A 121,896-nucleotide genomic window follows, 5' to 3' on the forward strand; every position below is an offset into this window, starting at 1 on the left:
ACTGCAGAGACGACCAATTTTATCGGCCGTATGAATTAATAAGACGAAGAATTGATAAGAGATGAAAGTTAGCCGATTGGAATGACTTCAGAGATCCTCGTTTGTCTTTGACTTTGGAAACCCCCTTGGATTTGACGTTGGCTTTTTGCTGGTTTGATCGATGAATGACACAACGACCAGGTGTGGCAAACTACGGTGGCCCCTTAGGATAAAACACCTTCATTCTCGTGTCAACCACATGTGACTGGCTCTTTTGTAACAGAATTATTTTCTTTTTTCCGAGGAGCAAAGACAGAAGTTTGCTGAAAGGTCATTCTTCAGAAGTGCGTGAAGTAAATGATTGCGTCTGAGTTATGAGTGAACCTCTTTCTCTTCTTTCTTTGATGTCTGCCTGCGAGCCAGCAACGCACAGCGTATCACATTAGCTCTTCATTCTTTTTAATGTTGTCATCTCATGGCCCCTTAGATATCTCTTGCAAACCTTTGGATGAATCCCATCTCTCAGGTTAGGAAAACCTGCCGGAAAAAGGCTGGAATAGAGATGATTTTGCCAAGTTTTTGTTTTCTTTGCAACCGAAACGATCAGAGCAGCTAAACTTTGTTTTCTGAAGCAACTCCAGCTTTGCCCCCCTGGTTGGGGGCCAAATAGGAGCACCTTTGTGTCAAAGAGCAAATGGCTTTATGGCACTTTTCACCTTAACATATGGCCCTTTGTTTCCCTTGTGCCACTCAAACAGCCCAAGAATGAAGCAAGCGTTTGAGCATGTGCGGGAGCCGCTGTCATTGCCGGTGTGAGGGGGTTTGAACCTGTGAACTGATTACCAGATCGTAATGGGCGGCACCATTCAGGGGCTGGAGGGGAGGGGGGTTCACCCTGAGCTAAGGCCTCTGTGGCTTTACGGTGACATCAGGGGATTGGTGATATAATCCTCTTACTGTACACCGTATGCTGTAATGGGTTAGGTAAACTTCCAGGAGCCCTCTCTGGGCTCCGCAGAGCCACGGAGAGGAACGTGACCGGTAGCTCTGAATTTACACATCACACAGGCGGAGACACTTTGTCCTCGGCTTTATTTATTTTTTATTGAATGGATGGCAGCAGCTGGGAACTTTATGATCCCCCCCCCCCCCACCCCACCACCCCTCCACAGGTTCAGCAGTGGAGGCCATGTTGACAATGAGTTGCGCTTGATGAAATGCTGCACTTCATCATCCATCTGTGTGTTTTTAAAGATGTAACTTGTAGCAGCGTTGCTCTCTGACGCGCCACAGAAGAGAGCGATTCAGAAAAAAGTCTACGCTGTTATTTTCCCCTAAGTGGCCTTGGCTTTGGAATATAACAGTGTTTATCTGGCAGCTGCAGTGCAATGATGTTTTACGAGTGCATGTTTTATGAGCACCTGACTCCCTGTGCTGTGCATCGGTGCTGCCTGCGCTACTAACCTTTATGTTCGACACTGTCTTCTATAATTCAGGTGCTGCTGCTGGCCTTCAGATATAAGTCTGCATACTGAAGTAGAGATGCACCATGCACTCCAACTTTCTCAGTCCCAATTCTAGTGGTGCAACGGACCATAAAACTCGCATCGTATCACGGATCGGATCAGCATAGAAGAAAAAAGGGAGCAAATATAATTTTAAGAGATCCCCGATCACATTTTTTTGTTGCCGATACTAATGGCCGATCATTGATGAGCCATGTTGGCAGATACAGATCTCTTTTTTGTTTTGTTTGATGATAGCAGCTGATCTACAAGAGTCCAGACTATTTTTACACCTTCCAAAAAAGGGCTGGGTGATATCGAGTTATTCCGTCCCGATTTCGGTAATTTCATATTCTGCTAGCGATATGAATCATGTTACAGCATGTTTTGTGGTAATTCAACAAATAAGTAGTATTTATGAAATTATTATGGTAAAGCATATTGTTCTATACTCATGTGTGAATAAATAAATGACAAAGTAGTGGAATATTTAATCATTTTATTAAGAACTTTAGTGTGAAATGAACATCACAGTTTCAATTGAAAATCTAGAGGAAAAAATTTATAAATATCAGACAATGTCTCAATATATGATGTCATCATGGTATGATTGCATTGAAAGCTATAAATCATCGTATTGAATCATCACCCAGCCCTACTGTCACCCAAATGCAATGAAAGTGAATTAAATTGTCTTTGTGGTGCTGCCCGCCCTGGATAATGACAACAAAAGATCTCAACAGCATCTCCAGAAACAGTGTCATTGATACCTTTATAATCTAAAGACCCTTTGGAGGAAAATAGTTCCAGATGAAAACTGTGATGTATGTGGATTTTCTGGAAAGAAAAACATTCCTTTATTGGAGAGAAACAGAGAACAGAAGATGAGAGGAGAGAGAGGTGGGGATTGACGGGCAAAAAAGGGATCCAGTCTGATGCAAAACAGGGAGTTTGGGCTTCATGGTTCTCCATGGCTGCTCCTCAGTTGTCCTTTTTTTAATGTTGTAAGCACCAAAAAAGAAATCCCATTTACCTCCACCAAAATGAGGCGGCAGTGGAAGTCTCTCTGTCAAATGTCTGGAACCAGAACTCTGGTTTCCCAAATCCGTGTGACAGCTAAGTGGGAATGGATGTTTCTGTAGTGATTTGGGAGGACCAACCTTTTAACACGCTCTCTTCGGATTAGGGGGTGCACATTGAGAGACATCACACTGAGATATGTCATCCATTTCCCACAAAGGCTCAAATATTTTTAGGAGCTGCAAAATTTACGGAAAGCCCAAAACCACTGCATTTACACCCCCAACGGCTTTCATGCAATCGTGCTTCAGAGAAACGTGGGAGTGGTGGTGGTGGTGGTGTGGGTGGTTGTAGGGGGGCTGGATTCTGCCTATTTGAGGACTCTCAGTGCTGCTGTTGCAGCTGCTGAATTTCTCACAGCAGCAATTTCAAGGACGCCAAAATTAATTACACAAAAGGAGTCTGCGTTTGGTAAAATCTCTCCGCCTAATCCGCACAATCCCGTCCTCCTCAGCTAATTCCAGATCTGCTGCAATTCAAATAAAGCGCCGCACACTCGCACACCCGTGAGTGCGCACATGCACTCCTGCATTGTGCTGTATCCCCTCACACACTCTCTTTCTTTTCCCCGCTCTTTCGCAAAAATATTTGGTGAGCCCCGATCTGTGATTTGCATGAGCAATAATTAGGAGGCTTGGGCATTAAAGGCATGCTTGACGGAGGAGGCGCGCGGTGGGAGGTGTTACTTAAACGACAAGTGCCGTTCTGATAATAAAGCAATGAATAACAATTGCTCCCCGCTGCATTTTTCTTGACACTCCAGTGACGATATTATACGAGCGGTTTGAAAGTCAGGAAACACAAGACAAGAGGGCTATCAGAGGGCTGGTTGGCGGTGCAGCGGGGGGGGGGGGGGGGGGGGTGATGTGTGTGAGGAGGCTGATACCAGCGCTGGAGTGCGTATGTGTTTGTATGCGCCTGCTTGTGTGAACCAGCAGCCGGTCCGCATTTGCTCCATCCTTCACCCTGCTCTTATCCCACAAGGCCTCGGTCCCTTTCTCCTCTGCTGGGTGTCTTATCAGGGGGACAGCTCGTCAGGGACACACGTGCCATCGTTCTGACACTGACCGCGGGTCATTGAAATGCAAACAGAGAACGCACTAAACCAAATGGGGTCGAAGAGCAGCAAATATTTGGCCAAGACCTTTTTTTTTTTCTTTTACTGATGGAGCCGGCCTGTTTATGGTCGACGAAACAAGGTTGGAGCAGATGGCCATTTGGAGTGCAACGCATTCATTTGAACTGTCCTCAAATCAAATAAAGCCCGCTACATGTAGAAGCAGGAAGGGACGTAGAGGAGCCGACGCCGACCGTCCAATCTCCTCTCATTAAGAATTGAACAGGTCGAAGGTCAGTACAAGAGCTGGGATAAAAGATGATTCATCTTAAAACCAATACGGTGTGAAATGAATGCTGTTTACGCTTCCTCTGATGGAGCCGCATGTTACTGAGAGAAGGTGGGAGCTGGGACACACACTGACCCTTTAAAAACAAGAGGCTGTTATATGAAATGTCACACTCTGAGGTCCAGAGTCAGTAACAACAGGAGAGTAGCTCCCTCTATCTACCAAAACCAAAAGAAAAGCAGAAAGTCTCTGACCGATGCTTGTGTTTTGAATATTTGATCTGCAACACAATATTATTCATTCACAGGCATGCGGCTACAAGAGTGTCCTCATTATGTGACTTCTATCATGAACAACAAGGTGAGAGACCTGACAACAGACAGCAACATCACCACCTCAGAATAGAGATATATACAAATAACCTTGGACTTTGAAAGTAAAATATGTGTTATCATAATTTAAACCATCAGTCCTGTTACCTGTTACCACGTCACCATAAAAGCTTTTCTTCAGGTGTGGAAACTGATCATGAGGTCAGCCGGCTGTAACATATTCTCCATCATAGCATCCCACCTGGAGAGCTCTGTTGTGATCCGACCGCCTCGCTCCCTGGGAAATGATGCTTTTGACATTTATAGCTGCAGCACATCCTTCCCTGACGCACTTGTTGTTTGCTCTTTGTTTTATTGAACGCCATGAGTCAGTCTTTCCCTTCTACTGACCGACTCTGTTACCACGGCGATATATATCCTCCAGACAGCAGCCGTGGCGCGATTGATCAAACGGTTGATGTAACCTGACGGCGAAACAAAGGGCGGCACAGTCGCAGATTTTTAAAATGTTTCACTTCAGGGACTCGGATGATGATGACGATGATGAAGGAGCAGGCAGAGGCTCAGTGACGAATGTTTGGACACACGGTGGCCGTTTGTGTGAGATTTTGCTTATTCATCATCCAAAAAAAGCATCTTTGTAAAGATTCGAAGAGGGACTGGCCTTTTCCTAGTTTAGACGAAAGCAAATTCTACAAAAAGCTAAATGAGCGACTCTTGATCTGACCTCTTTTATTCAAAACTGCAGCAGAAACGTTCCCAGTTTGATTGTGAAAGCTCACACTGACCTGCAGTTCTGCACTTTTTTGCATCAAATTGACTCCACTTTTTATTGTGATTGCCTCTACTGTTACAAATGTGCTCTGTTATGATGTGTTATGGACCTCAGCAGGAATTTCCCACCGATTTGATTATAATCATGTTCAGCCAGAGTGTCACTTACACCCTAATCTTCAGAAATCCAATGTATGCGATGGTGTTGAAGTCACGACTAAGCAGAGCACGTAAGTGCTGTGGAGCTGGTGTTCAATCACCGCTGACAATGCTGAGACACCAATAATCAAGTCATTTTGATCCCCACACATAAAGTTCAGTCGGGTCATAAAAGAGCAATCATTCTGAAAACCTCTTTATGAATCTATTGAGTTTGGTTTATAGGTGAAAGTGAATTATAGAAGCTTCTATGCAATGTCGTTTTGGATCTAGTTTTAAAGTGTTGTTTCACCCAAATTCTGAAAAACAAATTTTTACCGCCGTGAAGACCGTGAATCAATTCTCATTCGCCTCCAGTTTGTTGCCGTGTAGATAGAAAATCTCATCGACAATATCTGAAAACAAAGATAATAAAACCAAAACTATTATTTTTTTTGGCTTAAGCACAGCGGTTTGAACTGACAAAAGGGAATGTGGCCTTTGTTTGGTTATCACCTGTAGCTTTAATGAGGATACCACACACGGGCAGTATTTTAACAGGCTGTTTTAAGGCCTAATGAAGGCAGTGCTGGGTCAGACTGAACGGTAATGAGGCGGGCTGCTTAGGGACGCTGCCTTCGATCGTCCATTGATCAGCACATTCCTCTCAGCTTCACACACACTTTCTATTTCCTCCCTATCTCGCTCTGTCTTCTGTAATTACACAGCAACTTCTACCCACAGGCAGCTGAGTGTAGACTTTTGTAAAATACACACACACACACACAAGCTAACCACACGTTTATACACTTTCCCTCATCCTGTCGAGGTACTGTACATCGGGCCATTTCCTCATCACTCTCTAAGTCGTGCTGCTGAGTGAGACGAGCGGAGGCGGAGGCGCCTCGTTCAAACAGACAGAGGGGGGCAGAGGTAGCCATTAGTGGAACATCTTGGTAATAAATACGTTTCCACAAAGCAGAGGGTTTTGGTGTTTGAGTTTCCTTTTCACGCTAATCTCTCTGACTGATAAGTGGCATCCATCCCCCCTGCACAGATGAAATGTTTCGAGGCTTGTTGTGTTTCTGTTTGGTCATTTCACCGTGTACCCTGCACAAACACAGCGACTGCCGAGCAGACGCAGAAACAAAAGAAGTCTCATAATGTGGCAGCAGCAACAGAGTGATGGAAACCCGTCACAGCACAGTTGTCGGTAAGAAGTGTGGATGCAATTAGAAAAGTGGGAGGAGTCCAACTCAAATCCAACAGCAGACAGAAAGCTATCACCGGAGACTCCTGTTTGTGTGCAGTGTGAACAAAATACTTTGGATGCCAAGCAGTATAGTTGTGTTGCCTTAACATAGCCGCGTACTTTTGTTACGGTTTTGAAGTTAAAGTTTGAAAGTAATTTTAGGCCAAACCATGTTTTTTACTAAACTTAAACAAGTAGTTTTGTCTCTTAGTTTAGTAGCGTTTTTTGTTGTTGTTTTATTTAATTTCGAGCTTCAACTACACGTTTCAAATTGTTTAAAACTGCGACCGCAATCAGAGAGAAAATACATTTTCCTTGTAATGTAGTTGATTTGATTTCGTTAGATGGGAACTTCATTTTGTAGCAGAAAGGGTTGTAGTCACAGCACAGAAGTATATATCTGGTAAGAACCATTGACTGTATTTAAGAGTTGGACGTAGTCACCGGCACGGTAACCATTGGTTTGTGGACTGCGATTTTGAAGCCTCTAATTTGGCATGTTGGACGTCGCCATCTTGGTTTTTGGCCGACGCCATCTTGTTTTGTCAACCTTGCGGGGGCACTTCAGAGTCGGTGACATCTTCTTGGAACCACGAATGTCCGTACAAAATGTGCCTTTCATGTAGATGTTGAGATATTTCATTGTTTACGTGAAAAACTTTGACCTGCTGGTGGCGCTAAACGAATAGCAAAGGGATCATCAAAGTCTGAAGGATTCAGACTCGGGGGATCATGAATGAATGTACCAGAATCCGTCCAATCGTTGACAGACATTTCACTCTGGATCAAGGTTGACTTAGAGCCATGTCGCTGGCTAAAGCGTGGCTAAAAACAAGTTCCTTGTGGAGGAAAAGACCATAAACTATTCCAGCCAGCACCAATGTGCACATAGAAGGACTCTCTGAAACCAACCAGCTCTTTGGGCCAATGGAAACATATCTCATGCATCCACAAGTCCACTAATGCATTCATTATAGATCTTCTTAGGGACAGAAAGAAAAATGAATTCACACTTTACTTTTCGTTTACCATGAAATATGCAGGTACCCCTTCGGCCAATCAATAACAAGATCAATCACCCCTCCAAGTTTAATCGTAGCAAAAGCAATCAACCTGTATACCGTGAATATTTTTTTAAAGGTCTGGTTCAACATTTTAGCGGGCATTGTTGTCTTACTGGAACTTTTACGGCCACCTGTCAGCGAATAAGACACATTTTGAAACATTTTTTATTGTTTATCTGCATTCAAGAGACACTCGGTTGTGTGGTATTTAAAACAAAGCCGTTTTCAAAATGCCTCGCAGTAAATAGTGTTGTCTGCATAAAACCTGCAGGAAGCACATATCACTCGAGATTTACAACACGCTGAGAAGAGACGCCCTGCAGCACAAATCAATTGAACACGTTGAGCCGTTATAGAAAGAAGGTAGCAGCCACCCCGGTCTGACAGCGGCACTACATCAAATTACAACTTTATACATCACCGGCACATAAACATGCCGCGTTACACAGCTATTCACCCCCCAACACACAATTAGCCTGGACATCAAATCAATATCCTTTAGCTCAATTACCCCGTGAGCGACTGATGCTGGGACATGTATGGAGGCAATAATAAAGCCATGATGGCGGTGACATCTGACCTCAGTGTTGATATTGTCCTGTTTCTTTGAGCCGCTTCTGTTCCCGTCTGTGATAGAAATGGAAGTGAGCGCCGACGGCCTCTAAGAGCCGTCTCTAATTTTGCATTGTTCTCAGCAAAAGTGCTCTTTAACAGTTTAATTGAATCTTTTCTTCGAGTCTTTTGCAGAATATTCGACGACTCTCTCGCCTGCTTCACCGCTCGAGACTGAAGGCTTCCCCTTTATTGGCTGTATTTGTGAGACGGAAACATTGTGAACAATTAACTCATTTCACCAGCGGCATTATTAGGACCACTCATCAGCCTGTCGGGACCAGTCATTTGTTCCCATGGAGAAGGTCATCATCTTTCCTTTTACCTGTGCAAAGCTGAGATAGCGAAGAGGAAGATTCTGCCAACGGCAGGAGAGAGATTATTGGAGAATCGCTTCTCAGTGGCTCTTAATTATTAAGCCAATTCCCTCCCTTTATGAATTTTACTGTTTCAAAGCACTTACTGAGGCTGTAAATCATTGCTAATGACACCGCTGTCCGTCCTCTATAAAATACGGCTTAATCCAGCTTTAGTGGGCCGTCATGAAGTTGTAAAAGAATAACCAATCATGACACATTGTTGGCAGCAGTAGAGAAATATAATTATATCATCATTTGACATTTTTGCAAATGGTTTAACGGCAGTGAGCGTGGTGTTTACAGGAGCTGCGACAGGTGTGGCAGTTGGTATTGATTCATCCGTAGAGCCGGGTGAATAGCCAATAGCCGATGGTGGAGCTTAGAAACACCCTTCAGACGGACTGCTTGGAAGCAGGTGGGCGTCAGCTGCCCTCATACATCACAGCGCTAACAGCCTCTTCTGCAGACAGTGGGGGGGGAAAAGGGGCTTGGGGCAAAAATGTCAATAGAAATGAGACAAAAAGAGAGAAACAGAAAGAGAGGGAACAGCGAGGTCGGAAAAACAGACCAAACTGGGTGGGTGGGGGGCAAAAAAAGTGATGTAAGAAGAAAAAGCCAACTGTACGTAAAACAAAGGAGTCAGCTGCTGGAGTCGTGCACGAACAGCTGGTGCCAAAAACAAGAGTCGAGGACAAAGTGGGTTCTGTTTGGACTGGAGCCGGGCCAAAGCTGGGCCGGGTTAGCAGGCAGGGAGCGCCGGCAAAACACCAGAAGAGGTCTACGGGGAGATCATTATATAACCGAGAGGCACAACAGAGATGCTCGTGACTCCCTAATGATACGGCTCGGTTTACACCCGTGTCAAAGAGAAAGGCAAGGAGACATTAAATAGGAAGAAATGCATCTGTAAGAAGACAAGGAAGAAGGAGAGGGGGAGAGTGGAGAATGCGCTCCGTTGTTTATACATTAACCGCTCCAGCACACATCAGGATGCCTGTACTTTCCCTCCACTGATTCATATGAATATATAATTACACTGTATGGAAATTCTGCCTTTTGCAATAAAGGTAACTGAGCTTGGAAAATATTACATTTCTTTCAGTCAAGTCGGTTTTTGTCTGAAAAGTTAGTGCCATTCCTCGAAGCAGTTCCTGTCTGTAATGACACAGAGGGCCGCAACACAGCTGCTCCTCCAGGAGGTCGATCCCTTCACCTGTTACTGTCTGCAGTTTGCCGAGCTCCCGTGTTGATACATGGACTTAATTATTCATTCAGCGCCATGAGACTCCTTTTCTTCTGGTGTCGCTTCCTGCCCATTTCCGTGTCAAGAAGCCAAATCATTAAATTTTTTTTTATTCTCGTTATTGTTATTCTAAATATCCCTATTCGCTTTTTTTCTTTTTCTTCTTCTTGCCTTATTAGAGAATAACCACTGTATCCGTGCTCAGTGCTCTGTGGGCGCACGCCTTACGATACTATTCAAGAGCGTAAAGGATAAACTACACATTGTTCATCACACCCATGATAAAGTAAAATAATGTCATGTTATTCCTCTGAGATCAACACTGTTACTCATCCTAATGCATCATGGGATACTTCTCTCCCTCTGTAGGCTTCAGCTAACAACAACTCCTTTCAACCCGGATAAATTGATTAATAATCATAGAACATACTCATTAAATACTATATATATTTTTTTGCACAAAAAATAAAAACCCTCTTTTATTTTTGTCCCTGAATGTCTCACGACTGGGACATTTCTTTCATGACGTTCAACATGTGGCGTAAGATAATCAATTCAGTGCGTCACAACAAATAAAACAACAACACCATTATGGCTTTTACAATTCGAGACGAGCAATGACTCATATTGCCAGAAAGACGCATTCATTTCAAGCTGTTAAAGCAACAGCTCGGCATTTTAGGAATTTAATGGGAAAATGAACTCCTTTCATATCTGTGCTGTAAATGTAAACACACGCTAATCATCGTAGCTGTGATAATAAGAAATAAGTGTTCCCAAAATGACATTATTCTCTATAAATCACAAAAGTTTTACAGGCACACAGTGACTATACAACATATACGTTTACAACTCAAAGGCCCTAATGTGTGGACTTTGCACGTTTTATTCTTCTCTGCCGCTCTTTCATTAGCTTTTGAGGCACTGAGCCAACTAACAAGCCACATAATTACATCAGAGAAGGTTTTCAGAAACACTGGCTCCTTTTGCTTCCATGTTGTAAATGTTTTCTTGAAAAGTTCTTATTGATCCTCGATGAGTAGCCGACCCTTCTGTGGATTGTTCAGGCTGAGGCCTATGAAGTAAATGAGACGATGGGCCCCTGGGCACAGACATCTAAAAGGCCCCCACACCTTCTACATACTTTGGAGCGAGACCCCCAGCCTGAAAGAGACACGCAATTCTGTCTTTTCCTGTCATTTTGCATCTATTTGCGATTGTTTTTTGTGTAATATATTCGTTAGAGCGTCTCTATATTGTTGTGTTTTGTCTCTTCGTGGTTGTTTTCTGTCTCTTCGTGGTTGCTCTATATCTCTGTGTGTGGTTTCAAGTCTCCTTATGACCGCCTTTATGCGTCTTTGCTGTTTTGTTTGCTTTGTAGTCGTTTTACATCTCTGCGGTTCTTTGGTGCACCTTTGTCATTGTTTGATTTCCAAGAAGACGATCACTTCCATCAGATGCTCTGGCCCTAGGGCACCCTCAACCTTTTGGGCCCAGCAGGCCCGTCCAGTAATCCACACACTGTTGTGCTTAAAAAGAAAACGTAATTGTGTTCAGTTACTGGACTCTTGAATGATTACGTGCAGCAAGCCTCTTTGGTGGCCATTTTCTTTTTCACCTGTTCTGATTTCGTGGTTTGTTAATTTGACCAGTTCTGTTGGATCTTTCACGAGCTGCATCTCGGGGCAGCTGCACGAGGCAGCTGCTGGTCTGTAGAAAGAGGAACAACTCCAAACAGTCTGTGGATTCATGCTGCACTTTATGCTCACCCACTGATGGGATGGGAGTGGGGCGCTCGCCCGACATGCCTAGACTTGTTCCTAATTGTTCAGGGGGGGGGGGGCTGAAATCCTGCTCACTCTCTATCTATGTATTCTAGGGTGCATGTATCTTCTCAGCCTGAGGGTGATTATCTTTTATAAGCTGACACAAGCTCGTGATGTCATGTTGACATCAAGATAATGGAGGTATCAAGTGCATTCTGGAAATGTGCAATGTCAAGTGTGAAGCCTGCTACGAGGTGTTTCTGACCTCTTACCATAAACACTGACACAAACCAACACAACTCCCTCACGAACATTAAAAAAACAACGCTCTGACTGCTAAATACAGTCTTGCACTGTGTTTTAATCACTGCCTTCATTGTCTGTTATGCTCCTTTATCTGTTCAGAGCTGCTGGAGCGTGCACCAAAGTGTTAACATGATGAGCTCTGCGAAAAGGGGAGGCTTGTTAGCGAGGACTGACATTACTGAGTCAGACTGGATTGGGAATACTGCATGGAGTCAAACCGAATCAATGTAATCATCAGTCCCTCCCTGACTGGTAAGAGATGGCTCTGCAGCGCTGGCAGCATAAGAAACTTTCATTGTCGGCTGACATTTATCATACAGGAACAATTCCAAATGATAATTCATAATTAAATAAACGTTCAATGTCTGCCGCTCCTTCTCATGCCTGTTTATTTTGAATGGGAAAAGGAGGAGGCCAAATTAGTCATCTGTGTGACTGATGTGTTTCTGCACTGCATGGTGACAGAGAATAATGTTTAAGTGTGCATTCGTCGTATCTTACATTGGCGTCTGAGACCTCAAACATCTGCTGATGTCCTTCTCATCAGCACCGCTGAGGACTTCATCAGCACTCAAAGAAGCGATACTCAAAATCATGTCTCCGTTGCTCATACTTTTTACTTCTTTTGTGCTGTAAAAGTCAGTAAATCGTGACGGCAGCAGACATAAAACACTTTAATGGATACCAACTACTCAAACAGACTCACTCTGAATTCAAATCACATGATGCCAGAATGAGAAATGTGTTTTGGCATTTTTCTGAAAAGGCATAAAAGCAATGCAAAAGTGTATTAAACCAGGAGGGTGAGCGCAGCTCATTGTAACATCATTACATGCCACACTGGCTTGCATTTTGAATTATGTATTATTAAACACAACAAACAAAGCGCCACTGTCACACTAAGTTGAATAAGAGAATGCAGACGGCTGCGATCATCACAAAAAGTTTATATTTGTGTCGGTTTATCAACATCTGCTCAAATATGGAGCTGAAATCAGTCATTTTGATGTGATTTTCTCACTCTGACTTATACGATTTCATGAAACTGCATCAATATTATGTTAATAAATATTCGTAATCATCACTTCCAATCAGACTCAACTTCTGCGAGCCTGTTGGTCGCTGATCACCGATCAGTCCGGTAAATGCAGCTCCCACATTTTGTAAGTGAGAAAAACCTCTTTGTCACAATGTGGATCTAGCAGCTGCTCGTGTGCTTTCAGCCGTGTTACATGATCTTCATCGGCAGATGGAGTTTGTTGTGGAATTGAAGATGTCCGCATTTCTTTCAGGATGTCTCGCCCACTCAAAATCTGAGGTTCAACGTTGATTCTTGTCCTTGGAAACAGCGCTTACTACAAGATCCGTCATGTAGCTGTTCTGCAGCTTCAGGTCTTATCATATGGCCTTCATCAGCAGATGCGTTCTGTGTTCCCATCAAGATATTGTGTGAAGTACACCAAAGACACCTTAGTTTTTAACTTAAAATCATCAATCCAGCATTTATTGACGAAAGAATTCTACATTTAAATTTGAAAAATCCAGAATTTGACTGCAGGTGGTCTGTATACCACCTCTTAAGAGGCTAATTGAGTAATAACTTCACATAATCAATTGAAATGCATCCCTCCCTACTTAAGACCTCACAGTACTCAATCACAGCAGGAGACGCAGCAAACCGTCTTGTATTATTTTCTCAGAAAGCCGGAGCTTCTCTTTTGATCGCTCGCTTTCGAGCCGCGAGCTCCTCGCGAGCCGGCCGATCGACCAGAAGAAGGGTTCCTCCTCCTCCTCCTCCTCCTCCTCCTCCTCCTCCTCCTCCTCCTCCTCTCTGTCGGTGGACTCACTCGGCTGTACTACAACCCCTTCTTTGTTTTCTTTCACTCTAATGGCTTCTTTATCATTTATTCCTCTTGTTTTCAAAGGCCATGCAGTACTTGACTGGCCGTAAATCTGTTTGGAGACTAATCTGCCACTACCTACCAGCTGCTCTCTTGGCACTTGCCGTGGCCAACATTCCCGTTGCCATGGAGATAACCAGTCATGCCAGTTACACATAAGGCCTGGCGCTGTGCCGAGCAGGCCGTGTGTAGTGAGCGCACGTGTGTGTGTGTGTGTCTGGATAATGTGCGTCTGTGTTATTAGAAGTCAAACCGTGTGGTCCGTCAACCGCCAATGAAAGAAAAGGTTCTTGATGAACTGCCATTACCAGCTGTTTGTCAGTGAGCCTGTCAAGCGGTTGCGCACCATACAGTACTTCTGTTTGTGTCTGAACACACAGTGCGCAGGAGAGTCGGCCGAAGTCGATTGAACGTTGTCTTTTGTCTGACGGTTTGATTGTAGTTAACTCAAAGTCCGTGCGGCCTTTTATCCCGTCTGCAGGCTCGGGACTGATGGGGGTCAAACACACTCTGAAAATAAAGCTCCGATGCCGTCTCTACCAACAGAAGCATCACCTGTGGCATTCTGTGCCATCCACTGGATCACAGTCCAGCCTCTGTCTGCAGCTGCTGTTCAGATTAATGCAGCCGGGGGTTTTTGTGCTGCTCTTGAAAAAGTTAAAGGAATTGTTAAAGTCGGCTTATTGCTCTCTTGCAGAGAGTTAGATGAGAAGATTGATACCACTCTCATGTTTTATGTGTGAGTCATTTGTTATCGTTAGAGAAGCATTTTATTGTGAGTAGGGGATTGTGGTGAACTCATGTGCAATATTTATGTAGTGTATGATTACAGTGTATGTTTAACTTTTTGGAAACTTTAATTTACTCTGTTAACGGTGCGTTTAATGTGCAGCATTAGCCACAGAGGCACTTTACTGGCTTTCTGCCCTCTGAATGAGTTGTTGGAGCTGTAAGTGAAAGATGAAGCTCATGAGGATTTTAAATGCATTTAGTTTTTCTTGGGGCTTGAGTGTGCAAGCGCAGCCAAAACTGTATCACAAAACTGAGCCTTTGATGTATCAGAAAGCTGTGAGTGAAAGGCGTCGGATCTTTAGCTGTTGTGAGTCACACCGGCACAAGCAGGGTTGGGACCCAAAAAAAAGACAAAACTCGAGAAAAAGCTTTTGTTGTCCATCACACACACACACACACGTAACCTTTTTTTATTTTCCCATGTTTTCTAGGTATGCACGAGGCCTTTCATTGAACACGTCTTGCGACATGTGCAGGGAGGAAACTGCTGTGGTTCGGTTGCTGCGGAAACCAGGTGAGAGAGCATGTGTTGTGTGTGTGCTCTGTCGATGACATCACACATTCCATGACGTCGACGTGGCAAAAGCAGAGAGGTGAGGGGGCGAACATACACTGTTCAATTGATCCACTTTAAGCCACGAAGACCCGTCTAAGGGGGAAAACCCTGCTGTTGCCAATATCTTGTTCCTCGCTCTCTGACAACATCACAGATACAGTTATAATTCTGTATTTACTCTTTTTAGATGCAACTTTAATGTCATTGCACAGACAGCAAATACTGAGACGACTAAATGCAGTTTAGCATCCAACCAGAAGTGCAGTAAGGTGCAGAGAAATGTAGCAATGTATCGTTTAAAAATTGAATAAATTATACTTAAAGACCATCTTGCAATGGGATCACACCAGCTGCTACACCAAATTGGGCCAGTGGCGTAAAGTGTGTGTGGGGGGGGCCCTTATCCACTTCCTGCACCCTTACTTACGACGCCCTTGCTCGGACCACAACCATCTTCGAGACTCTGCCTTCATTTTGCTCTCAACTACAAATCGGTGTTCTATAAATAAGCTTCCCTCGTGGCTTTTTAGTCTGAGCTTCCTGGTGGCCGAGTGGTTTAGATGCATGCAGCGTAACTGCAATGTCGCTGGTTTGAATCCAGCTGTGGACCTTCTGTCCCCCTTCTTGTCTATCTTTGCAATATCAGTTATCAAATGAGCATAAAATTGCCTCTCTAAAAAGTCGAATTATTTGCTAGTCCAGCTATTGTATGTCATAGTTTGTGGTGCACATGGCTTAATACTTAAATAACGTTCCTGCATTTGTGCAAACCCAAGATGTCAAAGTGATTGCGAAGTCTTATTTTATCTGCATGTGATTCATTTGCGGTTATTCATATATTCATTCCCTATCGATGCCATTCCCCTGCTTATTGTGTGTAACTATGCTGCGTCACATGATGTATTGACTTGAGATCTGTTAGTTTGAATCAGGTTGGATTCAATCAGCAGTCTGATCGTTACTGCCTCGTGTTTATTGAGTGCATTTGATGCTTTCTGTGAATCTACAGCAACCACTAGTCATGTTACATCTGGTTAAAGATAAAAGAGGATTCGTTTTGACATTCGCACCTTTGAATACTTCTTTTATAATATCACAGAATTTGATGGATGATTCATTCATTCAGGATTTAAGCCTTTAAACCCACTCAGCCACGCCTTTATCTCCTTCCTCCATTTTGTTTGGCTGCGAACAGCAAATAATAGGCCGCAGTCTTAAAAACATCCCCACTTACCTGGCACTCAAACATGGATTTCCAGTTTCCTGGTCTACAGATGTGATTACACTGAGATTCAAGTCCAGACACTGGAAGGAGAGTTACAGTCTGCCATTCAGGTTCAGCTCAAACTCTCAGCAGGTATCTGCAAGGATGAACCTATTAAGCCGCTTGTCACAGGGCTAACAAAACAGCAATATGTCATGCGATGAGCCGGTGAATCGGTGGTCAGTAGATCTACGGGAGGCTTCGGTGCTCTAATTTCACTCCACTGCCTCTTGAGAATAAATGAGAGATGGGAAAACGTACAGTATGAAGTGGGAGAACATGCTGCCATGACGCACTCTCAACAGAGCCAGCAGAGGAAATTCAGGAAATTAGTGCGACCACAATAGCAACATACGCCATACTTTACAATGATCGACGAAGCCTGCCAAGTGTCCAAGAGGGTAATTGAATGAATCTGTGATTAAGTGAGCGAGGCATGAGTTTCGTCACGGTCATCTAAATGAATCCCTGCACCCTGATCTGCATGCATTCAAATGCATTGTCATCAGAAAGACGACTCGTGCACGCAATGAGAACGATTGCCGGTGACTTGCCAACGCCGGCCCTTCTCTTTAGTCTGTATTAAGCTCCTGGCCTGGGGCCATGGCGGGAATGTTTTACTGGAGGATGGCCGCGTGCCCTCTCCCAGCTGCCTCCTAATCTTACCCCCCGGCCACAGGCTCGCTCCGACCCCGCGGCCCTGCCTGTGCGGTCCAGCCGACATTTTTTCTACTGGTTCTCTCCTGCCCCCTAAAGCACAAAACGTAGAATCAGCCTGTGAAGGTCAGTCCTGGTGGATCTGCTGATTTCCTGAGGCGTTTTCGATGAAAGCAGGTGGAAAATGCGACTTTCAGCTTCATACGACTACCTTCCCTAACGCATTGAGTGTGCTATATGATGAACTTTACATTACAGACAATCATTTTGACTGTAATCTTCCTCATTGTTTGCATGAAGATGATAGAAGAGGGAGAAATAGCGCTTGGCAATCTAATATTCCCATGTCGTTGGTTTGTTGGCGTGCTTCTTTGAACCTTCTCGATTCACATGCATTCCTCTCCCAATAGGAGCTGTCACTTTGTGTGGACATTGTCCCTTCAGTGTGTGTGGCTATAGGGAGCGTCTGATGTCCACTCCGAGCCACTTGTCTATGATGTGAATGGGAAGACAATGAGACCCCCAGTGGCTCCCTCTCTCCGTGACCCGCCTGGGGTCTGATTTGCCTTGGCAAGGGGGACAGAAGCCCAAAACAAAGCTGAAGGAGTCTCCACTGAAGGGGTACAGAGGTCAGCCCCAACGCCCGACTAACAGGCCCGTCCTCTGGTTTGGGCTCCTAAATGGGGAAGAGACACAGAGGCGTAGAGACAATGGGATAAAAGGGACCTCCAAAACCATTAAATTCTGAGGAAGTGATGGCCGTGAATGATGACAGAGACTGAATAGAGACTCTTGAGGTGGGAGGTACGCTCCATTAATGACCATGGATGCTCCATTATGGCAGCCCTGGGAGGTGGTGATGAGGTGGTACATTTTCTCCCATTAGGCCTCTCCTCTCCGAACGAGGAGACAATTCCAGATTGATGCAGGAATCCTGGTCGGGGCCTTATAGACCCCCGCTGTGAACCTCAGAGCAGAGGGACAACGCGACGCTGCCCGGGCCCCTCAGAGGTAGAACGAGTCAAATGAATGTTTGCGTAACGTCAAGCCTTTCACGGCTCCCCTAAAGGACACTTTGATTGATGGACTTTCCCTTTTACATTGAGCGTACAAGAGGATGTGATCATGGCTTCAAGATAATGGATACGACTCTGATTATCTTTAGCGATTCAACTTTGTCTCACTTTTCTAAAGGCTAAAAGGGATCAGTGATGTTAATGATGATACATTCATTGTTCCCTGTCAACACTAATATGAAGGATGAACTCTAGTATAGGGCTAAAGAGCTGAAGATGTTGCTCACGATTTCTAAAACATACCTGCATAAATTAAACAAAATCCCTGTTGAAGCACATTTATTTAAGTGTCTACATTAAGTTTATATCGCCAACATATGCTGCTCGTTTACCTTCAAGGCCTTAAGTGTACTTACGCTCCATCAGATCTCTCGTTGGCTCCTTTTTATATGGACAGAGTCATTATTCCTCAGATGTAATTGCTAGCCATTAAAAATGTGTTTTTAATTTGAAAATATATTAGCAGCGACATGTTATGATCCTTTGCATAACTATAAAGGGTCCTTTGTGTGTTGTGGATTTGCAGGGGTTGGGTGCTGGACTATTTCTTTGCTGGATGTAGTGACTTCCTTGAGTCTCAATTGGTTCCCGAGCTTTAGAGGCACTGGTTGGCGGAATTTGCTCCCAGTCGTTAAGCTAAGCTAAGCTAACCAGCTGCTTGGTTGTGCTTTATAGACATAAGAGTAGTATCGTTCTTGTCATCTGACTCTCGGCAAGACAATAAGCGTATATTCCGCAATGTCAAACTGTTCCTTTAATCCTTCACTTCTTTTTTTTTAAACAATCAAAATCATAACATTGTCAAACATCCTCTGATTTCTTTTTTCTATTTACAGCCAATGGATTTTTCTCTCTCATGACAAGGCACCAGACTCCGTGTTGTCACAGCACAGTCTGTGCATGTTATCTGTAGATGTAACTCCAGATGCATGTTAAAAAGCAGGAGCACGTCTAGACTATAATCATGTCGCCACAAATAGCTTGATTTAGGGAAGGCAGCCACATGTTTTACAGTAAGAGTCCATAAAAGCGGCACTTCACAGCTGGCTGGGACTGCTCAACAGTGCTGTCAGGAGGATTTGACTTTCCTTTTTTTTTTTCATGCAGAAAAATGCAGCAGTACAGCCAAAAATAGGCATTCCACACTGCGAGGAATTGCTTAGAGATGCTATTCTATAGCAGTTTTACAGAGCCATGGGCGGAAAACTGTGAGCAGATATAAGGAATGGGGCCACCAGCAGAACACTTTTACAGCATACTTGTGCATATGCAAGGAACAAGGTCAACAAAATAACCAGTGACAAGGTCCACACATGCCCAAACCACTTCTGCGCACTCATCACAGTCCTCTGTCTTGTGGCACTTTCAAGAGAAAGGGCTCTCCAGACTCAATTGCACTTATGCCATCTTTGAGGTTACGTGCTTGACATGTCTTCTGCACAGAAATAAGGAGATGCTACGATGCCGGAGCATTTCTCGATTCACAGCCAGGGTTTGCAAGTGCACACACAGTTTTCTTTCCTCCAGAGGTGGTTGAAAATGCCGCAGAGACGGAGGAAGGCGTGGCCTTGGCATGAGGATTCATCTGATCAAAGGAAGTGCACTAAACCTTTCACCAAGGGAGCGCTCGCTGTCTGCAGATGGAGATCCCTGCTGCTGACTGAGTTAAACAGACTGCAGCATGAGTAACGGGGGGGGGGAGGTCGCCTAGACTGTTAACTAGCAGCAAGCATGCTAATATGCAAATGTTAATATGCTAATCACAATTCCCACATATGCGCAGGGATTTAGCCCGGGCAACGAGCTGTTTAACAAGGGTCAGGTTTCCCCTCTGGGACGGGCAGGAATGGTAAACATGGCTGAAGTTGAAGCCGTGTACGTTGACATAATCTGTGATGTAAATTAATAAGGTATTCAGTTTTTTGGGGGGGGGAAATGCAACATGCTACACAAACAGGCCTCTTCAGGAAATGTCTGTTTTTCGAAAGATTGATCTGTATTTGTTGTAACCCCACTACAGTGCCTGCTTCTTGTTTAAGGGTCTTTGTTTGTTCATTAAATTGGGAATTTGCTTTGGTGTCCAGTGCACTGCAGCATACATAATTTAATTTTCCATCCGTAATAACCCCCGAGCCCCCCGCCCATGCTTGGTGTCATGGCCCTGGAACGGGTGAACTCGACTTGCTTTTGATTGGACTGTAATTTAAGTGGACTGATGGACAATTAGTTTGGTCTAATTTCCTGGACGGCACTGGTCTTATTGTCACCTTTGAACCGCAGGGCTTGACACCGGTCTGACCCGCCCGGCTGCATCTACAGACGGCCGCGTCGGGGTCAACCGGGTGGAGAGGTCATCGTGCTTTGACAGGCCTTCGTTACTATTTCGTTGTAGGCACACATTTTAAAAGATAAGGAAAAGGGAGATTGTCAGTGTATGTCACTGTGTTTGGAGGCTGAACGCGTGCCCTTTTAAACCACATTGGCCTCCCAAAAAAAGTGTAAATGAAAGGAGTACTTAGCTGCAAAGTATTCCAAAACTGTGCCGCATTCCTTTTCTTTTTAATTATGCAAAGACTCCTGCAGCTGTGGTGTTAACCTCCACACTATTGAGGTTAAACTCTTGACTTGAAACTCTGGAGCCGGGAAACTTCTATTTTTTCCCAATGAGAGCTGTGTTTTCCTGCAGAATATTTTACTGTTATAAATGTGTGGAAAACAGTGTTTATTTCAGTTAGCTGTTCATTTCCCAACCACTAGTGTTCAGCAATTATTAAAAAAGGACGTTAACATTCAAAATGCCTCACGTGGTACATGACTTGAATGTGTACAAGTTAAGTTAAATGACAAGCGACACCCTTTTGTTAGCAATGGAAATGCCCCCACTAATAAAGGCAGCCCTTTATCTTCATTAAGGCAAACTGACCTATATGTGTTCCCGTTGTTTTGGCCTCATTAAGGACTTTGTGTCAGCTCATCTCCCGCTAAATTTCTTAAGCCCCGAAATTGAAGGAGAAAGTCCTTTACTTACATATAGAGAGCCAAAGTCATGACGTCACGTCTCTGTTCCACTTGCTTCTGCAACTTCTTATTCTGCATTTATTGCATCTTAAATTAAGCGTGTTCTTGAGATTTACTAAAATGGTTATCAAAAGGCAAAACATATATACATGCATGGCCTGTAAGACGGATCACACATCAAAATATCACAGCAAACCACAGCCAAGGACAAGAACAGGAAACATAGTTGTCAAATGGTTATGTTTAACTTGTTCATGTCTATTTCTATTCATGTACATTGAGAGCAGCAAAGCACCAGAGTCAAAGTCAGACATACAGAAATACAGAAATACCTTCTGTCTGTTTTCTCTCAGGACATCCTTAAAAGAAATCACCCCAATTGTCTGAAAACTCATCTTATTACCGCCGATGACACAGTTAATATATGCACGCGCATGTCATCAGATGCTCGGTGTTTACGGTCAGAGCACACAAACCAAGTCGCCCGGAAACAAATGAGCATTGAACAGCAATTGAGAAAAGAGGTAATTAGCTTCGCCTTGACGCCGATTGTTGAAGACACTCGTTTAAAACTCTTTTGAGGAAAAGACTTTCAATTAAAAACTGCCCTGAGGAGGTTGAATCCCTCCAAATCTAAGAATTGCATCTAAAAGTTTAATCTAACCATTTAGATGTCACATTAAGGTGGCAATGGTGTCTTTTATCAGCTGCTCTTGAACACCAGGCGTGAAGCAATAAAGATGGTGATCGTATAGGAAATAGATGGCTACATTGTGATTTATGTCCCTGGCCAAGAGGTTGACATTGTCCTGGTTCTATATTTACTTCTGTTGTTGATTGTTGCTGACTTGTGGCTTACCAAGAACTCGAAGCCTGTGAAATTGAAATTCATATGACGAGACAACATGTCATGGAGGACCTGCCTCACAGTTATTAGCTGTTTGCATCCTGACAAAATGACAATGTGTTATTCCGGGGAGAAGCTCGCGCAGCAACTGCACAAGCAGAAAATCTGACACGGGCTGTGAAATCTTGACAAATGCTGCTACACAGACAACAGACCCGCCTCAACGCTGACATGTATTCGCGTCACGTGTTCCTTTTGAGTTATTTTGTGCTCCGAGAAACTGTTGAGATCCTGTAAGTGCACATCTGGACAACAGCGGCAGCAACAGCTACTCGTCTGTTTCTGAAGATTAGGACAAGGGTTAAGTATAGTAGCGCAGGAAGGACATTCTGAGACATTAAAGAGGATGAAAGAACCCCCTTATATAGCCTTGATTTATGTGTTGTCAGCAGATCTCATGGCGCAGCGATGTAACATGATGGCTATGCACCTAAGGATAGACAATGTACGGACATAACACAAACACAGAAAAGATACTTTCAATAGCTTTAAACGATCGTGAGAACATTCATATTTCAAAGTTTTTTGTCAAAATTGAGACAGGAATCTGTCTTTTTGGCTTCTGTTTTAATATATTATGCCATAGAAATATATGATTCTGTGAGGCCGCATATATAATAATAAAAACTAGACCGCTAAAACATTAAAGGGCATTTTTCACGTGACGGCTAGCTGGAAAGATATAGCCACAGCTAACGTTTGTGTAATCAAACTAACTTTAAATCACATTTTAATTTAAACATATTCAATTACCGGTAGTCATTGATTTTAATATACTGTGTATATTAATAAACGGCAGACAGGCAATAGCACAACAGAGACACATTTAACCTCTATAACTGTGAAAGATCGTCCAAAAGTTATACATGTTCTTAATCGGCCTAAACATTGAGGCATCACAACCTTTCTAGCTGTCGCACAGTTTGCAAACTTCAAACAATTCCTCCCAATAATACAGCTTTTACAGAAACCGGTCTTTGTGGATCAGTGTATTCTTCCATCCGACCCACTGTAGCTGTGGACGTGGCCTTTGCGTGTTCAGTCTGAACAGCGGGGCTTAGATCCTATGTGCGTTCTGAGAAGCAGCTGGTGTGTGCGGACTGACAGCTGATTGCGCTATGGTTTAATCTTGTTAGGGATTTTCAAAAGTGCTGCGTCCACTCAGATCTGGAGATAGGAGCGCCGCGCAGCCTTTGTGTGCAAAATTTCAACGCTCCCAAAAAGGGGGACAATGGGCCCCCCTGGTGATGTCATTCCGCTGTCAGCAAGCAGCGCCTCGCTGCAGGAGAGGGGCCAGGACGGGACATACTGTGACCACCACCCTGAACCCCAATGAACCAACGTACCCAACCGCTGGTGTGAAGTTCAAGTCCGAAAGCTGAGTTGGACGGACGTAACTTCAAAAACATTTCTAACCCTGAATAGCCTGAATCTTAGAAACGATGCGTATGTTTCTTGTGATACTTGTCACTCCAAGCAAAACTCCAGTCGAGTTGAATTACCATCAATGCCATGAAAGTGCAGCTGCCCGTGTTCGTCAGAGCAGCGTCCTGGCCGCACAGGACGGACTGACTGTCCGTCCGTGTGCGACGCTTGCTGCAGGAGACGTGTGTTGTGTCATAAAACGTACTGCATATGGGTGACCACATGTGTATGACCCGCTCGGTACGACAACAAGAGAGGTAGTATAGAAATGGGTGTTTATGAGAATAAAAACAAATATACATGCATGCAGACATCTTACACCTGGTTTCATATATTTAGTAGCATACACATCCAAGTGTTTATGGGTATTTATGGTCACTGGTCATGTATGTTCATCAGTAGTGCCACACATACCCATCAGCCACACATAACTGTTCCTACTGAGCCCCCGTGGTGTCCGGTTTAAGTACGAGTCTTTCCTCACGACTGTAAATCTTTTGCGTGACCGCTACAACATCGGCAGGTCCCGCCGAGTAGGAGAGACAAGTTACGCGGTAAAGGACAAGCAGCCACAGCCGGTGCTGTGGAAATATGGAGTTGGACGGATGAAAGACAAACATCCCTCGAGGGGCCTCAGGGCTTGAGTTGTGAAATGACCCCGGTGTGGTCAACAGGCAGCCTCACTGGAGAAGCTTTAACTCACTGAGTTTGTAGGGCTAGATACAACTAATTTGACTGATCATAAGTTCGTGTTTGGTTGAGTGCTGCTCCACAGAACTGCATATTTTGCAAAGATGCACAGATTAATGTTGCTGTATTGGAAGTGGATATAGCACCTTTGAAGAGAGAAGCATGAAGTGCAGAGTAAAATATCAAGAACTAGGATGTGCTCAGCGTAATGGGTGTGAGAAACAACAATACTTTAGACAAAATGACATCATGAAGAGATCTCTTAAAACCAAGCGGCTTCTGCTGAAGTGCCAAAAACTGCATTCTCTGAATGTCCACTTGAGGCAGACTGAGTCAATCCCCACAAACCTTAACGCCCAACTTTACAACAGTCATAAACATTTGTACAGCCCGGTACAAAAAACAGTTTTGGTCTCTTCAGCTAATATTCCCTTTCAACCGTTAAAGGGGAAAGAAATTATATAACTATATAAATAAGTTATGCGTATTTAAGGGTATGGCCGCTTTGAGTGACAGGTGGGTGGCGTCACAGTGTGCTAGCTGTCAGCTCTGCTACCTCACCTGGGCCCTCATCAGCTCCACCGACGATCCACACCTTTCACCATTTTGGATGCGCCGTCACTGCCAAGATGGCGAAGGCCGGAGCCAAACACTTTGAGCTTCACAGCGGCTCTTTAGAAACCTGTGGGGGACATCACGGAGACTACGTCCTTATTTTATACAGTCTGTTTGGCACGATATCCGTTAGTCAGACTGACTCTATTCAAACGTGTTTTAAGGGTTAATTTAAAAACAGACACAGTGCCAGAAGACTGAATTCTAATACTCTTTAACCCAAAAGAGAAAGAGCACTCTCCTTTCGTTTCATAAAGAAAAAGTACAGTTAAAAAAACCACAACATATGAATGAATACAGTTGTCCCCATGACGTCCTCTTAGTCTTTGTTCAAACACATGGTTAACCAAGAAGGAAGTCTGGCCAGATGATGATGCTTCAGAGCCGAGCCGCCCTCCTCATGGAAACCTCCTCTGCTTGAGCCCACAGATAGCTAAAAAGGCTGCCGTGACGTGGGCGAACAGAAACAGACGCTTTGACCACCTGGAATGGAGTGTTGGCGGATGACTTCACGGCAGCTCTCGCAGAGGAAGCCATGTGAAAGCCATTGACGACAGACAAGGACCGGCCCGGCTCACCGTCCTGAAACTAAGAAGCAAGAACAGAAGGTGTCAAAGCCTCCCATTCGGATCATTACTGAAGCAGCAGAGAGGAAGCATCGCCTCAGGTTGAGCACAACAGGGAAGTGGTGGGTCTGTGGTGGGGGTTTGCATCGAGCAACAGCTTAAAGCTGGAGGTGTACAAGGTGCAATTTACTCTCTCATACAAACTGCTTTCCATGAGAATTCGCCTGGTTTTTAATGAAAAACTATGATCTTTTCGGCCATCTGGACTGAATGATGACAGCGGTTCAACTGAAGGCCTTTATTGACTACAAAGTGACTGATGTGTCGAGACAAGCATAATTCAGAGGCTTCTGTTTGCAATAAGTGCCTTTCACTTATATGAGAAACGAGGGGCTTTTGAAGTGGAAAAAACACCACCTCTGCAGTGCGTTCATTAAAAAAAGTCATTGCACTTTTCCCCTGAAAGTTCATCATCCGGGTACTGAGTCAAAGCAATATCAAGCAGGACCCCTGCACTGCACGTTGACGCTCTACAAAGAACTCCAATAAGGACAAAGCACACGTTTCCCATAAATACCTGAATTTGGCCAGTTAATGATGCCTGCACAAATGGCCCCCAACCAAACTAAATAGCCTCGATTGCTGGTTAATTTATTGGAGACCAGCACCATACTGAGATCAGTCGGGTCGCTCTGGCTTGTAGCACCTTCATCGCAATGAATTTTCTGACCCCACAACCTCCTGCATACTTCTATAAGGGGCACGAGAGGCCGGAAAAGAGTAACCCTGCGGAAAGAAACGGGGTTAGCTCACATGCGGTTTGGGTTTGTATGATGTTTGTGTCGCCCAATAAATCAGCTAGTTAGGAAATGCTCTGTACACACACACACACACACACACACACACAGTAGCTGAGAAAAAAAGCAGCGAGGAAGCCAGATATCCTGAACAAGAAGTAGCTGCAGGGAAAGAAACACAAAATACAAGACGCACGGACGTCATGTCTGTCCAAATTAAACACGTTACACTCCAAGGATGCAATCCTGAAATATTTCTACCTGAGATACAAATACGACATGCATGTGCATGCACACGCACACATCTCTGAGCACGTCCTGCTTGGCTCATTTTACTGGCATTATCCCTGAGTCAAGGTGAGGCTTGAGTTTCATTATGCGACGGCTCCAATGACCAGGGTAAGGGCTTGGAATTCCCACAACTTGAACATATGAGGAGGATTTAGTTTGGCTCTTTTGTTCCGGACATGAAACGGCACATTGTTAACCGTAGCCTGAAGGCAGAGTGGCCAGAGTGCACGAAAACAGGTTAGGATCACTGACTACAACTTGTGCAGCAGCTTTTTGTTTCACAGTTTATTGTCGGTCCAGCAAACCAACAGAAATAACAGATATAACATTTTAAAAATAGATCATTATTGGCTCATACATGCTGCAAGTGATCTGCCTATGAAGCTGTAGGACATGAAGACAGATGTAAACATCAGATCTACAGCTTGGACCACTGATGATTCATATCTCATGTTACACTTGACTAATTGCAAAAAGATTCCAACTGTCCTGGTTTGTAAAAAGACAGAGTTCATTCTGTTCAAAAAACCTTCACAGGTTAAAGATTTCTCTTTTTTTAAAGGTAGGAAAAGGGACAAAAGATTGCACGATCGCTTTGAATACGTTTGATAGAATTTGATTCATCAAAGACACCACAGTAAACACCACAGAGCTGAAAGACAAACACACACCAGTCACTCAGGTGATTGTGATTTATACGATTGTGAGTATGACAGAAATAAAATGTATCGTGAGAAATAAATACTAACATGTTGAATCTACAACGTTACAAATTTACAGCAAATTACAATATTTTATTGTTTTTATTTCTACTTCTTCTGTGTCGTAGTTTCTGTGATAATTGTTTACTTCTTGGATAGTTAATGGGATTTATGTTTTGTGTTTTACTGGTTTGCATGTGATGTAGTAGATTCAACACATCAGTCAGTAATATTTTTCAACTTTTATTTTCTATATCTTTTCTATGTTTTCATTGTAAATATTAGTATTCTTAGTGTCAGTAGGCTGACACTTTGAGTCATTGAGTATTTATGTTGATATACACAGTATATATATTGCTTGTTCTGCTCTGTGGTGTTTACTTGACAAAGATTAAAACTCAGCTTAGTTTGTGTTCGTAGCGATCAGTACACAATGCAAATCCTTTGTTTGACCTCTGCCTGGTTCATAAAAGAAAAAATACTTCGTGGCCTCCGGTCTATAAAGACAAACTATCACGTGGACTGGCCTCTCGACGGCTCGGGGAAAACAACACGAAAAGCTTCCTTCTGTATGGCGACGGCCGCGTGTTTGTCTGCAGTTATTTGATGTGGGTGAATGTGTCAGGGTCACAGTCAGGAGGTCTCCACCCCCCATTGTTCATGGAGGACCCCCCTCTGTGGTATCGAGACATGCTGGTCATCTCCATTATGAAGTGTAATTAGGTTGTTGTGCTTATTAACTCTTATTATTATCAGAGGAGCCCTGAGATGTCTGCATGTGGCTGGTGGTACGAGGTGGATTCACTGACGGCTGTAAATTCATGTTTGGCATCTTGTTCCCAGACTGGCAGGAAGAACCAGGCCAACGCACCTTTTCTAATTTCTGTTAAGACTCTGTCTGTTAAGACTTCTGTTAAGACTTAAGAATGTTAAGACTCTCAGCGCGATGGGATTCAAGGTCGCTGCTCAGCGTTTGATTCCCGCGTTGCTACCCTGTGAAAGGTCCCTGTTGGCAGGCAGAAGGAGATTGATTGCGACATCGAGGCAAACCACCAGGGCTCTCTGCGGCGTCTGATGGAAATACTGTTTAATGTGGAAGAAGTCAAGGTTAAAAGGTCTTGTGCCACAGTGGGAGCAGAGGATGTGGGAGTGGCACTCGGCGACAAGCCTCCTCGGTGTCGCTCTCAGACAACAAAGACACACAGACGCTCTCCTTTGACATTGCTGATCTGTCATTTACCGAGAATCGCCCCAGAGGTTCAAACCATGAGTGAAAATGTCAAGTGGAATTTCTTCATGGACATGAACTGAATTTCAAACCCACTGGAGAACATTATATCCTCCTGATAGTATTTGACAGAAAACACAATATCATTTAAAATGCATCTGTGTGATGATAGAGCATTTATGTGTGAAAGACGACAGAAGGAAGGATTGTATCGTCTTGTACTTCATGTATCCAAACAGATAGCTTACTGGATTTCAGTGCCTGAGGATGAGAGCGGTCCATAGCGGTTAAACATGGAAAAATGTCTCAAAAACCCTGCAAGTTTATGATGTCTAGTCTGCTAAAATATCATTATTAAAGGCCTGTTAAAATCTGGGCATGGAGTAGGAGCCATGTTGGACTTAAACAAGCACCAGTCTTCGTACTCACGCAACTTCAAAGTTGGTCACAGTATTGCAGCTGTTGTCCAGAAAAGGTCGGAGCAAAGTAAAAGGCACTTTTGAAAGCTTTTCGCACATGTTGAACAAGGTCACAGACCCAAATCCAAATTTCGCAGTTTTTGGCGTGGCACATAGTGATGGAATCTCCCGAGGCCAGGCTGAAGCTGTGACCTTCTTGTTGCTTTTAGCGAGACGTCTCATTCTACACGGTTGGTAGTCCAGCCCTCCTCCTCTTATAGCCGCTGGGTACACGGATGATGGTTCATCCGAAGGACTAGAAGAAGTTTAGAAATGCTACTCTGGGCTCAGTTGATGAATTGTTGTCTGGAGTAGTTAAACCCAGCAGGATTTACTTGCTAGCTTATGATTGATGACACGTTGCAGTGTAAAGAGTAGGATGCTTATTGTCAAATTAACAGTAACTTACTGGCAACAATTTTCCAGTTGTCTTGTATTTTCATACCACGGTAAAATTACCGGAAAAAGGCACTGGTTTTTAGCATACTGTAAAATGCAGAGACTTGTGGCATCAAATTACATACAAACCGAATAAAAACATAATACAAAGTGCATCAGTACCATTGCATTAAACAGTCCATTTCTGTCACCCCTCCACACACTCACCACCAGCAGCCTATTAAGGAGAAAAGCCCCGGAGAAGTGAGGATAGCGGATGAAATAGGTCTGACGCTGCGGGCCGTTGTCTGTCTTTAACGTTACCACCCCGCACCCCTTTAGCCCCACTGAGCAAACACACATTAACAAAAAAACAACAAAAGACTCCAGTGGTGGCTCGAGTGCCCATCGAACACACCCCATGTCTCATCTGACCCGGCATCAGACGAGCAGAGTGGATGATTCCTGCCCTCCCCGAAGTCTCACTGTACCCTCCCCCCCATCTGCCTCGCTGAGCTTCTTAAATGGAGCTGCCCATTGACCCGATTGGGCTCGTAAATCACCGTGATGCCTTCCAGAGGTGAGTTCTGCAAGGTAAAAGGCTCATGCAGTGGACATTTTTCCCTTTTTCTGCCCCCAATCCACAATAAAATAAATCCCTCTATATCCCCATCAAGATTTTTGACTGTGTGGGAAATGTGTTGGGACAGTTTCTGTACGACACTCCATATACTGGGAAATGATATGAAAGTGAAGCTCTGTAAATATTGTATAACTTTAAAGATTGGATAATGGGGAAAAAAGATTTATGGTTTATCAAACGGGTGTTGAAGCGTTTGTGTTTGTGTGAACTTTTGTGCTCATGAACTTTGAACTGTTGCTTACAAATCTCAAGTTTCAAAGCAGTTATGCTGCTTATGAAGTGATTGGTGGTAAGAATATAGATGCAGAGTAATTCTGAGAATTTAGGGTTTTGAAAAGCCAGTTGGCAAAGGTTTTCAAAGTCACTGGTGTCTGATTATTCAATCATTTTGGCTGCACATTCCCAATAGAACTGATTTTTCTACACCCAAATCTAAAGAATAGTTCCCAAGATCCAAACTGTACATCGAAAACGGCACAAATACAACACAATGAATCACAAAGACAAGGATGAATCGACACAGAAGAACAGGAAATCAGAAATAATAAATTATACATATCAGCTCTTGAAATGATTTCGATCTAAAAGCAGTGAGAAAAACCAAGTTACAGAAATGTATACAGTGTATATTTGGTAACAAGGCCACTGGGTCAGTTATCCTGATCATTATTTATGAAGATAGGGATGATTTTGGCTTGGTGTGGCTCACACCAGTCCGTTTGGTGCTGGCGCTCAAACACCCAGTACGACCCAGGGTGCCCAGCAGAAGGTCAAAGCCTGCAAAGAGGCCAGGTCTGAAATATGCCTGTGTTACGCCTAATGACCCACAGCACAATTAACACGTCCGCAGCGCAGCGTGTCAGCGCGTGGATGCGGACGTGTTTATTGGCTGTCGGCTTTGGTAGCTATAGCGGACTCTGTCGCACCCCAGCCGATCATCTTCCAGACGGGAGCTGGAGGCGGTCCAAGCTGCCCACATGCACCGTAGTACAGAGGAGAAGGAGGCTGACACACATCGCGGCACCAATGAGACGCCAGACAAAGTGATGCTCGAGTGCTATTTTAATCCTCTTGTGATGCACAGTGGAGAGTTTTGTTTTACTTTCCTCGAGACAGGTAAATTAGGTCTATTTTTTACTCCCCGTGAATAATATCTGACAACATGAAAAGGTGCGAAGGTCTGCAAGATGTACATGCTGCTATAGTTTCCCCTCATGATGGTACAGTAGAGCTCTTCAGGGTCACGGCAGGCAGCTGTTGGGTCCCAGCTGACTGGTGAACAGTAAAGCTCCGGTTATATAATCGCACGTTCTGTGCTTTAACCACCTCAGCTCACATCCCTCATAAGATGCCACTGGATTATAATGCTACTGACCCATTTTTCAGAGTCTTTTCCATCTTTATAGGCCTAATGGAGATGAGCTGCTCAGTGGGTGTGACTGCTTTCAGAGAGGACGCTCTGCTTCAGCTGAAAATCACATAAGCTGCCTGATTTTAAATCCTTTTGTCTTTTATTGACTTTTTGAGCCAGTGTGATGTTTGCTGAGTCGCAAAAGACAGACGAAGGACGTTCTGCTTCTGCGGTTTTGGGAGAGCACGAATAACTTGCAGTGTATACAGTACAGTATGGGCACAAAAGAGCAGAAAACTCCTGCACTCCTGCACACCTGTCCCTGGAGATTTTTACTCCGCTCCATTTTTTCTAATCAGGTGAAGCAGGATAGGAAGCGGAGAAAACTCCCCCAAGACGCATGCAGCTCAGATCAGTTCTTCCTCCTGTGCGTTGACTGTGCACACGCTGAATGTGCCAGACCCCGTGAAGCAGGTGCACCTCGCCGAAGCCAGATTTTTTTTAGACCCACTGTCTCCTAGCAACAACACCAGAAGAGCAGAAAGGCACCGGCTCCAAGGGCTACTGCTATTTACCAAAATGTCCTCTGGCTTTGTTTGGCTGTTTTGGTTAAAAACCACCGGTTCTGTTGCACCAGACTGAACTGGTTTAGAGACAGAGGACAAATTAGTATGTACTTGTTTGGGGTTTTTTTGCAGCAGGTGTGCTTGTTGGTGTTCTTCCAGGTGATGATCAGGTCACAGAGCCACAGTGTGAAGTTTTCACAGGCCAGATATCCTGCAGACTGCGTCCAGGCAACCTGTTAATGCACCTCATTATGCAACCGACACACACATGCGTGTAAGTGTTTACTCTCCCATGTTGCTGTTTTGATTCCAAGCAGTTTTCGCAGCGAATGCAAAGCATATATTGATGTTGAAAGCAATGCATAAGTAGAGCTATTACTGCCGATCAATATTGATAAACAGTACCGCCAGAACTGCGACAGCAAGCAATTAGTTAAGAATATACATTTTGCAGACCTGTACAGATTTGTATTATGATCTAATCTATATGTATGCAAGATTTAGCATTTTTGGAATAACCTGAAGCTCTTAACAGTGAATTCAGCATATTGTCAATGTGCAAAAACATGCATCTCCGAATTTGTCGATATTGATCGCCGCTGATGAAAGGAATGATTGAATAACAAGGCGGCTGTAAGTTTCTAACAATTTCCTTGAACTTTCTTGCAAACGAGCTCTGCAATTTGGTGATAATTACTGCATAATAGAAACGATCTCCAATTCATTCATTCCAATTACAGTAACTGGTAGCATAACCATGAAAGTCTTCTAGTCTGTGCACAGCAGGTGAGCTGAACATGCAAACGTGAAAATTGTACACAGGCGAGCATGCGATGCAATAAAAAAAGTAAACGAAGAACGATTTCCCCCATAATTGGTACAGAATTATGCAGTTATTTCCAGGAAACCCTGTAGGAGATGAATCTGAACTGAGAGACCTTTACGGGCGAAGAAAACTCATCAGTGGAAACAAAAGGGGGAAAACTTTATGTTGCGGGTTTTGTATTTACAAAAGTAGATCCGGTATGTTCCGGTATGCGCTTTGTGAAAGGTGAGGTATTTGAAGTGTTTTAAAAGTTTCCAGCAGCACACACAGATGAGGCAGTCCATGTTACACCGTGAAATGTTATCTATTGTCATTGTGCTTTTATTACACAGGCCGGTGCTTGATGTGAGTGCCGGGCCTTCCTTTCTCATTATGGGCTGTCCCAGCAGAGATTAGGTGCCTGGGCTGCTGAATGGAGGCGAGAGGCAGCGCTTTTCTCCTCTGGATGCTTTCACTCACCATGAATGAGTGTGATTCTGGGAAATGTGCCCCATGAAGAGCAGAGGAAACCCTTAAATCCTGCAGAGCTCCTGAGGGGGATCTGTCTTTGACAAACGACTTCCCACCGCGAGGGGAACGGAGCCTGCGGATCAGTGGGTGCCTCTAATAAAAAGGGTGAAGGCGTGATCTTCGCCGCCGGCATCATGAAGCTTCTGCCCCGTTTCTTTTAACCAATCTGAAAGCAAAGGTCAATGAGAAGTGCTACTACAGGTAATATATCTGCTTATGCGCTCTCATATATGATATATTGTCCGACTTGAAGTCCACCACCGTACACACAATGGTGAAAGAGGATATTCACAGCAGTAGCAAGCAGTCGTTTCCTCTTGTAGCTGCGTAATAATGATTAAAAAAACAGTGTTTACAGGTCCAGCACAGTCCCGTCTCAAAAGGTCAAACGTCAAAAAGCTGCTGAATGAGTGACACTGACAGATGCTGTCAATCCTAGTGGGGGTTATGCTGCCGGTGGTTAGCAGAGGGGCGGGGGGCTCAGGACGGGTACAGACAGCTGAGTGGACCCGATGCTCTCCAGAGCCTGAGCAGCTGAGACCACGAGGGCCCGTACAGGCAGCGGAGAGCGGCCTCTGGGACTTTTTGATGAGGGAAGCCTGTTGAGGACAGGAGATGAAGCCTGTCTGCACACTTAGAGCCGTTCCTTAAGCTGAGCGGAAGCCATTACCCAAATCTCCGCAGAGTTGACAAAAAGCTGAGAGCAGAAAAACTGGCTTACGGGCACTCAGCTAATAGACAGCTGTGCTCTAAATAGAAGAAGAAGCGTTTGTTGGCTCTGTTCTGTATCTAGAACAAACAATGCACAACTGCTGCACATTATCAGAGACAACCGTCTCGCCCGTAACGCTCCACAGCTGGTTTGCATCCAGCGGTTGTGCTATCTGCAGCAACAAGCGTGGCAAGATTACACACGCTGTGGCTGTGTGGTACCTGACGCATTGCATTTTGCTTCAACAGTCTCAACAACATACATTCAATTCAGGAAAAGCGTTCACCGTGTTGACCTCCTGCTCTCTGAGACAAAAAAAAAAATTCTTTCTGACTGATTTCCAGAGTCAGGAATGCTAAAAGCTCTAAGACATACTTCATGGTCGGGCATCAAAGGAGCTTGGGGGGTACTCGAATGCTCAAGCTTTCATCCACTCCGCTGGTTAAGTAAGCCTTGAGTGAATGATGGGAACACTTCGCACAGGGAGAAAGGGAACGAGCTTGATGTACAGCAGCTCCATTTTTGTTTTAATGAATTTAGCATGAGAAAAACACGAAAATTGACTTCAGCTGAGGCAGAAATGTTTCCTCTTTGAAGCTCTCCCCTGATAGTAATATTGACACCCATCCATGTTACACCTACCAACACAAACTACCCTCTCAGGACAGTCTCCGCAGCACCACAGGTAGCGTGGGATGTAAGTGATCTGAGTAGGGCCTCCCTTCCAACCAGAACGCCTCCACACAATAACTCACAGAGGGTCAAGTCGAGCGCTCAATGATGTGCTCAGTTACTCTCCCACCGCAGAACATGACCTCTGTCGGCCAGGATCGCTCCACTGGGCCCACTGTCCTTCCTCCTGATAGCTATCTGTGCAGCGACATCTGTTTTCAGGCTTTTATTTACTAAACTTGGACAGGAGCAGATTCTGAGACTCCCAGGAGTCTCCTTGTTGGGTGTAAAGGGCATTTCAGCATCCATAATCCATAAAAGAAGGCATGTTAGACATGAGTGAGTGCTTCAAGGATCCTTAAATTAGGTTGTCATATGGTGCGTAGTTCATTCGGGGCAACGTGTCCCTTTACAACACTGTCTCGTCTATTTACACCTGAAGAAAAACATTATCAAGGTGTATACCAAAGTGTTTTGTGCAAAAGCAAAGCATAAGTATGATGAATACTGGCACCTTTTTCCAATATTTTGATGGTGTTGTCTTTTATTAAAAGATTGAAATATTTTTTAAAAGACAAAATGCCTTCTTTACGAACAGAATAGATGCGTCTTCATTTGCCAAATAGTCCCTACTGTGGCTATTAGCTTTCCATTCTTGCACTTGTAATGAGGAGGAAGGTTCACATCGAAACTCTTTGTGACTTTTCAATCAATGGGTCATTGATGTCAGGCAAAGATAGACAAAACAAGGCTCCTCATTTCTAGCAGACTGTTGATTTTGCAGCTGAAATGAAAACAGCTAGCGGCTGTTTTCTAACTAGCAAGCTAATTAAGCTAACGTTAGCTCCATGAGTCGGCTGAAAACCCGCTTGTTTTAAAACAAGATGGTGTACGAAGTAGGGGAAAAAAACTGATTTGTACTTGCACGTAGTGTCGGACTAGTTAATTCTAGTAATGTGAATATGATATGGGGAAATGTAAAATTTGACTGTTATTTTGTTGTTTGAAAATACAACGAAGTATGTAAGGTATGTAGCCAAACAGATTGTTTTCATTTTAACTGTAGAAGAGGGATTATGTCTAGTTAGCCAGGGGAGCGTATGGCGGGTCCCAGCTCAATATCCTCTGAAAAGTCTCCTTCATGTGTTTTATGTTCTCGGCAATGTTTTTCCCACCGTCAAAGGTTCAGTGTGTCTTTCCCTGGGTCAATATGTTGAAATCACCCCCCCCCACGGCGAGCATAAAGATACTCCTCAGTATTTCGGGCAAGACAGTGTTCTTGACCTTTGACATTTATGTCTCCATAAGGGATGAACAGCTTACGTTAGAGCAGATAAACTCACTGTTTATTACATTCCTCACACATTGTCTTGTGTTAAGGGTTTTCAGTATAAGCTGAAGATGTCAGCTGTTCAGAGGAGCAAAGCTTCAGATAAGTACCCACTATTTATATGTATGTCAAAAAAATACACCAGCAGAAAGCGAGACAATGTATGGGAGCATTTTTATACCAGATCTAAGCTTTTATCCTCTCATGTCTTCCTTACGTATCATAAAGAAGGTGTTAAAGGTTTTAAACAATCCACATAATAGACACAGCTTTTTGCCTTTGACCCATTTACTGGATGTAAACGCGTCATGTTTGAATCATTGTTATCACCAGAATCAAATACTATCCACAGGATCCAGATGGAAGTCTTTGTTGCAAAACAAAACAAGTATTATCTGTATGTGGGTGACGTGAATGAAAATATTCCACTAACATCTCTGACTTTCCCTGAAATGCAACCGAAAAAAACAAAAATACACGTGTAAGATTACACGTTCAGGATTTGGCGTATTGAAAGTGCTTGTATTCTTTGCTGAGAGAAATAAATCAAATCATGTTTGTTCCTCAACAGCCAATCTTACCACTTAAAGACGCTTCCAATGACGCAGAGGCTGCCATGGCGGACCATCTGGACACTGGACGTTTCACGACGGTGAAGGATCGTTTTTGGGGGATGCATACTAAAGAGATACTGAGGATGATGCAAGAAAGGATTGTCTGTGAAAGTGAGTTGGACAATCGGCTTTGTACGCAGTCGAAAACAGTCTCCAGTCCATCTGAGAACGGCTTCGGGCTGTGGGACAAAATGGGATCAAAACCTCTACAGAAAGCCCAGGAATTTCACCTGGGACCGAACTTCTAATGACCGTTCAGCCCCGGCGGGAACACAAATGAATAATAAATCAAGTACTTCAGAAAGGTGCGGAGACGAGAGTCCCGTGGGGGAAGAAATGGTTCATCACAGTGCTGTCACCCCTCGCTGACGTGGCCATGGAGGGTCGGTAACGCGTGACCAAAGCTGCCTCTCGGACCGTGCCGTAAGATAATGAGCGGGGAGCGATCAGGCTGCCAGATAAGGGGGAAACTCTGATGTGGCAACACCGTCTGTTAGAGGAAGGGAAGCGTGTTGTTTTCAAAACAGGAACACAGGTGGTTACTCATGGGTGCATGCATGTTCAAATGATACACAAAACAGTTGGTTTTTGGGGAACGTCTCACCTTCAGGACAACGGTCCAGGTAAACATTTGTTCCAGGTAAACATTGAGTGGTGTTTAAAAACACAGCGTAGTCGCAGTTAGAGAACCTTTGGCTTCCGTAATGGGATATATTTGGAAAAGTGAAACAGATATGTGAGCAGGGTGAGCCGCATGTCAACAAAGGATTTGATCAACCGCCTCACCTGCATTGGTGCAACAGGAAGCACGGAGGACACGATTATTTGACGACAACGTGTAATGCACCCTGTTTAAAGGGTTTATAGCTGTTGGCCATAAGCCGTTAATAGGAACGTTTGTCTTGCCACGTTGTGCAAAACCTTTTTTTGTTGGTGTTTATTCTGTCTTGTTAATAATGTGGTTATAAATGCTGGCAATCTATTCATCAATGTTTGATCATAGTTGTTATGGATTTTTGGTCCAGATCCTCTGCAGCCCTTTTCTAGAAGGTCAGAGGTCACACAGCCCAATTAGTAAAAACAAATTTCACAACCCGAAAACCCAAGTGAGCTCTTATTATTGACCCTTTATATTGGTTGACCTGTAAAAAAAAAAAAGTGGTACCAATTAATCTTTTATGACCCAAAGTGAAGGATGTGCCATCAGAAATGTAATTAACTCAGGTTTATTAATGCAATAACACAGGAGAAACAATTGGAAAAGGTGTTTATCTTATTTCACTGCGTTTTTCACCGAGTGTAGAAATGATGCCTTGAATACGAACAACATCAAGACAGCGGTTAAATGGAATGGAAACAGGACGACTGATTGAAAGCACATTTAATTTCAGCACGACGTGACAGGGCGTCCAGAATTAAATGCAAATATTTACCTCCAGCTCTGAACTTCCATTACAAACGGGGCGTCGCTCTGCTCTGCAGGGATGTGCAGGTCAAGGAGGCCGAGCGAGCAGACGCACTGAGCCGAGGCTGATGTCTTTGAGGCCGACGGGCGGCTCACGGATCAGCGCAGTGGCGAGGTGGAGATCTGTCTGACTTTAGTGTGAATAAAACATGCCGTGGCATGTTGGTAGCGACGATCGAGAAGGCCGATTGCATTATTCATGTGGAGTAGCAGGAGAGGGTGAGGTCTTGGTGGTGGTGGTTGAGGAGGGGTTTTGTAAAAGAAGAAAGGAGGAAAAGGGGGGTGATACGCTCTGCAGGGGCATGTGAAGGTGTTATGGTGTTGCCAGGCTGTAAAGACCAGCGAAGGTCGTAGACCCAGCAACTGGGCTCAGTCAGTTATCATCACCCTGATCACACGCGACGATCGCCCTCCTCAATATTGCACTGTGATTATCGACTGTGTGGTTTGGACACATCACAAGAGCCTGAACATCAACCGTGGCTTCTAATAATGTCAAATATACATTTAACTTACAAAACGTGTGCAATAAAAACCCTCAGCATCATTAGCGGCCAATAGATTTAGCCATATTTAACAGCCAATCGATACCTGTATTATCAAAAAATAATCTTCATACTGAGTGCTCCAATGTGACGGAGAGTGATGAGGATGGGATGCGGGTGTCTTTAGCATCGGTGGTGATATCCTCGGCCCCAAAACCCCAGAGACGGGGTTCTCCCATAAGAGCTGAATCAGTGTTTTCTCTCTGCAGAGCGGAGGAAATGTGTTCCAGTCAGCAGCTCTTCTTCCAGTCAGGGAGAGGCCGACAGACACAGCTGCGAGCCAAAGCTGATGCTACTGCACCACCTGCAGGCTCACAACCACAGCAAGTGCGTGCGCTTGTGGGTGTGAGTAAGTCAAACATGAGATTGACATTGCAAGGTTTTCCTTCCCGAGTACATCATTATGACTTTAAAAAAAGGATATTTTGCCAAAGAGAAATCATAAATCTTGCTGGAATACTTTTTTTCTGGGTGCAGTCGTGATTGTCGCTGCGGAGGATGTAGATCGTGAAGTGAGATGATGTTAAATGTCATTTAAATGTTACAAATAGCTGCAGCTGTAGTTGCCGGTCTCCATTCATTCCTCGCGTGACACGCCCTGTAATAGGTCAGTGATGAAGAGTGCTGCTGATGCTTCACACGGCAACGAATATGCATCTTAGCCCTGAAATCATATCATGAAATATGGTGAGATCGCTTTACTTCCGCTGAATGCAGGTAAAGTGATCTGCTAGATGCCTTTACTGTCTCTTAAAATAAATGATCCTGTGCTGGAAACAAGTGCAATGATAATTTGTAACCCCACGTGCAAAAGATCTGCTCACATAAAATGTCTTATTTAAGCCGGACATCTTTTCCAGCTCCCTTTCTAGTAAGTAGTAAGATAATCCTGAAGCATGGCATGAAAGAGGTGGAAAGGAACCACGTAACTGGTGCCAACAGGGCTTAATTACAGTAATGTGAACGCTCAGTAGCAGCTGGAGCTTCTCAGCTAAAGTCAGCAGCAGCAGCAGCACTGCACCGGCTGACACACCCTCCCTTCCCTCAGCACACGCGCGAGCGCGCACACACACACACACACGCACACACACACACACACACACACACACACACACGCACTGCCTGGTTTCTAATTCAATATAAATACACTCCATCAGCCTTTGGAGGGAAACACTGTAGAGTCCAAAGACAGTATCACTTACCTCATCCATGATTTTGAAGATATAATCAATGACACTTTGCAAATAATACATCTCATTATTATTTCCGCTACTCTTCTGTTCTGGAATAGTCGTACAGATTTCAATGATTATTTCAAAATTTAAAATCACAAAACGTGAAAAAAAAACACACGCAAAATACATTTAATTTGTCTTTCAACTTGTTAAAGGGAGACACTTATGGACGCTGCATTAATACCACTACAGAGTGAGCAACTAACGAGAGGGAGAACACGGTAGATGTGTTCTCTTCCTGCTGCGATCACAAACGACAAAACATCAACTGCACTCACAGAAAACAAATGAGGAACAATTACACACATTAATTCATCGAATCTCATGAATAATTACATCAAATAAACCTTTTATCTTAAATGCAGAATATCATGAAGTAGCACAGTGCAGCACACGTCACGTGATCTTAAAGACATTGTTTTGGGGGGAATATCCACTTTCTTGCAGAGACAAACGAGTGGATTGACTCTCATGCTAATTCGCCTATGTAGCTGGAGCCAGGAGGTGGTTAGCTTAGCTTAGCATAAAGACGAGAAAAAAGGGGACACAGACAGCCTGGCTCTGACCGAAGTATAAAGGAAGATGTCTACCAACAATGCTAAAGCCTTATCTCACGTTATATCGTGTTTCTTTCATTCATACAAATGACAAAGTGGAAAATAAACGTCAACTTGTGGTTTTACAGTGGCTCCAGCTAAGGAAGCGTCCTGCACATAACAGCCCATAAAAACCCAACATGTCACTTTTACAGCTTGGTTTTTCCACTCTGTCGTACGCAAGACTTCCTGTTACCAAGAATAAAAAACGGAAAATATTTCGCCATTTAGCCCGAACAGGACGACCACTAAAACACAATAACCTGGTGAGACCACACCAGAGGATTTCACACACAGCCAGGCCTCTCATTGGAATGTTGTGCCATTCTGTCGGATATTACTCAGTGACAGGATGGCTGGAGACAAACCACTGTGGAGACTGTGACCACAGTTGCACAGTCATCAGGACTCAGGGCCATGATTTATGGTTCTACAGAGACAGAAAACGGTTGACTCCCTTCAGGACCTCCGTCTGAGGAAATTGCAATAGGCAGGGTGGATCAAAACTGCAAGTGGAAGTAAATGTGGGCACGACAGTTTTGTATTCGTGGACAAAAAAAATCTTGATGTCCAAGTCAGGTTTTAATTTGAACCTGAAGCTTTGAGGTTCTTCTTAGATTTGAATCAGAACACTTTTGTAGTGATTATCCTGTCAAAATGTATAAAGTTGATATTTCACTGCCAGTTTTAATTCTATTTTACATGCTTGTAGCTAATAATAGTTAATGCGTTATTCATTAATGCTTTATAGATTGTAATTAATTGGGAAAATCGGCCAACAAATTGTAAATGAGCAGATTATATTTAAGTGTCACTGTATTAATGAAGAAAACGGAAGACATCTTCAGCGGATGATTGCAGAATTCTTTCCTTGGTGAAGATAAGAACCTTCATAACATCTAGCGAAGTCAAGAACACTCTGGAGGAGGTATAGACGCGTCATTGTCAAAGTCTACAATCAAGAGAGGCCTTAAATAATCTAAATACAGAAGGTTTGGTACAAACCTCTGGTAACACTGAAGAACAGGAAGGCCCCATTAGACTTTAACAGAAAACATCTGAACAAGCCTGACCAGTTTGGGAAAAAGATTCTTTGGACAGATGAAACCAAGATTACCTTGTACCAGAGTGATGGGAAGAGAAAGGTGTGAAAAGAAGGAAAAGAAGGGCTCATGATCCGAAGCACATCTGTCTAACATGGTGGAGGCAGTGCTATGGATGGGCATGTACGGCTGCCAATGGAACCGGGTCACCGGTGTTCATTGGTGATGTCGCAGCTGATAGAAGCAGCAGGATGAGTTCTGAGATGTTTAAGGTTAAACTATCTGCTCAGATTCAGCCTAATGCTACGAAACCGATTGGCCGGAGCTTCACAGTGCAGCTGGATAACGACCCAAAACATACTGCGAACGCAACCCAAGAGCTTCTCAAGGCAAAGGAATATTCTTCAATGGCCAAGTCAGTCACATGATCTCAAACCCAAGTGAGCACACGTTTCACTTGTCATAAGAAAATCTCATTAAAATGTCATAGTATAGTATAAAAAATACCAAAAAAAGTCAGTGTAGTCGTCATGAAAACTGTATGTAATATGTATGTAGTGTGGTATAAAAAATACAGAAATAATTCCAGATTAATTCCCCGTTGATTGACTAATCTATTAATCGACAAATTTACTGCCTAAATGTGAATGACTTTCAGCAGTAATTTGCTAAAATAAAGGGAAAGTGTTGTTTTGTTTTATTTTAGCATCAACGAACTTTAAACCTGAATGTTCCGTAATGTGACGGAGTTTTGTACAGTCTGTCCTCATGTGTCTGAACTCTAAATCTCAATATAGATTTGGCTATTTTTCAATGTGTTACAGGATGTTCATGAGCAGAAGTTCACGAAAACAAAAAAGCACATTATTCTTGGCGTAAAACTGTAACACTTTCTTTGACAGTATTTTAGAGGAACTCGTGCCCTCTCGCTGATGTGTAGCAACACTTTCACCGACTCTTAGTTCCTGATTAAGCAGCGATGCTTTGCCCCCAAAAGAAATAATGCTATCTGCCCAACTGACAGAGATTACAGCACTCTTGGGTTCAGTTTTGCTGGCATGAAAAGTGATCCTCAATGAGCCGTTAATGTTTTGACACGACTGATTAACCAAGACTCCCCCGATTAAAGCAACGTGCAGAAGGAAGTGGGATTTCTAGGGGGGGGGGGGGGGGGGAGGGTGGGAGTCTACATCTGTGACAGTGTTTGTGTGCGGAGGGGTGGTTGAGAGGGTGGCAGGGTGGTCTCACAGGATAGCCGTTGTCTTTCTCAGAAAAGTGAACTTGTCTCACCCAAGAGACAGATGAGCAATGTGTTAGGGCCTTGTGGTTTATGGACAGAACACAGTTCTCAGGCTGCTGGGGGTTTTCCCTGGAATAAAAGAAGAAACTCTTTACTCAGAAATAACCGACAGTTATGCCAGAGTTCACTGTGGCACACACTGTAACAGTCCAAATGTCAAACTGTCAACACATCAGCCAAAAGCCCTTATGTTAAAGGAGGCATGTTTGTCCTAAGAAATAAATAAATAAATGTCAAACCATTTCCATCTCTTCAATTTCTTTCAGTCTTTGTGTCACACCCTGAAATACTGTAGACGTTCACACATCAGCTTCTTTCTGCACCGAGCGGTGGCAACGTTATAACCGCGGTGACAGCTGCCCTAAAGCCCTCGGATCAATCAGGGTCATGAGGGAGATATTATTTGCGAAGTGTTACCGTGAAAATGTACTTCCTGCGACACCTCGACGTCCTCATACGTGTTCCTCTGCTAGGGGCCCGTGCCTGGAGGTTACAGTGGACCGTTCGCTTGGGGACGCAGAAGAGAAATGATCCAGCATTGCCTTGTTTTCTACTGACGCTGAATCAAATACACATTTATTTTGTTATTGGCGTTTTTAAAAAGAGAAAACAATATATACACACAGACAAGTGTCGAATTAAGGGAAAACCTGAGTGGAGCTTCCATATAGAGCAGGAGGGGTCACTGAATGGTTTAATGAGGATGAACGTGCCATGATTAATATGCACAGGAACACACGGTAACCTTTTAAGAATCACTCTCTCTAATGGGTCAACGCGGAAAAATTCAAAAACCCATTTTAACTTTGCTCAATTTGTGAACAAATCCAGGTGCCAAAAGGGAAAATAAATACAAAAAGGCTGATAGCAGAACGTTGCGTGCGTGGTTTGGGCATAAATTGAACATGTTAAAATAAATGTCATGTATCTGCATTGAATGAGACGTTTTCTATGAATATATCTCAAAATCCAATAAAATAAAAACAGCTTATTCAACTTTAAGTAGACTAAGATGACTGGCTGTCTCTCTCTTACCACAAATAACTCCAATTTAATATATTGAACAGCGAGCCCATCAGCTTCTTTGTTAATTATTCCATTCCTTTTTTGCTTGTGCCTCTTTTATCTGCTTTTGTCCTACATCTGCACCTTAATGGGGTCGGATGTGCAGTGTCCACCTTCTTCACATTATGCATCCCGACCAGCACAACCTATTGATATCATACAAATATGAACAGCATTGGACGTGAACGCAAATTAGATAATCATGATATAAAGGACAGTAGAGCGTAAAATGAATTTTGTTCACGATATTCACAGATGTTAATCCAGCTCTCTGGATCTTTCAGTATTGATCCGTTACACCATCTCGGTGTAACGTGGAGGTTTGGTGCACTTTTTGACTTTGATCACAATGTTTTTAAGAGCTTTTTGTCACACAACAGCCCTCCCTGAGAAAGGTTTCATTCATCCGGATATCAGCGGCTGATGGTGCTGCATGACGGCGCTTCTGCATCGAGGGTCATGGTGGGAGATCAGAACAAGGTTACCGCTGCCCACGAACAAGTTGTCACGCCGACTATTTGCTGTGAGTGTTGCATCACCCACAACCACATTTAAGCTGCATTCATTGATTAAAAAAAAAAAAAAAAAAAAGAACTGCAACACAAGCTAAGGAGGCAGCACTTTCTCATATTTTACCACTCTTTCCCTCAAGGACTTTAAAATCCACCCAAGATTAAACCACTGTATTTCCTCCCTCCCTCCCGTCTCCTTCCTTTCCCATGTCAGTGATGCTGCAGAGGACACACCCATCCACGCTCTGCTGCCTCTCTGTCTTTGACCCTGAGAAGCTCTCCAACGCATTGCTGATAGTGCTGCAGTGCCCACCCAAGAGTTCTCCCTCTCAAGCACGACTGAAAGCAGGAGAGAAAAACAAAACACAGGATTTTTCTTAAATCTAAAACAAAACCTGTTTTCAATTTATCCGTCATGATACTATATCTTGACTGATTACTGCTCAATAGAATCGTTCTACATGTTGAGAAATACACTTAATCGCTTTCTTACAGAGTGTTCGATTGATACCGCTTTCATGTTTGTGCGGTAAATATTAACCCAGAGCCAGCAGACGGTTAGCATAGCTTAGCATAAAGACTGGAAACGAGGGGAAACCGCTAGCCCGGCTCCATACACCGTGAAAGCCTGTTTTTGGTCTCATCCACCTCCTGAGGGAAATATCCGTCTCTTTAATTGCTAAAAGCTGAACTGTGGCGTCTCTCTGCTGGTCGGTGCCGAGTACGAGCTTAATTAAAGAAGATGCATATAGTCAAACTGTTCCTAGCATACGAGGTAATTTCAAAGAAAATGAACTGCCACCGTGTGTGTCGTTGTGTACATTTCATCAAGCGGTGAGATCTAAAACATCTTTCCTCACTCCTGTCTAGCGGTTGAGCATGAGAAACTGTATTTCGCTGCTTTTCACGAGAAAAAAAAAAGAAAAACCAAACTTCCTCTCAGCTACTCGCAGACGACAATATGAGATAAGAGATCAAACCTGACAAGACGGGTTGTAGAAAACAAGAGTTCTCCTTTTAATTTCTCCAGCCATAACATACTGTCCATTTACAGTACACACTCCCAATTGTAATTTGATTTTGCACACATCACAGTTTAAAGTTTTCAAATGAAAAATACGACACAACTATGAAAATAAAAATAAAAAAAGACATATGCACAAATTAAAACCTATAAAAAATATAAAACCAGTACTCTTAAATCTCATTTTGACGGGTACCATTTCAACAACACGTAATAATGCACAACAGAGCAGACAAATCAAACTGAACCATTCGTTTCTTTAAATAGAAGGAAAATACATCATTTTTATCATGCAGAGGATGTAATATTAAATAACGAATCAAACAAAAATAATATATACTTCTCTATATATCTCTCTCTTTTAAATTTTCAAGTCAAAGCACTGCCGTCCCTGATAGAGGGAAAAACAAGTTTAAAAACACCGCGATGTTTCATTAGCTGCCATTGTCGCATGGCCTTTCATCAAAAACATTACATCCCAGCAACATCTTTTTGGCACAGAAAAAGACGTTCATAATGGCAGTAGCATTTTGCATTATAAAAGGAGGGCGGAGCTGCAGCTCTTTTTTCCCCCGTTATCAACTAAAAGAAAAGCAACAAAAACATTCTGTGCACCGACATCAGTCAGGAGAGTGGCGTCTCCCCCCCCAGCAGGGTGTGAGGCAAGCAGCTGCAGCAGCTCAGTCTACTGCAGCATGCTCTTGATAGTCTTGTTGGTTGATTCATCATTCAGATGCTTGGTTGTGTACCTGCAGGTGAGAAAAAACAAAAACACAACTGTGACCGGATCTCATCCAGAGGTGGACGAAGGATACAGATGTTGAAAACATGATGGAAAGAACCCCACAGAGAAATAAAACATCTTTCTTTACCTTTCACTCGATGCGGTCCGTTTGTGTCACGTGACTTGTTGCAGGAAGACAACGAGAGGAGAGCGGAGCGCCGGGTTTTGTCATAGTTTGTTGTTTTGGACTACAGGAAGTGTATATATTTTCTTTGGAAACTGTTTCCACACTGATACGATGTTTCTAAAGTGGCAATAAAGGGCCCATTCTCTACTTATCACATTGTTGTATGGCCGATCTACAACCAAGTATTTCATGATCTTATATTTATTTTATGTAAAATCTTAGTCTGAAAAGTAACAGGTAACTACAGCTGTAGTGATGTAAAAAGTGCAATATTTCATAAGAAGTATAAAGTATCATTAAAAGATACATGAGTAAGTTATATCTATTAAAGTACACAACTTGAATAAATGTACTGAATTACTTTCCACCGCTGCGTACATGTTGTCATCCTCTGTCAGATCAGAGATGAAATCTGGCCACTTCTGCATGCGAGTGACTTCATGCGACCGGGTAACGCCGGCGGGCCCCGAAACACAGAGATACAGATGTGAGGTCACCGCAGAAACGACCCCGTCATCTCCAGCAGCTGCGAGCGTTAGGCGAGGCGGGGGGGAGGGGGGATATTTGGGGACGAGGCATCAGATGTCAGGCACCGATATCATTCGACGCGCAGCATGAGCAGCCTGCTTGCTACAATCACATTACATGCTGGGCTGACTTCAACACGAGCTCACCTGAGAGCGTTGAGAAGGCCTTCCACGCTGTTCGGAGGCTGATCTTTGAGGACTTTGATGCAGCCTTTCATCTGCGGAGGAAGAAACATGCAGTTAGCTTTATACAGCGAGCTGAGGACTGGTATAGTGGAGCCAACATGTGGTGGTAGATGTACTCCAGCACTGTACTAAAGTATAAATCTGAGGGACTTGTTCTTTCCATTTTATACTTCTACTCCACTACATCAACTGCAAATAGTTCTTTCTGCTGAACTGAATTGTAGGTAGTTTCCAGATTACAATTTTTCATACCCTTCCTGTCCAGTTAACACTTATAAATGATAATTATGAATTATAATATTCTTCTAAAGCGAAATAAAGTGTTTAAAAGCCCTCTCGGATCAGCTGTTTTTCTGAGCCCAATTGGCCTCTTTCACTAATATGAAAGCACAGATTTGTACGCGAGCACTATTTCACTTTTTAGAGAAAGGCGCTACAAACATATATTATAGAATAACATGCACCGATTAAACTACCCAACAGAACATTAAGGAGTTTATAATTAGCACAACCTTAAACATCTACAGCAGTAAAATGCAACACATTAATCCACAAACATATGTATGATAATAAAACAGAGAGGGAACATTTTACTGCACAATTATTTACTTTTCATACATTCAAGTATATTTTGCTGATAATATGGACATACTTTTACTTAAATAAGGTTTTAAATACGTCTACTCGTCACTGAACATGACTGTACTCACGTCGATTTTGGACGACTTTGCAAAAGCACCCACAGGATGGACGTAGTCGTACAGGATGATGACCCCGACCATCACCCGGAGGCAGAAGGACACCGTCTCCTCACTGGCGAACCGGCTGCGGTACTCCCTGAAAGGACACAAAGCAGGACTTAAACCCAAGAACGTAAAGAAGGAGAACTGCAGCAGCGCTCAGCGATGCAGCGAGTCACTTACGGCGTTTCCAACATCACTTTACACACACTCGCCATCGTGCTTAAGCAGACTGTTGTGTTCTCGATGGGCAGGTTCTTGTTCTGTGAAAGAAAGAAAGACAGAAAAAGAAATGAGAGGATGCTTTCACATATCTCTTCAAAGTGTTCACTGCTTCCTGCTTCCAGTCTCACCTCCGATACAAACTTTGTTGTGCCGTCACTTAATGCCTTCAGCATGGGCGTGGCGTCTGCGTAGAACAGAGATATCCGATTGGCCAGTTCATTGTTGACTTCATTCTCACCCTCCGCCTGAAAATCATCAAAAAAGACAATTACAGTCAAACTCCTTTCTTTCTTGCAGCTCCTCAGGTCAAAGGTCAGGGTCAGCTGAGACGTCAGAGGACTCTTGTGTCCGACTCCAAATACACACATGAAAAACAGCATTAAAACATCCATCCTGATGATAAAACATCCATCCTACAACAACTACTGTAGTGAAAGTGTAGCCCTGAATCAATCTGCACAGATATATAGAAACCAGGCTTCTCAAAGGCCGTTTCATTATTAAAATACATAATGAGCTAATCTTATTTGAAACCTCTTAAGGAAGCATGAAACATCTGGAAATATTGGATGTTTTGTCTGGCGTCCCGCTCCTCGTTGTCACGCTGCTCCGATAGATCGCACATTAAAAGGAATTTAATCAAATAAAATCATAACTGAGAAATACTGACAAACTGCATCAGCGAGCCCTGCTGCTCCTGGTTTCCCAGCTGACGAACAGATCCTGCTGCTTTATAGTTTCAGACCGAGCGAGACATTGAAAACACCTGGCGGGTTACAAAGAACAAGGTGTCTCTTGAACAGCCCGTTCTAAATTTGTCTGCATATTTAAATAATAAGATCATTTCCTGCCTTTTCTTTTTCTCCGTGAGAACACTGACAGAATGTGAATAATCCGCGCAAAAATTTCAAACCAATTTATGTTTCGACAAATGATGACACGCGAGCTCAAAGACGTTGTTGCCGCGGGGACAGATGCGTTTCATCTCGGATGTCTGAACGAGTCAGTCGTCTGAGCGGCGACTGTGTGAGGAGGGGCCGGCAGCCCGAGCCTCTCTCAGCAGTGACGGGTCCTAACGACAACTCGTCTGGGCCCCATTTGCCTAATGGCACACTCCGGTTTGGAGAACGAAACCTCCCGACAGACGGTCAAAACTAAGAGCCGTTCATTCCGCACGGACAGAAACACTGATATCGCACCGAGTCCTGCATTAAAGTACCTTTCAAATGTCTCTGGAGCTGCTGAATGAAGAGGTATATCTGAAGTGCAGCATGCACGAGGAGAGTGGCTGTGTGCTTGAATTTCATATGAAAGCTATTGTCAGTAATAAATACAGGGAACATCCAACACTTAAATAGTATCGAGTGAGCTGCTTCAGCTTTATGGCACTTAAAAAAAACACAAAGAATACATTAACTGAGGGGGTCGCTAATTTGCCTTTTATGTCAGACCTTATAGACGTCGAGCTATAAACATGAACTCACTGACGGCTTTGGTGATGTCATCTTGCATTACCAGCGCTACATGCACTGGTAGTAACGACAGTCTCAATTTAAATGCATGAATCTGACACACCGAGGACTGTTCGGGGTTTTATTGTCTTGGGTTTCATCTACTGTATTGACCTGGAGTTAGGCGTTTCATCTCTAGAGGGTTTGGGCCACGCCACTGATTTGGGATCAGTTACTGGCGCCACGCGCCGCCGCTCGACACTTTGTGCTTCAAACTCCCCGCGGGGCTCCGACTTCCTGTTGCGAGACGCTCCCTGCCTCACTCCTCCTGACTCCTGGGGGCTCTAACGGTCTGCAAACCTCCTTCATCACTCCTGCATTCTGAACCGAGCTGGGATTCTAATGAGAACCGATGGCTTCAATCAATACCAGGTCTGAGCACAGACGACTCACGATGACGCACATGTATGCATTGGATCAGGACACGGAAACATTAAAAGGAATACGAAATGACAGACTGCTTGAACACTGAAATGCACTATTTATTATACATTATTCTATTAAAATAAACTCGGTCATCTCTGCGGAATCTAACGACAGCCGACGTAAATGCTACCGCCGTTTATCACATTTAGCTGCCGAGAGACGTAGAAATGATGAAAGTTGGGCGATAATTCTGTCAATTTGTAGGTTCATCGCTAAAAGCAACTCCTGTCACATGCAAGTAGTCGATCCAATGATCCGTTGTTACACAAACATCGATTATAGTCGCCCAGAGATGAGGAGGACGTAATGCGCTCACCGGTATGTTGTTGATCCGCATTCGGCTCAGGGTTCTCCGATAGTAGCTGAAGTCATTCTGAATGGCAGGATTTGTCATCTGCAATAAAACAAGACAAACAAAACAGAAAAGCATCTTAATAGAGAGACGGGTTTCTCTCCATGTCTGTGGGTGGCACCGCCTGCAGCAGGACATTCACTTCTGGATCAAACACTTCCATCGCCGTGACACAATGCGTTAGCAAACAAGGCAGAAACGTAGCTTTAGGGAAAAAAAAAAATTAAATCCCATGAAAGGGACACGGATACAATTACAGTTTTATTTGCTGAACTGGATTTGAATCCTCTGACACTCGTCCCCCTTTTACATCCACATCCCGCTCATCCTGTCAGGAACTATTTGGTTATTCTGCTGCTGCAGTCGGGCTGTGCAGCCTTATAGTTTGTGACAAGCGGGTCAACAATTATGAAGCTGAAAAAAAAAAGGTATAAATGGTGTCATTACGGAGGGGACGAATGTCGGCCTGCTTTCTGATGTTATTTAAAGTTACAGCCTCAGACACAAATGACAGGAGTCAGTTAACTACAAAAATATGAATGCTCTGGCTTCACCGCCAAGCCAAACCGGCCCTCGAACAGAAGCCGGCCAACCAGAGAGCTTCTTTCACACGTCACCGCCAGTGAGAGCTCATCGTGTGGTTAATTATCCTCATTCCTGTATGAGCCTGACACATTCAAAGCTGCACTGGCAGCAGGCTAATCCCGCTACAATAGACTGGTGCTCAGTCTGTGTGCACTGTGTGCACCGGGAGAGACGGGCTTCTTCGTCAGGGAGGGGCCCGCACGCCGCTCAGACACTTTAACTCGGTCAGAAGCCCGCGTATGGGTGTGAAAGACTGATGAATAGGCCTGGCATGCCACCTTGCACCCCCGACCATGTTTTTATCTTGCCAGCCCGAGTAGTGGGCACTAATTGGGACGTCGGAGCAAATCGCCCGGGGGGGTCGGGTTGTGTTTTTGTTAAGTTTTTCTATCTGAAGAGCGAGGGTGAAAGGGAACCAGTTCAGCCACTGTCCAACCAGATGAGTGCTCACACAATTATGTTTTTAACAATGGGCATTCGACCGTCACCCGCCGCTTCATTCCTGGTGTTTTCGGGGTTCTTCAAGTTCCCTCCCTCCAGCATTTCCAAGAAACCTGCTACATTGTGCAGAACTCGACTCAGGACAACAACAATTCGCAGACCTCTTTCCCCGCTATAAGCCTGATTAGATATTTCACTGACGTCCACCGTATTATAAACAGCAGAGCAGTGTCGGCATTCTAATGAAATGCTAATCACGCGCTCACTGGCTGCAGTTTAAAATTATAGAGCTAAAATCAATTTCGAGGGCATCAGCAGCTTGTAGTCCGACGAAGAGGTCTGGTTTGTATCTAAAAGGCGAGTTTGGGGTTTAAAAAGGAGAAAGAGCGACTTGGGATATGTCAGAGAGAGAGATGGTCGTACTTTAAGCTCGTCAAAGCGCAGTGTGAAGTGCAGGATCTCCGCGAACTGCTTGGCCAGCGCCTGCTCCCGCTCCAGGTGCTGAGTGGGGTCGTCGTAAGTCTCGCTGGTCAGAGCTCCCAGCAGGCTGTGCAGCGCCGCCTCTGTGAACCAACGAGAGAGATCGGCGTTAAGAGGGCGGCCACAGAAACATCAGCATTTTTGTGAAAGATATATATGGTTCAGTCTCTAAGGACCCTGATGAGCCTTAAACCTGGCTGATGCGTGTTAAAGTCTTCCAGGTCATCAGTGAGTGAATGATGATATTTTGTCGTTCAAGCACCCGGCTAAAAGCTGAAGTATCAGCTCAACATGCAAAGATGCAAGGAAAGGAAAGAGGAAACACTGCACTTCATCATTGATTTATAGCAGCAAAATACAACAACTGGAAGGCCGGAACAAGAAAATGTCTTGAAGAAAAAACAACTTATACGTCATGTAATGCATTCTTTATCCATTTCATGGTCAAAATGGTGATCGGTTAATTGGAAAGATAAACCGTTTAAAATCGAGAATTAAAATAATAACGTGCAGCCAAAATGTATAATTATTTGGCATAAAATGCATCTGTCAATATTGTAGTCAGTGTGTTGGAGAGTTAAAACAGAAGTCGTCCCAAAGTGCTCATATCCTAAAGACCAAAACTGCTTTAAATGCAGGTCTGCTGTGTATCTACATAAACATTTAAAGTAAGTAATCATAAATGTGGGGTTCACACCCTCGATTCCGATAAAGAAAAAGTGAGGAGGAGCAACAGAGATCCTTTTTCTACATACAGTGGATCGACTGCGTGCGCCAGCTGAAGCAGCCTGATTAGGATGGAGACAGATAATGGGGCAGCGGTGGTGTCGGGGGGGAGAGGCTTTCCTGCTCAGATGCAGATGAGCAGGATTACACTCATTGTTTTGACAATAAGTAAACACAAAGCCCGTGCCGTGCCTCGACGTCGCACACCCACAGACCGATAATGAAGCGTGCATGAGGAGCACCGGCAGGGAAATGAGGAAAAGATTAAGTCAGAACTTCCACACAAGTAATATCCTCACGTAAAAGAAAAGAAGGAGGAAATAATAGAAAACCTTGAAAACCCAGAGGGAATGTTTATTTATAGGTTCAGACGGTCTGACGCAATGAGCCCGCGTGGAACCAAATTATCCAAAGAGTACTTTATAATTCTTGTTGATTACATATGACGCGGAGCATGTCAACATAACCTAGTAACGGGCAGAGTCAGAGCGCGGCCTACTGGAGGTAACGGTGAGGGGACTCGGAGGAGACGGACAGATCGCTGGCAGTGCAGTGCAGTAAATTGAGCACGTTTGCCATCCAGTAACGACTCCCATCTGCTGGGGCCAGCGTTTGCAGCGAAGCGGCTGATTAAAAATGGCCTTACTGGTGCAGTTTCTTTTAACCCCCGCCCCTCTGCGTCCCAGTCAAAACAGAGGTTAAGATGGAGCTGCTTTCAGCCCTTCAGAAACGAGCCACGCTAGTATGTCGGGAAGTCGGTGAGGGGCGGGGTGGGAGGAGGGGGGGGGGGGATGTCTGATGTCATCAGGTCACGGCAGAGCAGGCGAGCAGAATGCGGGCATGTAGGCGCTGACCCTCGCCGAGAAGGGAGGGTCAGAGCATGGCGGGACTTTAGTCTTACTGACGGACCAGACTGACTCTAAATCAGATCAGTTTCAGTCAATAACAGTGAAAAAAACAACAACTTTAATCTTGAGAATCAACGGTAGGGCTGCAGCTAGAAAATGGATATTGTTCATTCAACAATGTTGTCCATGCAAGAAAGAGATGGAGCGAGAAAACTGTCCTTTACATAACTGACTAGTTATATTAGCAATATTAGGATTTCACCTTGGATTCGAGGGAGGAATATAGCCAGAAAATGAATGCTTTTCTGTCAGCAAACGAGTAGTTGGAGCAGGATAAATCTGTCCCAGTCCTGTGATATACAAAGTTAATTAACTTAGGCTATACAAACCCACACGATTAATACAAGACAACCATTTAAGTCACAATTGTGTCGCTATTCTCTGTTTTTAGTGCTATAAAATCAATACTGGGGGGGGTTTGACTGACAAAACAAGCAATATGCGGATCCCACCTTGGATTTTAGGTTGCTTTGTAGCCACAAAATGTATATTTTTCAAGTCACATTATGTGCAATGCAAGAACTAGTAGTTGGAGCAGGATAAATATGTCTGCTCAATTCAAATGCAAAGCCAATTGCATAATTTTCCCTCCATAACATCTTCCATGCTTGGTAGTGGTGCTCTGCAGACCCACCAGGACTCTCAGCTTCATGCATGTAAGCCCGTCAGCGGACGGCCATCACGGCCCCCCGAAGCCTAAAGTCAAGGCAGCAAAATAGAGCAGCAGCCGAGGCTGGGAGGCGGCGTTACATAACAGCCATCGCCGGGCTTCTGCCGCCCACTGCTCCCAGTGACTACCTTCTCCACCTCCACTGGGTTTACGGGGTTGAGGGCGTCAAGGCACGGCGGGCTGCTCCGCTCCTCCATCCCCCACCGCCCTCCACCTCAGGGTCATAAGAAGATCAGGGAGCAGTAAGCCTACTCCCCCCCACCCCCCCCTGTATCCATGCTAATTAAGCAACCTATAGCCCCCCCCCCTACAGAGGTCAGTGCACAGTGCAGCGCAAGCAGCATGTTGAGAAATGCACGACTGTGGGGGTTTTCAAAGCATGTTTATATAAGGATGGGGTGCATTGTGTGTGTGTGTGTGTTGCACGTCTGTTGACTTTTGCAGCTCAGCAGTCATTAAGGTCATGTATGGCGGTTGTGCCTGTGCGGCACCACTTTGAAGAGACCTTCTCCATATAGGACGTCTGCTTTCGTCCTTCGTGGTGTCACGTCTGGCACTTTGTGCTTAAAATGATAAACTGCAGTAAAACTGTTGACAGCTCCAGTTATTGCACATTTTGGATCTCGCGTCACACATGACGTTGCTTCTGTTTGAGGAAAACCCTCACAGGACACCTGAGCTTGTTCCACTTGAAACCGTGCTGCATAACAAAGGTTCCCTCGTAGGACTCGTACCTAATCTCTGGGAGAACTGATAGAACTTCTTCAGTCTCCCCACCAGGGGAACCACGGCCGCCCACGCCTGCTCCTGTAGCGCCTCGTCGCTTGGATTCTGGATCGCCTGGAAATACAAACACGAAAATGAGGGAAAAAGTTGTATGAAACCTTTTGTGGCTCCGGAAGGAGCAACACGAAGTCTGGGAAATTTCTTGAGGCGAGTGGTTCAAGGCCACATTAGCCGCTACAAGCATACGACACCTAAATCTCCGACCGAATTGTCTGCAGTTGAGTTGCATTGTGGGTAATGTATAAGCCAGTTATGATGAGCAATAAAACAAATGACATCTTTTGGTTCCGCTGTATTGTTGTTTAACTGTCCATATATGAGAGTGCTCTTTTCAAAAGAGACGTCTTTTTCAGATCAAGAAGTTGTAAACAAATGTTCACTCTGAGAAAGAAGAAATTACTGATAAAAATAGCAACTCTAAATAAAAGGCCCTTAAAATCTCCCCATGGCCTGGAGCAGCATCCCTTCAATGCCCTAACTGTGCCGCAGCTCTGTGTCCCGTCGGTCGGCGGTGGATATTTGTATCAGGGTACCTCTCTGATCTCCTGCCCCGCTCCTTTGTACGCCTGCAGCTCGTCCAGGATCCCCTTCGCGTCCTTCAGCACCACGTCGACCTGCTCCCACACTTCTCGCTCTGCGTCTGTGGGCTGGGCATCTGCAAAAGGACAACAGGGCGAAAGTGACAGGAACTAAATCCATATTCACACTGGGCTCAATAAAACAGCAAAAAGCAGCTCTAGGAACTCTTGCACAGCCTCCGATATAATAGAATGTCTAATGGGCAACTTGTAATCGTGCAAATTAAAGTTCACTGAAATAATCTTTCCAGCGTTTAGTTTTGACGCCACCCACTTTCCCAGCTGAGCGGAAGAAAATGGAGCACGATAAGAGAAGACAAATGAAAAAAAGAGCTACGCTCTCTCTGCACTCTGGGTGTAGAGAGGGTTCACTTTCAGAGGGTTTTTCTTATTTTATATTTTGGTTAGAGATGTGCCAACGAAGAACACGATGAACCTTTCCCACCACCTGAAGCAAGAACACCTTGCCAAGTGTGATGACTGTAAACTCCTGCTGGCCTGCAGACGAAGAATCTAAAACGAAGCTCATATCCTTTTACTTCATGTGGTATCTATTATTTTACATTGTAATTTATCATTAATTGTTCATTTGAAAATCATCATTTATATATATTTGATGTGAGCCTCCCTGAGGTATGATTTCAGGGTGCAACAGCATTCTGAAAATGCAAATAAACTGCTGAGAATGTGGTCAATTTAGAGAAAACTTTACAATATTGAGTGTCGCGTAAAAGAGGTACTTGTTGGGTTTTTAATTGCGATGTTCTTTTCACACAAAAATCACCTAGAAACAGCGCGAGCTGTATGAGGCATTGTTTTCTCAAAAGGTATGACTGAGTCTCTGGGTTTGCCAAGTGTGAGAACACTTCAGTGCAGGATCAAGCCGTGTTGAGGGGCCTTGGGCTATGCAGCAGCTGAACTTCAGCGCTTTATATTTGAGGAGGGGGCTCTGCTGCAACTCTGCCCTGATTGATATTCTGCACACATCCCAACATGGAAGAGGCAGGTTGGTGGAAAGTGCAGAAGCTCGAGTGGTAGATTCGGTTCTCTTGCCGCTGGGAAGAACATAGCGTTGAAAGATAAGCGCGGGTGAGTTTCAGAGTTGATGATGTTATGGTAAGATATTCACGCGATCGATATCAGGAGGCGGGAGCAATTACTTGAAAAAGACTCACTTTCAAAATCCAGGAAAAAATTGGGCTCTTGTTCCAGATCTGTGCAAGTCAAAACTTTGAGTAGGTTCCCCATGTTACGATACCTGCAGAGGACGAGAGAGACGGATCAGTTAATGGAGGCGGCAGCAGGTGGTGAGACACCTCGCTCCTGCTGCGCTCCACTGCTCCGGTGCCTGTGTGGACCCAGTGGTGCCCCAGATGTGCCCGCCGCTCAGACACCAGCGCCCCCCCCCCATGTGCGTTTCCTGTGCCAAGGCCAAAACAGATGTTACAAGAAAAAGTGCCCCCAAAAATAGAAAAGCTGAGATACGTTTTTCTGCTTTGTTAAGTTTCTTCCCAGAAATCGTGAGCATTTACAGGCAGTTGTATGCAAAAGTAATTCAAAAGCCCCCGCAGGGAACACACACACAATCAGATCTACACGTGGAGCGAGTAACACAACACACAACAGGACACATCCAATTAAACGGTTGTAAAGGGAAGTCGTCATGCAGAAACGTTAAGAGGACCCGTTTATGAAGTCTGTCGTTTGTGAATTCGACCTTGTGTGCATTGAAATAAACTGCAACGCAGCGTCTTTGTCGTAGGAGCTGAAACATAACATCGATATTGAATATGCTTGAGTAAAATAAACAGATACGGCACATGTGGTACAGCAACTTACATTTATTGAAAGAGCACAGCGAGTCTGTACAGAAGTCTGAAGAATATAATAAACGTATGCATTCCATGAGTCATGTTGGAAAATATTTCAGTCTAGGAGAATGCGTCCGACTGCCGAACATTATTGATTATAAAGCTGAAAATATCAACGAAATCAATCAGATATTATTTAGATAATTGATAATTCAGTCCAATTATTTTTTTCCAAGCAAAAATGACGACCTTTAAAAACTTTCTACCTTTCAAATGTGAGAATTTGCTGCTTTTCTTTGACAAGACCGTTGGTCAGCTGAAACAAAGACTATAAAGACATGCAATGTGGCGCTCTTCTTTATTTTCACAATTTGTAGACAAAACTATCAACAAAAAAACAAAACCACCAATAAATCAACAGCAGGAAAGAAATGTCTTCAATCATTTCATCTGACAAATCTTTATCCTGGAGAGACTGAAACCAGCCAGTGTTTGCCTCTTCTGGATAAATGCAATTCATCGGTCATCCAATCCAGCAGCTGTATGAACACAGTAACTCCTCCCTGCCCAGCGTTCACACTTTTAAAAAAACTTTAAATTTCATTGCCGTTTAGGTCGACCTATGCTGATAATGGCTGCGTAATTAGCCCAACAACAGTGCTTTATCACTGTAGTTTACACTGGTGGCTTTAGGCTTGCAGGTTAAAGAAGAGGATGATTGGTGTGTTCAAGCTTCGGCAGTCATGCTGTGACTTTACGGTCACGTCCACAGCTTCCCCGCTGAGGCACATCTGTACTCGGCGTACACCTCAGCTGTGATGGGAGCGACGAGAGGCGGCAGCCTCAGCGCTACTGCTCCGGTGGTCCTCTCACTTCCTAGAGAGCAGAGCGCCGATCAACAGACATATGACAGAGTCAGAGATCTGTGGTGGTTTGCAGAGAAAACAGCGGCAGGCTCCGTCAACGGAGACCGAATGTAACCGTCGGTGACGGAGCGGAGAGACGGACAGGATGTCCTCCGAGAGGGGCGGAAGGAGGGCCGACGCGAGGGTAAACTTCGGCAGGCAGATGCCATCGGAGATGAGTGACGGGTGAAGAGGCAGAGCGGTGACGGGGTAAATCATGTGTACACAGGTAATACTGGGAGACAGGGAGGTGCTGGGACAGAGCAAAGTACACACTCAGCAGTCACGAGCAGAGGGTTGGACGGAGTGGTTTTAAAATGCTTGAGATGCACCATCAGGGGGGGGGGGGGGTGACATGTCTTGCACGAATTAAAGGGTAAAAGATTAACCTGCATTATTTTAAAAGGTTTGATTCATTATCAAGTCATTTTCTAAGCAAAAGGGCCCCAAAGTCTCTGGTTTCACCCACTTCATTGTGAATATTTGCTGCTTTTCTTTGTCTCATATGACAGTAAAGTGGATATCTTAGGCCTGTTCAGACAAAACAAGACGTTTAAAGATGCCTCCTTGAACAGAAATTGTGATGGACATTTTATAAACGGAGACAAATTAAACCGTTAAATGCAGCTCTATTTTTGTCTTTATGTGGTCTATCAATAAATCTTGTCAATTAAATATTTGGTCAGTAAAATTTACAATTTAACTCGCAACAGTTTTCGGGGTTTTTTTACGTTTATTTACTTCGAAAGCCGCCGTAACTCCCGTTAGTCACTCATTCGACCCAGTGACCACCTGCAAAGACCCACCTGCCATGTCCAGCCTCGTCTACTTTCCCTCCACTAATGTGACCTGAATGTCTGACTGTGCCAGCGCTGTGGCCTCACTATCTGTCGGAAAGCAGCACCTGATCCGGCCTCAGAAGGGATGAGAGCTGTCACTGACCCCACCCTGCCGGATGATGTGGGCACTGCCCACCATCGCCGGGCCTCCTCTGGTCCTCTACCGCCACCTTTGTGCCGCTCACAGACTGAGGCCGGCCGGGCTGGCAGCGCTTCAACACGGACCCTGGCAGCCTCGTAGGCCCAGCGCGGCTCCCCTGTGCTGCTTAAAACGAGGTCATTTTAAGGACGGGGGATTTGCGTGGCTGCATGTCAAAGCCCATCACAGCATCTTCAAGTGCACCGGAGAAAAGAGCTGATTAAACTTGTACATTTTACAGCTTTTTATACCCTACTCTTCCAGTCAAATGCCATCCTGAGAACCTCCCTTTAAAGATGACAATCTGAGTTGGTGACTGGCTGCTTCGCGTAGTAAGTGAAAGGATGAAGTGCTGGCTGATAGTACACAGATACTGCATCAGAGAGAGATTGAGGAATCGAAGCCCTCCCCTCCCTCGTGGCCGTAGTACTACCAAGTAGTGCTGGCATGTCCGGGGCACCACAGAGAGCCAGACGACAGCCTTGTTGTTGTTTTGAACCCCCCCACTGAGCCATCGCGTGCTCGCTGCGAGGGTGGGAGGGCTGCTTCTAAGGCCAGCGGCAGAATCTGACAAGCAGGAGCCCGCGCAGCTCTCCTATTGGCTGAGCCGATCTACCCAACTGCTCACTGTATCCATGGAGCAAAAAAAAAACAGATTTGGTGCCATTGAAAACATTGCAGCAGCCAATGAGAGGCGAGCTCCGGGTGAGGGATGAGTACAGTAGTAGTAGGCATGGAAGTACATGCATATATTAATACAGATGAGGTAATGCGCCAAAAACAGCGGCTTAGTCGGGGGGTGGGGTGGGGGTGAGGGGGGGGGGGGTGAAGTTGAGTGGAGACGATGGAGAAATACTAAATTCCACTACTGAGCACTCAATGATTTAATGTGATTTGATTGAGTTTTCTGCAGCTCAGCAAATTCACATTAATATCATTATTTTAATATAAAAAGTCTGAAAAACAAATGCTGATAATAATGAAGAAAGTATTACATTTTAATTGCAGCGGAATATGATGATACATTTTGTCACTTTGCTATAAATAAAACAAAATCTTGGATTTATAGTTAAAATCAACATCCCAAACATTTGCAGATTGCAGATGACGCAAAGAGGCTGAAGCCTGTGCCACGCCCATGCAGCAGCCTGACCTCTGGATGGCACTGCCGTTTACATCTCCCGGCTCTGGGCCTGCCCTTTAATAAGCACACATAGAAGCAGGGCACAGCTGAAACCCAGCACTGCGGCAACGTCCTGCAAAGAAAAAAAAAAACCCCAGCTCGAGGGCTGATGGCTCACTAATGTAAGAGGGATAGCGCTGACATTCCACTACGCGGCTGCAGCATGAGGATCCACGTGCCCTGCTGCTTTACTATGAAATGGAAAAACAACGCCCTCCCCTCCCCAACCGGGCGCGGACACCGGAGCGTCACGTGCTCTCCGCCGTGGACAGGCTGAGACAGAGCTTGCCTGGGGTGTGGAGACGGTGGGGGGAGGGGGGGAGGGATGGGGGAGAGTCAGCAGGGTATATGTCTGAGACTATGTGGGTCTAGAAAGGAAAATGCATATCAAATTTTTTCTAAATGAAAAGAAATAGTAATGTAGGCGAGGACGTGTGCTGAATGATATTGCGTGCGCGTGTGTGTGTGTGTGTGTGTGTGTGTGTGTGTGTGTGTGTGTGTGTGTGTGTGTGTGTGAAGGGGAGGGACTGAGGGGCGTCACACTGCAGCAGAGCTTTAAACTTGACCTACATTCCCCGGGTGACACGCCACATCGCATTAGCCCACTCGGCCAGACCTGGACCCGCCGGAGCTCGCTGACACTGGCCCGATTCGACAGGCAGAAAATGGGGGCGCACTTCCCAAATGGGGCTGGCATGCGTTCCCCTGATCCCCCCCCCCCCCCCCCCCCCAACTATCTCCCGCCAACCCTACCCCAGCTGACTAAAAATGGCTTAAGGGGCACATGGTGAGGAAAGAAGGGGGCGTCTACCATTTGTTTGTTTACGGGGGTGAACTCGATTACCTCGTGCCCCCCCCCCCCCTTCACCCAGATCCTAACAAAACAAACTCTACAGCACGATTGAATCATTACAACCGACGGCGATGCATGAGGTGACATCCTGTATCAGCCGTCTCATCTTCCTCCACGCAGCCAGAAATATTTTCCCTCTGCGACAAACCCAATCAGCACCAATGAACACGCATGAACCCGGTAGTTTGTCCTGCAGGAGGATGAAAGTGGGGAGCGCCTCATCCTCTCTTTGGACTGGCATCTGATGAAAAAGTGGGAAACCATGGCAACGGGCACATACACAAGTCAGCTAAAAAAAAAAACTAAAAAAAAAACACCGGCTCCATTGAAATGGAGCTCCGTGAAGAGGCTCTTAGCGACACTCTTCAGTCACAGCAACACGACACTTTATACCATCGAAACACACACAGCCCGGGACCGATGTTAATGTCAGATCAAAATGTGGGAAATAGAAAAGACAGCGAGTAGACTTTTCCTCCGACACCACAGGGGCCTTTATACGATCATCTCGAGTGAAGACGCTGCTCTAGTCCCGATAAAGGCTGAGAGATCTTGGGATGCATCGAAAAGAGCTGCAAAAAGCAGTCCATGGTGTTTTTAGGAACTCCAAATCTTCCACTTTTATCCTCTGAACATCTGGCTCATAAGGCTCCCCCACCCTGCCCTTGAGAGTCCTCTGACTCCTTCCTGTGTTAGGGAATCATTAAGGGGGGGGGGGGGGGGGGGGGTATTGACTCACTGAGCAGCACCTCCCTCAGGGAAGCTTCCTCCTAAACCCATTCAAACAAAGATCTCCTATTCTTCTGCTAAAACAGCCCCGAAACCACCATTACACGACTGACCTTCTGACTGACTCACTGCATCCCCCAAATCCATCTCAAGATTTAGGGATGAGTATTCAGGGGGCACAATGTCTCACGCAAGTAGGCGTCGAGCCCAATTAAAAAGCCTGATTTAAAAGTGAAGAAACGCAGAGGAGCTTCACCTTAAAATATGTTGTTTTTGTCCTGCTCTGTATCACCCGAACAGGGTTTTGGGTGGGGCCCAGTGGAGGGCTTTGGATGGGTGATGAGTCACATTGAAGAGTACCAGAATCTTCATTCACAAAGAGAGCAGTGCCATCTGGAGGATGAAAACAGTTACGCACACACACGCGGAGTGAGAAGACTACTCCCAAAAACGTTTTTCATCATCAACATGCCAGCTTCTGCTGAAACGTACAAATGCTAATGACAAGTGGCAGCGGTTACAGTGGAACGTCTTGTGTAAAGAACAGTCACTTGCTGCAGAATTTGGCAGAAAATAGCAGCAAAGGAAATGTATTTCTTACTCAAGGCCACACGGCAGGTTCTGCGTGATGCAAGAGCACCATCCAGTGTTCACATGCAGCCATTTCAGGGTAAAAACACATTAAAACGAACATGACATTTCTGCAGACTAAATGTTATGGCCATGTTTTGGACTAATCTGCCCGAGATTAAGGCTTTGCAATGCTGCAGAGGAATGACAGCCGCCTGATGGGCTCCTTAAAGGGAACCCGGGCAGGAAGTAATACAGTGTCAGCCCTCCAGGGGCGTGAATAATAGATGGGCGAGGAGAAGCCGGGAGCTTTTAGCTGATATAACAAGCCACTCTACATATTACACCCACTCAAGACACATCATCTCAAATTACCTGCTCAGCGGGTGAGGTCGAAAGGGGCCGGATCATCTTCCACATGCTGAGTCATGAGTGGAGCTACTGATATTTCCACACCATCTTATCAGGCCTTCTAAATAGGTAAATTGAGTGAATAGGCACGAAGACAAAACTGCTTCTTGTGGTGTATTTAATGGCAGATATGGTAACAAATAACAGACAAGGCAGAGAGTTGGGGAGTCCTTAATTCTAGAGCTATACATAAAAAAAACACAAATATTTTCTGCGCACAAGCCCTCATCTGCACAGGTATAACAGTACCAGGCTTCACCAGCGGGGGGCAGTATCGACCCAGTTATGATCACAGCCACGTGAGAGACAAGAAAAGCTTCACCTCAGGCTACTGAACCACACCCCCCCCCCCCTGGCTTAGCGTGCCTAATCCATCCTGTGTGTATTCACACAAAACTCAGCCCCATTCGTAATGCAGCACATCTACTGCCACGGGGTTGTGGACTGCGTGCTCACTGAAATAGCCATTCAGGCTATATTTCTGAATAGATTTGCATCTTACTAGGACAACACGGCAGCTTGGCATTCACACACATTAACACGCACACACACACACACACCTGAGGCGTAGCTGGCAAAACGACACAACATTCCAGCGCCAGAGCTCAGAATGATAGCCACGTGTGTCATGGTAACAATCTCCAAGGAGACGCGGAGGAAAATACAACAGGGATGGCTAGACAAGCAAGCGGGGGGGAAATGATGGGAGGTGACTAAAAACAACAACAACAAAAATCCTTTGAATGTGAAACATCAAATAAAAATGTGCAGGAAAACTACACGTTTAAATATACCGTCTGTAAAACCACTAAACGTCGAACGCCACAATGTAACCGACTATTAAATGAAAACAAGTCAAATGTGCTCGAGCGTGGTCTCGTGTCAGAGCCGAGCGGTGACCCTGTACCCCGTAGTTACATAAACACAGGCAGCTGGGAGCACCTACATTACTCAACTCCTTTCCATGGCCCACAATGCAATTCATTTCCTGAGCAAGCATTACACATCCACCCACAGCGGGCTACATTAAGACTATAATAGGTATAACACGGCCGTTCCTACATAATGACACGTCTACTTTGCATCGGTGCACCAGAGCTACTCCTGGGGTTCTTTTGATGGCGTTTAAAACATCAGATCGGGTGACGAGTGACAATAAAGTCTTGGTTTTATTAACATGGCGTGTGCATCTTTTTCCTCAACACAACAACCTGAAGAGAAACTGTCTTGAAGGGATTTTTAAAGGTTTTACGATGAATGTTTTCGTCGTTTCCCTTCAGACTGAAGGAGTCCGAGAGACACAGGACGGGCAGTGCTGCCGAGGTTTGAGTCTACGCCAGCAGTCCTCCTTAAAAATGTGACCTGTATCTATTTTTCTCATCAATCTGAATACAGAAGGAGCTGTATGCATAACGTACAGCGGCAGAATTAGAGTGCAATTCATGCAAACTGTATTTAGATATTTCCATGAATGTTTTTTTGGTCCTACCTATGCTGAGCACCACACTTGCATGGAAAACACCACCAGTGGAAAGAAAGCAAGGTTACTGAATGAATAGAGGCAGTTGAGTCAAAGTCCTTCAGTGACTCAGATGAGTGTGAAACAATGGGAGAAATGCAGACATAGCGTAACGCACGGTATTTAGCCTCGTTATTCTTGAATACCGGTAGATATAAATACACATGTGTAGATGGTAATCTGGAGTGGAGAATGAAACAATAGCCTGTGAATATAATGCAGACATGCAGCTTATGGACTTGGAAGGGGGAACTAAAGGATAGGTTCACATTTTTTGTAAATCAGATATCTTTTCAGATTTTTCCCCATTTAATGACATTCAATACACCGAAGGTCTTACCAGCAGTGGAGCTGTGAGACGGTCGGTCAGGAGCAGGGAAGCCCAGCCTGGCAGGTGGCCCCGGGTCACAGTCCTCCACCAGAGGTCAGCCTCTGAAACGCGAGTCAACAGGAACAAAACACGGATGACAATCTCGGACCGGAGGGGGGGAAAAAAAGAGCACATTTCAGGGTGCTTTGCAACCGTTAAAAGTCAAACTGTGACATCATTACGCAAAAATAGAGACAAAATCCTTCATTCTTAGAAACACACAAATCCACTGAAAACGTTTCATCTCGTTTGTCTAAAGCACCCGACAGACTGCTTCCTTCAGTGCATCTTATTGTGGGTTCCCTTTTAAACTCGGGGGAGACTCCGTAACATCACACAAAAAGCGGAACTGCAGGTATCATGTGAAGTATGCAACAACAGGGCTGTTCTTGAGTCCTACCTTCCTTGTGAAACATGGGCTGATTGCAATGTTTTTATAAAACAAATAGGTGCACATAAAAAAAACAACACACCACTTCCTGTTGTGCAACACTTCCTCCGATTCATTTCAGGTTTTTCTTCCTGTCAGAGCTCTACAACACAATGACTCAAATCCAGCTCACGTTTATGTCCTTTAATCCAAGGAAAGCTTAAGATTTTGAGAAGTTATAAGAAACATTATCATCTAAACACATCTAGTTTATAGACGACGACTATGACACAGTCTCTGTGCGCCACAAGCTCGTTGTTACAAGTCGCTCACATGCGCTGATTGAGAGAACAAGCTCGGTAGAGCGTGAGACCGTTGGGACCAAAGGCTCTGCTGCCTTCACCGGGCTGCATACAAATGCAGTAATAGTAGTGGTGTTGGTCACGCACGATTGTGATCCGACTTCAAAGCCTGAAACTTTAAACCCACAAGAACAGTGAGAGCTGAGGAAGAGACGCAAACAAGAGGCCGTGAGAAGGGCAAACTCAAGAGGAGAAAGCGAGGAGTAGACTATATTCTAAGAATAACAAGAGGCAATAAAATATTCCTCTTATAACTCGTTCTGACGGAGCGCTTCCTTCACGCAAACTGACCACGACTTGCTCCTAAATCCGTTACAGCTGACATGTCACAGGGGACATTCTGGGTGACATCTGTGGCAGGGCATCATGGGAGTCAGCCCTACAGCACGCCTACAGCTGGGGGCCGCAACATAAGGCCAAATCCTCCCTCGAATAAGCACGTGAGGTCACAGCGGTTACGCGGCATTAGCACTTCAAGAGGAAACTAAAGGACGCGGTGCGTTTCTCCAGGAAATTAACTCGACAAACACGGGCAGGATTATCAGAAACTAAACATTTTTTTACAATGTGGTCTGAACATACAAACATTCACAATTTGAGGAAGAGAAAAGAAGAACACCTAACGAGGTGCTTTTGCTTATTCAAACAAGACCTTACAGCCACGTTAGCGGCTCTGTGAGCTGCACTTTGAGCTCTTTGTCTTCTGCAAAGACTTTAAAACTAGTCGTTTAAATAAAAAAGGACCATGGAGGAGAGGAGGCAGTGGATCTGAATTTCAATATCCTTAAAAATCACACGACAAAACTTCAGTAAACTCCTCACAGCATGCTCTGGTTTACCGACACAACTGGTGGGATATTGCTTTATTCCCACATGATCAGAGGCAATGAAACAAACACCGCTCAGCGCAGCTCTCTCTCAACCGAACGCTCGCTTCCTGCTGCTTCAAAGCCGTATTTCTCCGTTTTATATTTGTCATTGCGGTAGCTACATACCAGAACTGGACTTGATTGTTTTTGTGTACAAGAAGTGTTTTACGAGGGTGCAACATCTCAATCTGCACACCGTGTGTGTGCTGCAGATGAGTGATTTTAAAGCAGGCCACCGTGGAATCAATAGGATCCATACTGCATGTGGTGCATGTGTGACACACACACGGACAGAAAAACACTCAATCACCTCAGTGGTGTAAACGGGGCGGACTGAAGGAAGTGACACTGGGAGAGAAATCAGTGCTCGCTGGGTTTCAACACCACCGAATGAAACTTCCATTGAAACTCAAGTTGCCATGACAACTTGTATCCCCCCCCCCCCCCCCCCCCCAGTCTCTACCGGTGAGCTGAGAGCCGAGGATGGATCTCCATCGACTGGGTTACTGAAGCCCACGGAGCGCAGCCGAGCCTCATCATTCAGAGAAAGCCTCCACAGAGATCGGTTACACGGAGATCCTCCAACTGGAACGTCACAACAGACGACTTGTTGAGGGCTCACGACTCTCAGCTGGGTTCACAAGCGGGTCACACCATGCCGGGCAACTACAGAGCAAGGGACGTTATAACATTTTAAATTAAAATAATGAGTGTTTGTGGGTACGTTCTTCTCCTTTGGTCCAGGTTTCTACAGCTTTGACTATGATAAATATCATAATACATAAACTACATACATCCATTCCACAGTTTAGACATGATTTAATGAATGCAAAGGCAGTTGGGTAAAAAAAAAGTAGGACATGTTTTTTTTTACAGTTATAACACCACGTGAAGATGGCGGTTTGGTGCGGGGGCAGTGCAGCAACAGTTTCATGCAAAAGCTGAATTTCTAGCGTGCTGATCTGCCATCTGTGGCAACACCCTGCTCCTCATGTCAGTGTGTCCACTGACATGAGGATCTCATGCCTGCCTGGGTTAACACACTATAATAAAACACGCCACCACGTTTCTGTGATTTGATGTGAGAACAATCAAATAATTGTTGCTGTCAAAGGAGAAAACCTCCTGATCTCTGATCTGTATATTCAGAATCAGATTAGAATATATAGAACCACAGACTATTCTCTCTGATTTGACCCTGGTGGGGGGTTTCCTGTGTGTGAGAAAGGGGTGGGGGCACACAAAGTGACAGCTTGTTTTCCTTTTGAGTGGGTTATTCATAGCATTATGTTGAGAATTTCTATGCAAAGTCCACTTTGCTTTTGTACCACATTCACTCGGACGATGCTGCTGCATATGGGAAGTAACAAATGAAAGCATCCTGTTGGAGGAAAAATATTAAAAGAGCCTCTTCTTCTCATGTGCACGCTTAGGGCTTCAGATAAGCAAACATCACAGGACGGATGTGAGATTCGTTGAGATTCGTGCTCGAGTCTACCGGCACAGCCAGCGCTGCAGATCAGAAACTGGCACACACTGACTCACACACACTGACTCTCACACACGCATCAAAAGTATACGACTTGCCACCGCCAAAGGCTGCAAACACAAACCACCACAGCTAGGACCTCCACTGCCAGACCATCTTTCTCTGCTTAACAGCAAGGCTGTCAGCGTGTGTGTTAACCACCAAAATCTGTCAGTGGACTCAACCGCAGGGACACTTCATCGGGTCAATAAACGCTGATGCAGTCATTAACACCAGGGACAACTTTTAGGGTCAACGGTGACTTGCAAATTAAATCAAGACGTCGTTTGTGATATCTGCTCTCTAATAATTCAGCCGTGTGAAGGAACGGGCCGGCCTACTTGGGGGGGGGGGCACAGTCAGCCTTTCCCAGCGAGTGACTCACGTCATGTCATCATCTCAACTATGATTTGCTTTATGAACAAGAGCAGACATGCAGTAGCAATGGAAGAGGGAGTGCGTGATGCAGTCAAGAGGCAATCGAGATTACTCCTACAGCACAGACAAGTACATGAAAACGCTGACTCGGGTGTTCATTGTCAAATGGCAATAATTCCACACCACCAAAAGTATTCGCAAGAAAAATGTATGTAAAACAACAACACCAAGTGTTTAAGAAACAATGCTTAAGCCATTAAATCTCCAAGTCATGATGATGGCGTAAGAGCAGAACGCTGACCGGGCTAAAAACACTTGGAGGAAGTTAATCCAAATAAGTGAACAAACGGCAGAATGCCACAGAAAGGGATCAATGCGGCTCTGTTGCGCATGAAGCTCAGACAGCAGCACCTGACCGAGCGTGCTGCCTGCAGTGTGTGTGGACGCAACAACGTGACACAGACAGATTTCTAAATCTGAAAGCACGGTTTTTGGCCGGCGGCCCTGTGTCAGAGAGGTGTTGGCTCGAGTCTGTGGTCGTCTCCTGAAGCTGCTGTGGATTGTGCTGCATTGCACAAGTGCTGCAACCTACACGAGCGCATAATAAAAAGGGGAAAAGGAATAAAGTCGTTCAGTCATCGTTGACGTTACAACAATGACTCAACTAGACCAATGTTTTCGCATAAGTGCATCCACTTGCTGCCGGAAGTACAATAAATAGTCCGACTGTCAGCAGGAGACGACAGTGAACCTCATACCGAGAATAACTGCAGTAACCCAACCTGCAGCCGGCAGCTCAGCCACGCTGGGTGTGTTCAAGGGAGGGGGGGGGGGGGGGGGGGGGGGTGTCTGGACCCCTTGGCGACTCTGTGACATTCCAATGAAGTCAAGAATATTCCTTAATGAGAGAACTGTTACATCTGTTTGCAAGTCTGTGGCATGAAAGCATCAGAGCAGCTTTGCCCGTAAAGGTCACTCATTGGGAGGACTCCTGGAAAACCGCTAAATTATTTACATGAATTACTGTTACAGTGACTCCGCCCTCGTGCTGTCAGCCCATGCTACCCTCATCTACTGTACAGCTTCCTCAGGGTTCATTACGGTCGCACAATGAGAGACTGCTTTAAACAGATGCATTTATTTAAGCACCCACAATGCAAACATTGGTGTAAGGCATTGACAAAAGTCTTATCGAATGTCAACAACGTCCTCACGCAGGAAAAAGACGGAGTCAAAAGCTTTATGACAAGATTACAGACAGATTATGACTAAATATTGACATGTAAAGGATGAAAACAAGAATCTTCTCCTCATCCGGAGGGCTTCTAATGTTTGCTTTGCATGACAAATGATGCAGTATCCACTACATGTTTAATTTCATAAAAGGTTCAAGCCTCTACCTGCATGAGACGGGGGTTCATGAGGAAATACGTTGTGCCAAATGAGCCATATTCCCATGCTTGTTGCACCATGGAAGAATTAGCTGTAGACTAACATCCATCATGCCCTTATCTCCTCACACCACTGCAGAAAGAGTGCGAGACAAGTCGCACCACGTCTCACAGTCCTACCTGGATTTTCCAGAGCACATGTGCAAGTCTGCACATACTCAAAACTATGAGAGCAGACATGCATGTTCACCCAGCCGTTAAAGAACACAGAGAAAGGAGATACTTCCTTCTTTCAAAATGTGCAGCGGCATATATAAGGAAGACATATTGCAAAAGAGGGACAACTCAAATAACATGCCTCCAGGTTATCTCTCACCGCAATCCTGGGTTCCTCAAGACAGAAGGAGCTTTTCACAAATCAAGGTTTCCTGACGTTTAAAGTGCAGCATACCTTTAACAGGAAAACACCAGGAGTCTTTTCTCCCCTAAAAACATCCTAAAGACGCATGCCTGTCCAGCTTGTTGTTTTTTTAAGTGTCATTAAGAGGTAAAAGGTCCCAGTACACCTCGGTCTGAACTCTCCAAACGGGCCCAAGCGGGGACCGTGAGACTACCGGTAATTTAATGTAGACGTTGCATCACAACCACAACAGAGCTGCACTTGCTTAACACGCCATCAAATCCGGCTCTCTGGGACCTTTCACTTCCACTTTCACAACCGTTGCAGAGACTGGGCGGAAAGACAACACTTCCATGCTAGGGTAGGTTTGAGCAGACTACTGATGCAAAGAGAAAACTTTTTTTTCAAACATTGGACTCTAGTAGGTCCCAGATCACAGACTAAGTACAATTTCAAGTATGAGTTCTTGGATATTTCCATTTAATGCAACTTTATACTACATTTAAGAGGGAAATATTGTTTTTTTTGTGAAACTACATCTATTTAATTGCATTTTGCAGCGTCAGATTTAAAAATGGCATACCTGATTCATTACTACATAGTAAATTAAACTACTCAACAGTATATAAACTGTTAAAATGAGACAAGTAAGAGAGTTTAAATTCAGGAAGTCATTTTACATTATGGTTCTGCTACAACCAGGACCACAGTTTGGAAATCTGTGACATTTTTTAAAAATTATTATTATCATGCATTGATCAGAATAAAAATCATTAAAGACAAACCAGCTCTAACCAGCTGTCAGTGTGTGTGCATTAATGTCTTCCTTTAATGGTGCATGATGGTGCATGTAAAGAGAGCGGTGTTGATCCGAGCCAGAGGCTAGTGTATACCTGAATACATCACCTGTGTCTGCAGAGTGGTCGATGTCAAACACAGCTGATAAAGCTTAGTAAACAGCCAGTGTCTGGTCAAATAAAGGGGAAACCTATCGGTGCAGCCTAACGTCCACCTTCAGACCGTAGTTCTGAAAAGGGGAAGTTATCGAGGATGCAACTTAAAAACACAAAACACACATTCTCTACCACTGTACATCTATTTTATTGTAACTTTGCAATGCGTGGGTCGGATTTTCGCCGGACACGTTTAATGATTCATAACTAATTTGAATGCAACACTCAAAACAAGCCAGACTGAATGGCAACCGGTGTGCAGCAAAGGTGGTTAGTTGAGAAGACAGAGAAAATGCGACATAAAGTAGTATTTTGTAGTATATTTCCTCTGTTTTTACCTTGAGGCTCGTGGAGAAAACACTGGAGTCGACGTCTGGATACCACGCTAGAAAGCCAGCGGTACGGGACTGAAAGAAGAAGAAGAAGAAAAGCGATTTGCTGGTCGCTGTTTCCGGGTTAGTTACTGAGCGTCACTGGGGCCGTCAAACGAGAGGGGGGCTCGTTTTGCTCCACCTCTGAGCGCGGCGGTGGGCGTTGTTCACCTTCATACTCTAACTGAAGATAGACCCGCCCGCTCAGCAGTGACCCGGTAATATGTTTCAACGTCCGCTTCCATCAGATTACAACTGAGATATCCGAGTAAAAAATCTCTCACAGTGGTTTTTATTAGGACTTCTAACCGCTTGAAGCCTTTTAAGTATAATAACAGGTTGTATGTCCAACGTGTATTCCCTCTACCGAAGTGTCCTTGAGCAGAAAGCAGAACCCTTAAAGAGGCTGTAGGGGGCGCTAATGTGGCATCTGACCCTCCACGTTGACCCCAGAGTGAGTCACTTCAAACCACTGGATAAGCAGCACACCAGTGGAACTGAAGTTTTCAAAAGCCTTGAATGTGAAAAAGATATTTAATTTTAGAAAATAGGCCTTAGCAAATAAAGAAATACACCAGTTTACAGTTAGTGAACATTGGTACATTTTATTGCCATCTCACCATGAACTCACCCACAATTGTTCCCTCAAAGAAGTATTTTATTTACATGTGTGTAATTAGTTGTAAGAAGATGAAGTAAGACATTTATTAGAAGGCATCTTCTCCTAAACTGTAGGTTTTTGACTGTTTAGCACAATGGGTGAAGGTGGAATCTATATTTAGCGCCTTGTCGTCCTATTTTATAGTCACTTCTACATATTTAATATGTATATATATATATTTTTTTTTTTCCTTTCATGCTGTGTGGCCAGTCAGGATTGCTCGACGGAGACGTTACTTCAAAGACTGAATGACACACCTGGTTGTTAGATGAGATCATTAGCCACTAATGATCTCATCTAACAACCAGGTGTGTTGGATCAACTGACTGTAACTGCCTGTTGCTGCACATTGATTAAAGATTCAATTTATATCATTCTCGCTGCTGTTCACAAAACATAACATCTGTGAGGGATTATTTTCCAGCATTTAAGTACTTTGGTGTTCAGGTTACTTTAGTATTTAACAGTGTCAAATATTCCGTTTTTACCAAACAGGCATCGGCCACTAATTAAGCTTAATTAAGCAGCACACCTGCTTTCAATTACGTGTCTGCGTGGCCACCTGGAGCGTATAAAGCCACTGGCACTGGCCAGAATCATTGAACAGAAGAAGTTGAAAGCATTTAGTTCAGCGCAGAAAACTGTAGTTACTTTGTTTGTTCGGCAAACTCGGATCCAGCCATGGTGAAGGAGAAGACTCACATTAACATGGTGGTTATCGGTCATGTCGACAGCGGCAAGTCGACCACCACCGGCCACCTCGTCTACAAATGTGGTGGCATCGATCAGAGAAAACTGGAGAAGTTTGAGAAGGCTGCAGCACAGGTGAGGAAGAGGGGGGGAAACACCTTGCTGGAAAATGCTACACAAAATGTTTCAACAACTGTTGTGAGACTTGTTTTATATTCTTTCACAGATGGGGAAGAGTTCCTTCAAATTTGCATGGGTGTTGGACAAACTGAAAGCTGAGCGTGAGCGAGGAATCACCATTGATATCTCTCTGCTGAAATTTAACACTCAAAAATACACGATGACCATCATTGATGCTCCTGGCCACCGGGACTTCATCAAAAACATGATCACCGGGACATCACAGGTAAGCAGCATATCATTTCTGCACTTTATGTATCCTTCAATATATGTTTTTTATTTTAAACAATATCATTGTCCTTTCAGGCTGACGTTGCCCTCCTGGTGGTCTCTGCAGCTAAAGGAGAGTATGAGGCCGGTGTGTCAAGGAGCGGTCAGACCAGAGAGCACGCCTTGCTGGCTTACACTCTGGGGGTCAAGCAGGTCATAGTCTGTGTGAACAAGATGGATCTGACCGAACCCGCTTACAGCCAGAAACGCTTTGACGAGGTGGTTCGAGGCGTTCGAGGCTTCCTCAAGAAGATCGGCTACGAGGCCGCGACTGTGCCCTTCGTTCCAATATCTGGCTGGACTGGAGAGAACATGATCACTGCAACTCAGAGGGTAAAGATGGGTTGAAGTAAAAAAAAATGTTTGAGTACATGCAAACCTTTTGAACTAAAATAACGTCTTTCTCTACAGATGCCCTGGTTCCAAGGCTGGAAATCTAGACGAAGAGAAGGGAACGCAAGTGGGAGAACTCTACTAGAAGTCCTGGACTCCATTCAGCCACCAGTGCGCACCACCAGCAAGCCCCTGAGATTACCTCTGCAGGATGTCTACAAGATTGGAGGTTAGAAATCCTGCTCACGGGTCCTTTTAAATGGTGCAGCAGAGGGATTAGGGTGGGGGAAGGAAAGCGACAGTTGTCCACTGATAAAATTTAGAAGTAATTTTAAAGAGTTGACATGAAACTGTTCTTCCTTTCAGGAGTAGGGACCGTGCCAGTGGGTAAGATTGAATGTGGTGTCCTCAAACCCGGCATGACCCTGATGTTCTCCCCGGCCAAGATCACTGCTGAGGTGAAGTCCATCGAGATGCACCACCAGGGGCTGGAGACCGCTCTGCCAGGACACAATGTTGGCTTCAACATTAAGAACGTGGCCGCGAAGAACCTGCGGCGTGGGGATGTAGCCGGCAATGCCCAGCAGGACCCTCCATCAGATGTCATCAGCTTTGAAGCTCAGGTTTGTTCAATTGAGTGAAACTCGAGCCTGAAATGTGTAGCTTCCCCTCTGTGCTGAAGGGATTTTGCATTTTATTTTAATTTTTTTTTGTCTTTAGGTGATAATCCTGAACCATCCAGGACAGGTCAAAGCCGGCTACTCTCCTGTGCTGGACTGCCACACCGCCCATGTGACCTGTCGCTTCACTGAGCTGAAGGAGAAGATCGACCGGCGCACCGGTAACAAACTGGAGGACCATCCGCAGGCCCTGAAGTCTGGAGATGCTGCTACGGTCACACTGGTTCCCATCAAGCCCATGTGTGTGGAGAGCTTCTTCACGTACCCTCCCTTAGGTACGACATCCAGCCAAGTCTAATATCTTCAAGCACAAGAAATCTGACTTGTGCCGTGTTTTTAACAGTTCATTTTTGTTGTGCTCCTCAGGTCGGTTTGCAGCGAGAGACCTGAAGCAGACAGTCGCTGTAGGCGTCATCAAGTCTGTGCAGAAGGCCCAAGGGTCAAAACCTGGCCAAAAGAAGTCAAGTGTGTAAATAGTTTAGTTTTTTTACCAGTAAATCCTGGTATGGTTGTTTGTGACTAGTTTTATTTGGTGAAATGCTATTTTTGTGTTGTGACACAAAGTATTTGTTTAAAGTGATTTTTCCTGCGTTGATAAATCCAAAAGACTCTGTAGAAGTTTGTGGTAAACTTTGGTTGTAGTTTGTTGAGATAATAAAGAATTATTTGAACTTCATCTAAACTATGTCTTTAATGTTCGTCCCTCTTACAGGAATAGGTATACATTTAGGGACATGCAAGATTATGCCTGTTGGGTAAATATGAAGCCACTTTAGCTCAAAGAACCTCAAAATTGTGTGACAGCACATTTTCTGAAATATCTAGAATAAACTGCTTTAAAAATGCACCCTACTCTGAAGTAAAAATGTCAAGGGCTGAAGCAAGAGAGCAGGCTCAGATTAAGTACAGCACTTTTAATGATACAATGGGTTGATTGGGTTTGTTCCTTCACATGGAGGGGGGGGGGACTGCAAGTCAGAGGACTGGGTGACAATACATCGGCGCTCAAGCCTTTTACAAAGTCTATTTTAAAAGACCTCTCTGGTTCACAGGCAAACCTGGAAATGTACAGGATCCAGTAATGTGGAATGCTATTACGTGACAAACTTAAAAAAAAAGTCAAGCTCATGAGGTGTTTTTAACAAGACACTGAATTGTGAACAGAGGTTAATGTGGAATCTTTAGCCTTTCAGAAAATAAAGTTGTTGCTCCGACGTCCTGAGTTTCCTGTACTTGTCGTTAATAGTGGCTTCAACAGGATAACCATTTATTTTACGCAGTCCTGCTTAATAGTGGCTCTTCGAACCCTGAGGTGAGTGTCTAACGCAGCACTCCACTCAATTCCAGTCATTGTTACACCACGCACAGAAAAGGTGAAAGGACTGTGGCGATGGCGTCTGGTTCACAAACGGAGCTGCATACATACAGTGAACAGTGTAACAAGGAGTAAATCAGTGACCTACAGTGAACCACAGGCTTTGATATTCCACCACACAGTAGCAGCAGGTTTCTATACTGTAAAACAACCATAATACGTGTACACACAAAGCAAGAACAAGGAGTACATTTAATGTTTTCATCTGGGGAAGGGGTCAGTGGGAGACTCCAGCCTCTTCCGTCAACTATGGTGGTAAACAGGGATGCAAGAGACAAATAGTGACCTATGACCTATTTCACATTCCAATTCTTATGTCTTTTTTTTTTTTCAGAAATAAGCTGATAATTACTTGAGGGCCAGTAAAATCAAGACAGATAAAATTCAAAGTCTACCGCCCTGACGCTTTATCGGACCGGTAGAGAGAGTAATGGTACATGTATGTACACTCACACACAAATATATATATTTACATACATATATACACAGTAACAGCATAAACATAGACTTTAGGTAAGTACTAGGGTTTTGAGAGTGGCTTCGTCACAGCCGTGCTATAGGGTTAAGATAATACTGGGAAAGGAAGAATACACATTCTTTGTACAGCATGGATGAGGCATCCACGGCTAGATCAGCCTTCTCGGGTTTCTTCTTCGTTGCGTTTTTTTTTCTTCTTCTTTTAGGACACTTGTCGTGTGACAAGAGGTGTTATGATAGCTATTTACAGGGCCTCCCAATTTAGGGAGAGGCGTAGCGCAAGTCTCTACGACTGTCAGTCACTCAGGATGTGCACAAAAGACATGGGGAACACCCCTTTTCTGTCCGGCTCTCCTTCAATGTGCCCGATCTGGAAGTGCAAAGAGAACGTGTGAGAAAGAGAGTAGAGGGGCATTCAGTGTTTCTTTTTTGTTCCCTTCAGATGGTTCAAAGAAGAACAAGTGCTGCAAACAAGAGCGTAGTACTGAAGCTGGACTCACCCACCACTCCTGGTCCTCTTCTCCTGTAACTATTATCACCTCTCCTTCAGCAAAAGTCAGTTCGTCATCATTGTCAGCCTGGCAGTCGTAGATCGTCTTCACCCGACGGGTTTTGCTCTTCCCCTGGACATTTACAAAACAAAACTGTTACCATTGATAAAACAAACGTGTCTCTGTTGACTCAGTTAGCTTAGGAACCAAAAGGTGTCCAGGAATATTAAAAGAGAGACCTGGCAGAAAAAGCAACAAAATACATCAAAATCACATAAAAGCTTAAGTGTGTTCTCTCTGTGACCACCGGGTTCAGATACTCAAAATAAATTCAAAATGGAGGGTCAGTTTGACATTTTATTTACTGTCATATTCATGCATAGGTGGGAATATTGCATCCTCTTGGACCACTGTAGTTAAGTTTATTTCATCGGGTAACTGTTTCTAGTGTATTTTGAGTGAGAAAATGGAGAAATATAATCTAAAAACAACTGAATATGCAACACGGAGCTGTAGAAATAACTGAAACCACACGGTCAGCAGTAGGAGAAGAGCCCGTAAATGGCATAATGCATCACATGTATTACATTTATAGAAGATAGACTGATTAATTGGTCAGTTGTTTAAGATTTATCAAACACAAAATTGCAGAACAGAAAAAGATATATATGAATATGTCATTGAGAATCAGGGTCTCCATTAGAGTTCATGTACTTGAGAGTTTATTTCTCCTGTTCAGTACCTGGGTCACGATTCTGTTAAAAAAAACTAAAGGAATCTTTAATAAATAATGTCTGTTTATGTAAAGAATAGAACGAAAAGATAAGCGTGTTCATACCGTGTTGATCTTCCTCGGCAGGGGCACTGGTGTCTCCGCAGTCCCCGCTGGGGTCCCATTGGTGTCTTCAGCAGCTTGTTGGGTGGGGGTCCCTATAGTGGCCTGCTGATTAGGTGACGGTGAGTCTTGAGGCTGCGGTTGCGGTTGAGGCTGAGCTTGAGGTGGAGGCGGAGGCTGCGTTTGAGGCCTTTGCACCGTCTCACCGGGAGGCGGCCTGGGAGTGGACTCGGCTGTTCCGGGTTTGGGGGGGATGTCGGCGAGATGCGGCTTGGGAGGCAGGTCTTTGAGCTGGGGTTTGGGCGGGAGGTCGCCCAGCTGAGGCTTAGGAGGGAGGTCTGAGAGCTGCGGCTTCGGTGGAAGTTCTCCAGGTTTAGGAGGAAGTTCAGACAGCTGCGGTTTGGGGGGCAGGTCTCCCGGCTGAGGCCTGTCCGCCAGAGGAGCCTTCTGCGGGGTGTCGGTCGCCGGCGGGGACTTCTGGAAGACCTCTGGAGGGAGGCTGGGCTTATCCATAGACGGGTGGTGTATGGTGTCAATCTTCCGCAATGCCACTGGAGAGAGCAGCATACAGTTACTGAATACATTCATCAATTCAACAGCTGGCATCAACATGAAAACTGGACCAAGACTGTACCTTTCTGAGGTAGTTTGGGAAGAACCCGTGGACCAAGTGTAGACTTTGTGTTGCTTGAAGTAGTGCTGGGAAGAGATTTTCAAATGAAGTTAAATGGAAAAACAGAATCCAAGAAGATGCTTGCATCATCAGCTGGAATATATTTTATCATAGCAAATAAAGCATTTCAAGCCAATCAAGCTTAAAATGTTGTACCTTTGCTGCTGAGGAATTCCTTCAAACTTGTTAGAAACAGGAGACATCTTGCTGACAGGAGGAGGGGTGGAGTCGCTCCCTAAAACATCGACATCGATGATGACACAGGTCGCTCAACACCATAACAGACCAAGAGATTCATTCAATATAAATGTGGAAATAACTTAAACATGCTGTGATGGTTAAAAATAATAATGAGGGAGGCGTCACCTGGCTGAGCTTTCTATGAGCCCCTGATAATTAGTGGTTGTGCAATAAAGTGTCATCATGATAATTAGTGATCGGGTGTTACTGTACGGCTGACACAGAATGCACAAAACACCAGAGAGGACAAATGATAAAAGTGGAATGACAGTCAAAATACACATAAAGAACACAAGATTGCAGGTAAGATGACTGAGGTGTCTTCTTCTGTGGTGGTTACAAGATCACGTGTAGATCAACCAGAGTCAAACAAAACGATGCTTTCGTCTCTGTGACATGAGTCAGACTCACGGATGTCTCTTTGTGCAGTTTACCGGTGAACTCAGCATAACTTGTGGATGTTTAATGATTCAAATTGTCTCTTAAAAGTAGCAAAGTACAAAATTTTTCAGTCAGATGTCCACCATTCAATGTAGTTAAACTCAAATGTATTGGATACGGTGCTGTAATGTCAGTGCAGGTTATTTTTAACCCTCACACGACCAACCACCGTCACAGATGACAAGCTGAGGGTTTAATACTTTTCACAGCTTCGCAGTAAAGGACAGAGAAAAGCCTTAACTGCATTATTGGTTTGCTGTTTTCTTTTATGTTATGTGATAGTAAACTGAATAATTTCCTTAAAAAGGCCTAAAAATAGTCACATTGAACTTTAGACCAAATACCAGATTAGACACATATCCACCTAATGAGTCAGACGACCATTGAACATACCTTTGAACTGCACAAAGAGAAATAAAAAGGCCTCCACTGGTCTGCTCGGCTTCAAATTAAAAACCCTCAAGAAATCTATTAACATTTAACATTTGATCAAATAAGTCTGAACTGAAGGTCCTCTTAGGAGCTTTTTCTGCACACGTTTTTTGAATTTTAATTTCAGTGCAGGACTTTTTAAAATAACCCTGCAATTTTGGACGATGATAGCATCGGCGCTTTCAGGCTGGAGTGAAAGCAGCTCCGCTGTTCTGACGTGTGCTTGCGTCTCACCCCCAGTCAAGCCCCCTTTACTGTGTGGACTGTGAGAGAGCGGGCTGGGTGGGTCAGACAGGGTGCGTTTGTGTCCAGGAGGTGGGGGCGGAGGTCTCTTCTTGGACAGGGTGGAGCTGCCTCCCGGTGTGAGTGTAGAGGGAGGGCCAGATGGGGGAGGAGCTGGAGGAGCGATACATAAAACACATGAGGTGATGCGGCCCCCCCTAAAAAAAGTCATTCTGTTAGACCCCCCAAAAAAACACCCAGAGAAAGGGAGAGGACAATGAAGCATGGAGAGGAGGAGGAGCAAGTAGAACAACATACTGTCTGAACAAATATACAACAGAAAGGTCTGGACTGGAATACGAAATCATGAAAAGGGACACATTTGGGCTGAGAGCACATTTGTTGGTGTCTCTAATCTGTGAATTTGTTCATGAACACGCCTGTTTGTGTTTAACGGCACCCCAAATAACTAATTGTTCCCTAATATAGAGAAAAGTAGGGTGAAAGCAGCCAATAGAGAGCTCAGCCAGAGAGGAATCAGCTGTGGTTGAGGGTTTACAGCTCAAGGATGGTGGGACATGATTCCAAAAAACCCCATGTAGGCGAGAAATAATCAACTGGAGAATCAGCTGGCCTACACGGTCCCATTGTTCTACTTAAATAAAGCACCACCACCCTGTGAATCTGAGCTGTAAAGGAGAAACAACTGAGGGACAGGTATATACTGTATGGGGGCACACAGCCGAGTAAGGGGGAGAACATAAAACCAGGATATTCACTGATGTATGGTCGGGTGCCGGCCAGTGTGGCGTAGTGCGAATGAGAGCCGAGGAATGCCAAGTGTGGAGCTGAAAGAATAGAGAAACAAAAAAGAGGAAGAAAAGAGAGCGAGATGAGGAGTGTGGGAGAGAATCTACAGTATGTCAGTCTTAAAAAGAAAAGAGAGCTGCTCCCACACACACTGTAAAATAACAAGATGAAATCTTATCAGTGGCAAGCAAAGGAGGAAAATTAAAAAAGGAGGAAAAATGGCACGAAGCTGGCCGCCGGGGGCCGAGCTCTTCAGCACCCGCTGAGAAAGAGAGAGAGCTGCATCTGAAGAGTTAGCAGGCTATTCTAGATGTGTCATGTAGCCTCTTATTCTGGCTTTTCATCTTATTTTGAAATAAATCAAACTTCACTTGTTGCCAGTGCTGTTTTTAAGGAGGTGATGGTTTCTTTATGTCTTCTACGCGGCTCCTCAAATGGTTAGGATGCCGACTTTCTGTCCGGAGAGACGCAGCTTTAGCCTCAGTCTTTTAGCATTTTGTCAAGTATGTACGCTATCATGAGCATATCTAAGACCATTTAACAGGGTTCTCATTTTAAAGCGACTCAGCTAAAAAAGATGAACAGCTGGAGAAAGAGTCGGTGTTAATTAGAGAGATAAAAATCTGCCAGCGACAGTCGTCATTTCAGCCAACGGAATCGCCGGCTGCCAGCTCGAAATGAGGAGCCAACTTTTATCTGTTCCCGCCTGTGTGAAAGCAAACGGTCGATGGGTAATCTGCCGCGTTGTCATCACGAACAGAGAACGGAACGCTCGGCAGGCGGAGCACCGTGAACTAAGGGTTCAATGGAAAGAACTGGAAATGGGTGAGATTTCACAACTTTTAAGAAAAATAAGATTTAAAAACTCAATCATGGATTTAAAAATGGCTTGTTGAGATGGATGTTTTGCAGTGTAAGCTTTAGAATGTTCTCACCCTGTGATGCACTGAAGCTGTGAGTGCTGGTGTCCACAGAAGAAGTGTTATCTTTAATTCTGATACTGCAGAGACAGCACGCCCACAGTGCACCGTGTGTATACTGTGTCGGAGGATAATGATGAAGTTTGCATTTAGCTTCACTCTCACAGGCGAACCATCGCCAGCCTTCCCTCCCCTGCAGCTATGTTTTCATGAAGGTTTACTGCGTAAGCAATCTTCATGACACCTGTATCCCGCCCTCCGGTTCGCGTGTTGACAAATTGCATTCCACTGCAGGGAGGGTTTGTATGTGTGTGTGTGTGTGTGGACTGACTGACAGTGCAAAGGAGAACAAAGTGATTAGGAAGCACTCATCTGCACCTTATCCTGTCCTGAATATAATCAAACATGAACAGACATAACAGAGTACAGTTTCAAACACTATCTTCCCTCTACAGTAGTCAGACAGCATTTGCATTACAGGATGTAAACTAGACACTGATAAAACCGCAAATGTCGTCGGAATATGGTTTCAAAAGCACTTGGAGCGGGCCGGTCTGACCTTTCCCCTGGTTCCTAGGTGGCAGCGGCGGCCCGTCGGCCACGGGGGAGGAGGTGAGGTCGGTGGAGGCGCTGTACATCTGGTTGGTGAAGGCGCTGTAGGACAGACGCTGCTGTTTGTCCCGCTGGCTGATGAAGCCCGGCAGGGAGAGCTTGTCGTGGGGGGAGAGGCTGGAGGAGTGGCAGAAGCTCTGAGGCCTCGGGCTCCGGTCCTTCTTGATGGGACTGGGCTGCAGAGGGACATGAGGCAGCTGAGACGGCGCCGACATGCACGGAAGTGCAGATTGGCTGAATTGCAGGTCAAAATATCTGCAGATGTCTGGCATGTAGTTAGGACCGTTGAAATATAACCATTTGAGGAGTTAAAACGACTCAAATTTCAAACAAACTTATTTCTAACCTCAATGTTTAGATGACGTTTGACAAGTAAATCACCAAATCTTAGTTATAGAGTCAAACCACTGATCTCTAGAGCAACACTACTCGAGACTGACTCGAAAAGCTCTTTTATTCTCAGATTCAACAGGCCGGTGCGGCGGCGCGATGAAAGCCCGATTGAATTCCAGCTCGTCCAACTGAATGCGACGCTCTGTTCGAACCTTATCGTCGAGGTCGTCGTCGCTCTCGTCCATCTCCTCCAGTCTGAGGCTCCACTCGTACTCCACATGGATGTGGGGGTTGAACTTCCCCTCTGCAGCCTGCACCAGCTAACACACACACACACACACACACCATCATCCGTTACACACACCTAAACCGTTATCAAACGGAAAATAGCAACAAGATAAACGGAGTGACAATAAATTGCCCGCCAATATAAAAATCTATTAACAGACACGGAATGAACTGTGAAAAATGTGTAATAGGGTTCAGTCTTCTCTGGGTAGGATTAATTAACAAGGAGACAGTATCACTGATGTCTTACATTTCCTCATATATTTATTAGACATTGTACACTGCATATAAAACAGCTTTTTGTATCTGCCCGGTCATACTAGCGTTAATAATGAACATACATCAACTGTTGCTCGAGGCTGCCGCCAGACCTTTGACTGCCATCTAGTGCTCCGAATAATCTGCCTACGAACATGTTTGATCAACCGCCATCTATTCTCTGCAACCTTTTCGTTCATTTCTCCGTATTTTGTTTTTTGCGATTCAGTGTTTTTCTTGAGAGCATTCAAATCCACTGTGATGTCCTGAAAACCACCAGCTGGGCGGTCTTGTACTTACTGCCTCCTCACACTGAGTGTTCCTCAGTCGCCTGGCAACATCCAGCGCAGTCTCTCCGTTCTGATTGGCTGAAGGAGGGAGGAGGGACGAGCAACAGTTAGGAGTCTGGATACGTGCGCACGGATGACATTAACGAGAGGAGCGGTGACTCACTGATATCAGTCGCCGGCTTGCCCCTCAGGAGCAACTTGAGGCATTCGGGCTTCTCGTACATGCTGCAGTAATGAAGGGCCGTGTTCCCCCACTCCGTCTGCTTATCCAGGTTACCGCTGAGAGAACACACACACACACACACACACACACACAGAGTCAGGACACAGGTTACAAGCCTCAGGGTGTTTTCCACAGTCTTGCAGCTTCAGGTCAATGTGTTATTTTGCAGGCTTTAGTGATTTAGCGCGAGAGAAAACTGGAATTTGTTTTCACTGTATAGTGTGCTGTTTGTTAAAACAGTATCTCCAAACATTTCAGGAAACATAATTAAACTGTGTGTGTGTGTAAAATATTAAAAAAGGTCTAAGAAATCAAATGTAAACCTGAGTGAGAATGTATTTAATACCCCGTTTACATGGAATTAAATGTGTGAAAGCACAGGATGGATAAATATATAATTTAAGGTCATTAATACAAGGATTCATGTCTATTAATCACTATTTTATTTGTCTGAAGATAAATAATTCAAGTTTGTATAAGTGTGTGTTTGACTGGATGTGTGGACTGCAGGATGAATAGACAATGTTTGTGCTCATGGAGATCCTAATGTGAGCAAATTCAATCCGTCATAAAAAAATAAATAACACAAGACCGACATGATGTCATTTAAAAAGCCGTGCAAAACCAACTTCATGCTACACTGCTACAGCAGGTAAGTAATCCCTTTTACATCTCTTGTATCTCTCAGAATGGGCGAGAGAATTATCTTAAATAATGAGGGCCGAGCGTGACACCGTACCAGCGCAGCTATTAATTAATAAGAGGGTTCCACTTCTTGTGTGTGCAGTTGGAGCAGCGGCGGGTAAACAATCGAAAAGAGAGGAATAAATTAAGGCAGGGAACAAGTGCTTGACCCATTTCTGTTTGCCTTGTGGGAATCTGAGCTGAGCAGCGCTGAGCTTTCCCCTGCAAGACATTTTGTGTGCTGTTTAACTTGCAAAAAAAAAACGCAATTCTATTCTTTGTGGGGGAAAAAAAATCCCATTAAGTAGTTAAAAATGTACCTGTTCTGCACAAGGAAGTCCACTAAGTGCAGGGAGGTCTGGTCAGCAGTCCGTACAGAGTAGTGCAGTGCTGTCTCTCCGGATTCCTGCAGGGGGCCATCAAACACAGCAAAGACACAGTGAAACAATCTTGGGCAGCATCCATTCTGTATTCTCGCCCTCTCTGAGTCTCTTTCAGCATTTAAACAAGCTGCAGTAAACAAAATGGCTCCTAAAATATTATTTTCAGCAGGCACGAAGCTGACATTTGCACATTTATGCGAGTATCTCGCAATAATTTCAATGTAAATTAAAATTTAAATGTATTTTCTTTAGCTGCAGCATTGAAGATGGAGATGAAAGACTAAACATATAGGAGTGTATGTGCTGTACATTATTTTGGCATCTATAGGGTAGAGTAAGGGCTGTATGTAGTCGCGCAGGGAGGAGTGGGATGACGCGGTGCTGTCGGCAGCCATCCAGATGTACTGACAACAGCGGATCAGATATCGGTGAGTCAGACTTCATAGCGCAGACAGCAGCAGCTCCCTCTGTCAACGCACGATATCTTCTCTTATTCCGCTGCTGCGACGTACACTTCATTTTTCATGAGAGAACTACCATGTCTGTGTTATAGAACATTGACCCATTTATGTCAGACTAAGTCTGATCACCCGCGTCGTTTACGGCACAGCATCTCAACCATCCGCCGCTTGTTATTTAACTTTCATTCAAGCCTGACGCAGCAGTGCAAAAAAAAAGGCGAGGAAACAAAGAGGCTGAATCGCAGAGAAAAACATGAATTGTGCTGCCACAGATGTCATCCGAGCGAATGTGAGCTCGAAATAAAAATGGAGGTTGCTGGATATCACCACCTGCTGGTGAACTTATCTTATCTGATGACTGTACATTTTCCAACCGTTACACCCATTTCTACCGGCCAAATACTTCACCAACTGGTAGAAATGTGTCAGCGTTGGTTGTCCTGCTGGCAGTGAACGTCACGTGAGGATGAACCACTGCAGCAACATGAGCAGAGCTCGGAGAGAGACATTTCTGGGGTTTGTAGTCTAATATGATGGTGTGGGATTCAAATATACATGTAACCGTGTATGAGGACGTTGACATGCTAAGATTGAGCAACCACATATCACGAGACCAGATACCACTAGAGGTAAGTGAGTACCTGTGTTTTTTTGATATGGGTGATATCTGATTGAGGACTTACCGATCCAACCTCTGGGAGCGGATCCATAAGTTCAACCCCCTCTGCATAGACCTGGATGAGGGACAGCAGATCCCTGGACTCAACCGCCTCAAACAGCTCGATCATTCTAGCTGACGCAGACGTGTACGTCTTCCTCGCATACTTGTGGTCCACGTACTTCGCGTAGATGAACTCCTTCCTCACAGTCCTGTGGTCGGAGAAGAGGAATTCAGCCGTTTGGATATGCAGCACATCTAGTTTCCGGGCAGCGTTTTTTGCTGGGAGAGTACTTACATGTCACTGGATGGAGTGGGCTTTGGTGAAGGGGAAGAGAGGTTTCCCTCCATGATCTCATTGAAACTACTGTTGCCTACATTCTTGGCCAGCTGGTGGAGAAAGAAGAGAAAGTCTGCATTCGATCACAACAGTAGAACAGCATTTGTATGATCTCAGAGACAGAGGAGCACGTCGGTTCTGGGATTATGCACCTCTGCAGCTTTAGGGAACAAATTCTGCTTTCTGCAGCATTTCCACTACTCTTTCATCACTTCTAATATGTCACTCGAGATGAAAACGGAAAAGGGCGGGGACTGCTGCCTCAGAAAGCTATTTATTCACTTGGTAGACCATTTCTCTGACTCACCAAGAGTTCTGAAGTTCCTAGCTTGTCGAGCTCCATGGACTGGATGCGGGAGATGTGGACTCCCATCTCTCGGTGGATGCCAGAGCACTCGATGCAGGTCAGGATCCCCAGGTTGGTGGACAGCCACTTAGGATCTATAGACACAGACAATATGAGAAAATGCTCTTTATAATCGACACAGTATATGGTTGCTGCTATAGTCAACATGATCACAAGTGGATGAACAGATGGTGCCTAAACTGAATATCAAATAAAAGATTTTGATTGAAGTAGCGCCAGGTAACAGTGAAAGCTCCACATTGCAGAAAGAAGAGCCAGAAATCGTGAAAATAAATGTTGGTAATATTCAACTTAAGTCCATCTTGGGATATCAGACACATGTCGTCTACATCTCAACTGTCAACTAAATGCCCTAAAATTGTATTTTAGTATAAACATGCAAGACGTGTTTCAGCATTAAAATCCTGCCCTTTATGTTGTGTGTCTGCGTTGCATTCTGGTCCTGCTGTCAGTAGAGAAATTGGTTTCTCAGCGTCCCTACATGTGATTTATTCCTGTGTGACTTTAAGACTTGGGGAGAAAAATGTTGAGCCTTGACAGAAGCTATTAATCACCGACTGACACCAATGTCTTCTATACATTTTCTGCTATGAAATTCCTTTATAACAGAGATGCAACACTAAATCTAGATGGTTTTAATGGGAATAAAATAAAAATACCCAAAACAAAAGAAGCGCAGCGATGCGTTTAGTTTATCAGAACTACTGTCCTTCTACTGTTTCACCTACTTTCATACAAATCTCACACCAGATTTGCATTCAAGCAAACCGTACACAGCATTGTGGTGTATTTTTATTTTTAAAATAACTTGAAATCAATCTGCATTTCTTTATTTCCTAATACATCAACCTTTCAGACCACTAGACTGTCGTAGGCACAAACAGTGGCCACAGTCACACCACACTGCAGGAGGCATGTCCAGCCCATTGCGTAACCTACTGCCAAGCAAACGGCACGAGCGCGCTGTGATGAAGCGCCCTGTAAACCGCCGTCATCGACCGACGTCACCGCCTGATGTTCTGATGCAATCTGGGAGATTTAAGCGCGCTTTAAAAAGCTTTGTCGGTTGTGTGCTCGCTGATCCCGAGAGGCCGGGGATGTTGTTCTGTTTGGATCTGACAAATGAACACCAGGCGGACACGTCGGAGGCAGCTCGAAAACTAATGAGTCATACACCAAAACGCAGGCGAAAGGCAGGCACGCACACACATTCTCACAACACAATGAGCAGATGCAGGCTGGCGATAGGTCACGGAGTGCACCGTTTGTTCGGCACAATGAGCTGGTGCACGGTGACCTCTACAGCTGATTAATGCTAAAGCTACAAAGCTGCGTCATCCTGGGAGAATATCAAATGAGACCCGATGGAACAAAGACGTGGTCTTTCAACCGCCAAGTAACAGTCATTTTATTGGTCGAGGAAAGTAAACCCTGTCAGAGCCTTTGATCAAGAAAACCAGGAATCAAACGGCAAACAGGGCTTAAACTCCACATCTGGAACATGTGTTATACTGAAACCATGTACGGACGAAGCAACAAGAGCATATAGACACATATCACCTCGACAGAGCGTGTGTGACTTATGTAAGAACGTGATGTCATGATGCCGTTTCTCAAAGCGTACAAATGTTTTGGGGTTTTTTTTAACCCTCGGAGCATAAAGTCCTCTCTTCAATGGCTCGTGAGCTGCAGTGTGTGAGCTGACAGAGGAGAGAGTGTGGATGTGTGTGTGTTAAGTGTCAGAGGGCCTGAATGTCTACGCCACTCCTGAGTGCTGAGTCCTTGCTTCCTAATGTGGGGGAGGATCAGGATCGGGCTGTGCCCTGAATGCTAACACACACACACACACACACACACACACACACACACACACACACTTGTTTGTTGAAAGCTGCAGGAGGATTTGTAGCTTGTTCGGTTACCATCGAACTGAGGGTCACGGAGTTCAAGGAAGCAGTGACATTGCAAAGAAATCAAGATTGGTGCGTCGCTTTAAATAAAGCATTTGCCCACAGTGAAATAAAGAAAATGCTGAAGTAAGGGTGTTTGCCTTCTCCGTCAACAAGGTGAGGGATGACTAAGCATAAAACAGGAAGAGGATGTGTATGTAGCCTCTCTGGACACACAAACAGCAGCAGTACACACCTGCAGCTCCGCAGTCGCAGCAGAACTCGTTGCCCGGCATGCGCAGCACGTCTTCGATGATGGCTTTAGTCAGATCCTCTAAACCGTCCTCGCCTCCGCTGCTCTGCTCGCCACGGAACGCCATGTTCAAGGCCTCCTCCTTACTGTTGGTCAGCACCGAGATCCAGCTGCAGAAGGGATCACATCATCACTGCTGTTGTATATAGAAATGCATTTTTGATCTATAATGCATTCATTAAAGCAACAGTTGCAGAGTTATTTGACTCAGAGATAATAGTTCCACTAAGCTAATGTGAAAAATCTACAGCTGCAACTGCCGAAGTATAAAGATTGTTTTCTCAAGTCAGTTAATTGACGATTCGATAAAATGCCAGAAAATTGTGACTGTTGGTCATCACAATTTGTAATATCAAAACAGTCCAAAACCCCAAGATATTCACTTTACAACATATAAAACAGAGAGAAACTGAAAATCCTCACAACTGAGAAGCTGCTATTCAACAATAAATCATTTACTTCTAGAAAGTGACGAATCCTTTCTGCTCTATAGACATTATAAATAAACCATTAAAAATGTAGATTATAGTAAAAAAAAGATGCTTGATGAAAATATTTCTGTAACTACTGATGATAATTACCGGTACTTTAACTCTTCTTACTTCTATTTTTCGAACAGGATTCCTTTTTAATGAAGTGTCTGAAAACGCCCTCATTTTGGATTCATTTCCTCAACATACTTTATTTACTTGGAAAAGGTCACACACACACACAACACTGTAGTCATTAAGAATCATGCAGATAGGAAGCGATGCAGCTGCCTTTCAAACTTTACTTCCTGCAGCTCTCTACAACAACAATCTGCTCCTGCAGTCTAACCACTGAACAGGCCCCCCCACACCCACACCCACACACACACACACACACACACACACACACACACACAGTGTTCAACCGCAGCAAGGCATCAGAGTGAGGACATGCAAGACCCAGAGCAGAAAAGTGCCACAAATCAAGAGGGTTTTTAGGTCTCGACAGCTCAAGAAAATCAGTATGAACACCTTTTTTAAATATGATTCAGTGCGTTTCTGATCATTTAAATGCCGTGAGACTATTTTTGACTTCCACAATTCTTGTGATTTAAGAGCAAACATAACCTTTTCATCCAGCAATACAAAAACAAATGTTAATATTAGCGTGATATTTTAAATAAGCATTACCTGAAATTAACATCTATATTAGAAGGAGTACAAAATGTAAAAAAGTTGGACTTCTTTCCCAAGTTTTTCAGTGAGAATAGATGCAGAGCACCAGTGTGAAACAACTCATTATACATTTCCAGATATTCAAGAAGCTTACAGTGTAACAGGTAAACTCATAAACCTTAAGAGATCATGATCAATGCTCTTTATTGTGTGTGTCACTCTGAAGTACTCACATGACAAACTCCTGTTCATCTTCAGCTTGGAAATGATATGTCCGGTTATCTGTTGCACACAGAAACAATGACGCGAAGTCAGCAAATTTCTTATCTTGCATTTTATTACACCAGAAGCAACAGCCAGCGTGCAGTAAATTATTCAAATACATCACTCGTCTGTGTGGCACCTGTTGGACGTGCAGTCTAATAATAGTCTGTTACACTTCCACAGACTCGTTTTCCTTGATGTTTATAAAGCGCAGGAATCCCCCCAAACTGTCTCGCACTAACATGCGGATGACTAAACGATTCGGCATCTCGTGAAACTTACGGGAAATGAGATCGAAGCACTTCCTGTCCTCAGTGCTCGGCTTGACCTGGCAGGTGAGCAGGTTGAGTTTGACCGGCTGCCTGTTGGACTGTGGAGAATAAACACATTGAGGGTCACACGGATCAGACAGGAAATATGTAATCACATAAAAAACCTCAATATTACACACAAGGGTTTCTATGAATTAGTTATTGTTGTTTCGATGGATTAAATGTCAGAAAATCTGGACTTCGCACGGCCCAAGATGATGTTTTCAAATAGCTTGATTGGTCCACGAAATAGTCCAAAACCCGCAGATATTACATAAAAAATGATGTAAAACAGAAATAATCATCGTATTTAAGAAGCTAGAACCACCACATTTTGGGCATTTTCATCAGCTCAGCGATCCAAACTCCAAAATAATCAATTCACAATCATATAAAACAGAGCAAAGCAGAAAAGTCTCATATTTAGGAAGTTGGAATCGACAACATTTTTGTGTATTAAAGGATTAACATCCTCGAGAAATTCAGATTTTTGTGTCAACTTGTGCATCGACTATTCAAAACTATTGCTGCGATCCAGATAGATATCTCAGGAATTCTATTATTCACATAATTAAAGCTGCAGAGTTGTGTCACACAGACACGGGATGAACTCCCTTGTCCCCGTTAAGAAACTGGACCGTGCTGGCTGCTCTGTGTACTGTAATAGTGGGCACATGTACACTGGGCATTGTCGCCTGCCAGTGCCGGGGTGGAGGAGGGGCCGGGCCACGTGCTAATGAAATGCTAACAGGCTGTGATGAGCCGTGGAGCTCGGCCGGCCTGCTGGCATCCCGCCACGTCCACTGGAGTCACCCAGAGTTCAGCTGTCACGAGAGCTGAAGAAAACAAGAACTGAGAGAAGATTGGAAGCTCTCAGAACTACCAAGAGCAGACAGAGAGGTTCAAGACCGAGGCCCTCCATCACTCAGCGGAACAAAATGAAACCTTTCATATCATATCGGAGCCACACGCCTCCCCTGAGCGTCTCGTAGCAGACACAAAGGATGCTATCATGTTAGACGCAGCGGCTGTGTGAAGTTTCACACCCGAGCACTCTGAAAACATGTGACCGATACAAACTCAGTCATTACTATGCACTGGGCTTTCACATATTCATTTCACTGTAGATTATAGTTTAAGTTCAAAGACATTTTTAGAGTTTGACTCACAGCACAAATAATGACAAAAAGGCAGCAAGCTAGCAAACTTTATTTATCAAACTGGGAACAATTTGATCTAAAAAGGATCTTCTTCACGTCGACAAACTAAGAGCTGTTCATACAGAGAAGCTTCATGTGACTCATAGCCAGCAATGAACTGTGAACAATCCTCTGAGGTGTGGTAAGAAGATAAGTGTCTGACGTGTCATCTTTACGATAGATGGAAGTGTTTTTATTGTTAAGAATCAAGCCGGTGATCAGGTTGACAAAGGCAAAACTCACCGTTTGTACCTTGTTAACTCCTAAAGCTAAATGAACATTTGTCACATTTTGGATTCATCCGTGTCTGATGAAACAACTGCATTGCTCTGCTGAAAGGATTGTGATGAACTCAAGTTAATTCAGATCTGAATTCATCTTCTTTTTTTTTTTTTGATTGAACGGCACGTCGACCCTGCAGACGTGCCAGCGTAGACCGTACGCTCACGCTCGCTCGGAGATGAGTCACCGAGGCGCAGCAGGCGGAGGGGGGAGGGGCTATGGGAAGTGGGAGGAGGGGGGTGTTGCCATGACAACCCATCTGTCAATTACACTCTGCCAGCGTGCAGATTGGGAAAGACCAACACAACCTCCCCGCATGATGTTCTCCCTTTGAGTCAGTGTGTGTGTGTGTGTGTGTGTGTGTGTGTGTGTGTGTGTTGAACTCACTGTGGCATGAGAGATGGTGAGCATGCCCCCCTTCACTGAGCACTGCCTCCTCTGCCACACCTTCCTCAGCCTGTGAAGAAGAGAGGGAGGGAGGGACATGACATAAGGACTTGTTATGTTCTTTCTTTTCTGTGTCCACAACATGAATGACGCTCCACGGCGTTTAAAAAATAAATAATGGCCGTGTCTGCAGCTTACCCATCACTCTTCTTCAGCAGGTAGCCTTTCTTCTCACAGCCAAACTCCTTGTTTCCCTGCAGCTGGTGCATGCTGTAGCCACCCTGCTTACTCTGCGAGTCCTGTGCGAATCCACACAATACCAACGTTTAACACACGGGGTACACCGAGGAGCCGCTGAAGGACCCGCAACGCAGGCACAAACACACCACAAACTCATCCTCCAGCATCAAAGTACAGTACCGGGTCTCTTCTCAACACCAAAGTGCAAACAGGACAATTTAAAACTAGAAAGGCATGCTCTGAAGCCTCTAAAGGGCCAAACCACTCTACTGTCAAGCAGAACAGACTGATGCCAGCATGCTCAACATGCACCAGCACTTACTCTTCTAGACTTGAATCCAGACGAGCAGAAGGCAGAAGAGGGGAGATAGAGGGGAGAGGTGTGAAAGATCCAGCTCAGGTGCAGGCGGCGGGTGTGAAGAAGTGCGCCGCCCGCCCCAGAAAAACAATCTCACGTGTTTAACCCTCTAAATGACGTGCTTACCGTAGGCGCTATTAACAAGAGAAGCTACAGGAAGTGTAAATTAAATGTGAAAGACTGTTGTGTCATGCAGAAAAGTGAATGTGTGAAAAACACACGTACAGCCGCGGCAGACTACGTTTATAAGTAACTCCGGGGGTTGGCAGTGTTTTAAGGGATGTGGTGTTTAGTCGGGCAGTGAGTGGCTCTCCACTGAGCAGCCAGTGAGGCACAACACTGGTCACCAGCAAAGCCGACCACACACTGGCTACCAGCATGGTACAGCACTGGGCACTCGCTCTGTGCTGCAGGAGACAAGCTCCAGACCCGGTAGTGGCCAGAGTGAGAGGAGGTAAATGAACGTGGGATCGGAGTGTCGGATCATCGGTTTCTAACAACGCCATCTGTGTGGCACCCGGAGCAGCGAGGCAGGTGAATCAAGGTGCCGTGTTTCGCCCTGTATGGTTTTTTTTCGAGAATTTCACCTGCTACAAGTTTAAATTTGGCCGGGTGTCTCCGAATGTGACCTGCCTACCTCCTTCTGGTCCAGCTGGAGGGAGGACTTGATCAGATCGCGCAGGGCAGTCAGCTGCTTCTTCTCCTCATCCTGAGTTTGTTTGATCTTAGGAGAACAAATGCAGAGATGAGGACGCGCCGACAAAACTTTACCAGCCTTTACATATTCACTTTCTATTCCGATAATCGAAGTCTCTCACTCTAGTGAATTGTGCGTTTCTCCCCAAGCTTTAACAAACATCCCAAAAACTTTTTGAGGTGCTGGATCACAAAGCAAAGAGCCACACAGAAGATCTGCACACTGTGCCGATGGCTGCCAAGTGTCAGGTTTTGTGAGAGCGTGAGGATCTTCTGTCTGACTTCCAGGCGTTACCATCTTTGGATATGTGAGGTTTTTCTAGTTTCCAGGAGATTGTGAATCATGACAGTTGCTGCAGATGTGCTACTTTCCCCTCACATAACAACTGCAGGAGCATTATATGCTGATACATCTGCTGCCTCAGGGGAAAGCAGAGCAGCGCTGTAAATAAGAAACGTTGGTGAGCAGTCAGTGACGGCTCGTCTTTTTTTTTAAAAGTTTGCTGTTCTGAGCACAACAGAACTTTCCAAAAACGTATTATGATGCACGTCAACGTGGCACTTTTGTCCAGTAATGTATTTTAGGGCTCATGCAAATACTTTTATTGGAATCATGAACTGCATTCAGTGTGCAACTTCATTCTCAACCTTGAAAACTCAAGGTCCACTTACTCGCTCTTCCCAGAGCTTTTATCGCATCAGTGTGAGCAGGAGTGAGATTCGGGAAAAAGCCGGTAAGTGGACCATGATTTGTGTGTTTTTTTTTTTTTTTGTCAAATCAACTTTATAGACTGAATTCAGAAAGAATAAAAAGGTAAACACAAACAAAGTACGTGTACATAAACACAGAGCAGCTTTCAAAATAAAAGCATAGCAAGAGATGGAAGACGTGCGTGTTTACATTGTAGAGATCAGCTGCCAGCTTCTCGATGTACTGCTTCAGCTTATCGGCCGTCTTCAAGCCATCTTGGAAGAAACTGGAGAACAAAGGTGCGGTACGTGTGAATCTCACTCACATCAACATGCATTGGAATAAAGACGAGAGACAAGTGGTCCATTTTTTTGCCAATGAATACATTGCAAATGTCAGGCGTGCTGCTTTTGGCCCCTCACAGAGGAGATTGGTGCAGTTTATGTTTAATGTATAGCGCGGCTCCTTCTGGCGCCTTTGCCTCTTGGCACAGAAATCGCAACTGGCCGTGTCCGCAGCAGATTCACTGAGGTGCTTAGCACATCCTGAAATCCATCACAGATCTGTCAGCGTTACACACCTCGATGCAGCGCTGCAGTCGCAAATCACCGCTAATGACCTGGTTTTTTTCTCTCTCTCTCCACCCTCCTCTCCCTTCCTCTGCTCATTACTTTCTCCATCACATCTCTCCTCTGCTTGTTTTCTTTTAATATGTGCATTAAGGATCCCCCATCTCTCCTCCCACTCCGTCCGGCTCTCCCCGAGGACTGAAGGCCTTGCAGAATGTGCAGAAAAGTGTTGATGCTGCAGGTATAGACTGGGTTCAGCTCGGTGGACTTTCTTGCACATTTTGCCGCACTATATAGTTGTGAATGTATTTACATATTATGACTATTGGCTCATGATAACATTTTACCCACCGCATTCAGGGAATGTGGCCTCCAGCTAGAATGATGTTTATTGGGACGAGTAGTGGGAGACTGACATCCTTGTAAAAAAAAAAAAAAAAACTTCACAAAGCACAGAAAGTAGTTCTCTAGAAATCCCCGTAGGTGCTGTAGCAAACTGCAGTGCAACATCCTGCCGTACCTGCTGCATTGATGCGCATATGCCAACGTGATTATATTTAGCTGCAGAAGCAGTGAGTCAGTAAGTCAAGTAGTGAAATAAAATGACAAGCAACACACTTTATTAACTGTCAATAAAAGATGATTTGAGGTCATTTCTGTTCCTTGAAGTTTTTTGGAAAGCTGTAGGGATTTCCTCCCGATCAATGTCTGTGTTTGAAATGACATACTAACATACTGCCAACTAAGTTCCTCCTTTAGCATGCTATTACCGGCAGACTGTAAACTCAAGTCTCATGTTAAGAAATCGAATGCTAATCTAGTCTACATTCTGCCGTTTCATGAATACACAAAATAAACATACTATGCAGTCGGAACGCACTACACATTCATTACATCATACTACTTAGTATTAATAGTATGCAATTTTGAACAGACCCACTGTTGTTCTTGCAAGACTCCATGTTTCCCTGGGCCTGGCTGACAAATACCCAAATTTCCCGTTAAGTGCCGTACTAAATTTGTTGAATGAAGCGGTGGTTCAGGTGGTAAAAACGATAATGTCGTCTTCTTTCTGGCCGCGAGCGGTCACACTCGTCCCTCAGCTCTCCATCAATTGCTTTTCTGCTTCTAATCCATCGCCACTGCAGCTTTTCGATCCATCAGCGCCCAGGTTGAACGGATTAAAAGGGGGGGGGGGGGGGGGGGGGAGTATGTTGTTTTGTCCCAGTGTTGTGACAGGACCGAGCTACGCTGAGAGAAAATTTGTCATTCTGTTCGCAGAACGTTGTGAGCTGCGGTTCTGGCACGGAGAGCGCCCACTTATTTACCCACCGAACCAGACAGCTGTCAGAACATATCTGTATGATGACCCGTGCATATTTATGAGGGCTATATATACACACACACACACACACACACACACACGACTGTGCACCCGCACCCTCAAGATCTGTGAATCATACAAGGGGACAAACTAATTGACACGAAGAGCTGCAAAGAGGGAAAGTGAAGCAACCATTTTCTCTGCTGTGTTTGGAAATACATTTCTTAGTGGGTGTGATGCACACAACAGGGGACCTTCACACATTCGGGTTCAGGGGGATTATGGTGGTACTTACTTGCACTGTGCGTGGTAATACTTAATCAGGTTCTGGAGGAGGTCCACTCCTTTCTTGGTCTTGATCTCATTTACTTTGATCAGGTACTGCAAAGCAAAGAGAGGTGAAAAGTTCAGCCAGGAGTTGAAAGTCAGGGTGTGTTTAAAGGATTTTTTGGTTGAATGAGGTATAATGTGGCAGAGCTGTTACAGGGAGAATGAAGACATCAGCTTTGCCGTAGACACTTAAGAGTATGAACCCTTTGCCTCATGATAATCACATCCGAGTGCTTTATGAAGGCTTTGATGTACGAGCAAAGACTGCCTTGACACTGTGAGTGGGGACCAGAGTGGTAAACACACTTGCAGAACAAGAGAATACCATCCAGGGTGCCTTGATCTCAATAAAGTTTCAAAAGTATGATGAGAAATATTGCACATTGGCATTATAAAGAGAGAGAGCGAATAGCCTGCAGAGGAAGTGCTTTGTAGAGTGTATGCTCAGTCTGGGTGTCTGGGGATTCAAAACAAACGAGGAGTCGTCAGACAGAGCTCCCACCAAACAAACAAATAAAAAATAATCTTAAAATAATCCCACAGCATGCCAATCCACAGAGATTTACAAAGACGCACATCTAAAGACCACTTTCAGCTCCGCAGCTAAATTTAATCTGTGACACAAAAGCTTTCCGGAGCTTCCGACGCAAACATACATTTTCAATTTGCTCTCCGTATCACGTGCGTGGATGCATGTGTGTTAGCACACGCATATGCACGCATGTGTTGTCCCTTTGTCTGGCTGACAGAGCCTGTTGGATGGGAGATTATCCACATTTTGTCTGAGCCCTGTTGTGGGTTCAGTGTTTTTTGGAGAGCGCATGTGTGTGTGCGTGTTGGGTCTCTTTTGTGTGAATGAGCGGCATCGCTCGCACCGCCGCCGTGTCCGTGCGGGACATAACGCAGCCTGCTGAGCACTGCCTTTCCACACGCCTTTAACTGGCGGCGTGGGGATGAAAAGGGTGAGAGAGTGAGAGCATCCTGCAATCTGGTGATTGAGTAACATGGAGGGAGAGAGAGAGGGAGAGAGTGAGAGAGTGCACGCACACAGAGAGAAATGAGGTTAAGTGGGATGAACAGATTGTACCACTGACTGCAGCAACTGCCTCCCACACACACACACACACACAACAGCAACGTTGGTATTTCCAACCATGATGACTGTTGATTTAGGAAATCTCTCTTTGTTTGCGATGATTCAAGCTCCTCTTTGTATTGGTAGAGTATCTTATACAAGTACAAGCTTAAAAATACAGATAAATCACAGAACTTTGTGGATTACAAAACTTGGTCAGATTAAAGAAATGCTTCACATATAAAGATATCCAATGTGCAATATGGATAAAAACAGTACATGTCATTTTTACATTGCAGTATCAATACAACAAGTCAATTATGCTCTTATAATAGAGCCCTTTAATGCTTTTTAAGGCGAATTCTCCAAACCACGGAGTCATCTATCTACCGTTTACAGCGAGGCTGGTTCAGTAACAAGTGGCCAAAACCACAAAGGCCTTTTGTTTGACGTTGTTACGCTGCAACAACCAACAGGCACTGTTCAGAGGACTCGTGTGAGGACACAACAAATCGGCATCATATCGTCAGTCAGAGCACAAACATGCAAAGCTCTGCATATGATGAGAAATATAAAATCAAATCTGGACTTGCGAATGAAAGAGGAAGCCAGTGCTAATATAACGTGGGAGCTACTGCTCGTTTTTGGCTTCCGGCATCCACTGGAGGCGAGCTACAACAATGGATAACACAGATTGTTGAGTAGATCTTATGGAATCATGAAGACAAAACGTTTTGCTTCAAACTTTAATGCTAAAAAAGGGAAATTGACTGGCTTGAATTATTTTATTTCGGCCACATTTAAAAAAACAACAATGGACCAGGAGGGGTCTTAAACTGTGCAGTGCTGGAGGGTTGAAGGGGGGAGAGACGTTCGGCAAAGATACCAAGCAAGGTAAAAGATGCAGGTGCATGCTGTTGTTACTGCAGAGTAACATGATACACATACTTTGAGATTCATTGAGACAAACGTCATCCAAACCAAACTAAATCATAGAAAGAGACCCAATAACAAAATAAAAGCTATCTTCAGTATCAAAGTATCCATCCATGAGTAAGATGCAAACAGGAACTGTAAACAAAATGTAAACAAATACTGCCCAAAAATACAAGAAGTTGTATTTATAGTTGTATTAGACAATAAATTGTGATAGAAGTGACAAAATCTAATAATATTAAATTCTGTGTTGGTCTAAATATTCATACAATATTTAAATGAGTGGTGTGCCTGCTTCTCCAAACACTTTGCTTAAGAAGTTTGAACACAACAACACACTTAGCACTTTTCTAGGAGGGGTATGTATCATATAGAGACGAGGGCTTCACATTGGATGCCAGTAGATTCACACTAACGATTCACATCAACTTTAGTGAATTTTCTTTTAATCCCCGCCGCTGACATTCCCCTCAACCTCGGCTGTACTTTGTGTTTTGTGCAAATATTCAAATGCTATGATGCTAGACCAAGATGGTGAAAACATGACATCAGCATGTTAGCGTGCCGTTCTGCATACAGCACAGCCTCACAGAGCTCCGAGCATCCTTCTGCTCCCCTTGTCCCATGTTTTCTGGAAAACATTACATGTACATAACCGTAACCAAACACCAGGTCTCCAGCAGGATAAGAGGCGTGAACACAGGTGGAAAATGTGGGCAAGGAAACACCTCTGAGTCACCGTGAGACGCGGGATCAGCATTGCAGGGCACAAAAGGAGTGCAGCGAGTTCTGTACTGAATAATTCACGCAACAGCCATCGGTCCATTATGTAACTCGAGTAAAAAAATCCTCGCAGGATAAAACAGTGAACAAGGCGTAGGCGTCACCACCCACAAGGAGAGAGCTTTTCTGGCAGAGCGGAGTGAGCGCTTACAGTTTGCTCTGATTCTCTTGGGCACATGAAGACCTCACATTGGTTTGACACTTTATTCTCGCTGTCAAGAGTTCTTTAAGTATTAGTCTTTGAGCGATAATACCGAAGACAACTCGAAACAGGGTCACAGCACGCTGGGAAGAAAACAAGTTTACAGAAACAGAGAAACATCTGACAACACTTAAAGTACGAGCTGCTCAAATATCTGACATACACACATTAAGTGTTCCGAGATGTTTTGTGTTGTATTTTCTAAATCATATCCAGTGACATAGAATCATTGTAAAAAACAGGTTCCGTCTAGTGTTGAGGCAGCTGTGCATACCGTGTTCATGAATTAATGTATCTTTTTGGGGGCTGCTGTAATCCCTACATGTGAAGCTGCAGAGGTTTTAAAGATATTCTCTAAATTATTCAAATCATCCGAGAGAAAAAGTCATCTCGAGCTTAAAGTCTCCTTTAAGCGCAGCTGGTGAAGAAGACTTTACACACATTCACGTATAGGATATAATAAGCGGGTGTTCAAACCAAAAACAGCGCGCGCGTTGGAGGGTTTGTGTTGCTACGGGTGTCCGTGAGAAGATGAAATACGATCCAGGGAGGTTGGTTTTGGGTGACAGACCCATGAGTTTGAAGGCTTAAAAGCTAAAACACTACAAGATAAGACAGCATTTCACACATCTGGAAGGTTACCGTGATAAAAATCGATCTAATATCTCTATCTTGACCATCTAATCACGTCTAATAATAATTGAGCAAGGTTCAAATGTCTTGTCGGACAATGCTGCATTTTGTTTGTCACTGAAATGAATGTGGTGTTTGCCACAGTGCAGATGTTGTCTGCCAACAACTTAACACGACATAAATGCGAAGGTCATTTTGTGATTTAGAATGAGACCAATCCATAAAAGAGGATATTTGGACAGCGCACAGCGCTGTACTGTGGGGATTTAACCTCTGACCTGCCCGTTAAAGGGGCCTGGCTAACTACTGGGCCTCTCTGATGCTTGATTACTGCAAAAAGGTCCGAAACTGTAGCTTCGTTTTACAACCTACCTCGCACATCTGGAGCTGAAAGAGACGCCTCTCCTTCTCCATCTCCTCTGCGATTTCAGCCCCGGTGATCTCAGTGCGGATCATTCCGTGTTGCTTGGCGTGCTCTCGCTTCTCCTTCTCGATCTTTGTACTGACACAGAGAAGAGGACGGTTACCGTCTGTTCTTACGTCGCGCATGCAGGTTTGTTGTTCTGCAATGCGCGCAATATCTTCCAGAGGGCATGCCAAACATTGCGACACATTGCGACACATTATCCACAGCGTGTTGATCCATTATTCAGTGCTCTATAATTAGCTTAATGGTGCAAATGTGTTGTATTACAACAGTACACTTTAATTATCAACTTACAACTTGGCCTCGTAGTCTTTCCATGCTTTGTCGAAGGGCTTCTTTATGTCCTGCAGAAACACATGGGGTGGGGGACAAGCATCAGCAGACTACAAAGAGTTATTTGCTGAGTTGGATCGCTACCAGAGGTCCAACAAATGCCTCACTCCGCTCACAATGTACGCCCGAGACGGCCTAGCGGGCGTCCACGCCTCTTCTTGGACCCCGAACAGCAACGGTTCATGACCCAGTTACCCGCCACTCGCCTCAAGCACAACACAAAGGGACAAATGTTTACTTCTGCAAGATTTACAGCGCGAGCTGTTAAAACAGAGTCTCTCTGGCCTCGTCTCGCTTACACTCAACATACAGAGGTTAATAGAGAGATGTGCTGACGAGGCATCTATTGTCCCTGTCCCGCTGTTGAGCTGTGTGGGGACGGGGGAGCGCCGGAAGAGTCGAGAGAGAAAATAAACGTCATTGTGAGAAACTGTTCAACAGTAAATCTTACCCCTTTAACGCCTTTCAAATCGCCCTTCAGCAGCGAGTCCAGGGTGAAGATCACATTGTGGCTGAGGCTCTGGAGCTGGAAGAGGACACACGGAGAACACGGGGGATTATAAAGCAGCTGTTGTCACGAGAAAACAGCGCAAACATATCATAACTTTTATAAAATAAGGCTCAACTCATCTTACAAAGTATTGTCTGTGTCGCTGAAGCTTGATGAAAAACACATAAGTGGTCTACTTTGTTGCACTGGGTGACATGTTCCTTATCAAGGTGCATTATGATGAACACTGCCCTAAATGTGTGTCTATTAGCAGCTGAAAATAGTCCCCAATAAATTCATTGTTGTTTGAGGGATCTGAATATGTAGTTGTGACCCATTTTTAAAGCGACTACGAGGAACTTTCGTTTTGTGTTGATTCTGGCGGCCCCTGTGGATGAGAGAGGTAGTGTTTCTGACTCCCTTTAGAAAAGCTCTTCTTTAACTGCAGCAGGTCTGTCGCTGCTGGAGGCCCCGCTCCAGTCTGAGCTTAAGGAGATTCTGGTGAACCTTAAATCGCTTTGTCTAATTTTTGTGGACAATCGGACACCATGAAAGACATCGACTAAAACTCTTTCAGATAGGTGAGGTGAGCTGCATAGTTAAGTGTTAATTCTCAGTGGGGTTTTCCCTTAAAGCGACCCTTTCCACATTGCATGTGCTCATTTGATTCGTAGTTAATAAAAAAAACAGGAATACGGGAATTGTTAAGCACTGAAAGATGGAACGCATTGTTGGTTTTAGTTTACATATGGGATATATTGACCATAAGAAAAATATAGAATAACGCCGGCCTCGGCCCTTTAACCTGCAGTGCAGTGCACCACTTAAGGACTCAGCGACATAATAGCGAAAGTGCAAGTTAGTCTGTTGAAGAATTTGCAAAAGCTGGTTGCTAACAGCTTGGGTTGTCACAGTTATGCTCTGCAGCTCTAACCATTAGGATCAGCGAGGTCATTTACAACACTACTAAGCATTTAAGTCCCTGTTGTTGTTAGCCGAGGCTACACAGACACACACAGCAGCGGTCAAGGAAGTAAACTACGCTTAATGGGCGGTAATGTGCTTCTTAAGTGCCTGACTTGCATATGGCCAGTGTCAGAATCAATCCTGTGCTGGCTGGCTGCCCGTGTGCTCTAACAGCACATGCTGGAAGCATCCACCGTCTCTTCCAGTAAAACGTTCTCAAATAAAGGAAACAACCACTGAGAAGGACGAGGAAACGCCGGCAACGTGGCCAAATTTGTCTATAAAATCCTTACATTCGAGCCGATAACACATGTAGGACATCTAGGGCACTAGCACTATTCGTCAATTCTCATTTGCAGTGCACGCACATACCAGCAGCCCTCGGGGCGCAGTTATTGACGTCTAAAAAAGTCACTCAATAAAACACTCCAAATGGAAAAGACGAGAGTTAAGAGACGGGGAAAAAAAAGTGGAGAGGAAGAGAGGAACGAGTGGCGATAGTTTCACTTTTCTGCAATATGCAGGTAGCGCCAACAGGTGGGCGATTTAGGAAGGTTTATGGACACACACACACACACACACGCACACACACACACGTTCCTGGTGCTGCCAAGTGTATTTATGGAGTCTAATCTCGCCGTCAGCCACACAGGAAGAGAGGGAGAGAGCGGGGACCGGCTCTTCTTCCAACAACAATCACTCACAGAGGATTCAAACAGGACACATTATTCAACAGAAACGTCAGGGGAAATCCACGGCAGGAAGATAAGAGCGTCGACTGGGGAAAATAAATACAAAGCTTTGAGGTAGATATAGCCGCAGTCAGCGATACTGACCGGCTGTTATGGCGCGTCTGGCGGTGTCAGCACATTTTATACAGGTTTTTAAAAGGGTAGATTGATGAACCTGCAGGCACATACACTTCTATCTTCATATGTAACAAATTAGTTTTATTCCTCAATAACCTCTTCACCTTCTCCACTACATGCCCAACCTAAATCCTAATCCTAATCTCAACCTTAAACCCAAATCCTAAACCACTTGTAGAAGCGAAGGCAAACTATACTCTGTCTTTGGAGAATTTGACTCTTGCTATCCACAGCAAACGCAGAGCACTCTGTGGGAGAAGCTATCCCGTTTATTTGACATTGAAAGTGCGGGCATGTTGAACTCACCAGGTTCTTCAGCAGGGTAGACAGCTCCTTGGTGAGGGAGGAGAACTTGACAAAAGCCGTTCCCAGGTCGGGGTTGTCCCGGCTGATGAAGTTGCTGCCGAATTTGTCCAGAGCCTGAGCGTAGTTCTCTTCATTCTGGACGTGGTCTGTGTTGGAGACAGAGAGGAACGGTCAACCGCTGGTTTAGTTCCTCTGCCCTAAACTCTGGCTGATGATTAGCATGGTTAGCATGATTAGCATGTGTCGAGGCCCGCAGTCTGTGCAAAGGGGCAACGGTCAGAAAGGTAATGGTTGGCATATTATCAAACCTCCACACGTCCGAGATCCCACAATGCAACGTTCTCCTTTCATCAGCGCAGCAACACGAGTGATACAATAACAGACACATGTGACCTCAACCCGTGACTTATGATCAGAGAAACTTTGTTTCAACATTGTTGACTGTAATAAGTCGTCTTTACATGCAGCACATGTCGGCATGACAAGATGCGTGGGTCTCCAGGAGCCTGAAGCTCTGCAGGAGCCGTCAGTCAAACAGCAGCATCCGTCCTCGTCGTTAAGTGAGGGACGGAGGGGGAGAGATGTTCAGACCTTTGCCAAATGTTCTGAGACGGTGGGCAAGTGAGACAAGGAGCACGAAGAGCTGCGGCGGCCATTTTGAACTTTTGACAGACTGGAAACTCAAATACAATCCGAACAGGGCTGCAGTTCTGTCATCTGTATGTTTTTTGTGTTTTTCATCTTTGTATTTTCTATCTTTTCATGTATTTTTATATATATATATTTTTGTTTCTACTCCATATTGTAGGTATTATCTGGGCCACCAAAAAATTGCATATTTACAAAGTTTATGCTCATAATTTGTTTTCTGCAACAGTCATTTAATTAATCTTACTTTCAGCTAATACCTCAATATATATATATATATATAGTAGATTTTATTAGCAGTGGCGGGGTCCACCATTCCTTTACTGGATTCAGATTAACTTCCTGCGCACGAGGAATTCACAAGCAATGACGCAGCATTACTGTTTGTAGTTTCATCTCACTGTTAACGGCCTCACCATTGACTCTCTTAACATAATATCAGAGCCGTGTTTAGTTACTGCTGATGCAAACTCAACATTTCATACTGCCGCTGCTGCTTTGAGTGCTCCATGATATCAAATCACGATAGCTCAAAAGTGAGGCGAAAAGGTCAATTATTGACAGACTTCTGTAATACATCGACACAAGTTTGTTTGGCTGCAGTGTAAACGGATACACCAGTTGCTCTTCTGTAGTACTTCTCACAAAGTAGCTAGTAGAGTGAAGTATAGAGTGATTGTTGTTATTGTCAGTAACCCCGGGTGTCTCGAAATCAACCAGGACTGAAATCTTAAGGATTATAACTTGCGGGCTGAAGTGTTTCTAAAATCCTGTCTACGGCCATGAGTCTAACTATTCATTATATTTGCAAGAAGTACACACATCCCACTCTCATTTCTATTTTTAGATCACAAACAGTATTTCTCTCACTGTAACTACGTCAAACCAAAGTAACGAACTACTGTGTAACGATAAGACACTCGACTAAAGAGTTGTTGCAGTTGTTTTCATGAGAGAGTCAAAATGGGAGGAAGGTAAACTCTCTTTTCTGTGGAGAACAAACAACTTTTTTTGTGGGATCTGAAACTGTCAATTTACAGGGAGGAGGCTCCTCTCAGAAGTATTCAGTGGAAAATTACTGAGGATCCATGTCACAGCAACGAACAGAACAAAACAAAACTCAGGTGTCGGTTTCTGGGACGGCCTGAAAACACACACACAAAACACCATCTGTCCCACAGAAGGCAATGTTCCAAACAACAACAAAAAATGCAATCCTCATCTTTCATTGAAGATATTTAAGAAACCCTGGGCTCTCCTGTGGGAAAGAGTTGTGAGAACAAACCCAATAATCAGCTTAAGCACACTCGGTCCTGCTACATTTAGACGCAGACTAGTCTCACCTTGTCCTGAATTGTAGATGGCCTTCACTGATTTCTTCACCTTCTGCAGGGAGGTTCGGTCCTGGTCCAACGCCTGAGGAAAGAGGAGCAGAGGACGCCTTGAAAACCTCTGAAATCGGTTTCATCTTTTAGGAACACGCGGGACACATTCACATGAAAACGCGGTTGATTTATCGCGACAGCAAACGTGGTAGAATTAAGGGCAAAAGAAGAATAATATTTGCGCAGTAATTCAAAGCATGCATACTCCACAGAGCTAATGTCGACAGAGTGCTCACAACACAGGGCTTGACCTGAATGTGGCATAAATCATTATTTCACTGTCGACCGTTGGAGCAAAGCCTTTGTCCTCTCTAACAGGCAAAATAAATAGGCAGGATATCCAATTTTATAACAGTCGGGCTGTTTATTGCGATAATTATTCACGTGAAACATTTAAATGAGAGAAAAATAAAACAGCTCCCAGTAACCTAGTGTTACTGGGAGCGATCTGTCTCACTTCCACGCAAAGTTCAGAGATTTATGCTCAAGAGTTCAGCAGCCAAGGTTAAAATAATGACCGATACAAACAGAAGAAACACTTCAAAGACGCCATAGATCATAACGCCATTTAACGACGATGCACATCTATATTTAGAGAAAAGCATGCAAAGCGATTTTAGACAAAGCCATGCTTGTGTGACCTTTGAACCGATTTTACTCGTCACACCATAACCCCCGCTCAGAGAACAGCTTTACACAAGGAGAATTCATCATCATAAACATCATACGCCTGTAAGAATAACTCATGTGCCCTTATTATTATTGCTGCTCACTCCCTGCCAGAGAAAATATCAACTTCATCTGATGTTACAGCACATTTAAACATCTGTCATGCTGCCCGGCTTGATTTGTGGCCTGAAACCTAAACACAAGTAAATTTTATTCTAAGGAGACGTTTCTAAAAGCTTTTTGTGTGTTTTATAGCCTTTTCTTTATCAGCCCGTCTTAGAATAATCTTCTTCAAACAACCGGTTGCCTTTCATCTTCATTACCTCATCAGGCGAGCACGATCTCCAAATCTCTCTTTATTGCACACTCATTTTCAATTTCATAGCCTTGAAATGTGAATTTATTCAAAAACTTTTAATATTTTATTGGAATAATAAATAACTTGCCATCCGGAGATATAAACTTTCTCTGAACTCTAGTTTAAAAGTGCAAGTCCGATATTATTTTTGGAGTGACTCTACTCTTATACATGTGCATGTTATAAATGTAGTTTGTTGTTGGAGATAAAATAAATAGTTAACAATAAGGGACGGTGTCTGACAGTCACTTGATGACATGTTTGGTGACGTTTAAACCGCATTAGAGCCCAAAGATCTGGTGAATTTCATAGAAACCATCCGAATTACTCAAATGAGAAATAATTGTTTAAGAACGTCTTCTTCTAAATATGTTAAGACATTCTGCATCTATTCTCACATGCACATCATGCTGTTATTAAATCAAAACTTTATTCAATTTGACCACCTTCAGTATCTGTCCAACAACCTTTATGTTAAATCTAATACATCCCTGGAGTATTCAAACACAGCACATTCTCTTTAATTAAGTTTCTAGCAGCTATTGGCTGGTGCTATTTCCCTGATTATCATGTGTAATCACAGCGTAATGAAGTGAAAGGAAGAGGTTTATTTGTTTGGGGAATATGGGAGTTAAATGCAACAGCGCACTCCTGACCGGCTTCACAAATGCAGCAATATGGAGGTCGAGCATTTATTCTGTCTCCGCAACAATATGAAAAAGAATCAAACTACGGCTGCCTGTGTGACATTTATTATCATTTCATTTACTGCAGGAAAAGCCGAGATAACCGGGAGCCTCGTCGAGCTCAGAGTAAGTGGACACAGGCAACACAGACCCTCACCTGAATCGCCCGTCTTGAGCAAATATTGGCGCTTTTTTCACCATAATTTATTCCGACAGCACAATCATTTCATATCCAGTTCCTCTTAACCAGAGGGAATGGAACCGTAACTCTGCTCGCGTCCGCTCGTAATGGATGATAAACACCAGCGAAAAAACAGCATCGCATCAAGGCCAGGCGGTTAAGAGCAGACGCACACACAACAGAGGGCTAATTAAATTTCACGACATAATTAAGGCGTCCTTGGCCTCCCCTGGGCGGTTTTACGTGGCTCTTCCCCAATTATGGCAGCAGTAGTTTGCCGCCGCAGGGGCCCTTTCTGCCGGGGGCCGAGCCCTTTGACCCCCCCCCCCCCTCCTGCACATAGGTACAGACTCCGCTGCCCTATGACTCCCCACACGGCCTCATTATTTAGCCCTGTGTTTGGCTCAACAGTGGCCCACACAGGCTTGTGCCAATATTAAAAAGTTCAAAGTAAAAAGGATCTTGACCAGTATTGTCTCTGTATATGACATCTTGATAATTACTGTAATGGAAAATCTTCAAACCATATGAAAACATGCTGAGATGATGAAAAAGCGCAAAACTTGAGGTTACTAATCAAGTGACCCCAGACATGAGAGAGGGGCCTCCACTCAAGAGGCCATTTTATGAGTTTTTTTATTGTTGTGAAGTGAATATCTTCCAACATTTGCTGAGCTCTGGATTAATGTGGCTAAACAATGAATCATTTCATCAAGAAAATGATCAGCAGACTTTGTTTCCACAGCATATATTTCCTTACGACTCCATTGGAATGATTAGACACGAGTTAAAGCACAAAAGTCACGCATTAGATCCCCGTTACGTCGGACACATTTACAAACAAGTAGTGCCGTGTGCTGATTAGGATGAGGAGCACGAAACCGAGGCTGAGCAGGCGGGCTGACTTTTGTGGCGCTCATGTTGAGAGCAGCTGGCACCGCCACCCAAGGGTCACCCATAATCCACTCTGTCTGTGTTTGTAATTAAAATGTTCAGCCGTAACATTAACACGCTTGCACAGATTCACTTTCTTACCCGATTTGGATTTTGGTGTGCCAACACATCCATACGTTACTGTGTCAAAAATCGGATTAAGTGACAAGCTTGATACGGTTTGTTTTGGATAACAAGGCTGGGAACATTCATTCAGGACCTCAGCTATTTTTTGAGAAGATAACCAATAAATATCTGCATATTGGCCGGCGCTATTTCAGTGGTAAATGTGAAGAATGTAACTTGGAGAGGTGGTTTGTTAAAGCTGCTATCTCTCAGATTTTTAGAGGGGCGGGGGGGGGGGATCAATGTATAAGCAATGTCTTGGCACACATTCTTTGCGAGCCCTTGGCAACAGGCAAGAATGCATCCAAACTCTGCTCTCCAAAAGGCCGACAACTATTGAATGGAGTCAAAGGATTGTTTTTTTATCTGCCAGGAACCGACGGCAAGCTCCAACTCAACCCGGGGGGGATTAGAAAGTGCGACAATGCCAAAACATCTGCGGTCGCTCGTCTCTCCACCCGAACAGCGAGTGATGCATGTGGACGATTTATTTAGTGCCGCTGAGGAAAAAGAAGCAAAAGACGTGAAGTACATCGTGTTATTCCACCGAGAAATACGTATCTCGGAGAAACATTTGTGCTGTGAAAGTCACCGTGTCAGTGTCAGAATGCTTTTAAGTAGAAGTCTGTCAGAGGTGGAGCCAAAGAGGTCAAGGGCCAGCTTCAAGGAGGTGAAGGGCGGTGGTGGTGCTCGGTGCCTCAGCAAGGACCGAGTTTGTAACCAGCGTGAGCACCGAGGTCACAAATAAATGCCTTTGAAACTTAAAAATCAGCAGGCAGAAAAGGCATTTCTGGCATTTCATCCTGTTCAAAGATAATGTTCCACATAAATATTCAGTTATGAAATAAAAAACATAAATTATGAGCTGAATAATTGGTATTTGAGAGTCTTGTTTTGAGTATTTCATCACATTGTGGACACAAACATACTTGGCGAATGCACTCTTTGTAACTTTGCAGCTATTGTGTGCATGCGTGTATCCATAACCTTGTTTGTTCACAAAACTCACGCTATGGGTGGATCTCATGTTTATTTTCATTATCTACAATTATTTTACTTATTTACTGATTCATGGTTTGGTCTATAAGAAGTCACAAAATATTGAAAAAAAGTATAAAGTTCATGTTTTACCAACCAACTGCTGCACTATGAGAGCTAAATTCAGAGGCTGTGAAGAACTTTGAAACACTTTTAGCTCTAGTAAACAATTTAATCACGAACACATTGGTTGTACAGGTAAGAATGGTGATGACACGGCAGAAAAGGTCACACCCACAGAGCATGGCGACAAGAAGGGATCCGTGATCCAAGACAAGTCTGGTGGACCACCGACATCACCATCGGGGGCAGTCGAGCCGGGAGCAGCGTGGCCCCGCCCCCTCCCCACAGGAAGAGAGCGGTGCCGCAAAGTTCAGGGCCGGAGCCGCGAGCCTTCATCCCCGGGCCTTCCCAAGCTGAGCTAGAGCCGGGACGAAAACGCACCGCTTTAAAAAGGGAAAGTGGTGCGCTGGATTGTGTTATCGCCGACCTCTATCTTGTGGCCGGAGGTTTCTCTCTGGTGCATTCTGAGAGAGAAATGGAAGCGAGTTTTGATCAATTGTGGCTCAGCGGCTTGAAGAGCAGTTAAAAGCCACAAAAACCACTCAATCAACAACAAATATCACAAAATAAACCCAAAGCAATCAAACTCTGGATTGACCCATCCTGTAAAACCTGACACAAGTTTACAGCAACGGAAAGCTATTGAATATGATTTAAAATAAAAGATAGCAGATTGTATTAGTCAGTGAGCTATCAGCTGTTTGTATGTCTGTTGCTTGTAAATGTAATATCTTTGTGTTGTGGTTAACTTGGACTTTGGGAAACTTTTAAGGCTTTTCATATACCAGACTTTATAATGTCATAGTCCAAAAGCGCTTAAAGTGTGACCCGTGTGTGACCAATGGGGTTAATGGGGCGGATTTCCTGGTTCCCAAACAACCGCACAAACAGAGTCATGCCGAGGAGGTCAGAACCTCGGGGGGTTGTCGGCCCATGACTGAGCATGACTGACTGGAGGCTGTCTCAGTTCACGCTTCCTGCCCGGAGGCCTTATCCTCCCTCAGCAGGCCTGCCGTTTCCCCTGCAGCCGTCCTTTGACAGGAAGCGGGAAGCGGCCAGGCTCGTCGGTGTCCTGTCCCGGGTCGGCAGCACCCCGTCTAATGACACCAACTGCTCGCCGCTGACAGCTGAGGAATTGAAAAACAACACTTTCTGGCTGTCTGGGAAAAGCTTTTCTTGATCCACTGATCCACGCTTGAAATTCCCGCATTCCCGTCACTTTCATGGCACGTTAAGTCGTCTTCCTCATTTCCTCCCTGAACTCATCCTTCCCGGCTCCTTGAACCTCGCTGCTCTTCTCCTCCACCTCGATATTTTGGCATCGCACCAGCGATGCGGCTGCCAAGGAATCGCGGTCTGGCCGTCTCGCGCGTCGGCTCAACATTCTTCGCTGTGGAGATTGTGGGTATAAGCTCCGACTAACCGTCCTGCTCGCTGCTCGTCAGCAGCACACTGGGAGTCAACTTGTGGCAGCTTTGACACTTCACCCAGCTAAAAAAAATCTGACACTCAAGTTCTCAGAATTGCTAATATTCTAAGAATTTCCTAGAAGAAGAAAACAGGAAAGGGCACAATTATCAAAGGACTTCCCCAGAGACAGAACACGGGGCTAAAAAACATCTCCAGTGGCATTTTTTACAGACATCTCCGGCCCAACCTTAGGTTTTATTTCTGCTTCCTTTTTCACAAAAGTATTCTCATTTCCTTTCTGGCTCATAATTACACAACAACTATAAGAATACACCCTAAAAACACAAAATCAAGGCTACATGTCTGTGTAAATTACAGCGATAAAGCTTCTATTTGTGTCTGGATGAAGAATTCACAGTGGAGTCAGGTCATTGTGTCTGTCTGTCTGTTGAGTCTATGTGGCATGACTCAAGCAGGAAGGGTGGGGAGCTGCTTTCGTTGGCAGGAAACAAATGCACATCCCTTTCTCTGGGCCTGCAGCCGGAGAGGCCTTCAGCTCTCCAAGTGGGAGAGGAAAAATTAGAGGATGCAACATTTCCAAAAGCAGCTGAGGTCAGATGGCCTATTTGTCTCTCACGCACACACACACACGGTACTGAAAGAGAGCTATCGACTGCCGGTGGTTTTGGCTAAGAGGTGCATCAGGGTGACCACATGACTGATGTAATGCCACTGAAATGGCTAATATAAAATGAGAAGGATCATCTTTTCCAGGGTTCTGAAGTTAATGAGGATCCCAAACATCGATCACACTGAAAAAGACCATAATATTTCTACAGGGGGTTCTCGATCAATAGCAATAATTAAGCTATCACTTGGCCACATGCTGATGCTTACAATCCAAATCATACTCCAACACCTTTTATTGCTGGTCCACGGTGGAGGACTAAACAGGAAATGACAAAGCAGTTCAAAAGGGTCAAACCAGTGGTTTTACAAGTCTCAGCCCCTAAACTACACATCATACTTGTACACATTACTGCTGACCACTCTACACAGCATGACATGTGTTCTTAGATACGTTTCAGGGGAGTCTTTAGTACATAAATTCACTTACTGGAAACAAAACTTGCTTCATATGCTGTAGGTGATCATCAAAGGGGACAATGAATCAAATTGATGTTTTGTTGTTTTTCTCTTACATTAATATATACCGATAGTACTTATTTCTGGTGGAAAGATGGTGTAGTAACCTCCCCATTAGCACTTGGACGTCCCGCAAGGAAGTCCAAACCACAATGAAATGAAACGGTCCCTGCTCGCCACTGGAGTGCTATGTGATAATAATGTCACTTTGACCAAGAATCAAGTTGAACATCTACTGTGATGAAATAACGATCGGAAGAAGACTGAGTCACTGGCACTTCATGCACGACATCTGCTCTAATTCACTTGTGTCTATTACACAAATCTTGCCCAGCTAATGCTATTGGCCACTAAGAGAAGTCAATATAAGTCAGAGATAGCTCAATTATGTATTGTGGCTATTCGTCCCGCTATTAGCATCCTGGAGCTACACCCTCAGAGGGAAAGAAACGAGCTGCATCTCGCAGGAACTGACACGCAAGCGAGCGGCCGGCGACAAGTCAAGCCGAGCACGCTTCACACTTCATTCGGCGACTTCCCTCTGCGATGCTCTCTCGCTCTCTCTCGTTCTCAGCCCACCACCTTTTTATCTGAGCGACGTGAATGTTTTCACAGTCTCGCCCACACACCGCTGCATTAGACTGCACTCACCGAACATCAAACAGGCAGCATACCTGTATCTGTATTGTGTTAAGAAGTCATTATTCGTGTGAAGCAGTCGCCAACGGGAGAACAGCGACAGGAACTCGCAGCTGATGATAAAAAAAGAACAAAATGAGACCTAGAATCCTCTTTCTTACAGTGTTTGATATCAGTGAGAAAACAAACAGCTGAAGAGCAAATATGAAACTCAAAACTCACACTTTCTAGTCAAGGATGGAGGAACTATAACAGATCTATTGATTCTGGTTTTGATTCATCATTTAGTCCTCATAATACAGTAGCAGGCAATAAGGTATGTGTTGAAACAGAGATACTTTTAAGGTCTCCTGACTTTTGACTTCCGGTTCAAAATGTGACCAGAGAGAAGTTTGTTCACCCACAAACCACAGAAACTGCTTCACTTGCACAAAACAAATCAATGATGGTGCTTCAGATAAAAAAAACCCACAATGCATCGCTGGTCTTGGTGGAGATTGAATGTTCACCAAGTAGCTGTTCTGGACCTTTCGTTCGTATAACATGACCTTCCTCGGCAGATGGATTGTAGATCTTTAGTAACTTCTGGTTTAAAAGTTGAGATTCATTGTTGACCTTGCAGCATGTCTAAACATTCATACGTACATTCCGTAGGTAGCGTAGCATTGACGTGCTAACGCTACTACTAACGTACTCTGCTAACGTTAGCTCCACAGGTTTTTACATATTAATGTAACGTTTTAGAAACTTCCATCTCCTTCCATCATTATTTCATCATGTTTAACCATGACTTTCTCCAAAACCTCGAACTCAGCCTGAAAATAAAGATCTGAAACGATTGAATGAGAGTCTATGGAACACAGCCGTATAGCCGGAACTGGCCGATGCTACGCTACGATTGGTCAATCTGCTTTCCAGGGGCGGGACTTAGCGAAAGGGTCAATTGCGCAACTCCACCTGCAGAGGAATCACCAACTATTTCCATCATGCAGCAAATTTTTCTGACAATTTACAGACAAAAACAATCGATTTAATGGAGGCTTCATCATTATTTGCAGCATTAAACGACTGAGTGGACCTTGTAGTGAAATTGTTGTGTTTTATTGAAGTGTTGTCATCCTGTTAATCAGCAACAAATGAGAGAAAAATCTGGCTCATTATATCAACAACACTTCAATACTTTAAGTGTTTGAGTATTGATCATTATTACACATACACAGTATACAATACTTCACAAAAAGAGCTGGCTAAAGACCAAGACTTACAAACCAGCGCCGTGTAGGTTGATCAAAGAAACACGAAAACAAACTACTCCACATGTTCATGTCTAATCTTTCACTGATCATTGATCAGCCGATAAGCCCGCCAGCTCAACTTCCGACCAACCAACCGGCCGCGTCGGAAATCTTTCGGGCACGCCGCCAAAGAATGTGCTCCCTTGATTAAAAAAAAATGCACAATCAGAAGTAACCTTATTTTTTTGGCGTCTGAGTAACGTTCCTGCGCAGCCGCGAGTCCTTGGCCAAAGTCACAGACTCTGCAGAGCGCTTTACAGCATTCCTTGATGTTTTTTTCTGCAGACGAGTCTCGAATTTCACACTTGCCGGGTCAGAGACCAGCTAATTCCAAAACCACAGGTGTATCCACTCCCACGGGCCGTTTGGATGTTCAGATATGTTGAGTAACTGGACACGCAGAGGAACAGAAATAAGTCTTTACTGTGACGTCCAAACAAAAGCTTGAACCATTCTCAATGCTACATCCCCACTTGGATTCACCTCCCCCCCTCCGACTGTGTACTTTCAGAGAGCAGTGAGGAGCTTTGACGGCCGCTGTCATGATGCGGAAAAGAAAGTGATGCAACGCTTTTGGAGGAGATGTAAACAAGTTGTCTTGAAGGACTGTTGATGCCTTTCCTCCGGGCTTGAATGCACTTGGCTGTTCTGGGAAAGGTAGTGTTCAAATTCAACATTGAAAGGCTGTGTCAAATGTTTAGCTGCGACACACACACACACACACACACAGTCCAGGGCCAAACACCATCAAAGCTCACGAACAGAGACGCACTGTTTACCCCTCAGGCGACAACAAGACAGTCAGTCATCACAGGACAATGCTGTCTCCTGGTTCTGCAGGGCAGTCAGTGAGTGCAACAATGTTAGCAGTGCGCTCATACAAGCACAGAAGAAGAAAAACGAAGAGCTGCAAAAGATGAACATTCGAGGAAGAGGAGGAATCTGTGGGTGTTGATGTGTCGATGCAGCTGAAGTACAGACACAAACCGAAAGAGGAGCTTTGTCTTCTGTGTTAGGATCTCTTAAATCTGCACGATATGTCAATATATATCATATCTCTCACTCCGTTTTATTGGCATTGATACTGTGATAATATTGGAATGTAAAGTGACGGTTCTTTAACACAATATTTCAGTTAAAATACAGTTAAGATGGATGAGGGTCACTAAGGAACAAAACTATCGTCATGCTAGTAGCTCACAGCTGTGCTTTGAGCTAAATGCTAACATCAGCATGCTAACAATGACAATGCTGACATGCTGCTGTTCATCCTGAGGGGGACAGGAATGTCTATACCAAATTTCATGGCAGTACATCAAACTTTTTCACTCGAAATGTCGACCTGCTTGTGGTGCTCGAGGAGGAGTCTTAGGATCACCACAGTGGGTAGGATTCAACCTCAGGGAACCATGAATGTAATCAACAATATCACGCTTTTTGAGCTATTTCAGTCTGAATCAAAGCGGCGGACAGACCAACCGACCGACATTAGCATCTCTACCGTATAGCGACACTGCTAGCATGGCTAATAAAACATTCGTCATGGAAATGTAACAGTAGCTGCATTGATGGCACACTGAGATCAAAATGGCTGTTGATGGAGGAAGACTTTAACAGCATCCATCCGTGTGAGGATTGCTGCAGACAGATGTGAACACTGACCCACTCTTCCTGGTCTAAATCTGGGGTAGAGCAGGGGGATCAGAGTCTGGTGCGGGGATAATCCGCTGCCGGCTAATAGCCCTTGATGATATACGCAGTGCAGCTGTGGCAGGAAGGTAGGCCAACAGCTGTGGCCCACGGACTGATTATCAGATTTCAGCCACAGACGGCAAACACGCCGACAAAACAAGCAACACAACAGAGTCTCACCTCCTGCTGCGGGAGACAGAGCAAATTAGAAAATGGCTAAGAGGTTTGTACGTATTCATAGTGAGAGATTTAAAGGAACATTCGCCCCCCTGAGATGCTCTTTTATTAAACTGTTTGTATCTGGTTTCAGATAACAATAAGTAACGCATACATGTTCAGCTAATTTAGGATTCATTTACATTCATGTGATAAGACAAGCCTGGTAAAGGGGAACGACATGTTCAAAAATAGAAGATTTTTCAGTTTTTGTACAATGACGACATGTGCTAGAGTGGCTAAGCTAACAGGCTAAATAACGCACTTCAGCCTGCATTACTGCATTATCCGCTAATTAGTCGCTAGCGCAAAGAAGCAGCCAAACAAGGCAGTTTGCAAATTGAAATTCTCCAAAAAGACTGACAATTTCTGCCATTTTGACTTCCTTTACTGTCTTTTCACTCTTTTTGCGTTTTCTCTTTCCTTCCCTTTCGACTTGTGCATTAAATAAGCATCACTTGACCCCCGTATAATAGCTCCATTGATGACATGAACGCTTCGAGGCAAAGAATCTAAGTTGAAGAACTACTCAAGTTGTGTTTTTCAGCCCTACCGACTGCAGCAAGCACTATGTGATTGAGTCTGAAGCCTTTTTACACAGAAATACGTCCGTTTTACTACTTTATTGAAGGTAGATAAAGCATGTAGATCATTATTGGGTCATAAAGTTGTAACTTCATCAACAAGATATCCAAGAAAGATTAAACATCACAGCAGCACTGTTATCTCTGAAACACCATTGAGTGAGCACAAAGTGGAAATGACCACATTAACTGCTTTTGGTTTTGTTCAACTGGAACAAGATGTCATGTGAGTAACTGTGCCATGGGACGAAAAAACGCTCCCATTCTCTCACACCGTATGAATCACCGGGTACCCAAGAAGAAACAGCTTCAGTGAAACAAAAACTAACTCGCAGTAGATTTTTATTCCGTGGATGTTTTATCAGGAACAAAAATTGTCACCGCCTTGGATTCTTTTTCAACAAGTTTCACTCATAAATCACATGCATGAACTGCTCTCTTTTGTTTTAACCTCCTCCTCCTCGGTCGAACAGAGGCTGTAGCAGGCTCAGCTCTAGAGTGAAGGGAATCGTATGAAACTACGGTACCCACCATGTCCTGCTAGCTTGTCGTGAAAGATGTTAAACGAGGCTCTGAAGGTGTTCTAAATATTGGCTGGTGAAAAACTGGCATGGCCATATTCACTGTGGTCCTTTGACCTGATTTAGTAGAACTTGACACACAGTGCTGAGCTTCATCTCAAATTAATCTTCAGGTTCCCAGCTTTCAGATGATACAGTAGTACACACACTTCTAGTATGGCGTATACTGTTAACCTGCTATCTCTCCTCCCCCCTCCCAAAGAAAAGACAGAAAATGGGGGTACGGTTGGTCTTGTTGGTCCTATTTCTTGGTGGGTTGCTGGCTTTTACAGCACATTACCGCCTCATATGCATTTCCGCATGTGTGTCCCATGGACATCTTCACTAGTTCTACAGTCTCCACAGGGCACCTTTGAGACGAGCTTCTTCCTAAATGAGGCCTCCAGCGTTTGACTGGAGTGACACGTACTCGTATAAATTGACGAGAATAAACTTTAAAGCTTCGAAAAGAATGAGAGGAATGTTAATTCCCTTCCTGGCAACATCTAAGAGACATTTTATAAAACTAGATGTTTTGCCATCTTTGAATAACTGACGACTTCAGGCAACGACGTGCTCAGTGGTTTGGAATAAAACTCCTCATTCAGCTTCTTCTTCTTCTTCTCAAATACAGGAGGGCATCAAAAGTGTCTCGAGCCCGACATGCGGCGACTGAAAAGGCCGTAAATATAAAGAATATAAAAGGCCTCTGCCTATTAGGTCAAGCCCAGCCATGCTTGAATAGAATGACTGTGAAAAGTCAACATTTCTTCTGGTGCGGCCCATGTGATGTGGTGCGAGAGGCGCGCTCAAAGGAATGCCAATGCTGTGAGGGTTTCCCTTGTGCTGCTGCTGCTGCGACTCTGTGTGCTTTAGGAGAGCTAACCCAGTGACGTAGAGGGCCATCTGTCTGTGTGTGTGTGTGTGTGTGTGTGGGGGGGGGGGGGATAACAAGCTGCTAATATTAACTTAAATAAGAGAAAGCGGGAGATTCATTTTCATACCAGCAAATGTCAGATTTGCTGCTTTGCTATTGTGTTTATTCTTCTTTGGTCTTCGTCGTTATCGTCTGCTATCGTCTGCCGTAGAGCTGCAACTAACTCTTTCATGATCAATGAATGGGCTGTTTGTTTCCTTGAGTCATCATTAAGTCGATCGGTGTCAGAAAATACTGAAACAAGACTTTGAAAGTCTCGTTTTGTCCGACCAACAGTTCCAAATTCAAAAATATTCCGTTTACGATGACGTAAAACTGAAAAAAGCAACAAATTCTCACGTTAAAGAATCTGAAACCCAAGAACGGTTGATAGTTTTGCTGAAATAATAAGTGAATAGAATAATATTATAAAATGAATTGATTTCCCGTATAGTAGCCTATCGATTTTCCAACCAACTAATCAATTATACGACTAATCGTTGCAGCTCTAATTTATTGTGTTGCTAATTAACTGAAGGGACATTCTCCTTGAAAACAAAACAATTCCACAACCACAAAAGCTCAAACTATACTTTAAGTATGTCAAACGAATACTTACTGTCATACATTATGTAGTGAGGTTACCTTGCAACTTTATGTAATATAGTAAGTTCTAAGGCAATACAAATTGTACACCATAGATGTGTATTTCTAGATTTAACAGAGGAAAGCTGTATAATACCATTATCAGCAGAATTAAATCATCGTTTGAGTGCCGAAACATTTTTGGGGTTGACTGTTAAGAGCTGGCAGGTTTCACCAGAGACAATGAAAGCAGATGCTGCCTGAGGCTGAATGTTCGTGGATGTCACGAATGACAAAATAAACCAGAGAAATCTTTCTATTCTTGAGGTTTCGTCAGCATCGTGGATACGGTGCTAAACATGTTACGTGTGCCCCGAGGATGGCACTCAAGAAAAAGGTCAGAGGGTCATAAAAACCAAAACGGGGTTTTCCCTTTGATAGTCAAAATGTCATGGCGGTCTGCCAACTAAGATATGAGAAATAAAGCGTTAGGAGCAGGAATTAACAAACAGAAATCTATGGCAATCTTTGGCTGTTTGATGAACCAACAGACAGGCAATGTCTCGATGCAGGAAGGTGACTGTGAAGGTTTCATCTGTCCACCGTGCTGCTCGTTGTTGACTCGTGAATACTTCTGTGTCATTATCAATAATTGATGAGTAAGGACGATATGATGCTGCTTTCTTTCTTTATTTGCACCAACAGATAACTTGAACAATCCTGCAGGTCAACTCACCCCCTCAAGTTCCAGCATTAAATATTCAAGCAATACCTTTGCATAATTTACCTCCTCAACATACTGAGGAAGTGACTCATGGGGGGGGGAAGAAATAGGGACTGAATGGTTTAAGTTTGAGGGCAGGAACTCGGACCCCGGGACATTTTAAACAAACTCGTCTTCAGGCAAAATGACGCCGAGGGCCATTTTACTGCAGCGGCTCTGTGTGCATGATGCAAGTGAGCCTTTACATGTCCATGCAGGGATCAAACGGGGAATCTCATTTTACTAAACAGACACTAATCTCACCGTATTCATCTTTAGGCCGGCTGTCTGCTGGTGTGTTTGCCGTCTGATGGGTGTTTCCCCCGACTATCCTCGCCCTAAATGTTTCAGCCTTTTGTTCAAAACACCGGAGAGCGTGTTAGCCCGCTCTTCGGTACACCAGCGTAATGGTCGTCCCCGTCATGTGATCTCTGCAAAAAGAATTCCAGAGCGGCTACCGAAGCCCGGCGCACATGGCGGCCCTTTTTTCGACCAGATGTTTTTCGTTTGTGCTGCTGCAGTCTCTGGGTTCAGAGGCACGGAGCCAGAGAGGTGATTCATGACGCGAGCCTTTCCCTCGTTACAGTCAGCAGACACAGAGTGGAGAATAAACACGGCCCTGGTCCTGTTTTGGTGGATTTTTATTTATTTTTTATCATCATGATATAATAGGCTTGTAAAAGCCTGAAGATAGAAGTGATGGATAGCACGGACGGTTTGTTGAAGTGGCTGTTCGGACGTCGAAGAGAGGACTAGGCCTGTGTTCTTTCCCTTTAAACAAACATATCTGGTTACTGTCCTGCTCATCCTATACTGTTTACATGTGACCTGTACAGTTATTCAGTCACAAATAAACCCCATTTGGTTACTTTCAAAGTGTCTGCTTCACATGACAGATTACACTAAAGAATGTGAGTCTGAGGTCATTCACTGCAGCTAAAAGCAGGAAATGAGGTCACATGTTGGTGTTAGCGGACAACGGAGAAGGTGTGCGCCACCCTGGTTTGATGCTCCAGTTAATCGCAGCAGGAAGGATGATGGTGGGGAGATGGGAAACCCACACACACCCACACACACATATAGCAACCCACCTGCCTGGCCCGATTACTCTCCCCACACACACGATCGAAGGTGACACAGCATCACAGAGTGTGACTTTGGGTGTGTTTCTGCACCGCATTTCACTTTTTTGAGGATAAATATTGCATTTTTTAACACAAATCTGGCCTATACGAGAGCGAGGAATCTCTATAATCCTGACAGTTAAATCCAGATTTGACTGCCAGTGACTGGGGAAGGTCTCTCTCTCTCTCTGTCACACACACACACACACACACACACAGTGCCACAGCCTGGCAGCATGCTCTGAAGCTGTGAGTTATGTAACAGTGAGCACAGAGCTGCAGGCCTGAGTGCACATCCTCCTATTGCCTACACATCCACCCACCCTCTATTATTACTCCACATATCTGGTAAGAAAGGAGCAGCAGATCCACAGGATGAGAGGTCACCTACATGCACCAGCTCTGCACGAACTATCTGTGTGTATGTGTGTGTGTGTGTGTGTGTGTGTGTGTGGGCGGGAAATGCACATTTTTTGCCATCAGGTACAATAAAAAAATGCACTTTCACAGCAACTGCAGCTCAACAGGTGCAATTATTTTATTTTCTGTTGCGACACAATAATGCATTTGGGCCTCTAATGGGATTTTAAACTGAAACCAGTGAATTTAGGGTTGATTGCATGTATATAAACTGCATTCCACCATGTAAAAACATGTTGTATATGCTTTAAATATGCATTTTTTTGTATAATAATATAGTATTTGGTGTTGTTTAATCAGGAGTCTTCAAATCATCCATCCATCCATGCAGGCGGACACCGGGGCCTTACCTCCTCCAGCACATTCACGGTGTTCCTGCAGCTCTGCAGCCGGGTGGTGAAGCTGGATGTTGTCGGGGAATTGTAATCCTCTGTCGTCTCCGAGAGAAACTCGGACACCGATATTTGATCCGGCATCCTTTAAACTGGTGGGTGGTGGGGAGGGAGGGGGGGGAAATGCCCACAGGAGGAGCCGATGGAAGGGGAATGCCGATTTTCCTCGCGAAACTGTGTTCAACGAGATGATTAAGACGTGTCTTCTTCTCAGATGACTTCACTGCAGGGAATTAACTAAATGTCTGCAGGATGTGTTCCCTCGGTGCGTCTTTTTCCTCGAGAGGATGTCTAAAAGCGATGCACGTATAAATAGTGTCACTCTGCGTCTATAACTAAACCTCGGAGGAAAAACCACCGTAAAGAATAGCGGATGCCCTCATTATATGCTCTACAGATGTTCAATAAACCGCTTGTCGTCCAAACAGCGCACCGTTACCAGCCTCTGTTTAGATTCTATCATAGTCCATGTGGTCTGCCGAGGTCGTCTCTCGCTGCAGCGGGGTTTGGTCCTCCTTTCTCCGGCCGTAGTTTGTGGTTTTTTAACGCTAAAACGCTGCCGCAGACACATTCACTGCCACTCTCTCCTGCTCGGCCGCGCTCGAGCTTTCTCAGAGCTAGGGTCAAGCTAGCTGGAAAGAATGATCTCATTTCCGGTGAAGGTTTTCAAACTAAGACCCTTGGAGTGACTTCAATTTGTTAATCCCTAAATGACGTTTTCATAAAAAAAACAACATATAGATATATATATATATATATATCCCCTTGTCACATAAAGCAGGCCAATGAACATATTTTAGAAAATCCATTTGTTGCACAAATTCAATTTTATCGACTATTTTTTTTTAATCGATTTAAAAACATTTTGTGCGTATTGCCCAGGATTCAGTGGTTGAATGGCAAATGTGTTCAAACTTCAGCACATTTTACTAATAAGGACGAATAAGCTGCCGGTTTAACACAATATTTAAAAATAATTGTAGCAATTGTACTACAATTAATTGAGTTCATTTGAAATAAAAAAAACTAAATGTATGGAGCTTCTGATGATGTACAATCACATTTGTATCATAATGTAATGTTTTAACAAAAAGCAGAACGCTGTCCTCACGATGTAGTCTTACTCTTTTATTCTGAAAACAAACGACCTATTTTACGGCATTTTGTTCCTATTGGTGGCAGCTTGATGCAACACTTCCACCCACTTCGCCCGGTTGACGGGGGCCGAGATGTCACTCTGCGCATGCGTGATCTGGAATGACTGCTGGAGCCCCGCACCACTGAAGGCCTGCTTACCGCAGAAAACAACGATTTACAGACAAAATAAACATGAA

General features: G+C 44.3%; 3 protein-coding genes across 9 annotated transcripts; 1 reads left to right on the top strand and 2 right to left on the bottom strand.

The window, feature by feature from the left end:
• Nucleotides 1–45,066: 45,066 nt before the first annotated feature.
• On the bottom strand, nt 45,067–71,171 carry fam49bb (family with sequence similarity 49 member Bb). Of its 3 annotated transcripts, none has more exons than XM_079291757.1 (12): nt 71,056–71,171; nt 64,437–64,528; nt 56,313–56,395; nt 55,093–55,214; nt 54,508–54,613; nt 51,413–51,552; nt 49,928–50,005; nt 47,803–47,919; nt 47,633–47,712; nt 47,420–47,546; nt 46,671–46,741; nt 45,067–45,834 (listed from the first exon to the last, which is right to left on the bottom strand). In XM_079291757.1, exons 3-12 carry the CDS (start codon nt 56,383–56,385, stop codon nt 45,771–45,773), a joined length of 978 nt encoding a protein of 325 aa, XP_079147883.1. In that variant the 5' UTR covers nt 56,386–56,395; nt 64,437–64,528; nt 71,056–71,171; the 3' UTR covers nt 45,067–45,770. The 3 variants fall into 3 exon arrangements, with proteins under 3 accessions (XP_079147883.1, XP_079147884.1, XP_079147885.1); XM_079291758.1 differs by lacking the exon at nt 71,056–71,171 and adding an exon at nt 70,658–70,694; XM_079291759.1 differs by lacking the exon at nt 64,437–64,528 and having other exon boundaries at nt 71,056–71,158.
• A 1,259-nt stretch (nt 71,172–72,430) lies between these two features.
• Nucleotides 72,431–74,375, top strand: eef1a1l3 (eukaryotic translation elongation factor 1 alpha 1, like 3; the record flags this gene model as incomplete). Its single annotated transcript, XM_079291756.1, has 7 exons — nt 72,431–72,574; nt 72,666–72,845; nt 72,926–73,222; nt 73,301–73,451; nt 73,589–73,845; nt 73,943–74,177; nt 74,269–74,375. 7 exons carry the CDS (start codon nt 72,431–72,433, stop codon nt 74,373–74,375), a joined length of 1,371 nt encoding a protein of 456 aa, XP_079147882.1.
• A 406-nt stretch (nt 74,376–74,781) lies between these two features.
• asap1b (ArfGAP with SH3 domain, ankyrin repeat and PH domain 1b) lies at nt 74,782–121,147 on the bottom strand. Of its 5 annotated transcripts, XM_079291739.1 has the most exons (29): nt 120,521–121,147; nt 104,725–104,797; nt 102,734–102,879; nt 100,554–100,628; nt 100,064–100,113; nt 99,715–99,844; nt 95,679–95,764; nt 93,701–93,776; nt 92,741–92,827; nt 91,704–91,804; nt 91,506–91,575; nt 89,609–89,696; nt 89,296–89,344; nt 87,861–88,027; nt 85,656–85,789; nt 85,307–85,398; nt 85,034–85,220; nt 83,827–83,912; nt 82,763–82,878; nt 82,610–82,677; nt 81,976–82,083; nt 81,378–81,606; nt 79,868–79,936; nt 79,101–79,262; nt 77,910–77,988; nt 77,715–77,779; nt 77,084–77,631; nt 76,255–76,377; nt 74,782–76,124 (listed from the first exon to the last, which is right to left on the bottom strand). In XM_079291739.1, the coding sequence occupies exons 1-29, from the start codon at nt 120,644–120,646 to the stop codon at nt 76,050–76,052; spliced, it is 3,465 nt and encodes a 1,154-aa protein (XP_079147865.1). In that variant the 5' UTR covers nt 120,647–121,147; the 3' UTR covers nt 74,782–76,049. The 5 variants fall into 5 exon arrangements, with proteins under 5 accessions (XP_079147865.1, XP_079147866.1, XP_079147869.1 ...); XM_079291740.1 differs by lacking the exon at nt 79,868–79,936; XM_079291743.1 differs by lacking the exon at nt 79,868–79,936 and having other exon boundaries at nt 77,910–78,021.
• Between the last annotated feature and the right edge of the window lie 749 nt (nt 121,148–121,896).

This window comes from Melanostigma gelatinosum (genome assembly GCF_949748355.1).
Source record: "Melanostigma gelatinosum genome assembly, chromosome: 20".
NCBI lineage: Eukaryota > Metazoa > Chordata > Actinopteri > Perciformes > Zoarcidae > Melanostigma > Melanostigma gelatinosum.

Coding starts and splice junctions, on each gene's coding strand:
- fam49bb (XM_079291757.1), bottom strand. CDS start 56,385: ATGGGGAACCTACTCAAAGTTTTGACTTGCACAGATCTGGAACAAGAG. Junction 54,614..55,092: donor CGGGGCAGGAGATCAGAGAG/GTACCCTGATAC, acceptor TTGTATTTCCAG/GCGATCCAGAATCCAAGCGA. Junction 45,835..46,670: donor GGCCTTCTCAACGCTCTCAG/GTGAGCTCGTGT, acceptor TCTCACCTGCAG/GTACACAACCAAGCATCTGA.
- asap1b (XM_079291739.1), bottom strand. CDS start 120,646: ATGCCGGATCAAATATCGGTGTCCGAGTTTCTCTCGGAGACGACAGAG. Junction 100,629..102,733: donor CTACCCTGCTGAAGAACCTG/GTGAGTTCAACA, acceptor GTCCTCTTCCAG/CTCCAGAGCCTCAGCCACAA. Junction 95,765..99,714: donor TTCAGCTCCAGATGTGCGAG/GTAGGTTGTAAA, acceptor TTTGCTTTGCAG/TACCTGATCAAAGTAAATGA.